General features: G+C 37.5%; 2 protein-coding genes and 4 long non-coding RNA genes across 16 annotated transcripts; 2 read left to right on the plus strand and 4 right to left on the minus strand.

The window, feature by feature from the left end:
- The first annotated feature begins 2,061 nt into the window (after positions 1 to 2,061).
- LOC129738586 (deoxynucleoside kinase) lies at positions 2,062 to 5,666 on the plus strand. 2 transcript variants are annotated; one of them, XM_055729830.1, is made up of 5 exons: positions 2,062 to 2,242; positions 3,249 to 3,588; positions 4,280 to 4,398; positions 4,531 to 4,682; positions 4,743 to 5,666. In XM_055729830.1, the coding sequence occupies exons 1-5, from the start codon at positions 2,221 to 2,223 to the stop codon at positions 4,893 to 4,895; spliced, it is 786 nt and encodes a 261-aa protein (XP_055585805.1). In that variant the 5' UTR covers positions 2,062 to 2,220; the 3' UTR covers positions 4,896 to 5,666. The 2 variants fall into 2 exon arrangements, with proteins under 2 accessions (XP_055585805.1, XP_055585806.1); XM_055729831.1 differs by lacking the exon at positions 2,062 to 2,242 and adding an exon at positions 2,888 to 3,181.
- A 743-nt stretch (positions 5,667 to 6,409) lies between these two features.
- On the minus strand, positions 6,410 to 114,641 carry LOC129738584 (CUE domain-containing protein 2). 10 transcript variants are annotated; one of them, XM_055729829.1, is made up of 6 exons: positions 114,473 to 114,641; positions 113,878 to 114,087; positions 108,966 to 109,116; positions 7,576 to 7,804; positions 7,356 to 7,525; positions 6,410 to 7,293 (listed from the first exon to the last, which is right to left on the minus strand). In XM_055729829.1, exons 2-6 carry the CDS (start codon positions 114,041 to 114,043, stop codon positions 7,101 to 7,103), a joined length of 909 nt encoding a protein of 302 aa, XP_055585804.1. In that variant the 5' UTR covers positions 114,044 to 114,087; positions 114,473 to 114,641; the 3' UTR covers positions 6,410 to 7,100. The 10 variants fall into 10 exon arrangements, with proteins under 10 accessions (XP_055585804.1, XP_055585803.1, XP_055585802.1 ...); XM_055729828.1 differs by having other exon boundaries at positions 114,240 to 114,641; XM_055729827.1 differs by having other exon boundaries at positions 114,316 to 114,637.
- Positions 37,506 to 39,365, minus strand: LOC129738588 (uncharacterized). The gene is made up of 3 exons (XR_008735560.1): positions 38,700 to 39,365; positions 37,862 to 38,629; positions 37,506 to 37,784 (listed from the first exon to the last, which is right to left on the minus strand). It is a non-coding gene; the product is annotated as an uncharacterized LOC129738588 (long non-coding RNA).
- On the plus strand, positions 42,448 to 44,090 carry LOC129738587 (uncharacterized). Its single transcript, XR_008735559.1, has 5 exons — positions 42,448 to 42,716; positions 42,787 to 43,040; positions 43,104 to 43,419; positions 43,490 to 43,714; positions 43,776 to 44,090. It is a non-coding gene; the product is annotated as an uncharacterized LOC129738587 (long non-coding RNA).
- On the minus strand, positions 44,810 to 45,349 carry LOC129738590 (uncharacterized). Its single transcript, XR_008735562.1, has 2 exons — positions 44,995 to 45,349; positions 44,810 to 44,933 (listed from the first exon to the last, which is right to left on the minus strand). It is a non-coding gene; the product is annotated as an uncharacterized LOC129738590 (long non-coding RNA).
- On the minus strand, positions 95,041 to 97,826 carry LOC129738589 (uncharacterized). Its single transcript, XR_008735561.1, has 2 exons — positions 95,265 to 97,826; positions 95,041 to 95,193 (listed from the first exon to the last, which is right to left on the minus strand). It is a non-coding gene; the product is annotated as an uncharacterized LOC129738589 (long non-coding RNA).
- Positions 114,642 to 121,581: the final 6,940 nt, after the last annotated feature.

The raw sequence follows: 121,581 nt of genomic DNA on the forward strand, positions 1-121,581 counted from the left end.
TTTCGATGGACGAGCCTTCCAAAATTGCCAATAAAAAACACTAAATGCTTTCTATAGAGCTTCAGCAACTTCTAAACCCATCATAATGTATGAGACAATTGTAGATCGTGGCTTGTTACAACTTTGTTTCAAAGACAACGAACCATTTTATCCAATCTACAACGTGTCAGGTTCAAAAAACTGTTTTTACAAGAGATTTTTTTTACTTTGACTGTAACTCCTGAGGGTGATGTGTTAGGACTTTGACATATTCAACAAACTTATGTATTTTGATCAGATAAACAACTTTGTCGAAGACATCAAAGCCCTAATTTGAAAAACAAGAAAGTTAGCATTTTTATCTCGCTATCGGTGGACCCCTCGGCAAAAGTTTTGGTACTTGAATATGCTCCTTGTGAAACTGAACAATGTTGCTGAAGACAGCAAATGTCTATCTCTTCATCCCTGGGCGCTATTAATTTCGTACAGCTAGATTGATGTTCTGCACCACTGTGCAATGGGAGGAATAATGCTTGAAGAATGCTTGGGATCCAAGCATTTATTTTGTTAAGCGGGATTGAACATTGACCTGATCATGATGGCTCTAGATATGGTGATCTCAGATGCCAAATCGCCATTCCGCCATATTGAAAAAAGTTTTGACAGCCGGCTGTAGTGTTTACGAAAAAAGGGGTCAAGGGATGCCAGGTGTTAGTGATAAAAAATCAGATGGGAAAAAGTGTGTATATGTGCAGAAGCCAATCGTAAAGGAAAGTTAAAAAGATTTAAAACCGTACTGGGGTTTAGTTTATTTTATTATATTTAAATTGAGTTTTCGGAAAAAAACAATGATATGAGTATATTCAATGAATTAATTTGTATTCTAAACACTTTTTTTCAATAAAATTACAATACAGTTCGGTCTATCCGTATGTTCCGAAAAAGAAAAACTTTTTTTGACCGTTATGATAGAAAGGATCTTAAAGGGTGGAACAAACAACTAAAACCCTAAACCGGATGTTGTTTGCTCCTTATATTCTTTTTACCTTATCCAAAGAGCTATTTTGTTTCCCTTTAATCGAAAAGTGTTGGATGAAAATAAACGTAAATCGGTTTTGCTAAAGGAATGCTCTAAATTCTGCTATTGATCATTTTCATGTAAATGATAAACGATTTTATGATTCGAAATGCTACCCATCAGATCCGGATTACTCGATTGGATCTTCTGGAGCAGCGATGGCAACAGACGGGGGTCCTTCTGAAGCAGCTTTTTCATCTCGATGAAGATCGGATGTTCCTGCAGGAGGGCCAGCCGCTTCTCGGACGATGGAATGTAACGCCTCGCTATGTTACCATCCGATTCGATGACTTTCTGCTGCTTCTAGATAGCTCTTGAAAGAAAAAAGTGTTGAATAAGCATAAATTTGTCATAAGTAATGCAAAATTAATGTTACTAACCGCTACCGACAAAGCTGGCACCGTTGTTTATAGGTCCAACTTCTTCCAGCTTTGCTTACCAGCCCGGAGCTCAGCCGGAAGATTTTGTTTCGATTCTATGAATTATATTTGCAAAAATCAAGGCGAAATCTTTGTCTAAGCAATATCTTGATGATTGGCAAAACTTCGTGTTTTACAAAAAATCAGAGCACCTGGCATCCCAGCCAGCCAGCAGCCAGCCGAACAGCCAGCTGTCAAATTTCGGCTCCTCCGCCTCCAACCCTCGTCTACTTTTTGCCAAAGAGAGACCACCATATCTAGAGCCATCATGGTTTCGACCAAAACATTGCGGCTCGTTGAACATCTACCAGTTGACAGAAACGCAGTTGAAACCAAGGTTCTTAGATACACTAGGTTCTCCGACTTTCATAGTAAGTAGGCGAGGAGTGAGCGGGGCTCTCAATGAGTTTGTTTATTTTTTGCTCAGCTTTTCTGGGGTTTGTTGGTAAACAAACTTCATGAGTTCCGTATAGTTGCATAGCCTACATAGCCAAAATGGCTGAATCGGGAATTTGTTATTCGGGAACACCTCCTGAATATATACCCACCTTGGTTGAAACCGATTTTTACCACCCGTTGAACGAAGCTTTTGTTTTGATAATTAATCCGTTTGTTGATCCTGTTTTGGCTGAGCAATTTCTTTTGCACTTAATAGTTTAAAAGTCTCGTTAAAGTAAGCTTTTACAAGCTGGTTTGAAATGTGATAAGCTTTATACAACTGGAAGAATCTCAACTCGTGCAAGAATGTTCAGTAATTTGCTTTTGAGTAAGTAGTGCGAAAATTTATTTTATTCGATCCGATTAGAGAAAACATGGGTTTGTTTTGGTTCGCCGGAAAATGGTTTCATGTGGAGCGCACTTTTTTTATTTTTACTTTTACCTCATACTGTTTTACAATATAAACAGTGGTATAAACGAATTTTCCAAGTTAGATAGTGGACAGCGATCTTTTTCACCCAAATATCCTACAGCCAGACTAATTTTGTCTGGATGTGCATTTTCCCTCATTTTCCGAGTTTTCGCATTGAAGCGTTTGATTTGCTTTCTTAGTTTGGACACAAACCTTACAAAAAGACTATAACCAAATCTCGTTCTGGGCGTTATGTGCAGTGCTGCTTTTGATTAATTTTCACGTGGGAAAATATATAATAAGTCAACATTTCTACATGCAGTATGTGGAAGTTGAAGGTTAAAATTTTATCAAAAATTTGATATTGATCATGATAGTGATTGAATTATTTAAAATCAAAAATTTTATTCTTGACGTTACAATTAAAGCAACTAATGTCGGTTCTTTAATTCGTTATTGGATTATACATGAAGTTTTTGTACGTTAATTATTTCCACCGTAATTATTTAACAAAAATGTTTGACTGTGTGGAATTTAAACATTAATTTAAAAAAAAGTTTAAAAAAAGGAGTAAAATTCACAGACGGCATCACTGGGTAATGCGTTTGTACAATTTGGCGCTTAATTTCGTTCACCCCTTTTTTGAATTTTGTCTATGCGCGGCTGACGTTCAAGTTAATGAAAAATGCCGCGATGCGCATCGGCGGATTCTGTCTTCAACTCCCGCCCAAAGTGAACCGCTTATCATCGTTTTTTCCAAACTTAACTCGAGCGTGTTTTTCCTTAAAAAGTCGACGAAAGTGATTGAAATATCGCTGGATTTTCTGATAGGAGTTTATTTTAATAAGTTTTAACGTTCGTTAACCGTTAATATGCGTCGAATTCTTGCACCGAAATGATTGCATGATTTTTACGTTTTTAGGACGCTTTTTTCTCGACATGGCATCGGCGATCGGTCCGGAGAAGCTGGGTGCAAACGGAAAGAAACCTTTTACGGTGTTCATCGAAGGTAACATTGGTAGCGGTAAAACTACCTTCCTGAACCATTTCCAGAAATTTAAGGACCGAGTTTGCCTGCTCACTGAACCCGTTGAAAAATGGCGCGACTGCGGAGGAGTTAATCTGCTAGATCTGATGTACAAGGAACCCCATCGATGGGCGATGCCTTTCCAGACCTACGTGACGCTGACCATGCTGAACATGCACACGAATCAAACAGAGAAAAGTGTTAAATTGATGGAACGCTCCATGTTCAGTGCAAGGTAAGTTTAGAAGATTTTATCAGTGGCCACGTAGACCCCTAGCCCCGAAATGATGTATAAAAAGCATCAAACTTGAGCTCAATTTTTTTGAACTTTCCAACTGAATTTGAGACCACATTACAATTTATAATTGTAATTATTGTTTATCAACTTCTACGCAGCCTGTTAGGTATCCCGATAAAGGGTAGGTGTTAAGCATGAAGCACCGTAGATTAGTACACTTTTCCTTGATGTCGTTCGTAATATGCTGTGGTATTATAATTCATTTCATCTTTCATTCATCCTCGATCATTTCTTCCACGTTGTAAATGGTTGAGAATCATCACAAAATGTATAGCTCCTGCATTTCACTGTTTATAGAACAGCATATTTAAAGGAAATGAAAGTTCAAGTTAAGTCACTTGAACGATTTTGTTTTAGTAAGTGCCCAAGAGTACGATCCAGGTTTTTAACGACTTTTTTTTTTAAAACATAATTTACTATCTATCCTTGGCCTTGTACAACAGTTATATGTAATTTTGAGGCTACCGTAATTTCGAATAATAAACTTAAACTTAATTTGAATCCATTTATTCATCAACTTTTGACAAAGTCTCTAAAATTTTACTAAGTATATATACAATCTATAATAACAGTCAACATCTAATGCGAAACCTGATTATTCTTGAATGATCAAATGTTTTCACTTAAGGTACTGTTTCGTGGAAAGCATGCTTGCCAGCGGTAGTTTACACCAAGGAATGTACAACATATTGCAGGAGTGGTATGAATTTATTTATGCCAATATTCATATACAGGCAGATCTGATTGGTAAGCATCAATTTTCATACAGTGAAACCAAAAACTTGGATTAAACGAAACATAAAACAAATACTTAGTTATGTTTCAAATCAAATGTTTTTTTAATTAACAAAAGATGCAAATTAAACTTCATATTTTCAGTTTATTTGAGAACTAGTCCAGAAATAGTGTACGATCGGATGATGAAACGTGCACGCTCTGAAGAAAGTTGCGTTCCCCTCAAATATCTACAAGAACTTCATGAGTTGCATGAAAATTGGCTCATTCATGGAGCCTTCCCGCGAGCTGCTCCCGTAAGTTCTAGTTACGTTTCCAGCTACATAAAATCTTTTAAATTCTTTTTATTATTCCAGGTGTTGGTGCTAGATGCAGACTTAGATTTGAATAATATCGGATCTGAATATAAGCGATCAGAAACGAGTATTCTCAAACCAATTTTGATTGAGAATACTAATCAACATCCAATCCTTGCATCACCAAGTAAAAGAACGAGAACTGAATTGTGAAGAAAGACACACAGCGAGCTACTGGAGAGAATGAAACGGAATATTGTGTGCTATAGTTTTAAATTTTCTACTTGTAACGTTTGATTAAGAAATGGTTTAAGTTTATAACTTACATCACAGTACTGAAAATTAACTATTTCATTGAAAGGTTTGTCATCAGCAACACCGAATAAATAGAGACCAAAGGAAAACAGAAATATCTCGACGAAAAATCGCACTATCCCGATATCCAATAGAAAAGGAAAATTTAAAAAAATCAGCTTTCTAATATGGTATCTCCAAAATTAAAATAGTTACAAGCCATAGGTTTTGCGATCGCGAGATCCAACCATTGGATATACTAAATTCAAATTCTACAATAATAATTGGTGTTTAGTAGTAGTATTATCGTAATCAACAAATTAATCAATAAGCTTCTGTTTGATATGTAGTTTTAAAATGACTTGGATTAACCGACAGAAATGAACATGTTTCATTCCTGCCTAGCTTATAGATTAGCCTATAAATTAGAAATTCTAATTACATTGTACTAAATTATTCGATTTTTTTTCGTAACCGTATCTGCAACAAATAAGGCCAATTGTTTACATTGATTCGATCTTATATTTGTAATCCATTTTGTGTACCACGTTTCATATAACGCAATATAATAAAAGTAAGGCTATTTCATAACATGCGTTAATGTTAGTTATCAGATATATCTTATTTAATGTCTTAATTCGAACTCAAATTACAAGATATTACCGAATAAACTTCTTATTTGTAGTATAATGTACGCTCGTTATTTGCTGTTGTGTGGTTCACATCCATTAAAACACTCCACCTACCTGCCTGATTTCAATAGACGCTTCAGACGGAAAAGATCATTTCGAGTTAGCTACCAGAACAAGAAGCCAAAAGCAACTGCTTTTGAGAGACTTTTATCGGATCACAATGAAAATATTTGTTCTCTTCGATCACTACATTTTATTCTACATCAAAAATCAAAACGATGCCGTTAGACTCGCATTGTTTTGTGGGATACAGTTCGCGTGTTGTCATTATTTGTGTATTAATTATTTGACTACATTTAGCTTGTATAAACATCCTGTTTGCCTTCCATTTGCAGTTTACGATTTGCAGTACCAACTGTTGAATTACAACCTATCATTACCGAAATTGATTCCAAGGGGCTGAAGCTTGAAAGGAGAAAGGCTTTATTTCCCGGTGGTTATGTTGAATCATCGAGAACATGGAGAAGTCATGATATCAAATCATATGGGGAAACGTCACATTCATGATGTTTATCGAGCTGTTAACTACAAAAATTACCTGTCATATTAGTACTTGGTACCGAATCTAGATGCAAAACCAATCCTTATAAATATATCACATAAAAAAATGAAATTATAATTAAAATAATTATAATTATTATAATAAAAACCAAGATAAAACTAATTTACGTTACCTCCAATATTTCTTAAAACAAAATGTTTGTAATTTCGGATTAAATCAAGAAAAAAAACAACCAAACATAAAGGTATATCTATGTATTTGTGAACGCACAAAAATGATAATACTAGGCGATAAGTGGGTGGACTTATCGGCAATCAGCACAGCTAAAAAGGTAGAACTTATACATACTAAGTACAAAAATAATATCACTAATATAAATACATAACTCGAATCACAAGAACACTCAGTGGCAAGTGGAGAAACTAAAACGGTATAAAAAATACAGAATGAGATTTTTTCTTTGCACTCGTTTACAAAGTGGTGGATGGTTAGCTTTAAATGTTTCGTAGAAAATATATTGAGGATTGGGTTGATAAAGTCAAGTCTTAAATGGGTTGAAGAATTTATCCAATTATTTATGTCCATCCACTGGGGCATAGTATTTGTTTTCTTCAATGGAGATTCATGAAGAAATAGAAATTCGTGTTCACTGTCTGCGAGTAGACGACAATTATCAGTCGTATCATTAGGGATTTGATTGTAGAGATCGCATTGCTGCTGGCATTTCAGGCTATTTAGCTCTATATGGTTAGGATATTTTGACGAATTCACGATGCTGATAGTAACGATGACTATACACACGACTACAAACAACAATGACAGTTGTGGTTGGTACTCAAAACTCCAATCGCTTTTTAGTAAGGTTACAGTAGTTGCTATTAGAGTTGAAACTATAGACAGCATCAGCAGCAACGGCGGGGTCCATTTTAGTTACGGACAGATTGGTTTCTTGGGCTTTTTGAGTTCGGTCTCGTCGTCACCACCGCGTCGTGATACTTCGGTATAACGCTCACCCTTCAGTGAAACGATTTTATTATCACGATAGCGAATCATTTTTTTCGGCTCAACTTTTGGAGCAATCGGTTTATATTCACGGTGGTCTTCTTTATCCACGTACGAATATCTACATGTGGAGTGGAATTTATGAATTGATTCATTTTTTATTTCATTTTGAAATATAAATACCTTGAGATGATTCTGTTTTTGACTTCAGTCTCGTCGATTTGTGGAATTGCTTTGTTCGTCTGCAAATTATTCGGATTTCCTTTCAAACTTTGTCCTGCTTCTTGTCGATGAAGTAAAATTTGTGTGGCGCGATCGACGTCTCCGTTGGCAATAAGAATACAGTGTTTTACCTGCAAAAGGTAGTTTTGTATCAGCCCAAAACTTATAAAACTAAACTTACCTCAATCAGAGAACTTTCGGGAAACATTTCTTGTAAAACTTCGCACTCCTCGCTGAACAGGTCACAGTTTGAGCTGTCCGTAGAACCAGCATCGCTAGTTTCCGAGAGATGTTGAACCCGTTTCTGCGGATTGCAAGCACTTCCGTTGGCAGCTGGCTCACCTTCGGATATCGATGATTGCCTACCACGCAATTTCTCCTCTGGCAAAATATCAGCAAGACAGAGAGAGCTGTCGCGTCACATGTAACGATTCAGAAGCAATAGACATTAAACAGTTGAAAACAATTCTTGTGCTTGTAAGCTAGACGCAAAGGAATTTAGAAATTATTTCTACGGGATTTTTCACGTAAACTAAGATTTCGATGCATCATATCGATTTTACGTGAATGGTGTAGTAAACACAGTGTATCCAGGACGCCCCGGTAGTAACTACACACAAAAAAAAGCATAGTAAGAGCAAGTTCACTGGTTGAGATGGAGTTGGAAATTTCGATGGTTTACATCACATCACAACACATTTGCCGTCCACCGGTGTTGGGAAAATCTGATATTCGAAAAGTTTCGCGCTGCAAAATTTGTATCGTATAACACTTTTTGGCTGATGGTGATAGAAAAACGCAATGTTTTGCAACACCGAACCGAGTGATAGAGTCGGCGTTGCAATACAGTATTCGTGCATGAAACGATTCGGTGCTGCCATCTTTCTTATGTTGAAAACCTCAGTTGAGGGGAAAATAAAGGAAATTTAGCAATGTCAGGATTTAAACATAAAGTGGTATTTTCTTTTTAAAAAAATTCTTTTATCACTTGATTGGATACTTATTGCAAAGAAGTAAATCAACTCTTTAAAACTTACAACCAATTTTGTTCATGCCCTTGCCAATCGAATGGGCTATCATGCATTTTTAGGGGCAGAGATGCCAGATAGCTGTGTGAATAAATAAATTCGGTTTGTTTGTTTTGTTTGAGCGGTTTTCGGGAGAAGGAAAGTGTTTCATTTTTTTAAATTTGAAACAGGTATTCCGTCGGAACGCCGCCTTTAATGGTTCCATCATCTTCAGAACACGGAACCCTCGCTGTTAATTTGACAAGTGTCCATTATATCAAACGCAGGCGTCGTATCGGGAGTAAAATTCAGCTTCCAATCAATTTTTCGGTCCCAGCGCAACCCGGACAAATTGAAACTTATTCCAACGAAGAAATATCGGAAATTGAATGTTTGTATCAGGTAGGTGTTCTCAAAAGTCGGTAAATTATTTAAAATCAAAACCCATATCCCAAATTTCAGGTTGTGGTGCCGGAATGCACCAAGTTTGGCTTTCGATGGGTTGGATCTCTGATCCCTCTGTTCAAACACGGGCAGGAATGATTCTGCAATCGAAAAGTTCCACAGGTGTGACCTGGTTAGATGTTCGAAGAAAGAACAAGAAAAGAAACGGCCAGAAATATAAGTTTGTTTGAAAAGCTACAAAACAAAAACTCTTTATTTAAATTATATGTAAAACCTTCATATTCGAATAGTCCTTCAAATACCAAAATCACTTTCATGTGTGCTACATTGGTAGAACGTTACAATACCAGTACTATAGAATAACTATAATAACAACTGACTGATGATTTGAATACGTTTTTCATGAGTTTTTTTTTATCTTAAGTGAACTGCAGAACAATCGTCCCATGCAACAGTTCCAAGCAGTAACATATAGTTATGCTTTGAGACATAAATTTGCAATGGTCATAAATTAGACTAAATGACGTCTCGATCATGGCAAACCTAATACAGCTTCTCCAATTTATACGTTTTGTAATGAGAATTGATTACCTAAATCTTTTTTTTTACCTTAAATGAATAAGTTAAACAAAGTTAAAACAAAAATTTAGTTTTTAATTTTAAAAACAAACTTATTTTTTTGAAGTTATTTGGTTTTAATAAAAGTTTTTTTATTTTTAATTTGAATGACGATTTCATGGAATTAGAAATGTGTCTGAAATACCTATACTTTCTATTTATCACTTTGAAAATGAAAGTTTTTGGAAGAGATAAAAAAAACTTGATCAACTCGTGTTATCAAATGCACTCCAATACAAAACACCTAAATCTGCAGAATATAGTTTAATATTGGAATGCATTATAACTTAAACAATACTTATTCACACATATAAATAATAAAATTTTCATATTGACACTACTATTTCAAGTTAATGATCAAGTAAAATGAATTTGAATTCAATTTTCAAACGGTGAATTCAAAATACAAAAAGTCAGTAAAATTACTGAAAAGCAAATTCTCTTGGCATCGCTGATTGCTTTCGATTTTATACCTTCGTATTCTATCACACCGGTGGACGGCCAACATTTTTGGTCTATATTTCACGATAGAAAAATTCCCATCTGTGCTACAGACGTCAAAATTTCTACCACTTTTTCCCAACACCATTGAACTTGCTCTAAGAGCAAGTTCACTGGTTGAGTTGGAGTTGGAAATTTCGAAGGTTTACATCACATCACAACACATTTGCCGTCCACCGGTGTTGGGAAAATCTGATATTCGAACAGTTTCGCGCTGCAAAACTTGTATCGTATAACACTTTTTGGCGGAGGGTGATAGAAAAACACGATGTTTTGCAACACCGAACCGAGTGATAGAGTCGGCGTTGCAATACAGTATTCGTGCATGAAACGCTTCGGTGCTGCCATCTAACTTATGCTCAAAACCTCAGTTGAGGGGAAAATAAAGGAAATTGAGCAATTTCAGGATTTAAACATAAAGTGATATTTTCTTTTTTTTTTAAATCTTTTATCACTTAAATTGATACGAATTGCAATGAAGTTATTCAACTCTTTCAAACTTACAGCCAATTTTATTCATGCCCTTGCCAATCAAATACATTTTGAGGCGCAGAGATGCCAGATAGCTGGGTGAATAAATGAATTCTGCTTGTTTGTTTTGTTTGAGCGGTTTTCGGAAGTAGGAAATTGTTTCGTTTTTTTATTTGAAAAAGATATTCCGACGGAATGTCCGATAACAAGTTCGGAACGCCGCCTTTAATGGATCCATCATATTTAGAAAACGGAACCCTCGCTGTTAATTCGACAAGTGTCAATCTGATCAAACGTAGGCGTCGAATCGGGAGTAAAATTCAGCTTGTGTTTGAATTACCTATACTTTTTATACGTCACTTGCTTAATTATCACTTTGAAAATGATTTAGGAAGAGTTCAAAAACTTTATCAACTCGTGTAATCGAATGCACTCCAACACAAAACTCCTAATCCTGCAGAATACAGTTTAATATTGGAATGCAACTTAAACAATACTTGTTCATACATATAAATAATAAAATTTTCATATTGACACTAGGTACTATTTCAAGATAATGATCAAGTAAAATGAATTTGTTTTCAATTTTCAAACGGTGAATTCAAAATAAAAAAAAGTCAGTAAAATTACTGAAAAGCAAATTCACTTGGCATCGCTGGTTGCTTTCGATTTTATACCTTCGTATTCTATCACACCGGTGGACGGCCAACATTTTTGGTCTATATTTCACGATAGAAAAATTCCCATCTGTGCTACAGCTGTCAAAATTCCTACCACTTTTTCCCAACACCATTGGACTTGCTCTAAAATTACTAAATCCGTGGTTTAAACGAACAACAGGCGACCATATTTTTGAGTCAAATATGTTTTGTTGTTTATAATACCTTACACGCAGAAAAAGAACGGGGGATGGTTTCAATAAAACGGTTTTGTTATTTTATTTTACTTTTCCAATGCATTTTTTACAGTGGTTTTCATAAAAAAGTCGAATGAAGTTAGTAAAAAAATTTTGTTATTTATACACTTGCCAGAAAACTGCCCATACCCGTCCACGGGAACAAAGATATTCTACTGCAAAAAGAAATTAATTTTCCAACATTTTTTTTTATTTTTCAGATGCCGACCCGAGATAGCCACCGGAAAATTCCCGATGCACTTTCGAATCAATGCATTTTTGTGTGTTTTACCCAAAATTTTATTATTCTGATAAGAATCATGGATCATTTTCAAAAAGGGTATATTTTATTTTGAATCAAACGATAAGTTTAAATTGAATCGATATTTTTAGTCAGTGTGACCTGAAATATATTTGTGCTTTTTCCCAACCAAAATTTTTATTATTTTTGGTCGAAATCTTATTGTTTCTAAAATAATTTTTTCTGCGTGTACGCATAGCTATTTTAACATGTGCTCAATTTGGCTGCGCATAGTAAATTCGACTGCGTTTTAGTAAAATTGTCAATGAGATGATGCATTTTTTTTTTTTTGTAAATTCTTTATTTGAAACGGCTCATACCTTTAGGCTTTAAGGAGCCAAACTCATTTTGTTTGATTACAATTGTGTGCTTATATCTAGTTCACTTTTTTAGGAAAAGATAGAAGATAGATAGGGAAATGTGAAAATAAAAAGAATTATAGACGAAGATCAATAGCTTTTAGGAAAAGATATATTTCGAACATGTAGTCCAAATCTATCACAGCCAGCCAGGGAGGTGGCAATCTAGTTCTTCTTTCGAACAAGAATCTTTTTCTTTTTTTCTATCCATCGGAGAGACGTTTATGGTGTTTTCCTTTCAAAGCAGTACGAAGTCTCAAAAGTCAAAATTTCAACCAATGAGGAATCAGAATGATTGATGTGTTAGTGTGCTATCAACCATACTTCTCTAGCATTTGACATTTAGTTCGGGTCCTTGACAGCAAAATGTCAGGTTTGTTATGGGCCCACAAAATCGTGGGCCCGTAATTTTGATGGTTGTCAAATTCAATGACAAAGGATAGGGATGCCATCTCCCTGCAGCCAGCACATCTCTCACTGGAACATGGTGGTTTTCTTCGGGCCCTTAGGGAGTCTATTAAATTCGTTCTAGCGACAAGATGGACCTCGCACGACCAAACAATATGCTCGATGTCATGGTAACCTTGGCCGCAACCACATAGATTGCTGCCAGCAATATCAAAACGATAGAGTACCGCGTCTAAGGAACAATGATTGGACATGAGACGGGAAAATATACGAATAAAATCCCGACTCAAGTTCAATCTATTGAACCATGGTTTAAGGCGAGATGATGCATTGTTTTACTTCGTCCCTAGTAAAATTAATATGTTTCATGATGAAACTAGTATGTGTTATGATAAAGATTCCCGCATACTAAAAAACCATATCTCAAACAGTTTAAACCATACATCTACGGCATCAGAAAAAGTGATTGTATCTGTAAACGTAGCTGTTCTTCTAAACTTTACTTCGCAAACAATAAGAACGAAATATGAACGTTCGCGTGAAAACGTGACGTTATCTGGAAAGGTGATAGAATGATATGGACGGTTTCCTTAAATTTTTCTTTAAAAGTAAAATCGAATTCGAACCGTTACACAAACCGTTCATCTCTGCTGTCAAAAATGAACGAAACCCCGGTCAGAGATGCCAGATGATTTTGTACAAAAATAAGTACACATTTATGGAAATATATATTTTTTTAATATTTCGATACGATAGAGTCGTTTTAGTTTCAACGACAATAATATAGTCACGAAATTTCGATATTCATCTGGAAAGGCTTAAGTTTGAACATTTATTACACTTGGATTTTTAATTTAAGCAAGAGTTTTGATTGAATCTCTTTCGTTGGATGTAACTTATTAGAACGAAGTCACCAAGCCTTCTCGATTTCATTGCTTCATGTAAATAATATCTAATTCGATGACGATGACGTTAAAAATTAACAAAAAAAAATCGATGACGATTTTGACGAGATAAGTACAAATTCAAAAGATCAACCGAACTGGCATCATTGGTTGGTGGAGCGCAATCTTTGCTGGTGTTGTTGGTGCAGTTTTCGCGCATTTATTTTTGTATGTATGTATGTATGTATAGATCTGATAGAATGGCAGAGAGTTTGATACTCTATATCACCACTACGAAGGTTTTTTTGATGTATTCTTGCTTCCTGGTTTAGGGATGTTCTCTTTTTTTTATTGTTATTATTCCAATTCAACTTTGATGCTTGGACTTTTTAAATTTTCATTCGAGCTTTTTCTAGGAAACTAAGGATTTCTCTTAGTTTATCTTCATCAAAATTTTGAATCATTTCGATCAGATTGGAATATCGATTCCAATCATAATGATTTCTAATGTGATTAAATTGAATGCAGTTTAGGAGTGCGTGTTCTGTTGTGAAATTCGTGTTACATAATTCACATAGCTTTGTGTCTCGAATCCTCATTAATCCCAAGTAATAAGGAGAGTAATCGTGTCCGCTGATTAAACGGTTTAAAGTTCGAATTTGGAAATTGTTGAATTCGACGTTCCAATACCAGGGTTTAGTGGAGAAATTAGGCTGAAACCCGTAAAATTTGACTCCTTTTCCTTCATCTTGTGCCATACTTCTATACCATACATTAGTGGATTCCAGGGCTTCTTGTTTGAATCTATTATATGCATCCTCAAGTCGCAGTTTGTTTTGAAGTATTACTGGTCCATCTAGTCCTTGTTTCGCGAGGATATCAGCATTTTCGTTTCCGTCAATGCCAACATGAGAGGGGATCCACTGAATTTTGACCTTCTTTGTTGTTGCAAGCGTACATATGTCGTGAGTTATTTGGTCGAATTGTTTGTTGATAATATCCTTTTTTATAATTTTACAGGCTGCCTGCGAATCCGTGAAGATGACTGTTCCAGATCTAGCTTCGTCAATTTGTTCTAAAGCTACTCTAATAGCTAGGAGTTCTGCTGTTGCGATATTCACTTCATATGCTAAGGAGATACTAATCATTGTGTTGGAAGACGCGTCATATATTCCAATGCCACATTTGTTCATCATTTTGGAAGCATCAGTATACCACTGATCACAATGGCTATAATGATTATTTATCATTTCAATGGCGAGTTTTTTCAATACAGTTGGTGAAGTTTCTTTTTTCCTCATTGTTGAACCAATCATATTGTCTTGAATTTCAACTTTCAGTTCGATATCCGGTTTAGTTTGTGTGTAAATAGTTTGAAATTCTTGAACATATTTAATGAAAATTCTTTCCATAAATGTGTATTTTACTTCATTTTGGATATTTGTAAGGTCTAAGGAGTATAGCTGTTGTGCTATTAAGTCATTACGATGGATATGTAAGGCTATGCGTTTTTTGGTTAAATAGATCCGTTTAAATTTTAATGCACGCTCATTTTGTTATAACCATTTATGGTTCTTAAATAACCATTTTATGATATTTACTTCAGAACCGTCAATATGGTTATTTTGCAACAATTTTTCTAGAAAGAATTTTAACCATTTTGGCAGTTTCCGAGTATTAACCAGAAAATGGTTGAATAATTTGATATCGCCATTTTGAAAGCGGTAATTGCAGTCGGACGACCATAAAGCAAATTTTTTTCTTCCGCGGAACAGCATCCAGTTTCCAGAAAAATCGGTTCTGGAAATCGTGGAAACTTCGGATTTGTAGGAGATGGAGAAAGGTAAGTGAAATCTTCCAATTATTTGTCGATCCCAACATTATAAACAAAAAAAAATTTCAGGATCGGTATCCGGTGATGACGCCGGTTTAGGCACGGCAGATACACCAACAACATTCAATAGGACGAGGACTTAGGCCGATGACATAGTGAGTGCGATGCGATGCGAATTGGCGGAAAATTAAAGGACGCAGCCTACGCGAACTCGCGCGGCGGAACAAATTGACACATGCTTGTTGAGTATGTCAGGTTTAAGCGATTCACATACATTTCAATCAAATGTGGTTCACCGCATTGAATCGCATTCACCGCATCGCATCGCATCGCACTCACTATGTCATCGGCCTTACTCACCGGTCCATCGTTACCAGCCACAGCTATTGGAAGTACAACAGGAATTGTGTTTCACACCATCCGGAAGGAGCTGGAACGGGTCGGAATGTATGGAAACCTTCACCAGTGAGTCAAAGATTATTCGCCAGACTCCACCCTCACCCCGTTAAGGATAGCAGACTAGTGAATAATGGATTGGCCATTCCGCAAGAGCTCGTTTCCACCCATCCCGGTAGCACTCGTGGGGGAATTTTACTTTTGCTACCAGGTGATTCGGCTACTGTTGGCGTTTGCTTTAATTAAAAGGCTATCAAACTATTATAATGGACCATAGTTTATAAGTATTATCATGATGTATAAGAAATAAAATTACTATCCTGATGACTCTTGTTTTTCTTAATTCCTTCGACATTTGTTATCAATTTTACAAATTGCATAAAACAGCTCTTGCGGTTGAAAAATAATCATTTTTCAATTTCTACGGTAATCTTTCTAACGGATAAAAAATAACCATATATCTACTTCTCCCCGAAAAGTCATTTTATGGGTTCTCATGAAGAACTCATAAAATGACATTTCCCGGGAAAAGGTCAAAAATGGTTATTTTTGAAACATATATGGTTTAATAGTTTCTAGCGTGTGGTTCTTCACCAGCTATGGCTGCAAGAGTGTTCACAGGTGTGGTTTTGGTACATCCTGTAGCGATACGTAAACATTGGCGATTTGTGATTTTCAGCATATCACAGTATTTTTTTGGCGATCCACCGTAAATAACAGTTCCGTAATTAAGAAAGTTACCGTATAAAGCTTTGTGATATAGCATCATTACTCTTGGCGTACCACCGTATTTGATTCCGCTTATGATTTTAAGCATGTTTTGTTTGTCCAATACTTTTTGTTTTAGTGTTTTAATGTGCATACCGTATTTAAGCGTTTGGTCTAATGTTATACCCAAATATTTATAGCTTCTTACTCCCCCTTATTCTGCGCCGCGCGTGAGGTGACGATAGTCGAATCACCCTAGTCATCCGATTCCAGTAGTCGCTTTAGGTGAGAAACGTCTTTTAGAATAAACTTCTTGCTTTCTTATCCTAATCTAGAAGTCAGCTGGGCATGAACCTCTGTCACATCGGCTTCGGGAATAAGGTGACAAGACTCACGTGACTCCGACTCGACTCGACTATCGTCACCTCACGCGCGGCGCAGAATAAGGGGGACTGTCTCTAAAATTTCTCCTCCCATCGTCAAGCAGAGTTGTTTATCACTGTCTTTAAATAGCATGGCTTTTGTTTTTGAGCTATTAAGACGTAAACTCAGTAGCTGTGGCCATGAAGTTGTCTATTTCGGATTGCATTTTTCTTACAGCTGATTCTAGTGACTTTGCTTTGACGATTTTCAGAAAATCATCGGCAAACTGTAAAGTTGTTACATCTGGGTCGAGATTTGTGTTGTGTAAAGAGGCTGTGTAGATATTAAAAAGAACAGGTGATATTACATCTCCTTGTGGAACTCCTGTACAAATCATTTGACTGACAATTCCTTGTTGGGTAAAGACCAAAGTTTTCCGGTTATTAAGGAAGTTATATACCCATGTACATGTATCTTTGTTGAATCCATTCGTTAGCATTAAACTGTATAACTTTTCAATGTCCACGGTGTTAAACGCATTAGAGAAATCGAAGAAAACTCCAATCGTTGTATAGTTTGCTCTACGTGCTGCTTTGATTAGATTTGTTGCAAAAGTTATACACTGAATTCTTTTTTTAAACGATCTTATTTTACGCGGTTTTATTTTTAACGATTTTTTTTAAACGATTTTCTCGAAATAAGACGATTTTCGAACATGTCAAAAGCAGGTTCTAGACATTCCCGCTTTTTGCCAAACCACTTTTGGGTGGTAAATTTGTTCGGACGTTGCTTTCCAACAGCAACATGGGCCGGAATTGCCACTTAGAGACTCTGCGGAAGTTCCGGACCAACCGTGGCTTAAAACCCAAAACAGATCAATCCAAAACAAATCTTTGAGCTTCCCGATTTCACTCAAATTACCTCAGAATGGTCTACCTGGTTGGAAACGATCGATTTACAGTCCAAGTTGGCCACTCTGCTTGAAATAAGCGATGAATTTTACCCGGTTGTTTTGAACTTTTTTTAAACGATTTCTTTTTTTGCACGAACACAACAATCGTTTAAAAAAAGAATCCAGTGTACAATGCTCTGTAGACATTCCCTTACGAAAACCGAATGATAGATTTGGTATGATATTGTTTCTTTCACACGTTTGTTGTATATCTTCAAGAACTGCTGCATTTAAAATTTTTACTACCGTTGGCAAAAGCGCGATCGGTCGACTTGAATTAACTTCATTTGGTGGTTTGTTTGTTTTTAAAATCGGAACTATCTTCATTTCCTTTAGATGATTGTCTAATATGCCTTTGTGCCACATTTCGTTTAGTAATTCAATAATTTTTGTAGCTGATTGTATTGTCAATTGCATGAATTTTTAGACTATTGAGAGAATCTGATTTGACAGGTAACAATTCTGCACTCACTAACACCATTACATTCTTTATATAAACTATCATATGCTAAAAGTTGAAAAGGGAGTATATGAGAAAAGGACCAACATCAGAGTTCAGTTACTTCAAATTATTTCTACCAAAAATCAACTTTCATACGCACCGTTGCCGTCTTTAACAAACTGCGCAGATTGCACCTATTAAGACCCCCGTGCAAATAATTTGCGCGCAGTAAAATCTACATACATAGACAATGACACATATCGATATTCTTTACATCTTTGGATGAAATTGAACTAAAAACAATTGCGACTGGTGTGCCAGTAAAAACTTTCAGTGAATCTATGATTTTTGGCTAATTTATCAGTAATTCGAAAAACGCCCGAATAATGCATGATTTATATGTTCCATTTACATTCTTGTACCCGAATGTACAGAATGCATTTTGTTTTATGTTCGTTTCTTTTCATTTGTTGATCGGTCAATTTTCGTTTTTAAACTCCTTGATTCGCATTTCATAATAATTTTCGCCAAAACAATAACGATTATGCCGTTTGGAAATGTGATTCGAAAATCAGAAGCGATCAACGGCTGATTTGAAAAACTGACACGGGTTGTCTATGTGTGCGTCAGTGCGAAAATATTTCTGCGTGGAAATTATTGCACAGGAGTCTAAATAGGTGCAATTTCCGCAATAAATCTAAATCTTTCAATGCACCGTAGTTTATGTAGTCAGTACCTGGTGATGATGTTGGGGATTTATTCTTAAGGAATTTTTTCCATTGTTGAAAGGTAAGTATTGTTGTTCTTGTATTATTATCAGGTGGAAGAGGTTCTTTGAAATTTGATGGACCATGTTGTTATTGATAGGGTTTGTAACGGGGAGGAATTTTAATCTTCTGACAAGTTTCCAGTTTTCTCGTGGATTCCTTGGATCTATAGACCCAGAGAGCTCTATCATTTTTTCTTTAATATGCTTTATTTTAGATTTAAGAAATATTGCTGAAGTTTTTTTTCCATTTGATTAAGTTTTCACTACTGCTGCATCTGTTGTATTCTCGAAGAGAATTTTGTTTTTGTTCATAGAGATCAGACAACTCTGAGCTCCAGTAGTATTTTGGTGTGTAATTATTTATTTTTTTTTGTGTTTTTTAGTTATGTCCTGTGAGAGTTTGGAGAGGTCTTTCAGGTCATTGAATTCCCAATGTTTAATAAGTGCCATTTCATCTGAAATTTTTCGCTTGTCGTAGTAATATTTTTGTTTACGCCTGACACTCATATCGAGGCAAGTTTCGATAATGAGATGACCGCTTCCGCCGAAATTTTTCTCCAAAACTTTCCATTCAGCCATATCGAACATGTTTGTAGAGCATAATGTCAAATCAATTGCACTAGAATTTTGGTTAGTGACTGGGGGAAGAAAAGTAATTGATCCAGTGTTTAATAACATCAAGTTTGAACCGATGATGGCATGATGGAAAGGTAGTACCCTTGCTGTTTGTGTCTTGACATCCCCATGACACATTGTGGCTGTTGAAGTCGCCTCCTATCAATACTTTTCCGAATCTAGCTATTTCATTGAAAAGTGTTGTGATTGCTGTTTCTAAGTTAGTAATTGTTATTCTTGGGTTGACATATACAACAACTAAAGCAAGGTCTAACGTTGAAATTGATAGCCCAAGTGTTTCAAAGTTGTCTGATGTTGACAGTTGAATGTGGTCAAACTGGAATTCTTCCTTTAGGAAAATTCCCACGCCCCCAAAGCCATCGGCACGAGGAGCAAGAAGACGATGGTAACCCTGTATGTTCCATCGTTCTGTTAAAAGTTGATCTGGTTTTACCCATATTTCAGAAAGTAGTGCTGCGTCGTAGTTTTGGGTGTAAAGTTCGTGTGTTAGTTCGTTTTTATTCCTGTATACACTGTAAATTTTTGCCTCGATTTCCAGCAAAAAAAAATGCTGGAAACGTTCAGCAATCCAAATTTTTGCTGGAAACCAGCAATCGGTTTTCGATTTGCTGGATTTTTCAGCATTCAGTTGTGTTCTTGTCATTTTTGCTGAAAAATCAGCAATCGGTTTTCGAATTGCTGGACTTTCCAGCAATTGATCTAGTTTGCTGGAAAATCAGCAATCGAGTTGTCAATTATGGAGTTTGTTTTTCTTTCGTACGCTGAAGCAAGGTGAGATTCTATCTTACGAATTTTGGTTAAATTAATATAATTATTTTAATTTCCTCTATATTCTAGCAACCAGATAATAAGTTAAGGGTGAGTTTTTCTTGGACAGATAGATATTCTCTAAAATATTCTTATCAAAACTATTTTTACAGGTGGCGATCAACACTTTGGCACAAAGCTGCCAGCCCAGCCGGTGTTATAGAATATTTTTAAAAAATATCGTGTTTCTGGAAATAAATATATCCCTATTGAAAAACGGGAAGAAATAATTGTTTTTATTGCTTATTATATGCACAGCCAGTAATCAAAATTTAATTTTGAATTAAAATATAAATTTGATACTAAATACAGCCGGTTGTGTTGAAAGAAATAGCTGGTTTCCAGTAATCTGGATTGCTGATTTTTCAGCAATTTGAATTGCTGGAAACCAGCATTAACGTTTGCTGTTTTTTCCAGCAATTTAAATTGCTGGAAATTTTGCTGGAAAGTCAGCGGGACAAAAACCAGCAAAATTTTGCTGGTTTCCAGCAAAAAAAAATTAGCTGTGTAGACTTTGGATGTTTGCTTGTAATATTTTGAAATCGCCGGTACAGTTATTTGTCTCCCGGGGATCCCACCATTTTATTTAGCTCACCCATGATACAAGCTGATATGTCTCCTCCTGTTTTTCCGTGCGATTTTACAATAGCTTCTAATTTTATGTTTATTGATGATATTATTTGTTTCCATTCTTCGAATGATTGTTTTTTAACAGATTCCTCTATTTCTTTTTTAAATCTTTCTAACTCTCCTGCCCTATATTTATTAAACAACCCTATACCTCTTGGCTCTTCTTTTTCTTCTTCCATCTTTCTCTTCTTTGTAAATTCCTTCTGGTTTAGTCCCAAAATACTGGCAACTCCAGGTACAATTTCTACATCTACATGTGATTGGTTTGGTGTTCTGTTTTCTTTTCTTGTTCTATTTCTTTTGTCATCATAGCTCCACTCCTTGCGATTTTGTTGTAAGTGCTGAGGAAAATTTTTGCCATTTGCTGCTACTTTAGAGTATGCTTCTGCTGGAGTAGGATAATCTTCTGTCGTTCTTAAAACATCAAAAAAGTTTTCAGTTGGAATTTCAAAATATTGTTTCGCCTCTTGATATGTTAAACATTTTTTTGCCATTATCGCTTGAATGTCATTCTCCTTTTTCCATCGTGGACATACTTTGTCAGTGGTCTTATGATTAGCATTAAAACAGTACATACACTTTAAAATATTACATAGATTTTCTTGTGAGTGTTCTGTAGCACAATTCATACATTTTTCTTTCTTTTCTTTACAGTTTTTGGACAAGTGGTTATAACGCAAACATTTAAAACAAATAATCGGTTTTCTTATGTAAGGTTGTACCCTATGTATCACAGAATATATGCTGACGTCAGTCGGTAAAGTGTTGCTTCGAAAAACTACACCCATTTTATAAGTAGGTTCCTTTTTCTTATCTTTCATTCGGTGCATTCTAAATACGGAATCTATTTCAACCTTAGCCTTCATAAAACTCTTGACTTCATCTTCTTGTAATTCCAGTGGAATTCCGGAAATTACACCTGTCACCGTTACAAATTGTACGATTTGTATCCTTGCAGGTTCAGATTTTGGCAGTTAGCTAGTCTGTTTGCGTCTTTGATATTTCCTACATATACTGTTACCTTATTCTTCGCAGTCTTTCGGATGTCGTCGATGGATTTATCGAACCCGTTTTGATGAAGTAAGATACCTACTTGCAGCCTGTTCGTTACTTTCCTTCTTTCTGTATCCGTGTTTTCCACTATTACCCGATATGGTCGACAGTCTCCGTTCTGGTAATAATAATTTTTATAAATCTTTTCGGTAGTCTTTCCGGGTCCTTCTTTGGTTGTTGTCGCTAATTCCATATTTTCGTCCTCCATCCTGTCCGATGATTCAGCAGTTCCCAATGGTTGCGTCAGGTTATGTATTGATGCTGCTCCATCAGGAGCAGCATCCTTGCCACTCATCTTAATACGGTCACCAGATTTATCACTTGTGAATTTATCACAGATTGTATATCACAGTTTTCCTTAATGACTATTGACACGACAACAATTTAAAATCTTAAAATTTAATAAAATCTCCACGTTAAAAAAAAAGAACATCCACACTCTATCAATGTAAACATTGGAATCTGCATTTATTTTTGTTTACGGTTCTGCTAGTACGGCGGGTTCCCAAACCGATCCAAGAAACAATTTAATAGTTGTATCGAAAGCTGTATAACCGATCTATACGGCGAAAAATAGCGTGATGAATTTCATCGTAATAGAGCCAGCCTCCAACAGACGGGAGAATGGGATTGTTCCGGTGAGCTCGCTCTGCTCAAACAATCAGGAAATTTCGTAAGTAAAGTAGCTGAAATATTCATGAAATCGAATGATTGTCCAATGACAAAAACTATTTTCAGTTTCCTCGCACACGCATCACCCGGGCCACGGTGGATTTTCTGCATCCTGTAGCTACGAGAGCAACCTTGAGCTGTCCCTATGGCTGGGGGAGGATCTTCTGCCAAACTTCAGGACATCGACCAGTTTTATTTGTAACCGTTATGTAAGTAAAACAAGCTTAATAAATATATTTAATGTTTTAAAATGAATCGATAAAATATAAACATCCGAAAATCCCCAAAAAAAAATTTCTTCCAAGTGTGGGTGAGGGTCGCCATTCATGTACGGTTCTGGATATCGTATGTATAACGTTGGAAGAACGTCATGTTGAATCGTTTTACAACTATTATCGTTACTGTTTAGGTATAATATTACTTTAATAAAAACTATTACAATAACAGTTTGATTGTCTGAATACGTTTTCTATGAGCGGTTTCCAGACGTTATCTCAACTGTTTGCAGAACGGTTCCTCCATATAAATGTTTTAATGGTTTTTAACAGTTACATAACCTAACGACATATTTAAAATACCATCATTTCGGTATTCACGATTCAGGTAATGAATTTAACTATTTCTAAAATCGTTTGCTAAACGTTCAGGCTACGCTTTATCAAATCGTGTTACGACTGTTTTAGAGAACGTTTGGTTACAATCCTGGTTTATGCGGGTTAGGAGGAGCGAGGAGCTTGATTTAAATAGTAAAATTACTATGTGTGTTTGTTTGTTTATTTGCATGCATGCATTATGACATTATTTAAAACATGAAAATTCACACTTCCGACACACGTCGGTCAGTGTTAGTGTGTTCTCCCGATGCTCTGGAATGATTTTCAAAGTTATGTAACTATAAAGCAGCTCAAAATTAGATTTTTTACAAACGGGTTTGATGATTAATGATCCTGAATTAGTGTAAACAACAAGAATGTTTACCATAGTAAAATTATCATACGCACTTATGTTTTTGAGTCAAATATGTTTTGTTCTCAAAAGTACGATGTGCGTAGTATTTTGTTGATATGAATTGGTGCCACAATGTCAAAATTACTATGCGGACGGTAGTTGTGATAGAAATTATGATGAAATTATCATGACCATAGTATTTTCGACAACAAACATTGAGAGTTATCGAAAATTACCAGGTACATAGTAATTTCAATATTGTTTCATGCGCACTTTCACAAAATCGATGTTAAACTTTTGGTGGTTGAAAATACTATAGCGCTGAAATGGTAAAATTATCATGACAGCGTCTTTGGGATGACCACTCAATTTTTTTCCGTGTACCTTAGGCCGATGACATAGTGAGAGCGATGCGATGTGAATTATCGAACGCGGCTAATGCGAACTCGAGCGGCGGAACAAATTGACATCTGCTTCGCCGCGTTGAGTATGTCAGGTTTAAGCGATTCACATACATTTTCATCAATATGGTTCGCCGCATTGGATCGCATTCGCCGGTTCGCATCGCATCGCACTCACTATGTCATCGGCCTTACTTCCACATAACTGACTCATGAATTTCACGTAAAGTCTAAGGGCTGTCCTAACGGTAGATGCAAAACACGGTTTTCGACCACGCTAAAACAGTCCGTCCAGCACCGGTGGCGTAAATTGCTGTTTTAGCACAGTTATCGATTTCAAAATTCCCAACAGTTATACGCCTTTGTTCCAAATTCATGCAAATTTGGAACAGGATTTCAAAATATACGACAGACCGATTTAGACGTTTGGGGTTCACGGTGAGAAAATTTTAGCCAATGATGATTATTTTCACACATGTTTGGGTAGCATTGGGTGTAATAATTGTTTCTTTTTGAGAAATTATTTGAATGTTTTTTCCCGCCTGTAACGGGAGTCCCGACACGCTTCCTGTCTTAAGCAGGTGGCTTAAGCGCCACTTCCGAATGGAAGACCACCTGCCTTTTCTTATTTTGCCCAGCTGTATGAGACTCGGTCGCGAGTTCCTTTCGATTCCCTATTTTGGGAAAGAAGCGGAAGGGTCTCTGAAATTGTATCTGTACTTCGGCCCTTTCGAGCCGCCCCGAAGACGAGACGAAACCCTGCAGAAGTTCGTTGAAAGGAGAGTTAACCGTTGTTCGTTACGAAATGAGCCTGGGGTCTGATACGTTGGACGAGCTCCTACCCCTATACCCTGGAAACACAAAAGAACGTGATTGGTTTCGCGGCCAATCTCCGCAGAAAAGCAAATAAAACGCGAACAACGAACAACGTACAACCCCCGCTCCAAATACCCCAAGTCTTTCAGTGCATCATCGGATCAAGTACTCTGGCCGATTTTCAAATTGTACATAAATCCATTTATTCTGCTTGAAACGTGTTGTGTGGTTTTACATTGGTGTAGTGTGTTAGGCCTAACTCATTCGTTCCACTTTTTTTTTCCTCTTTTAAAAAACGAATTATACGGGTAGTGCGCTTAGTGGAGGTGCATGGTATCTCGTAGTTATCGGTTGTTTACCGGCTTTTCATCCGATCAGTTGATATTCCCGTTAGCGGGAAGAAATTAGGCTACTTTGTACGGCTCGCCAGTCCAGAAAAAGCTTAGCAGTCCGTTCTTGCAACGTATCGGACTAATGTCTCGTGCTCGCGCAACGTAAATCGGCAATGCTGCGGGCCGGAAAGTGACACTGTACAGTAGTAAATCGCTATAGCAACAATACGTTTAGGTGTGAGTACTCACTCTGTCTGCTTCACTTTAGTGGGGATTTTGGCAATGTCGTTTCCCCGTTGGTCCGCTGTGACTGGTCGTTTTGATGTCCTACGATCGGTGAAAACTGATATGCAGGTCGCGATGGGCATTAACAGTCATGCATGCGAGACTATTTTTGAACGGCTGACGGTGACTCGGCCAGAATGGATGAGTCTGGTTAGGTGGCTGTGGCACGTCTTTCTGCTCTCTATGCTGACCCAAATGATTGAGCCGACATTGACCGGGTGTTTCCGTCGGGATATTGGTGGGTGTTGGAATGTCGACAGCTGGAAGATCGCGCCGTTACCGTAAGTGCGTTGTGACCGCGTGTCTTCCACCGGTGGCCGGAGATGAATGGGGCCACGTTTTGGCGTGGTCAGGTCTGTCTGGCTAACGGCCGTCGGGAATCAATGGTCGACGATCCCGGTAGGCTACTGGGCTAGCCGGGTTTGTTCCGGTTGCCTTCGATGAAATGCTTGGGAAGCAACTACAGTGCGTGTCGGATGTCTAATCGTCGAACAAAGAAAAACCGATGTTTCACCTTCAAATGGGTTATTGATTTTCACACCTGCGTACGTACCTCTTGATATCACCTGTTTTTTTCTTCTCCGTGCACTATTATGTTCCCTATACTTTGATTTACCTAGTATGGACTATAAGAGGACTTATATTAGAATCGGAGCACTCAGTTGGGGGATCACAAGTTGTTCTTACTTAATAATTTATCTACTCTACTACGCGCTTTAATGAAATTGGAGATCACGTCTCTTCGAATCACCAATCGTAAGTGGGTTGCGAATCTCAAGACTCCTCTGATGGCCTGATCAGGCTCATTCTCGTAACCGGAACTACCCGAAACGATGTGATCTAATCGCGAAGTCAAACAATCAATTCGCCTTTCGCGAATTCTCGGATAGCCCTTGTCTTCCCCTTCGAGATTCAAAACCAGGGACCGATCTTTTGCAAGCCCAAAATAGGTGCACAAAGGCTCCCGAAAGAGGTCATTCACCTGACGCAAAGTAGGAATGCGGCTGGTGCTCTTGAGAAGCAGCATCTTAACCACATGTTTGAAAACGGAGTTGTGTCGGGAGATCTTTGCATTTACTGGCGCCGTGATGATTTGATGACTGTTTATTAGGGTGGTTGCTCTACCGCGAATTATTTTTAATTAATTTTCCGCTCGAAACAGATAATGTTTATGGTTTAGCTTATCTTGATAAGCGAATTGTGAGTTTGAATTATTATTATTTTCTTACTGATGTATTTTAGATATTTTAAGTGTTTAATAATAAATAGATAATTTTATATTTTTGTGTATTGGTTTTACGAAGAATTTATGTGGAATAATATAAGTACTAAATGAGGCGTTACACGCCAAAACTGGTCAATACGTATCATAAATTGAGAAAACATGTTAACAAAAAACCGTATCAAGTATAACAAATTTATGTCACACTATTCTTGACTTTATATTTTAATAAATAGCTTTTGGCCTCAACGAACTAGTGAGCCCAGTCAGCGTTTCTCGAGTTCAAACGTTATATGAATAAGCAAAGAAAAATAACAGAAGCATCCTAATGAAATTGAAGCAAAACAACAATAAACTTTTAAAAAATTTGAATATCAGTGTACATTGTAAATTTTTGCCTCGATTTCCAGCAAAAAAAATTGCTGGAAACGTTCAGCAATCCAAATTTTTGCTGGAAACCAGCAATCGGTTTTCGATTTGCTGGATTTTTCAGCATTCAGTTGTGTTCTTGTCATTTTTGCTGAAAAATCAGCAATCGGTTTTCGAATTGCTGGACTTTCCAGCAATTGATCTAGTTTGCTGGAAAATCAGCAATCGAGTTGTCAATTTGGAGTTTGTTTTTCTTTCGTACGCTGAAGCAAGGTGAGATTCTATCTTACGAATTTTGGTTAAATTAATATAATTATTTTAATTTCCTCTATATTCTAGCAACCAGATAATAAGTTAAGGGTGAGTTTTTCTTGGACAGATAGATATTCTCTAAAATATTCTTATCAAAACTATTTTTACAGGTGGCGATCAACACTTTGGCACAAAGCTGCCAGCCCAGCCGGTGTTATAGAATGTTTTTAAAAAATATCGTGTTTCTGGAAATAAATATATCCCTATTGAAAAACGGGAGGAAATAATTGTTTTTATTGCTTATTATATGCACAGCCAGTAATCAAAATTTAATTTTGAATTAAAATATAAATTTGATACTAAATACAGCCGGTTGTGTTGAAAGAAATAGCTGGTTTCCAGTAATCTGGATTGCTGAATTTTCAGCAATTTGAATTGCTGGAAACCAGCATTAACGTTTGCTGTTTTTTCCAGCAATTTAAATTGCTGGAAATTTTGCTGGAAAGTCAGCGGGACAAAAACCAGCAAAATTTTGCTGGTTTCCAGCAAAAAAAAATTTGCTGTGTAATGACCGATTTTTGTCAAAAGTTATTAACAATATTTATAATCTACACGAACAATATATCATATTTCACGGTTTTAATATTAAAACCGTGAAATATGATATATTGTTTGATAACATTGACTAAACTGACATGATTCTTAGAAAAAAAAATCCTTTCAATTTCTGGCTAAAAAAGCGGTCTGCTACATTACAAACTACTGATAATCATGAAAATTTTACTTAAGAATTCTTAAAAGGAGTATGTTTGCCAATCTGTTTAGTTTGTAAAAACAAAAGCACAAATATGTTTAATGAATTTTTACCTATAAACAAGAACTGGTTAAATTAATATTTGGAATCAGCACCTCAAAATAAGTCAATTTAAAAAAAATGTTTTTTTTTTGTTTTAATTAAGATTATTTCTCGCTGCGTATAATCCAGTGATTGAAATCCTCACCAATTTTCTCATCAGAGGCTCTAAAAATACACGCTTTGATGCCTCGCATCCGCTCTTTCGAAGCTGCGCTGCTGCCATCTGGGGTAGTACGATGTAGCGTGAGCAACATTCTGGGTGAACGATAAATTATAGACAACTTTACATTGTTCGAGTTAAGTTTTCATAAATCCAAATGATTTTGAAAAAAAACACTCCTTTGAAAAATTGGAGTTTGTTTTAAAGTAAATTTAAATAAATTAGCCTGGTAGGAGAGTCAATTCTATCTGATAATTCCATTTTAAAAAAGTCAGTCGGTCAGAGAAAACTAACATGGGGCCGTTCAGATACCACCTGGACAACTTAGGGGGGAAGAGGGGGTATGAAAATGTCCACGGAGAGGGGGGTAGAGGTTTGAGTAGTGTCCACGTGGACATACTTACTTTCAAAACATTTTCTTAAGGTGAATAAATATTAAGATGTTTTAATCAAAATCTTAAAATTGCAAAGCTTTCCAGTTTAAGTTTAAGCAACTAGTAGCCACTTGAAAGCAAGTTATAAATATGATAATTTTGAAATTAATAATAATTATAATTATAACAAATTAGATTAAAAAAAAACAATTTCAAATCTGTCCACGTGGATATACGGGGAGGGAGGCAGGGGTTTGCCAAATGTCCACGGAGGGGGAGGAGGGGGTCAAACATCTCATTTTTCTGTCCATGTGGTATCTGAACGGCCCCTATGTGAATCAATCTTTTCGTCCATTTTCTGAACATTTAATTTTTGCCAATAATCAATATTTTTTATCATATCTTCATATTAAACTTTATGCGATTCTCGTTGGTCTATATAAAAGAACGATTTTCTCGTTGTTACTTTAAACTATAACTATTGGATTTGGTTTAGTTGTTTCATTTTATAAATACGTTATTTAAAAATTTAAATAGTTTCAGCCTAAGACAGTATAAAATGTTAAGTTTTAATTTAAAATTTTCTACGGCTAGTGGTTGTATAAATATAATTTTCAATAAAGTTTTCCAAAAAAAAAATGAGATCATGAGGTGTGGTGGGTGGTTTGGAAATTTCCATGTAGAGGGGGGTAGGAGTTTGAGTCATGTCCACGTCTAGCATTTTAATGAAAATTATAAATAACTTTTTTTAAAAGTGCTAAATTCAAAGCAACATTACGTATTAAACTTCTACTACGAATATAAACTCGGGATTAATGTTTAATGTTATAAAAAAACATGTTCAATTACACAGAAACATGTCCGCTGGAGTCCTCAATTTTCGTTCATTTATCTCTAACACACTTTAGCAGCTTTCTCACATTATCCAAATTAAAGTTAAAATTACATTATAGGCTCACATTTTTTGAGTGTCTGAATTTTGTTAGTTTTGTATTCGAATACGTATACGGAACACGAGATATGACTGAAAAATCAAAGAATACATCGCATCCCTATTTTGTGTGTTGATCTGCTTTTGCTTCAAATTAGCAGCTTTTGATTCTTCGCCCATCGAATCACAGGTAACATAGACTGAGGAGCGAAGAACAGCAGAAAGCCGTTCGATCGTTCTCTCGAACCAAAGGAACCGTGCTGGGTGGTGGTTCAAAAAAGAGTCGAAAAACGGCTCGCAAAAGAACGGCTCGAAAAAGAACGGCTCAAAAAAGAACCGCTCAAAAAAGAACCGCTCAATAAAGAACCGCGACTCGTTCAACTCTGGTTCACAATCTGAACGGCAAGAGCGGAGTATGGAGAGCCGTTCAATTTGATCAAATAAACGGCTCGGCTCGGATGCTCTGTTCGGTTTTTTTCCGAGCCGTCCTGTAGCTCTTTTTTAACCACCCACCACCCACCTCGGTTCTTTTGGTTCGGGAGAGCGAACGAACGGAATCTGCTGTTCTCCGCTCTTCAGTTTGTGTTGCTTGTTTAGTGATGGGAGAGCAACCAAGAGCTGTTTATTTGAACCGGCTCTTTTGGAAAGAACGAACGAACCGTGACTCGTTTGATTCGAAGAACGGACGGCTCTCCACTTTCCGCTCTTGCATATTGTAGCGGTTAAATATTTCAATCGGTGTTGAGCGGCGGGTCACGGTTCATTTTTGAACCGCGGCTCTTTTTTTAAGAGCCACGGGTCGTTCGTTCTTTTTGAAGAACCGGTTCAAATGAGCGGCTCTTGAGCGCTCGCGCATCACTAGGCCCGCAACGTATGGAGCAAGGAGAGGGGAGGAAAAAGAAACGAAAAAACTAGCTGCCTGCGTGCGGTTGCTGTGCAATAATAGCAATAGCAGAAAAACCTCGGATATTCGATCCAGGCACAAACGAGGAGACTCGGGTTTGCTGTGCCTTTTGAATTCGGTTCCCTCAAGAACGTAACAGGGGATGAGTGAGAGACATTCGTTTGGTTTTTTGGATTCGCTGCCTCGAATGTATAGGGTAACGGACCTATTTTGGACCGCTTTGGGAAGTGGCTATGCTATTTTCTGGATTTAAAACGTACATTTTACAATTTTTGATTGCTTTATCCGTTCATTACGAAGATCAAGGCTTTTCCATCGAAACATATCGTCGATTGATGCAAAGTAACAAGACTTAAGCCTAAAAACTCGTTTCTTCGATCATTACGCTGGTCGGTATTTTGGACCGCCAGGATTCTATTTTGGACCACCCTCTGGACCTATTTTGGACCACCCTTAAACTAGCTAGATTTTGCTAACGTAAACAGCAATTGATGCGCAATTATGCAAATAATTCAGTAAATCTTTTCCTTTCTTATTCTTGCAGTCAAGTTTTGTTTGTTCACGTAAATTCATTTCTGATCAAACTTTCTTCAACTTCCTCCCTTGCCTCTATTTAGGTTCACTTGTTTGTTGAATATTTCTTACTACAACCTTTTTTTTTATAAAACTTTTTATGATTCAAAACAATAATTTTCGAAAAAAATAGCAGAAAAACCGAAAAGCTCCTCTGTTATGTAAGTAGTGTGTTTTAAGTGTTTTGAAAATTCCGACGGCACACGAAAATTTGTTCTGCAGTGTTAAATACTGGCTTTTCTCCAGGATCAATTTTAAGAACGCAATCTCCTTCAGGCGAAGAAAGTTAAGAAAGTCTGACATCATCATCTCCGTGACTTCAATTGATGCATTCTGACCTCCAAAACCTTATTGGATTTGGTTTGGCTTCAGTTCCGGAGAATACATTGGTTCCAAAAAAAATAAAAATATGCGAGAATTTTTCGATCTTTTTAACCATCTGAAAGCCATATTTTTCTTCGCTGAAAAATTCACAAAAGTTAAAAAATTCTCAACTTTACCGATAATTAGCGCTTGCAATAGAGTGCAAAATTCTTTTCATATCGTCGTACAACGTCTTATTACTTTTATAAACATTAAAATCAAGTATAATACCCAGGTTATGTTGAGTGGTCCAAAATAAGTCCCTACGGAATTGAGTAGGACCTATTTTCGACATGGTCAAATTGCTATCAAAACAAGTTTTTTTGGTTCTTCGAGCTTGCAAAGTAGTTTTCAAGTGTTTTTTCCATAGCTGTGAACATGTTTGTAATTGTTGAATTCATCACAGCTATGCAAAAAACCTCTTGAAAGTTGACTCCAATAATGACACGTCCTCCTGAAATGGGCTTGATTCAACACAACTGTGAAAAATCAAAACTTTGTTTTCAATTTTCTCTCCCTTATCATCTTATTTAAATAGAATTTAAGATATGATTGGAAACATAAGAAGTAGCTTTAACTATATTCGTGAGAAATTTTCATGATTATAATGATTTATGAGGGAAATATTGGAAAAAAGCTGAAAGGTGGTCCAAAATATGAACCCGGTCCAAAATAAGTCCGTTACCCTATTGCTTCGTAAAGGCGGGTCATGTTGAGAGCGTATGCATCATCGGTTTTGTCGTTTTCGCTGCCTCAAAGCAACCTTCGCTTCCGAGTAAAGCGTTGAGCGCAGGGTTGCCAACATTTTTTTTTATAAAATCAGGGAACTGGTGAAATAAAAATCAGGCAAAATCAGGCTACCGATAAAGTAACGGAAATTCGACTAAAAGTAAAACTGATGACATTTTTTTTGGTCACCGCTCCTCATTTTATCTCTGTGTTGTGAGCCTACTTGGTTGAATAATTCTATTGAATCAATGCACAGTGGGGATTTTCGTGCCAAAAAAGGTACCCAATTCAGCCCATTCGTTCTTGCTCGAAAAAATCATCGTTTCTTATTTTAAAAAAATGCGAGGAATCGAATGAACCACACTGCTTTTCGATTAAATCACTTTAAAAGCCTCATTTTGCCCGATTTCCCCTACGTTTTTCAAGCGTACCGGTATAATTCCCGTTGTAGCAATCCACATCGCTAAAAACAATCAAACCAAATATGCCAATTTATGTAAAAATGTTTTCTGAATCGATTGGTGTAGATCAAGTTATCATATATTGACCCAAAAGGCTCATTTTGCTCAATTTCCCCTAGAATTTAAAAAAAAAGTTGATTAAATGGAGTAAAACAGAATTAACTGCAGCTGTGAACCTCCTAGAATAATCCTATTTTGTAGATTTATTCTTAATCAATCTAGTGGTATCTTTTTTTCAAAACTCAAACGGTTATAATAGCCTCTATTGCCCCATCTTCCCCTAAATTCATAAATTGTTTTATTTTTTTCGATGTAACAATCGAGAACGTTGCAAAAAAAAGCACGAATAATGTTTTTAAGTGTAAAATGTGCCGATGAATCGAGTGGTGCACACCGTTTAACACTCAGTTAACGAGAAAAGCCTCAATTGCCCTGATTTCCCCTAAATTTTTGGTATATTGTTAAAAAAATCAATGTAACAAATGGTCATGCAATAGAACAAGTAAAAACATTATTGAATCTGGTGCCTACTTACCTGATGAATCAAATGATGTACACCGCTTAGTGATCAGCCAACGAAAAAGGCCCCAATCGCCCCGATTTCCCCTAAAATATTCGATATTTTCAAAGAAATCTATGTAACAAAAGAGCATGTAATGAAATAAGTTAAAAAATGATTGAATCTGGTGCCTTACTATCTGCTGAATAAAATAATGAATACCGCTTAGTGATCAGCCAAGGAGAAAGTCCTCAATTGCCCCGATTTCCCCTAAGTTTATGCGATATTATCAAAAAAAATTATGTAGCATGTGATAAATCAAGTTGAAAAATTATTAGATCTGGTACTTAATTTTCTATTGGATAGAATGATATACACCGCTTAGCGATTGGTTACCGATAGAAGCCTCAATCACCCCGATTTCCCCTAAATTTTTGCAATTTTATCGAAAAAATCTATATAACAAACGAGTAAGCTATAAACCAAGTTAAAAAAAAATGATCGCATTTGGCTCCATACAATGTGCTATATAAAATGATGGACACCGCTTAGCGATCAGTCAATGAGAAAAACCTGAAAAAAAATTATTAATTCTAAAAGAGTTACAGGCCCAACTACTCCAATTTTTTCTGAATTGAAAAAAAAAGTGAAATGGTGCTATATTTTCCTTGGATTAAGTGTGGTGATGACAAATAAAACAGTAGTATTAGGCCCTTACGGACCTTTAAAAAAAAGTTTTAGGGGAAATCAAGTCGATTGGGGCCTTTCTTCTTGGCTGATCACTAAGCGGTATACATCATTTGATTCATCAGATAGCAAGGCACCAGATTTTATCATTTTTTTACTTGTTCTATTGCATACTCGTTTGTTACATAGATTTTTTCGAGAATATTGCAAACATTTAGGGGAATTGCCGCCGACCGTGGCCTAGAGGATAGCGTTCAAGTCTTCTAAGCCAAAGGTCATGAGATCAAGTCTTGGTCACGGCAAACATAGTACTCTTTCTGTGGGTTGGTGGTATTAGCATTAGTAAAATGCTAGCCATTATATCCTTGAATGATGTACGCTTAGTCTTAAGTAGAATTTAGATCTCTTCAAAGAAACATGAAGTTTCACTGAGATCCTATATGTGTGTGTTCGTTTTTTAAAAATCGGGGTGATTGAGGCTTCTATCGATAACCAATCATTAAGCGGTGTACATCATTCTATCCAATAGAAAATTAAGTACCAGATCTAATAATTTTTCAACTTGATTTATCACATGCTCGTTTGGTACATAATTTTTTTGATAATATCTTAGGGGAAATCGGGGCAATTGAGGACTTTCTCCTTGGCTGATCACTAAGCGGTGTCCATTATTTTATTCAGCAGATAGTAAGGCACCAGATTCAATCATTTTTTAACTTACTTCATTACATGCTCTTTTGTTACATAGATTTCTTTGAAAATATCGAATATTTTAGGGGAAATCGGGGCGATTGGGGCCTTTTTCGTTGGCTGATCACTAAGCGGTGTACATCATTTGATTCATCAGGTAAGTAGGCACCAGATTCAATAATTTTTTTACTTGTTCTATTGCATGACCATTTGTTACATTGATTTTATTAACAATATACCAAAAATTTAGGGGAAATCAGGGCAATTGAGGCTTTTCTCGTTAACTGAGCGTTAAGCGGTGTGCACCACTCGATTCATCGGCACATTTTACACTTAAAAACATTATTCGTGCTTTTTTTTGCAACGTTCTCGATTGTTACATCGAAAAAAATAAAACAATTTATGAATTTAGGGGAAGATGGGGCAATAGAGGCTATTATAACCGTTTGAGTTTTGAAAAAAAGATACCACTAGATTGATTAAGAATAAATCTACAAAATAGGATTATTCTAGGAGGTTCATAGCTGCAGTTGATTCTGTTTTACTCCATTTAATCAACTTTTTTTTTAAATTCTAGGGGAAATTGAGCAAAATGAGCCTTTTGGGTCAATATATGATAACTTGATCTACACCAATCGATTCAGAAAACATTTTTACATAAATTGGCATATTTGGTTTGATTGTTTTTTAGCGATGTGGATTGCTACAACGGGAATTATACCGGAACGCTTGAAAAACGTAGGGGAAACCGGGTAAAATGAGGCTTTTAAAGTGATTTAATCGAAAAGCGGTGTGGTTCATTCGATTCCTCGCATTTTTTTTTACATTAAGAATGATTTTTCACAAGAATTTTCCATGTGCTGGGCGATTATAAATGAAATAGGTACCCTTTTTCCATCAAAAATCCCCACTGTGCAATGCATCAAAGCAATCGAAAGATTCCCTTTAATTCACTTTTTTAAATAAGAATTCAAGGGAATCATCCGATTGCTTTGATTCAGTCACATTTCCACTTTTTCACTTCAGCGATGGTACCTAATCCAGTTCCTTACTACCCATTTTTCATCACATTCGCAAAAATCAGGCAATATCAGGCATATTTTCAAAAATCAGGCAAATTCAATGGCTTTTCAGGTTGTCAGGCAGAGCCTCGAAAAATCAGGCAATACCTGAAAAATCAGGCACATTGGCATCTCTGGTTGAGCGAGAGAAGGTTGATCAATTCATTCTCATCCAAATACAACCACTGGTATAATCAATGAGCCAATGGTTTGGTCGAAACTAGTCAGGTCGTTGTCAATGAAGCAAGTTGAAACTAGTCAAAATAGTCAAAACCGATCCAGCTCGACAGGGGGTTTCGTTACGGCCTGGAAGAAATCGGTCGAAGTCAATTGAAAAAAAAGGTATTCAATCGTCAATCCATTTCTACTTGTTTCGACAATCTTCATTAAAAAGACTTTAAGTTGATGAAATCCTGGTAAAATAATGACGGTGTAAAGCTCAAAACTTAGCAATTTTTCAATTAAAATGAGTTTTTTTCTCAATTATTGAGTGTCTGCAATAAAAGTGTACCCGTTTTAAATTTGCTATCACACCGGTGGGGAGTGCGTGTTTTAGCCGATTCCAAAATTTAAAATTTTGCTAAAACTGGTATACCTTAAACCAATATTAAGACCTCAACCGTTGCAGGTGCTCTAAGTGGATGGTTTCAAATCCGTTTTGTGCATTTTTCTCCAGCATTTGGTGGTAAATTCATATAAGAAAATGAAATTGAGGTCCGTTATTGTTTGCTGTTGTCAATTTTTTTTGCAGCCGTTGCGTCTGTTGTCATCAGCAAAACATGTATGCAACAAAAATTTAATCGGATATTCCTCTGTTTTGGATTTGCCGTTTTGGTAAGTGATAATGATGGTTAATTGTGATCCGCTAATTTTTGTTTTTTTTTTCTGATAGCAATGACCCTGGATGCAAGTGCCATTTCGATGACAATCTCTTGTTCTTTGTTAGTCCCACTATCCGAATAATGTTTTACGGAAAACTATTCACGAAAGGTAAAATATTTCTATCCAACAAATACTTTTGTTATTAATGCATACACACAAAACTTTCGGGGCTCCACTTAGCAAAGTTTCGCTGTTACTTTCCGTTAGCAAAAATATTTTTTTACTGTTGAGTTAGCAAAAAGCTAAATTTACTTGATTTTAGCAAAAAGAAAGTTCATTTTGCTTGATTTTAGTAAAACGAAGGTTTTCTAGCCGCTTTGTGTACAGACAGCAGCCGCCGCGGATTGGAAGAAAAATAGCGCGCGTTGCCGAAAGTTCGATGTTGGTGGTTCTAGAGGTGGCTAAGTCAACAACTAAATACTAACCAAATCGACACCGGATGCGTACATGTAAGGGCCGATTATGAATTGTACAGATTTTCCGATTTTTAATTCAAAATTGTTTGTTTTTCTTCCGACCACGTTACAACTGCAACAGGAAACTCGCAACAGACAGGAAATAAAGGGGGACCACAACTGGAATATCAACGAACTGCATCCGGCACACACTCCGGTGCATTCGTTGAAGTAAATGGCTCGGCAGTTGGCTCGCCGGAATCGGAACTTCCGTTGTACGAAAAGTGTGAGAGAAAATAGCAAAAAATGTGAAAAATAAAATGAAAGTGAAGGAAATTTGTGTATTCTATTTCACAATCAAACATTCTCCCTGATTCTCCAGAGAAAAAAAAAACAATAAATTTTGAAATTTCAGAACCAGCGAACTTTTCCTCCGGTTTTTGCTAAAAATTTGAGTAAAAATTGCGGCGGCTAACTTTTCGCTCGTTTGCTAAAATAATAGTTTAAAAATATTGCTAAACTGATTGCTAAGTTTCTAGCTGGTCAAATTTGAGCAAATTTTTGCTAAATTTCGGCCTTGACAATTTTGTGTGTACTTTGAATTTTTTACACACACAAAATTTCTGAGGCCGGAATTTAGCAAAATTTTGCTCAAATTTGACCAGCTAGAAACTTAGCAATCAATTTAGCAATTTTTTTTTTACTAAAATTTCAGCAAACGAGAGGAAAAGTTAGCCGCCGCAATTTTTACTCAAATTTTTAGCAAAAACCGGAGAAAAAGATGGCTGGGACCCGTAATTTCATGTTTTGTTATTTTTTCTCTGGAAAATCAGGGGAATATTTGATTATTGAATAGAATACACAAATTACATTCACTTATAGTTTAATTTTCACATTTTTTAAATTTTTTTCACACTTTTCGTTAAACGGAAGGTTCGATCCTGGGAACGCACCTACTGGCGAGCAAAATGCCATGCCATCTTCATCAAAGAAAGCACCGGGGTGTTTTCCGGATGCAGCTCGTTGAAATTCCAGTTGTGGTCCTTCTTCATTGCCGGACTGTTACGGGTTTCGTGTTGCACTTTCAACCTGGTAGGAAAAAAACAAACACACAAATTTCAAATTAAAATATTGGAGAATCAAAACACTTTAAGATTGGACCTTACCTGTAAGCATCCGGTGTCGATTTAGCTACCGTTTCTTCGTGAAGTTGCCCACCAACAAGAACCACCAGCAACGAACATCCGGAACCGCACTTAATCGCGACAGCTTTTTAATTTTCTCCCAACTGGCGCGGCGGCTGGAGTCTGTGAACATAGCGGCTGAAAAACCTTCGTTTTACTAAAATCAAGTAAAATGACCTTTTTCATTACTAAAATCAAGTAAATTTAGCTTTTTGCTAACTCAAAAGTAAAAAAATATTTTTGCTAACGGAAAGTAACAGTGAAATTTTGCTAAGTGGAGCCCCGAAAGTTTTGTGTGCACACGCTCTTTATTTTAAACTCAAAATTAAGTAGTTTTGGTTCAAAAAAGCACTTCGGTGGCTTCCCTCAACTTTGAGTTTGACTGGGCAATAGCAAAACTAAGTTCTGATAGGCATACTCAATACTAAGTTCGGGGGTATTAGTTCCAGTAATTAAGGTACACCGGGGTAATTAGAAGCTGATTATATTTCTGAACTGTTCCGAAATAATCATTTTTGAAGCGCTAATTCGATTTGCACTTCTTCGGCATATCCTGGGATCGATTGCAGCAAGCCTTCTGGACAAATTCCATGCTCTTGGGAGCATCCGATCCGCAGCCTCCCTTTTTGCTGGTAGATGAAAACGAGCCATCTTTCCGGCTGCATCCAGTTTGTTTCCTTATTTGTTTGCCTTGAACGTGTGCCCTTGTTTCAACTGCTGACCTGGGCCGCAGGAAAAAACAGGGACAACCTAAAATTGAAAAAAAAATGTGATTTTGATTCAAGTATTTTTTTTTTTGCAATTTGTGATAATTACTTACTTATTGGATCATTTGTTTATGGTTGGCTTGCTGTGAATCTAGTACCGATATCACTTGACCAACACTGATTTTCCCTAAAAAGGGTTGTCCGGACGGATCCCGACAATCACCGGTTGCTCGATCAATGTTCCCGACGATAAATTTTTCGGTCTCTGCATCAATGCAATTAATAAATGAATATCACAATATCGTGAAGTTATTCAACTATCTGGCATCTCTGCGTTTCAGAAAAGTGATGGTGCACGCAATTGGCTAGGGTATCGAAAAAATTGACTTTAAGTTTTAAAGAGTTGATTTATTTTTTTTGTAAATCGTAACAATTCAAGTGATAAATGTATTTTTGAAACATTAAAATATAATTTTCTATTAAAATCCTAAAATTACTCAATTTCCTTTTTTCCCCTAAACTGAGGTTTTGAACATAAGAAAGATGGCAGCACCGAGTCGTTTCATGCACGAATACTGTATTGCAACGCCGACTCTATCACTTGGTTAGGTGTTGCAAAACAATGTGTTTTTCTATCACCCTCAGCCAAAAAGTGTTATACGATACAAATTTTGCAGCGCGAAACTGTTCGAATGTCAGATTTTCCCAACACCGGTGGACGGCAAATTTGTTGTGATGTGATGTAAACCTTCGAAATTTCCAACTCCATCTCAACCAGTGAACTTGATCTTAGAGCACCTGCAACGGTTCAGGTCTAAATATTGGTTTTAGGTATACCAGTTTTAGCAAAATTTTAAATTTTGGATTCGGCTAAAACACGCGCTCCCCACCGGTGTGATGGCAAATTTAAAACGGGTACACTTTTATTGCAGACACTCAATAATTGAAAAGAAAAAACTCATTTTAATTGAAAAATTGCTAAGTTTTGAGTTTTACACCGTCTTAATTGTACCAGGATTTCATTAACTTAAAGTCTTTTTAATAAAGTTTGTTCGAAACAAGTAGAAATGGATTGACGATTGAATACCTTTCTTTTTCCAATTGACTTCGACCGATTTCTTCCAGGCCGTAACGAACCCCCATGTCGAGCTTTGTCTATTTTGACTATTTTGACTAGTTTCAGCTTGCTTCATTGACAACGACCTGACTAGTTTCGACCAAAACTTTGGCTCATTGAACAACTACCAGTTGGCAGAAACCAGTTGAAACCGATTTTTATCTATGATTGAACGAAGCTTAAAAAGCCTAAATGCCTATACGCAGCGAGAAAAAAAGCTTAATTGAAACAAAAAAAAAACCTTTTTCTTTTAAAAATTGACTCATTTTAGGGTGTTGATTCCAAATATTAATTTAGTTTACCAGTTCTTGTTTATAGGTAAAAATTCATTAAACATATTTGTGCTTTTGTTTGGGCAAACTAAACAGATTGACAAACATGCTCCTTTTATGTATTCTTAAGTAGAATTTTCATGATTATCAGTAGTTTGTAAAGCAGACGGCTTTTTAGCCAGAAATTGAAAGGATTTTTTTCTAAGAATCATGTCAGTTTAGTCAATGTTATCGAACAATATATCATACTAGCTGATCCCATACGAACTCCGTTTCGCTTTCAACTTGGAATATGTCATGAACAGTTTATATGAAAGTCAATTGCCAAGCATTTTCCAGATGCACTTCTGAATTCATTGTTAAGAAATAATTACAAAAATATTGGATAATCACTTTGTCTGTCGTCTGCTACTAAATTTGAAATAAGTAATCAATTGACCGTGCCAAAAAAACCACGTGTATAAATTTCGACTAAATCATTGCATAACAACTTAATTGTTGCCAAAAAGCTAAACCCCTTTCAGGGGCTCTTCTATAATCTTTGATATCTGAAATCGATTGCCCTTCCCTCAAAACTCCCGTGTGCAAATTTTCAAAGCAATCCATTGTTAAATAACGTCAATATTGTTAGAATATGTGCTACTGTGTACCCCTTGTCGCTAAAATATTGTTAGCGTGTTCGTCTCGTTTGGCTACACTGTCGTGCGTCAACGGACGGTTTAGTTCTAAGTTAGCTTTTCTCCCGATTAAACGTATATTTACACCAGTCGCGTGTGTTTTATTTCCCCGGGATAAAACCAGTTTCCATCAAGTCACTTTCCGTACGGCCATCGCCGATTCCGCTGCGAACCTGTCCACTTCGGAATCTATCAAATATTCCTAAAAACAGTGAAAAATTAATTTAAATGGACGACCTCTTTCGTCGACCCCTGGCCAAACATTTGACATCTGCAATCTATTGCCCGTCCCTGAAAACTACCGTGTGCAAATTTTCATCCCAATCCTATTTATAATAACGACGATAATGCAAAAATATTGAAAGGTTTATATGGACGACCTCCTTTGCCGGCCCCTTACACTGAATTTAATACCTGAAATTCATTGCTCATCTCTCAAAACTCTCGCGTACCAATTTTTGTCTGAATCCGATGTATAATAACGACAATATCACATAAACAGTGAATAGTTAATATGGACGACCCCTTTGGCCGACCCCTGATTTTAGTTTGGATAAGTGAAATCAGTTGTTTGTCCCAAATAACTCCTATGTGCAAATTTTCATCTTAATCTGATCTGTAGAAACGTCAATATCACTAAGATACTGAAAATTTAATATGGACGACCCATTTTGCCGGCCCCTTATACTGAATTTGATACCTCAAATCGATTGCACGTCACTCAAAACTATCATGTACCAATTTTCATATGAATACGATGTATAATAACGCCAATATAGCAAAAACAGCAAACAGTTAATATGGACGACCCCTTTGGCTGACCCCTTACACAAAATTTGACACCTGAAATCGATTGCTCGTCTTTCAAAACACTCATGTGCAAATTTTCAACACGATCCGACAAAAAGTAACGTCAATATCGCGAAAACAATATTTGTCTTCTATGGACGATCCCCTTCAGAAGGGGTCATCCGAAAATCTAAAAACATTTTTCATCATTCCTGGTCCTAATGAGCATCCATGCCAAATTTCAGCTCTCTAGCTCTTAAGACGGCTGAGTCTAGAGAGGACAAACAAACAAACAAACAAACACACATACAGAAATTGCTTTTTATATATATAGATTTCATGGTTTTTATATTAAAATTGTGAAATATGATGGATTATAAATATTGTTAACAACTTTTGACAAAAACCGGTCATTACACGGATATTCGAATTTTTTAATTTTTTTTAAAGTTTATTGTTGTTTTGCATTAATTTCATTAGAATGTTTCTGTTATTGAAAATGAAAGTTCATATAACGTTTGAACTCGAGAAACGCTGACTGGGCTCACTAATTCGTTGAGGCCTAAAGCTATTTATTGAAATATGAAGTCAAGAATAGTTTGACATAAATTATTTATACATGATACATGGTTTTTGTTAACATGTTTTCTCAATTTGTGTTACGTATTGACCGGTTTTGGCGAGAAAAAACATTCAAATAACTTCTCAAAAAGAAACAATTATTACACCCAATGCTACCCAAACATGTGTGAAAATAATCATCATTGGCTAAAATTTTCTCAGCGTGAGCCCCAAACGTCTAAATTGGTCTGTCGTATATTTTGAAATCCTGTTCCAAATTTGCTTGAATTTGGAACAAAGGCGTATAACTGTTGGGAATTTTGAAATCGATAACTGTGCTAAAACAGCAATTTACGCCACCGGTGCCAGCCGAAATGTTTTAGCGTGGTCGAAAACCGTGTTTTGCACCTACCGTTGGGACAGCCCTTAAAGTATTTAGATTCTCCACACCCAAAATAATCTGCACGTAGCGGCTACGTGAAAAAACTACATAGTTTTTATCCAATTGATTTTCTCGTAGATGCTACACCCAAAATAATTTAGAAATTAATTATACGGGATTTTTAACGTAAACTAAGTCTTTGTGGCGTCCCATCGATTCTACGTGTGCTTCGTAGTAGATACTGTACTTCCATGCAACTGACAAATGAATTTCACGTAAAGTCTAGGTGGATGAGTTTGAACACTTTTTTTTGCAATTTTCTCAAGCCTGTGGTAAGTATATTCCTATTAGAAAAGGGAGTATTTGTCAGTTAGCTAACTTGATTTTTCTCGGATGTGGCAGCTCAAGAGCATTCGTACCGGAAAACGAGCAGTACACAGGACGTCCTTCGGGTCCCAAACATGAGAAATACAAATCCGAGCTTCGGGAGCAAGGTGGTGAGTGTAAATTCTTTAACCTGTTGAAATTTGAGCTTTGGTCTGTGTTGTTTCCAGCTTAGGGGAAAGCTTCAAGACACCCGTCGAGAAGGAAAGGCACCACATCTGCATCTAGTCAAGCGGCCTGGATGGAAGTTAGTGTCTGCTGATTCTAACAAGGTAAATCATTAATCATTGTGATGATTCTATTTTTAATAAATAAATATTTTCCCATTTTTACAGGATTAAATGATTGACGAACCAGCCCGAGGCTGAAAGTCTCTGCACGCTCGTTTTTTTATAACCATTATTGAAATTTTTTCAACCGTTTTTTGGTTTTCTTTCGAAAACTTTGATAATTGTTGTTTTTCAACCAAAATTAACTATTGAATTTTAACCATTTTCTAAGTTCTTGTTGAAAACCAAAAAAATGGTTGAAATTTCCGTAACAACAGAAATGAATTGGTTGTTTTTAGTGAGCGTTCCGCCATTGTTTTTTCGATTCGCTAGTGCGAAAATTTTTTTGGTGCAAATTAATCTGTAAATTCAATCGCCACGGGTAAGTAATTTGCATTTTTAACATAGTTGTGCTCCACTCATTCGTGTTATTTACAATCCGTTTTTTCCAGTATCGATGATGGCAATCCCATGGACAATTCCGGCGAATGGGGGAAACATCCAGACTTTCTGGTGGAAGCTGCCTCCTGAGAACCAATATGCAGCAGTTGAATATATATTGACCGCATCGAGTAATTGCAGCCGGATGAGCCAATAGGATGAGATATCTGAAGCAATTTCCGCAATCAGCAATGTACCAGTTGTTGATTTCATCTACCTTCCGGACGGCGGAACAGGTAAAAATTTAGAACACTGATTTTAACACGGATGATTATAAGCTTTCTTTGCTTATTCCAGGAAAACATTCAGGCTAGTAGGCATTCGCTTGCGCAATCCTACAAAAGTTTTATCCGGAAGATTGTTCATCAGACCAAACCGGATTAAATATCTATTATAGTTGATGTATTCAACAGAATATAGTTTATTATAAAATACAATTTAAAAAAAAAACATTAAAAACCGCATATCTCCTTTAGTCCTTGATTCTTTTATATTGAATTCTCCCATTTTAGCTGCAGTGAAACGAACCTTGCTTGATTTTGTAGGAAAACGGTTATTTTATAACCGTTTTTTCAGTTTTAACAAACGGTTGAAAAATAACCATAATCCAAGTTCTCGGTGAAATCTCATTTTATGAGTTTTCCCAGAAAACTCATAAAACGACTTGATCCACAAAACTTCCATTATGGTTATTTTTCAAACATTAATGGTTCAATGTGGCCCAGCGTGTATAATAAAGAAAAAAAAAGGATTCAACAAACCAACTCGCTGGAAAGAGGTCCCGGAGTTGTTTTTTTTAAATCAGTGTAGTAACAGTGTGACAAATAATAGTAAAAATGAATTTGATCTATGATGAAATTTTATTTGTTTTCATTTTATTACCAAAAGAAAAATACGAAAAAATTGTAGAAAGGATCCAAATATCATTTCTATACTAAACACGTTTCACGTAGCTTTCATCCTCATAACATGTTGAACGCACTAAAAATTCACGTAAGTTGCACGTGATGTTCAAAAAGCAAAATTCCTAATATTGGGGGAGCGTTTACTTATTTTATTCGTAAAAATTACGTGAAAATCAATTGGATAAAAATTATGTTGGTTTCACGTAGCAGCTACGCACAGATTATTTTGCGTGTACGGTATAAACATTTAAACGCGTCGCTATAAAAATCGGTGCATAATGAAAATCAAATAAAATTTACGTGAATTTTTAGTGAGTACAACATGATGTGATAATGAAAGATTCGTGAAATTCGTTTAGTAATTAAATGCTTTGCTCGTTGCTTTTGTTTTTCTTTTTAAATTAATTTGAAAAAAAAGACAAGAAGTTTCTTTATAAAGAATTTTATTCTAAATTTCATTTTGCACAACACAAACCGAATTTCACACCAACACTTAATCACCAAAAAAATCGGAAACAATCCGCATTCCGTGCCTTTCGATTGTGTTTTCCTGTAGAGTAAAAAAAAAAATTGAATAGATAAAAATAAATTTTCTGAAAAGTTTCCTTTACCGGATCAGTCGAGGATAAGTTTTCTTAGAGTATCAGCAGCGGTCAGGTGTCAAAGCTATAATAACACTCCATTTTGACACTTCGATTGCGCACCGCAAGGTTTCGAACCAGGTGTTATCTTGCTCCTGGGTGTTAAAAAAGCGAGCCAGGAGTCAAATATGAATACCGACCAGCTCCTGATTTGACAGGTGCTAAAGTGTCTAGGGAAAATTTACAAAAAAAAAATAGCAACAACCACCACCAGTCCACAGTCACCAGTGGCAAAAATGGAAACAAGTTTAGCACTTACCGGTGCGCAAATGAGCTGCTAAAGCTAAAATAAGACCTAGAATGTGTCCCGGGTAACACCTGTGATAGCACTTACCGGTACTGATGCTCTTATAAATCCTGGAAGGCACCCGGATTTACTTGATCCGCAAACCTAACACCAACCTTCCGCAAAGGGATGTTTCGTGGTCTGAAAAAATAAAATAGTTGGTTAGAAATTTCAATTTCACCATGTCCAAATCAACGGTAAATCTATTCGGCCACAAATCCCGAATATTGTATCAACTCACCTTATAAATAATTCTGAGACAACTGGCAGAAGTAGCGGTTTTGTAATTGTAATTGTTTCTTTATTCAGTGACGATAACCTTTTTGTAAAATTACATTGTATCAGGTCAAGGAGATTTCAGTGGGAAAGCAAATAGAACAATGGAATGAATAAACACTATTTTAAGCTAACAATGAATTTAAAACTAATCAAACAAAAACAAGTATTGGAAACTGGAGGTAATTAAAATTTACAAAGGAGACGAAACGAAAAAAAAGGTGATCATTGCAGCAAGAGTTTGTATTTGGTTTTGAATGTGTCATATGAGGGCTTTTCCTTGGCGGAGATAGGCGTACCATTCCAGAGCGACGCCCCAAAAACAAGCACGCTTTTCCTTCCAGCTGTACCATGCCTCGGAATGATGAAACATTGGGTCATCTCTTGACGTCCTCTTTGCAAATGTTGGGTAACATATCTTGGTAGAATGTTGTGATAAACTTGTCGCATAAAGCAGCATATTCGCAGTTGATAGTTGGAGTCCAGCTCGTGACCAAGAATAAATTTCCGAACGCGTTGAGTCGAGTCTCTGCCCCGGAGGTTGAAAACAAACCGTACAGCTGACTTAAAACACATATTTAGTCGCTTCTTGAGAGCGGATAGATAGATAATAGATAATGTCGCAGTTAGTCAGCAAAGGAACTATCACGGATTGAACCAGTTTGAGGCGAGTAGGTCGAGATAGTACGGAAGAGAAACGACGAAAGGTTGACGTCCATGTAAATGCCAAGGTTCTTGACTGAGGTTGAAAGTGGTACAACTTCTCCTCTAAAAACTACTGCCACGTTCGGCACAATTGTTCCGGTTTTACTGAACACAATGGCTTGGGTCTTTTTCGGGTTCGGTACGAGACAGTTGTTATTGGACCATTCCACGATTCTTGTCATATCTTGATTAACTTGCTCGATGAGGTGGTCTACTTCGCTAACAGAGGCAGCGATGTACAGCTGTAAATCATCTGCGTAGAGATGGTATTGGCATTTCATCAAAGCGTTCGGTAGACTATTGATGTACAGGCAGAAAAGAAGCGCACTTAGACAAGAACCCTGTGGAGTGCCGTCGATGAGCTCTCGTTCAGTTGACAGGCTCGTACAAAGACGTACACTTTGTGAACGACTGTTCAAAAAGGATGATATGAGGTCTGAAGCTTCGCTTGTAAAGAAAAACTCGTTTTCTAATTTACTTCTTAATAGGCGATTGTGAACGGCGCAGTTGAACGCCAAAGAGAAGTCGACAAGCACAATGACTGTACAATCACCTTTATCTAGACCGCTATAAATGTCATGGGTAACCTTTGCGAGTGCGGTAGTGGTGCTGAATTTTTTTCTGCACCCAGACTGATGCTCAGCAAGAAGAGGAGGTGTAGAACAGTCAAGATAATCAGTTATCTGGGAAAGCATGACTTTTTCGAAAATTTTCGATATTGCTGGTAACACACTGATAGGGCGATAGTCTTTGGGTTGCGCGGGAGCAGAAATCTTAGGGATAGGAGTAATAAGAGCCTTTTTCCAGATATCAGGTGTTATGTACCGGGAAATGCGGATACACGAAATTAAAAGACGCGAGATTTACATACTAAAATGACTTTTTAATGACGAAATAAAAATGTACGATCGACTTGCTTGGACAACAATAATAAAAAGCTCATGTATTGTTGTTTACATCCCGCTGGTTGGCGCGTCGATCAGCTGACAATAGGCTGCCAGCAGTGAGCCCAGCGGTTTTGTTGTAGGGTGTTTCACGCCCTAACATCTCCTCCCTTAATACAGCTGGTGCGGGTTAATCCGAATCGGTGGTCTTCTGGTTCAAGAAGAACGACGAGGCACCTGAACAGCTGTTTGATCGGTGGCTGACTGGAACCCTACCATATCAGCAGAGCTTGGTGGTGAGGAGTAGGAGATGTAAAGAGCAACGGGACATCGGTGAAAAAGCTGAAGATGTTATTGGTTCCAAACTTCTCCCCTCTCGTAATTCCCGAATGGCTCACTAAAGTGTCCCAACATCGTTCGGCCAGACCGTTCGATCGTGGGAGGAAAAGTGCCGTGGTGAAGTGCTGAATGTCGCTTCCGCTTAGCTGCTTCAAGTTGTTTTGGAGATGTAGACGGTTTGGTGATCTGGTCACAAAAAGATGAAATTGGCACTGACCAGAGTCCAAATGCGTCGAGCAAATCGATCCCAAGCACGTTGAGCGATTTGTCGACAACGTAAAATGTGCCGCGGTGCTGCTGACCTTTGACGTTGACGTCACACGCGAACTTGAAGAGCAGCTGGAGGGGGGCACCAGAAGCAGTGGATACTTTTCCTAGTGTGGGGGTGGTGGAAGGCTTCCCAATTTTCTCCCACACACGCTTCGAGACAAAACTTATGTCTGACCCAGCGTCTATCTGGAGTTTCACTTCAGCACTGTTTATAGTCGCTTGCACAAATTTCCTTCTTGTTGCACTTAACTGTCTGTGCCCGAAAAGTTTTGTTTTGGTTCTTGCGATAGAGCTTCTCACTTTTCTTTTCGGTTACGCAGTAACCTTCACGGTGTCACTTTTGCCACAATCACTACACTTGTGGTTCTTGTAGGGACACACACGAGCGTAGTGCATTGCGCCGCACTTCCAACAAGGGGTTGGGGATGTTTTTGTTCGCACTATGATTCTGCACTTTGTTCGGAGAGTGTTTAGAAAACTGCTATCGACTCTGCTTCACGAACTGCACTGCTGGACCAGTCATGGTCCCCTCGATCATGGCTGTATCCCCTTTGAGGCACATCAGCCGCTGGCAGTCTTCCGAAAGCTGCTTGAGGGTAACGTCGTCTCGATCCACGATTTTTGCTAGCAGTCTGGTACGTACATCAGCATCACACTCCGACTTCAACCCGCAAAAAAACAGTAAGCACTTGAATTGCTCCTCGGTCAACTTGCTAAGCTCGAAATCGACACTGTTTTTGTTTACCCTGCACGAAAACGTGACATAATCTTCGGAGGGTAATTTTGTTGTTTGCAGGCACCGATATCGTTTGCTGATCAGTGATTCGACTGCACCAAACAAGATTCCCAATTTTCGCACGGTTTCGTCGAATGGATAATCTTTCGGCAGTTTGGGCAGAATAAAATTTACGTTTTGCTTCGTTATCGAGCCGGGAAGCGTCTTGCTCGAACAGATCTTCGTATCTCGCGTACCAAGCAGCAAATGTGATGTTGTTGTCCGGATCGTACCTGAACTCCTTGATGTGATTTGACAGCGAATCAAGAATCACTTCAGGATTGGACGGCACCTGTACACTGAGCGATGACATCGCACGGAGGAACATTTCCTGTTGCTGTCGCATAAATTCCTGCTGCTGGTTGAGCATTTGTGTTGCAAATGCTTGTTGCTGTTGGAGAAGCTGTGTGAGAAGTGCATCGGATGCTGAGAGGTGGTGTGATGATGATTGCGCCGACTCCTGCTGCTGTAGGGGAACTGTAGGAAAAGTCCCGTCGTCGGCTGCTGACCGAACTGTGTGGGGCGAATAAAACTTTGCTGCATGCCAGCCGGGTGGAACTGCTGTCCACTTGAGAGACCGTTGAGGGATCCATTTGATCCAGCCGTTGGATCGGGAGTGTGGTTTGAATCACTCGTATTCATTTCACATCGACGTCGTTTCCGCGTGGGGGAAGTAATTTCGCGATAATTTTACGAATTTCGCGTAAATTACACGACCGACTCGTCGCCACTGTTATATTCCGGGAAATGCGGATACACAAAATTAAAAGACGCCAGATTTACATACTAAAATGACTTTTCAATGACGAAGTAAAAATGTACGATCCGACTTGCTTGGACAACAATAACAAAAAGCACATGTATTGTTGTTTACATCCCGCTGGTTGGCGCGTCGATCAGCTGACAATACACGCTAACTTTTGGCTACCCCTTAAAAGCGTAAAATTGACCCGTTATTGAGAACCTCTACGATCTGTCAAATAACGGGTCATTTTGTCGGGTCAATATACCCTTATTTCGAAAAGCTCGAGTCCGCTTTAAAGGGGTAGTTTTAGATGTTGTTACATCCATAACGTTGCTAATTGTCTGGTGAATTGCCTGCGATGAGAAAAATTGTAAGTATTTGATTGAATATTTATGTAGTTTCCATTCTGAAATTATAATGCATCCATCTTTATTATTTCAGAACTACACAGTTCCGGATGAACGCGACGAAAATAAGCCGATATTTGGAAGCCAATTTGCGTCGGATTAACATTTTGGGTAAATTTGAATTTTCAAAAAATTCGAAATCATTTAAAAAGTATTTTCAATTAAATAAACCGCATGAAACATGATAATTCGTTGTGATTTATTTCCCAGCAAACATTTCCCATAAGCAGCTCCCGAAATTTCCACCATACGAAAGCCTTTCAAATAAGGGGTAGTTATCATCCGCAAGCATTTGGAATAAGGGGTAATTTTCATCCGCTGAAGCGTTATCAAGCTGAGTACCCCTTAAAGGGTAGAGGGGCTTTATCCGGAAAAAGGAGTTCTCCCAGTCTTATCGAATAACGGGTCAAAAGTATTCGTTAAAGGGTAGTCAAAAGTTAGCGTGTAGGCTGCCAGCAGTGAGCCCAGCGGTTTTGTTGTAGGGTGTTTCACGCCCTAACACCAGGGAATGATTTATAACGACTATGGAGTTGAAAAGTTCACAAAGGATGGGAAACACAAAAGGACACAGGAGTTTCACAAACGAAATAGGAATCTCGTCGGTACCAGTAGCGTTAGAATGTATGTCGTATATTTTGCAACTGATTTCACCAGCATTAGTGTGATGAAAGCTAAAAGTTGGTCTACGATCGACGTGGTTTTGTACCGGTGTTGGATGATAAGTGCTGATAGGTGGTAGCCTGTCTGTGACCTTCAGAGAAGAATGTATTCAGTTGTTCAACGTTCCCTTCGATACAGGAAGGGTTGTCTTTAGGGTTGTTATGTACACCTTCCCGTTTAAGGTTACTCCATAAGGTTTTAGATGGAAGTTTGTGATCGAAGTTTTTTTGGCAGTATATATCAACGACATGACTTTGTCACGGTGTCGCATGTATTCTTTCCATAGGTTATCATTTCTTGAGCGATTGGGATTTCTCTGATACAGAGAGTAGGCAAGGTTTCTGTTATGTTCGACTTCGGTCTATTAAAGTAAACCACGTGTAAATTAGAAAAAGTGTTTATTCTAAGTGAGGGCCAACTAACAAGTAAGTTTTCATTTGTTTCCCCTAGCAACTCACAAGTCTAGGCTAACTCGATTTTATTCGCTGCCTCGGTAGCATCTCCCCTTTTAGCTAATAGCAGATGTAGTCATCTGTAGTCTGGGTCCCATTCGACTGGGATACGAGCGAAGAGGAGCAGATCTCACTGGAGGAACTGCGCGACATCGCTAAGTCCCTTCAGCTGAACAGAGCTCCGGGTCCGGATGGCATACCTAACGTGGCAGTGAAGGCTGCGCTCATGGAACATCCCGAAATGTTCCGGTCATCACTGCAACAGTATGTGGATGAAAGGGTCTTCCCAGATGTATGGAAGCGGCAGCGATTGGTGCTCCTGCCAAAACCGGGCAAGCCACCTGGTGAACCATCAGCGTATCGTCCGATATGTCTCCTGAACACTGCTGGCAAGGTTCTAGAAAAGATGTTACAGAGTAGGATCCAGCTCTACACCGAGGTGCGAACGGCCTATCCGACAAACAGTTCGGTTTCCGGAAAGGTCGCAGTACGGTGGATGCCATTCGACAGGTCATCTAAAGGGCAGATGAAGCCAGGTTGAAAAAACGGAGAGGAGATCGGTTCTGCGCAGTGGTCACTCTCGACGTAAAGAAAGCGTTAACAGCGTCAGTTGGGCAGCGATTGCGTCGTCGCTCATCAACATGAGGATTCCAGCATATATCTGTAAGATGGTGGAGTGTTACTTCCGTGACCGCCAACTACAGTATATGACCAGCGAGGGACTGGAAACAGTGAGAGTCTCGGCAGGGGTTCCACATGGATCGATACTTGGCCCGGTATTGTGGAATATTGTCTACGACGAACTGCTGAGACTGCGTCTCCCCACAGGAGTGAGACTTGTGGGATTCGCCGACGATGTGGTTCTCCTGGCATCGGGCCCGTCAACGGAGGAGGTCCAGCTACTCGCCACAGTAGGTATCGAGAAGGTGGAAAATTGGATGCGCTCCAAGAGCCTACGCCTGGCTCACCACAAGACCGAGATGGTGCTGATCACCAACCTGATTTCAGCACAATCAGGGACGATCGCAGTTGGGGGTGTAACCAGTGCGTCAGTTTACCGTTGAGTGTAGTGAGAATCATAGTTTAAACTTCGGAACACACCATTATGATTCAAGGAGGTGCTTTGGGGAGGAACGGAGAATGACCACTCCACGATACTGAACGCGTAGAGGCAGCGTGATCAGGTCAACAGAGCGCTAGTCGACACCAGGTGGAGCTGAAGGACGCGTTATGGTAACGGTAACGCTAACGCATCGAAGTGTAACAGGACATGATGGGAGGAATTATAGGACGAACCCAAAATGTCTTTGACCGGAGTACGGGGTCAATAGCCTAGCTCAGAAACAGGCTCATTTGGATCCATAAGTTCGAGACGTCGACATCGCCAAACAACACAACCACACAAAGCCAGTAGGCAACCCAGCGAGTTATCTGGGACACACTGATAACCAGGTAACCGCCATTTTTGAACCCCGTACCCGGCGTCCGACTAATCCATTTCCGTGTCCCATCATGTGCCTTAGGACCCCGTAGTTTTTAGCTGGATAATATTCCCAGCTCCACCGGTCGATCCACCGAAGGTTTACCCTTGGATCACCCTCCAGGAAACCAGGAACCAGTTCCACCCGACCTTGCGCACACCGTGAACCAGCCGATACCCAGCGTGCCTCTTCCGAATCCGACACCCAATACATCGTCGTTCGGCCTTCGCCACCCACCAAGAGATCCTTGGATCCCTGTCAGTAAGCCGCTAGGAGTATTGTGGCAACGCCAACCAGCAACACCGTCACGGCACCGCGACGCAACACGAGGTAGGACAAAAATTGTTTCCTTGGGAAAAATTGTCTGGGAAAGGTCAACAGCCATAGCCAACCCCTTTTAACCAGTGTCACGTTTGTCAATACGGTTTCGGGAAAATAAAGTGGGAGTTTTCTTGACCAAACTAAAGCGTTTCCTTGAGTCCGCGATTCCCTTTTTACGGATGCCGACCCTGAGGCTAGAGGGGGGTTCTTGCTCCACTGAGCAGTAGGCTAGCCCGTGGTTACAGGGGTGATGATCGACGACCGGCTGAGCTTTACGGTCCACGTCGACTACGCCTGCAAAAAAGCGGCAATGGCGACTGCAGCCCTCTCACGGGCCACGGGTCCTGGCGAGTGTGACCTCGTCCATTCTGCGGTACGGAGTGGCAGCCTTGAGCAGGCAGTGCAATGTGCAAAAGCTCTGCAGTGTGCAGCGGCTGATGATCCTGCGAGTAATCAGCGCATATCGAACGGTGTCCTCGGTAGCTGCTGATGTTGTGGCGGGGGTCATGCCCATCTCGGTCTTGCTAGGGGAAGATACCTTCTGCTACGAGCACAGGCACATGTCCGACGTGCGGAAACATCCCAGAGAGGCCTCGCTGTCCAACTGGCAGCACCAGTGGGACAGCTCGGAACGTGGCCGGTGGACCCATCGCTTGACCCCTTACATCGGATCCTGGATGGACCGGAGACATGGAGAGGTGAATGTCTGCATGACACAGTTCTTGACTGGTCACGGATGTTTCATGCAGTACCACCATCGGTGTTTTTTTTTAGTTGATCACCCAGGTGGTAAATCCTTTTTACGGTTTGCATTCCAAGGCACGGCGAGCGACCGAGTCCCCCAGTATACTACTCTGGATCCATGGGTGCAATTGGACGACTCATGATACTAAGTACCCCTACGCCATAAAGTCCACCTGGGGCCGCAGACCTGGTTCCCACCTCGAACTGTTTAGTACACTATGCTTCAATAGTGGGAGGTCTATTCGCGCTAATGCGTTCCAAGGCAATACTCATTAACGAGACCACTTTAAGCAAAACCTCTCCTCTTCACGACTCGACGCCTGAACTCTCCTTTAACGACTTGAGAACCGACATCTCCTCGCAGTGACTCGAGATTCCCACACAAACCTCTCCTCTTCGCGACTTGAGGCCTGATCTCTCCTCTAACGACTCGAGATCCGACCCCTCCTCCGACCACCATCGGTTTGGACACGTAGCCTCGCCATCCTGTCCAACCTGCGGCGACACAATAGAGACACCAGAGCACGTAGTGTTCAACTGTCCGAGGTTCGAAGGGGTACGTGCTAACATGCTTGCCGCCTGCGGACCAGACACGACAGCCAATAACATCGTGCGGAGGATGTGTGAGGATGCCAATACTTGGCGCGTGGTCAGCGATGGGTTCACCCGGGTCATGACTGCCCTGCAGAGGAGTTGGAACCAGCACCAAACCGCGACTGGTGTAGGGTGACTGCTTCGTCGGGGAGCACCTGAGTAGTGTGCGTCCGACCCTGGCAGTAAAGCATACAAAGATAAGACTCCACCTTCTGCGTATGCCGTGCTGCTAAGTACGTCGCGCGTTTGTGTGTAGGATACCTCCACCGCCGCGGAGTATCTGAGTAAAACGCGTTCCCTACGAGGGAAGCTGCGGGGATAAGACTATACCTTCTTCGCAATCGAACTCGTAGGGGGAAGAGTATTTACGCCGCGAAATACTCTCGGGTAGGGTGACTTCACGTCGTCGGCGGGTGAGTTACCTGAGTCGGTGTAGGATGAATTCTTCGCCGGGAATCATCCGAGTAGTTTTTCGTAAAAGCCCCGGACGTGTGCTGTGACAGGCGCGTGTTCAGGATAAGCTGCTCTCGATTCGGCACACGGACGGGCAAAGAGGAAAGGGCCTCGAGCCAAGCCAGGCGGATCCAAGATCTCGAGTCGTTAGAGGAGAGGTCATTGGTCTCTTGCAGTGATCTCGAACAGAGGCGGAGCGCACGATAGTCGTGGGAACCAAGCTAGTCTCGAGTTGCGAGTAAAGGCCGGACCTCGAGTCGTTAGAGGAGAGGTCCTTAGTCTTGAATCGTAACGAGAGGCAGGGTATATATGCTGGAGTTTTGACTCGAACTGAGTTTGCCGATGAGCGCTTTAAGCGCGGACCTGGTCTCCCATCTCGGGTATAGCCTTCGCTGCAGGTCCGGATGGGAATTATGGCCAGAGGCCCCAGGTGACCTTATTGGCGTAGGGGTACATAGTATCATGAGTCGTTCAATTGCACCCATGGACCCAGAGTAGCATACTGGGGGGACGCGGTGGCTCGCCGTGCCTTAGAATGCAATCCGTAAAAAGGATTTACCACCTGGGTAATCAACTATTTAAAAAAAAAGATGTAGTCATCTAGCTTTCTTGCAAGACGCAGGTTCCTGGAAGTCGGGCCGAAGTTTTCCTTCAAGATCAGGATAACTATCATCTGTTTGCGGGACCTCGTCGTGTTCAGGAAGATCGTCAGGAATGAACAGTTGTTCTTCTGGTACGATGTCGGTTGGTTGTTGAACGACTGTGGCAGACCCATTTCTGCCATCGAACGGTACAGGAATCGTTGGTTGCTGAAGATTAAACTCTTCCATCAAGATGCTCAATGGAATTGGAGCCTCTGCTGCTGAAGGTTCATCGCTGGAGCGAATCTTCATCTGGTCTAGATGGGATCGAAGAACCTTTCGTCGGCCAACTTGATGATCCAGGAGAACGTTATAGTTGACGTTGCCGATTCTTTCGAGGACCAAACCTGGCATCCACTTCCATTCATCGTTTGTTGAATACACCTTGGCGTAAACAGGAGACCCAACTTTGAACCTTCGGTTGCGCTTGAGTTGCTGTCTGACAGGTGGACACGTTGGGCGCAGAAGATCCGAAGTTGTGCGCATGGAATGTCCTAGCATCATATTGTCAGGAGATTTCCCACCTAGCACTGCGGACGGTGTAGAACGATAGATGTGCAGGAAAGTTTGAAGTGCTGTTGCAGTTGATGTCTCTCCTCTCCCGATGATTTTCTTCAAAGATCGTTTCAGAGTGTCCACAAACCGTTCCGCTTGGCCATTGGATTGCGGATGATACGGTGCTGTACGTAGGTGAACGACTCCTAACTCCTCGCAAAACTTCCGAAACAGAGCGCTAACGAATTGGCTACCGTTGTGAGTCACGATAAGCGTTGGTATTCCGAAGCAAGCAAAACATTCTCGGAGAAAGGCGATTGTAGTAGAGCTTGTTGGAGATTTCGTCTGAAGAATTTCCGGCCATTTTGTGAAAGAATCCACGACGACCTGATAGTAGAATCCTTCCACAGGACCACACAACCAATCAGAAGCCACTAGAATGTCACAGCATTCTATCATCACGCTAGGAGTACCTGCTGGTATAAATACCACCCTCTGTGTGAAAGCTCAGTCATTCAGTTGTCGCACTTGCTTGAATAAACATCAATCTAGTTTAGGGGCCGTTCACTAATTACGTAAGCACATAGGGGGGGTGGGGGGGTTTCACTTTTGCTTACGATCTCTTACAAGGGGGGTAGGGGGGGTTTCCAAAAATCTTACGTAAGAAATGTTAAATTGATATTTCAGATTTTTTTTCACAACCTATTTTTTTTATTATTTTGAATGTTAATTTTTATCTTTTAATATCTTTGAATTAAAAAAAATTCTGGTTTTATAAAATTTATAGAGAATCAATTCAAACTAAAATGCCACCATAAACACTAAATCACATTATTTATAAAGATCGTAGCTTTTCGCTTTCCATTATACCAATCTTTTTAATTGAGAAATTTATAGAAACAAAAAGGAAAATGGCCCGTTGTGACACCACGATTTCAATCCATCATATTTTGAAAATGACTTCATCCAGAAAAATCTTTAAAAATCAATATAATGTTGTGCTAACCTGATCTTTCACTTTTTTTAAATTGAAATTTAGATTTTGTATAGTTTATTTAGTTATGGAAATTTATTGAAGATTATTGTTACCCCGAACATGCTACATGTTGAATAATGTTTTCTTTAGTCGTTTATAACATTTCATCTGATTTTTGTATGGATTGTGCTTTTCAAATACAGTTTTTAAGTTTTACTTAAAAAGTGCTTTGCTAAGAAGCATGGATGTCACATGTATAATATTTTCAAGCAATTTAAAAAAAAACGTGTCAATTTCGCGAAGAATAAAAAAACGTAAGATCTTACTAGGGGGGGGAGGGGGGGGTTTTGAAAAATCTTACTTTTTCTTACCAGGGGGGGGAGGGAGGGTTGAAAATTTCCAAAATCGTGCTTACGTAATTAGTGAACGGCCCCTTAGTCACTTGCTTTTCATTCTTCTGGGAACACGACAATGAACATCATGAGTAGGCAACGATTTTACTCGATGTGATGATTTTCTTTAAAATGACTTTCAGATTCTCAATTTCTACTTAATTCCCACTTTCAAGTTGCTAAAAAGTTCTTCCGGAATTAAATAAATGTGTACATCACATTGTGTTTATTTATGAAAACACGTGTTTAAGTTCGAAAAAAGTAGATATAAGCCTTTAATCTACTTCAAAGTTTCTAAAATGCGAAGTTGCTTTTGAACGCCCGTTGGAACTAATTAAAAACTTTTAAGTTTACAAAATAGTACAACGGAGATTTTTACGAACTATTGAGCTGTACAAAAAGACTTACAACCCTTTGATAGCTACTTGATTTTTAAAAAAAATGAGAAGTACGTAACAAGTACACTGTAAATTTTTGCGTCGATTTCCAGCAAAAATTTTTGCTGGAAATGTTCAGCAATCAAATTTTTTGCTGGAAACCAGCAAACATGATTCGTTTTGCTCACTTTTCCAGCAATTGCTCTGGTTTGCTGGAAATTTCAGCAATCGAATCGTATTGCTGGAAAATCAGTATCCGATCTGTCAGATTTGGACTTAGTTTATTTCCGTGATATTAAATTCAGGTCAGTCTAGAAAGTGCGGAAGTTAGGTGAGGACCGTGAGGATTAATAAAAAAAACTCTATTCCAATGAATCATTCTGTAAGTAGATCGTTCCGCTCAAAATAATGCAACAAAGCTGACGAAATTTTATAAGTTTACAGGTTTAGTTCATCAATTGGCAATTCCGGCTGGAGGATGTCTTCGTGCGCGCAACTGCTGGTAGACCACGAAATCACTCAGGGCCATGTGTTTAGCCGCCTCAAAGGGCAGTGATGATTGCAGTTCAACCTTTGTGTTTGGCATGAATAAAATAAATTATGTTGAACAAAAGCATTTCATTTCTTTTTATTTCTGGAAAAGCAATCATATAACATTATAAACACATACTAATATAAACCAAACATTTGTAGGTTTTTCTAAATGACTTTTTAAATTTTGCTGATTTCCCAGCAATTGTGTTTGCTGATTTTTCCAGCAATTCAAATTGCTGGAAAATTTTGCTGGAAAGTCAGCGGGACAAAAACCAGCAAAATTTTGCTGGTTTCCAGCAATAAAAAATTTGCTGTGTACACAGCAATTTTTTTGCTGGAAACCAGCAATTTTTTGCTGGTTTTTGTCCCGCTGACTTTCCAGCACTTTAAATTGCTGGAAAAAACAACAAACGTTAATGCTGGTTTCCAGCAATTCAGATTGATAGAAAATCAGCAATCCAGGAAACCAGCTTTTTCTTTCAACACAACCGGCTGTATTTAGTATCAAATTTATGTATTCAAATTAAATTTTGATTTGGCTGTGCATATAATAAACAATAAATTATTATTTTCTTTTTTCAAAAAAGGGATACATTTATTTCCAGAAACCGATATTTTTTTCAATATTCTATACCACCGGCTCTGGGCTGGCAGCTTTGTGCCAAAGTGTTGATCATCAGCAACCTGTAAAAATAGCTTTGATTAGAATATTTTAGAGAAAATCTATCTGTGCAATCTGTGCAATAGAATAACTCACTCTTGACTTATAATCTGGTTGCTAGAATATAGAGGAAAATAAAATAATTATATCGATTTAACCAAAATTTGTAAAATAGAATCTCACCTTGCTTCAGCATACCAAAACAAAAACAAACTCCAAATTGACAACTCTATTGCTGACTTTCCAGCAAACTAGATCAATTGCTGGAAAGTCCAGCAATTTGAAAACCGATTGCTGATTTTTCAGCAAAAATGACAAGAACACAACCGAATGCTGAAAAATCCAGCAATTCGAAAACCGATTGCTGGTTTCCAGCAAAAATTTGGATTGCTGAACGTTTCCAGCAATTTTTTTTTGCTGGAAATCGAGGCAAAAATTTACAGTGTAGATTGTTTTTCTACGTACAAACTTTAAAGTTCCCAAAAGTAGAAACAGAAACCAAAACAGTACTTTAAAGCTTTTTTTGTGTATTGGCTGAACTTGATAAAGAATGAAGTTCCATGGACCTCGAAAACACATTTTGAACAGCAAAAAAGTTCCACAGAACTTTTGTACAGCTATATATGAACTTATTAGTTCGTTCCTTAAGTGACATTAAAACTTTTGGTTGCTTGGACGATGGGTGTTGATTGTCAGCAGCTTCTTCGATACGTCGTCCACTTCCACTTGCAGGTATGCATCGGAAAGATCGATGATGCTAAAGACAAGCTTACCAGCCAGTTTGGTGAAGATGTCTTCGGGTGTTGGAAGAGGGTAGTTGTTTGCTTCGAGGGCCGCATTGAGACCGGTGGAATAATCGGCGCAGATGCGTACTTTGCCGCCAGGCTTCTTGACAACAACGATCGGAGCTGCCCAGTCGGAGAAATCGATGGGTGTGATGATGTCTAAACGTTGCAGTCGTTCCTATTCCTCGTCGACTTTTTGAGTGGCATGGAATGAAACTGGTCTCTTGGGTCGGAAAACTGCACAGTGGTCCAAAAGGGTCTGAAATGAAACTTTTTTCCTGGTGCTTTTGTCTTTCATTTTAGCTATTAGATGTCTTCAGAACATTTACTAGTAAGATTGTTTCCCATAACGTGAAAGTATCAAAAATTAGTCACAGCCTACTACGATAAAAATAAAAACACTAACTTTTTTGTTTGAAGAGATAGAGACCAAATTTGTTCTACATAGTTGTAGATATCATCAAAATATGAAACTTTGCTGAAATAACAAGAGCTCTATCTCTATTCAGTGCAGAATTATAAAGCTTTTAGTTTAAAACATACTTAAAATTTGTTTTTTGTACTTAACTATTGTAAATTTTGAACTTACATAAATATGATATTCACAACATTTATTGCGATACTCAAAACGCACATTTTGCACTAGATCTTATGTGTCTACGACCTTGTCTTCCGAAGTTATCGCAATTTCAAGTTTTATTTTTCCTTAATTTTAAGAATTTCTAGGGTAAAATGGGGCAAGTAGATCCATAAACTAAATACCACATCTTGAAGTATAATTCAAGTACTACAAACTTACCCAGAAATTACTTGTCTCCACCCGCCCGTTTTTGAGAACGGTCGACATAAATTTGTTGAATTCTTAGATTTTAACGAGAAAATAGAGTTTTATTGTCATCGTTGAAATAAAAACTCACATAACTGTATCAGTTTTCAACTGAAATCATCAAATAGCACATCAAAACGCATTGAAAATTTATCACCTTTTCAAATTTAATATTTAAAAAAAATTAACAAAAAGCATTTCCAGTTAAAACCGTAAAAACGCTTTATAAATTGTTTAAGTCTACAAACGGTATCATCAAAAATTCTCTAAAAAATACCATTCAATAGCTCGTTTGTTGTTGCAACTTTCATTTGAAGACATCAAAACAGATAGTTCATTCCTTGAGAAGATATGACAGTATTATTAACAGTCAATCTCTATTTTCTCGTTAAAATCTAAGAATTCAACAAATTTATGCCGACCGTACTCAAAAACGGGCGCGTGGAGACAAGTAATTTCTGGCTTAGTTTATAGTACTTGGATTATACTTCAAGATGTGGTATTTAGTTTATGGATCTACTTGCCCCATTTTACCCTAGAAATTCTTAAAATTAAGGAAAAATAAAACTTGAAATTGCGATAACTTCGGAAGACAAGGTCGTAAAGACTTAAGACCTAGTGCAAAATGTGCGTATTGAGTATCGCAATAAATATTGGGAACATCATATTTATGTAAGTTCAAAATTTACAATAGTTAATGTATGTATGTATTGTCGCTGAATCCCCAAACCGGAGTTATCGTCAATGAGCGCTGGCGACACTCACTGGCGACAAGTCAGTTTGTTATTATCAGGGCGTGTACAGCTTCGGGTATGTTCTTATACCAAAACGCAGAAAAAGATTTTTTATTTATAAGGAAAGTGCCGCAAAAACAAAAGATTTTTTTCTTTGGTTTCAGTATAAATAAAAAATCCTTTGGTTCAAATGCATTTTCCTTTGTTTCAAAGATTTTTTCTTTTGAAAAATCTTTGATTCAAAATATTAATGCTTTGATACAAAAACCAGTTTCATTTGACTCAAAGTTATTATCTTTGCTCAAAGGTAATTTAGATATAGATTTAAAAGCATTTATTCATTGAACCATTTTCCATGTATTCCAATTGGTAGATTTTTACCCTGTTGTTTCGAAGTTCCTATTAGGAGTTTGAATAATAAAAAGATACAATTTTAATTCTTAAATTCGTTTTTATTCACAAACACATAAAACACTGGTTCACTATAACCGAGTAGGGTCCTTTATATCGTTGACATAGTTTTGCATTTTCCGTGGGCCGGTCAATAAACTTCCGAAAGCCACTTCAGCTGCTGGCTGGTCCGACTGGTGATTGCCGTTGAAGATTGGGCCGAAAGAATACGACCACGGGATTTGGGAAGGTACTTTGCGCAGCTTTCACCATGTTCGAGAGACTTGGAAATCTATCCGTCGGCCGTGGTCCTGTAACTATACAAGCGTTTTAGAAAATCTTAAATTCACTTAAATATTCACTATTTATTAATTTACACTTACCATTTTGCATCCTGAATCCTCCTTATTTATTGCTTACTCCGATTCACTGGTTTGATTTTTAAAACGAGCGGCCAAACTTTATTTATTAGATTTTTCGGATTTCTGTTCTTCTTGCAAGTCAATCCAAAATTAAAATTATTCTTTTCCGTTTAAAACATTTTTCTTTGGTTGAAAGAAAATTTACTTTATTTCTAAAGAAATATGCAATTGAACAAATTTCTTTTAAATCAAAGAATTTGTTTGAAATCAAAGTCCAAAATTATTCAATTCAAAAAATTTATTCTTTCTTCAAAAATTATTCTTTTGAATCAAAACTATAATTCATTGATTCAAAGAAAACAGGAGTTGGATTCAAAAAAATGAATGTTTTGAATCAAAGTCAGATTTAATTCGTTCCAAAATTCAAGTTTACTCTGCGTGAATACACGGAATCGTTCATCTTGTGGCAATCGTAATCGTAGGCATGGTAGGCGAACAATTCGCTGTCAAAAAGCGCTCCGTCTCCACCCCCCACTAATGAGAAACTTTTGGTACTCCTTGCCTACTTTTGCTCAATATGCAACCACCCGTTGCTGTATAGGCACGCTGGTTATTACTTTACACAAGCGTTGCCAGTAATGATATTTTTATATATTTCACAACGTCGCTGGTTGGCAAGGTTGCCGATCACCAGCGCGAAAACTTCGGATTTCAACTTCAATGACAATATGTATGTTCAACCCACCAGTGGCTGATAGGTCTTTCGACTCGGGGCGGTACGGGAAGTCTCGATCGCACATTCAAATATTGTTCATTCTTAACTCATCAACAATAATTGCAGCACAACCAAGGGGTCCGTTACCACTGGTTTGGGACAGGTTTGACTCATATTCAGGGTGGCCACAACTTTTTCATTTTGAAATTCCCGGTTTTTTCCCGGTTTTCTCGGACAAAAATTTAAGATTTTCCAGACTCTGATTATCCATTTTCGTCGGCATATAGCAAAATTTTCAACTTATTTCATTGATTTGGTTGTTTCATAACACTCAAATCAATGAACACTTAGACGAACTCAATTCTAATTTAAGGATTTAATCACATTTTATAAAAATGATAGAAAAACATCCTACACAATATCGTTACGAGGTTTTAAATCATGTCTACAAATAATTATAAATGGTGTGTTAAACAGGAATTTTCTGTCAATCGTTCGTCACGTGACATTCTATAATTTTTTATGTGTTACAGATATCAATTGTGTTACTACAGCTCACAAAGTCCACGTCTCTTGAATTTTAAATTGTTCTGAGAGCGTTCGATCATGTACATAACTCCCTTGTCACAGAAAATTCAGTAAAAATGTTGTTTTCAGACGTTTTACAGCCAGTAATAAATGCATCTTCGAGTGTATTATAAATTTTTGCTAAACATTTATCATCCTGATTCACAGAGGATTGTTTATAATTGCCCTTGTTTTTCAAAACATGGATTAATTATGAACACTTTTTTTTAGGTATTGTTTGATTATCTATACTTATCTTTAATGTTTAAAATACCAATAGATAACTATCAAGACCTTGAAAATAAACCGTTATACAAGGCTTTATGAGTTTCTAAAATCTGTGAATATAAGATTGCAGAACAAGATTCCTTTTCCTTTGTGAATACAAAAAATCTCTATGACTAAATAAGGGTAAATTTTGAAAGACCACAAATAGTATCTAGGTGCAGTGTTTAGATTCTTCTAGAAATATTGCCATCACTAAAAAAATTTACGTAACAAGAATCTTAACAGTGCTCATTACTACCCCATATTAACCTGGGTAATTAAGAACAGATATAAGAACAAAAAAGAATGATCTTTGTTCATGATAACTTTAGTTGACCCTATCATTTTACGAAGAACTTGTCTTCTGTTTTAGCTAAGTTTTAAAAATATATTCTTTAAAATTTAGTACAAATTTTTAATATATTGAAAAGTCAATATATTTGCAAAAAAATCTTGTTCAATTTTTCATTCGTTATTATAACTGTATTTTATGCAATTCAGTGCTAAAAAATTTACTTTTAGACACTGAGGAAATTATCGAAAAGCGATAATTTTCAATACAAACTGTTTTTCACCTTCAAAAGTACAGTGCACGATCTACTTCATCGCAAATTTTCAGTCATTTGATATAGTCATTGACATGTGGTTATTTACAAGATGCACTTCTTGTAGGTCAATTAATGGGTTTTAAAAGGGTTTTTCAAACTTTTATAAAATTGTGTATGCCACTCGTTGCAAAACTCGATTTTTACAGCCCTCGACGTAATTAGCCAACTCGGTAAGCCCCGTTGGATAATTTTACGACTCCTTCTAAAGAAATAAACTTTTTGCAACTTGTTGCAATGAATAACTTATTAGAAACCATTCACCAAACATCGTGTTTGTATCTTGTATTTTGACTTAAAAAGTTCGAGAGTTATAGAGTCTTTATTAAACTGTTTTGAGGTATTTTGAACAGCATATCAAAGTGTGAGATATAGACAAAATTTGAAACAATTCAGATTCACCCATACTTTTTTTTTTAAATTTTAAACTAAAGAATTTCATTTTTGAAATGAATATTTAAAAAATTACAAAAGGAATTAAAAATGATGATATTTTAATTTATTATCATAAAATCAAAAGTATCGTTAATCAATTTAGATAAGAAACATTTATTTTTGATTTTCTAAGCGTAGTAGAATTGTAATTTAAATTTGCAGTTTAAATTGATTGATACTCGAATTAAACTACCTATACTACTTGATTTTGAGATCAAGATAACATTTTGATACATTGAAATTGCAAACTTTGAAAGAAATTTAAAAAGGAACAATGTATTTTTTTGTAGTAGCCATGCAAAGTTTTAATAAAACATTTGTAAATCCTCTACTACATTCGACCTCATATTTGGTTTTGAATTTTTTTTTTTGTTTAATATTTTTAGCATTATTCAATACTGAAATACATTGCAAACTATACTTATAACTAAAAAAACTGGTTTCGTACATTATTTCAACAATTAAAATGATTGTGGATTTGATTTGAGTGAAAAAAGTAAAAGTGAATTGTTCAACAGGGTAAAATTGTTACCCTGTTGAACAATTAACTGTTATTTTTTTCACTCAAATCAAATCAACAATAATTTTAATTTTTGAAATAATGTACGGAATCAGTTTTTATTTCAATTATAAGTATAAATTGCAACGTTTTTGAGTATTGAATGATGCTGAAAATATTTAAAAAAGTTTAAGAGGTTGTATATCAGACACAACCACAAAGTTTGCGTAGAATTACGACATATCTTTTTCCATTTCACAACAATTTATTTAATTATTTATAACAAATATGTAGCATTCGATAAATTTTGACTTTTATATTTTTTCTTGTTATCAATAGTGCCGTTCCAAGTCAGCCCTCACCCCTTTACACAGCAACATGTAAACCAAATAAGCACCAGCTCCACCGCCGACTTCCTAAGCATTGCAACACTATCGCAAAAGCGATAGAGCCAAGCCCTTGTTGAACTTGCAAGTGTTTAGTTCAAAAGTTGCCGAGTAACTAATCTAATTCGCTCAAATTTTTATTTTATATTCCGAAAATATCTTAGCGCACGCAAAATGAAGGTAAAGTTCAAAGCATAATAACGAAAAAGGGTTGAAAACACATGCGAGTATCGACGCACAAAAGCTTGCTTTGATCCATTGGGTTTTCTTCCGGATCAATTTAAAGTACACTGCCGGCCAAAAACCATGAAAACATACATACTTTTTAAAGCACATCGTTAAACTTTGAGCAATAAATAGCCTTGTACTTCAATTATCAAAATAGCTACTTAGACTGATGCACATAAACATTCGACACTTTTAGTGTTTTGTTGAAATGTTCGTCCTTTTCGCATAGTCTATCCTTCTTATGGAAGAAAAGTTGAGTATAGAAAATTTTATGCCCTTATATAGAGAACATTTCCCAGAATCTATTCACATCACCAACTTTTCTGAATTAATATAGTAAGATGCGATGAGTTAGCATGTGTCGAAAACTTTTGTCCATCAGTGTAAGTTATCGATCAAAATTTTGGAATCACCCCGAAGTATGGTGAATCGGTCAAAAGTTTGCTATCGGTCTCCAAAAATACGCAACTTTATATCATCTTTATCCCTGATATCAAACAACGTATCGCTAATCTATTAAGCTTACTTGTTGGAAATTTGTTAAAATAAATTTGTGCTGAACTCTGAAAAAGCCTGGAGTTTTTATCACCTAAAGCTCTGTCATCTTACGAGTTTATGCGAATCTGTAAAGCTTAGTATAAAATTATTGCCAAATACATACAAAGAAAAGATATGTAATGTGTCATAAATTTGCTGAGATATGGCATCCAAAAATTGTTTCAAACTTTTGGCCGGCAGTGTAGGTACATCAACTACTCTAGGAAATAATGCCTCTCCGACCACACGGGAGAATGCCCAAAACCAAATGAAACCGTGGAGGCGCAATCTTTGCCCTTTTATAACTTCGGATCTAGTGCAGTTTGGGTCGACGATCGAGGTTTTTTCGCTCGGGTGTTTTGCGCACCAATTTGTATTTGCGCTTTATTAGTATTGGTGTAAAAACACACAACCGATTCGAATTATTCTTCGGAAAAGATGTCCTTTAATTGGAACGTTTTCGTGACGCGAGATTCGTTCGCGAATTTCAATTTGTACCCCTATAATGTTCCCGTAAGACGTAATTCTACGTCAAAAAAGCTCAAAACCAAATATGTTAGATATAACGTACATATTTTGTGATGTTTGCATTGTGCCGTCCTGAATTCGAATCATTTGCAGATTCCGTCAAATCTAGTTCTGGTGATATTAGGTTTTGAAATTTAAAAATTACTAAGTTTTGAATAATGTAAATCATTGATAACTAATAAACCGACAACTCTTTATAAAAAAAAACAATAAGAGATTTCGGATCTATTTATTATTATACATTTGACAGAGGATTAAGACATTACCTAGCTATTCTAGATTCAAAGAAACAATGCTGGAAAAATAATCCTTAAGTTTTAAAAAAGCAATAGAAAAAATGTAGCTATTTGTGACATCATTGAAGAACATTTATGAGCTTTCGATATCAAAGACTTAAAGTCTATTTACAACTTTGATTAAGGCTTCATTTTTTTTTACTTATGCTCTTAAAACAATATATGATTCATTTTGATTTAAAAAATATTCCAAAATAACCATAAATTCTCATATTTCAAATAAACTTAAAGGACGCCTAAGTTTTCTCAAAAGTTTCAACTATTTGCATCTTCGTAAAAGTTGATCATTGATTCGAAACCTACGATTTGAGTATCCTAGACAAGTTCTAAAATGTTGCTAAAAAATTTCTTAAGTAAACCCGTGATTCTCGAAAACTAGAGCTAGCAGAAAAAACGAATCTCCATATTTGGATATGTCGCCCTCAAATTATTCAAACTAGCTCTCAATCCCCCGGGCAAACGGAAGAATGTAAATTTGGTTGACTTGTGCTATCAAAAAGAAATAAACTAAAAATTATCAATATTTATTTAATTTTGTTTTTTTGACATGGTTCTTTTTTAAAAGTCAAATTCAAGGATTGTTTTCTTAAATATTTTACCCAAAATACAAATATGTATATTTTGAGGAATGAACCAGCAATATTATCACTTTAAAATTTTTGAAGAATTTACATAGTGTCTTCTATCTACATAAACACACCCTTATGAAAAAAGGAAAATTTGTCACTGGATTTGCCTAAATTTTATTTCAATTTTCGTAATTTGAAATTTTTATGGATAAATTATCATCAGTGATCAAAAAAAGTTAATTTTCCAAACAAAGCGTTTGATAGAAGATGGTTTCCTTTTTAACTAGAGAGATGCCAAATATATTATTATTAAGCTACAAAAAAACAGTGTCATGCATAAAGATGATTGTGATCATGTGTTTAACTCTAAAATTAAACACTATTACTGGAACATTATAATATAAGCATCTTTTTCCATTTCCAAATATGCAACAAAGAGTTCTGGATTCTAAATTTAACTTTAATTTGCTTGCTTTTATATGATTGATAGCTTTTTTTAAACAATTTTAATAATGTGCGATACTTGAACAAATTTTAAAATACTTTTTGAATTTCTCATCTTATTTTTCGAGGCAGTTTTGAACTCCGGTAGAATTAGTTAGTTTTTTTTTTTAAATAGAGGTAGTTGAAGAGAAATCAGAGAGTATTTAAAAATTTCCAAACTTATGATGATCTTTTCACACATTTTTGACTGTTTATTTCTGACTTGGAAATTAAGTTTTGAGTTTTGGGTTGAATCTCTGAACTTAGAACCAAAACTGAATTTCGGTTTCCTTTTGCAAGGAATATTTAAAGAAGGTAGTGTCGAGGCAGCCCTGCTTTAGTATTAGTGCTCACTGCGACGTCACAATCACGAAAAATCTGTTAATTTACTAGGAAATTTGCCTTTTTCGTTGATAATTTGAAGAATTTGCTGGAAATGTTCCACTTTTAATACCTGTTATTCTAGAAGAATTTTTGCTCTTCAAGATTGGAACGAAAAAAGTTGGATCTTCAAGTAATTTTTGTATGAAATAGACCATCGAAGTTCGAAAAAATGGTGGATTTTCCCTACTCAAATTTGCAAAACTTTAAAATTAGTTCAAAGTCTTCCATGAAAATGATCAAGTCAGTGCAGTTTAAGATCCTTATTACAAAAAAGTTATCAAAAAACAAACTTTTATATAAAACCTTAACTATTTATTCACATTTTAGTAAATCGAGTTAACAATAATCAATTGATGTTAATTGTTCTACATAAGAATTGAATATGGTAAACCGATTGGGTAAAAATCATGATAATCAGTTGAACACTCAATAACTACCAGCTAGACCTTTTTAAAATAGATTTTATCTTCGTTTTTGAACGTTTTAGCTTCAAGATGACATTGCGTTCATTATTAAAATGAGAAAAAACAAAATGCAATCTTTAAAGGACCAGAAAATTTCATATCATAGTGTGACGTCACAAAAAAATCCAATATGGCTCTCGACACTACCTTATTTAAATATTCCTTGTTCCTTTTGATAATTTTCCCGGTTTATGGTCTGAATTCCAGGTTTTTTCCCGGTTTTCCCGGTTCCATTTTCAATTCCCGGTTTTTTCCCGGTTTTCCCGGTTCTGTGGCCACCCTGCATATTACTCCCTTCCAACTGTTCGAAACAAATAAAGATACCTGGAAAGGTCCCTAAGGAACCTATTCCAGATTCCAAATTTGCCGAGATACTCCGGCTGGCTTGAACCCACAATCCATTGTACATCAGTTTTCCGCTCGTTTGATGCCCTGTCCTACCCCCCACTAATCCCCAATAATAGAGTTAAGCTATTTTACTATTTAATATAATAAAATTTAAAATGATCAATCCTCAAATGATACTTAGCTGATTTTATTCCTTTCGCCTTGAAGAAATCCAAGCAATCTGCATAAAAAAGCTTCGACGCTGGCACTCTTATTTTACTACTTTACCCGGAAATATTTTCCCTTTTCAAAAAGATGATGAACTTTATAAAAATCACTAAAGTTTCTGCACCTTCATCACTGATTCAATATATTTTTTTTTAATCTTTAATTAAAATGGATAAAAATTCCTTCCGGTCTAAATTGACTTCTTTTTCACTCCACAAATCGACAAAAATGCACGGATTTAACTCGATTTCTATTACCGGTTTTCCCGAAAATCTATTTACACCAACACATCAAAAATTTTCATTATGTTTAAGTTAATTAAACACTACAATGACTAATTTCGAAAACAATCTTAATAATGGAAAACAAAAATTTAATTTGAAGACCACAGAAGAAAAACGCGGTCGCGGAAAAAAACGACCGTTCTTGGTCAAGCAGTTCAAAATTTACAATAGTTAAGTACAAAAAACAAATTTTAAGTATGTTTTAAACTAAAAGCTTTATAACTCTGCACTGAATAGTGATAGAGCTCTTGTTATTTCAGCAAAGTTTCATATTTTGATGATATCTACAACTATGTAGAACAAATTTGGTCTCTATCTCTTCAAACAAAAAAGTTAGTGTTTTTATTTTTATCGTAGTAGGCTGTGACTAATTTTTGATACTTTCACGTTATGGGAAACAATCTTACTAGTAAATGTTCTGAAGACATCTAATAACTAAAATGAAAGACAAAAGCACCATGAAAAAAGTTCCATTTCAGACCCTTTTGGACCACTATGAACTGGTAGCACACCGGGTTTGAGATTCAGGCCAACTTTGGTTTTAGTGCAGTGGCCCAAACCGTTCTGAAAAACTTCGGGAAGCGAGTGAGGAAGTGCTGATCGTTGTTAAGAAATTTGGAAAGATTCACCTGATTGCATTGTGCAGCGAGCGGCCAGAGATCAAATGAGATCAAATCTGAGCGTAATTGGACTGGACTGGATGGACATCCAGTCCAGTCCAATTACGCTCAGATTGTTGACCGAAGTGACGTAACATTGCTCCTTTCGCGTGACGTTGCTGATGGTGGCAGATGAAGTGAACTCTCCTAGCAGTTACAAAGATCCCCCAGATGCGGTTGTTGCTTGCATTTGGGTAGCGTTGATTGTAGGTCCACCAATCCAGACATCCTGAGAGACAACTGAGATGTCAGAACCACAATCAAGCTGAAGCTTTACTGGGACACCGTTGAAATCAACAGTCAGGTATCGCCTACGACTTCGGATTTGCTTCAACTGGATCGTTTTCATTCTCAATGTTCTGTTCTTCGGTTTGCCCCTCTTGGCGCCTGTGGACGGTGATGTAGAAAATTTTGACGAGCAACTGCAATAACCTTCACGGTGCCCAATTTTTCCGCATTGCTTGCAGGTGTGCTTGGCGAAATGGCAATCCTTGAAGAAATGCATCGCGCCACATTGCCAGCACGGAGATGGTGGAACTTTATCGTTTGCTGGTGGGGGTTGTTTTGATTGATGGCTCGATTGCTTCTTGAACTGCCGAACCGCCTGGACCATCGAAGATGAATGTTTTTTCTCCACCATCGCCACGTCATGCTTGAGGTTTGACAGGCGCTGGCATTCGGTCACCAAACCATCGATGTTGATTTCAGCTGCATCGGACTCGAGCTTGGATAGGAGACGGGTCCGGATATCGGCGTCCTTTGCCGACTTGAGACCGCAGATGAATATCAGGCTCTTGAACTGGTTAGCGGTGAGTCTTTGTAGCTCGAATTCCTCACACTGCCGGTTGACTGCCCCAGCATATGTCACGAAATCGTCGGCTTCGTTTTTGATGATTTGAAGGCAATCGTAACGCTTGCTGAACAGTGATTTTTGTTGCCCAAAAATCGCCTTCAGTTTGTCCACCACTTAGTCGAACGTGAAATTGCGTGGGTGGTCAGGTAGGAGATAATTTAAAAATTTCTCGTGAACCGGGACGCTCAGGCTACGCAGCAACAGTCGTACCTTGGCCGGATCATCCAGGTTCCTACCATCCTGTCTGAAAAGGTTTTCATATTTGGAGAACCAGCGGTCGAACGTTAACCCGTTCTCATGATCGAAATGGAACTCCTTGATAGCGGTTGATAGAGATTCTATAATTTGTTCCGGTGCGCCACGCTGTACTGCTGGGTTTGCTCCTTCGGTGAATTGTTCCAGAAGGGCCATCAAACGATTGTTCTGGTTCGCCATCTGACGCATGACCTCTGTAATCGAAGCTGCAGGAACATCGCCTTCCTCCTCAAGAAAATCTCCGACCTCGACCGGATTTCCATTACGACGACTCATTTTCTCCGATGATTCGTCTTCAGAATTTTAATATTCGTCGCCAAAAATGTTATGTTCGACTTCGGTCTATTAAAGTAAAACCACGTGTTGGACAAATTAGAAAAAGCGTTTATTCTAAGTGAGGGCCAACTAACAAGTAAGTTTTCATTTGTTTCCTCTAGCAACTCACAAGTCTAGGCTAACTCGATTTTATTCGCTGCCTCGGTAGCAGTTTCTAACTTTGATACATTGCTTTATCCTGTTAGTAATCCAGGGAGTGCGCTCATCACGCAGATCAACGGATCTTTCAGGAGCGTGTCGATCAAGGAGGCATCTAAGACTTGTCGCAAGAAATTGTGCTTTGGTGTTAGGGTCAGTCGAGGCATGACAAGGTTCGAAGTCTAGTGCTAGAAAATCAGCTTGAAGTTGCCTTTTGTCTATGTCACGAAAACTTCTCAATAGTTTTGTTTGAGGTGGTGGTCTATGTGTTCTAATGACGGTGAGTGAAAATACTACCTCGTGATCCGAAACTGATCTGCCTAGCAGAACTTTAGATTTGACGACGTGTTCAGGTGAGTCAGTTATCATGAGATCAATTGTAGTAGCACTAGATTCGGTGATACGTGTTTAATTAGTTGGAAGCACAGATAGATGGAAAGTAGAGTTAATTTGACGCAACGCTGATAGGTTAGTGGAAGGTTGTTGGGAAGATACTTTAATATTGAAGTCGCCCACTAAAAACAATCTGTCAAACTGGTGATCCATGAGGTCAAGTAGCAGTTTCTCGTAGCTCTTGCTAAAAAGTTGATTTGAGCCCGATGGGTTATAAACCACAACGACACACATACACAGATAATACATTTTGGCGAGCACGGCGAGGTATTCAATACGGCAACTGATGGCAACGTTATTATCAAAAACGGATTTAAGAATAGGTTTAGCCCTAATGCCTTTCTGAATGTAGATACCAATGCCACCACAGGTTTTTGAGCGCCCACGAGAAGCAGGAAGACAGTGTTTGACAAAATTGTAGGACGGTATTCGGATAGGACCGACAGGAGAGGAAACTTTCATCAGTGTTTCGCTGACAGCAAAGAAATGGTAGTCATTTCGATCGAGCAGAATTTTCATGCCATCTATGTGATTTTCTAGACCACGAACATTAACGACCAATGCGTAGATTAGAGCGATTCATGGGGAGTGTTCAGGGGAATGTCAGGGGGTGAAGAGCTGTCATCATGAGAAGGGAAAGGGGGTCGGATTTCAGATTCAGCATCAAAGAAAACTTAAGACTCATCCTTAGATGAACGGTTTCCGATAAGTTCGGTGAGCTGTTCAGTACTAGTGATTCTAGTATAAATCTGCATTTTTGGTAGTAAGATAGATACTAGACTGCCCCAAATTTGTATGGGAAATTCAAAGCCTGTGAAATGTTATGCGCTGCAGGTTAAAATTGATCCTAGGCCTAGTACAAGATCTCATGCCAAATTTGGGCCAGATCGGATCCCGTTTAGGGGTCGCTCAACGAGCCTGAAGTTTGTATGGGATTTTGAGACATTTTGTTCGGGAGAAACATGAAAAACCAGTTTTTCATCAATAACTTTGGTTTCCGTCGGCCGATTTCTTTCAAAAACGGGTTTTCTTAAAGCCTAAATTATGAATAACATTTCATCCCAAGACTGCATATCGATAAGAGTTAAGACAAAAAAGTTATTCGGCTTCCAAAATGGGCTAACTTTTTTAAGGATGGTATTCATCACTGTAAATGAGTCGGGGCGGTCGAACTTATTGACGCCTCATTAGCAGTGATGAATACCACCGTAAAAAAAGTTAGCCCATTTTGGAAGTCCAATAACTTTTTTGTCTTAACTCTTATCGATATGCAGTCTTCGGATGAAATGTTGAAAGAAATCGGCCGACGGGAACCAAAGTTATTGATGAAAAACTGGTTTTTCATGTTTCTCTCGAACAAAATGTCTCAAAATCCCATACAAACTTCAGGTTCGTTGAGCGACCCCTAAACGTGATCCGTTCTGGCCCAAATTTGGCATGAGATCTTGTACTAGGCCTAGGATCAATTTTAGCCTGCAGCGTATAACTTTTTCAAAAGTCGGGTCATTTGGGGCACTCTAATAGATACTCTATCGTTTCGGACAAATATAGACTTGATGAGTTTTTTTTCGGAGTGCAAGGTTTCTTATCAAGAACGAGTTATAAGACAGCATTTCATTTATAGTAAACCGATTCTCAAGAGGATCCGTATGTTAGATAGTTTAGCTTCACTTTATACTTCTTAAAATAGTTATGCAGGACTGTTTCCTTAGCAGCATGATCAGAAAAAATGACGATTATTGTTGGAGTTAACGTACGGTCAGTACATTTCGACGGAGCATTTTTAATTCGGAAACAGTTAGATACGTTTGATGTAACATCTACACCAAGGATAGCAAAAACCCTCTCAACAATTAGGCGCACACTTTCTCCACTGACCACACTGACTTGACTCTTAGAACAAAAGTTCAATCATTTTCTGTCTAATTTTTTGTTGTCAGCTTTTGCAGGTTCGCAATACCGACGGCAGGTGGCGAACCTGAAAAATTTGACAAAAAATGCCCTGTAGGAAAAATGGTCCTGTTTAGCCCGATTTTATCGTAGAAATTGCGTGTTTTATTTTTAAAGTTGGGTGGCATTTCCCAACTGGGATAGCATTTCTTCAAATCGATCGATGCGCACTCTGGAATCGACATTGCGTACTGTTGGAAAAATGATTTTTTTTTGTTTTTTTTTTCTGGAAAAATTATCCAGAAAACGAAATCGAGTGTCCAGTCAGTATGGTCAGTGCTTTCTCCTTCACAGTATGGAATTTTGTACAGTATGGTTTTCGGTGTAATACTAGCGAAAACTAAACCCAAGCAACATTTTAAACTCTGAATGGTTTTATAAAAAAAATAGTTGTTGTATAAGGGATTTATAAAGTGTTGTTTGCTTTGTAGCGTAATTTATTAAGAACTCTATATGAATGCCCTTTAAGATAGCTTAAAAGCCACTATATAATCTTTTTATAGAACTCCTGTCAAATTTTGTGTTGGTTTCATAACCATTAATTTTTTTGGTTTAGAAGAGCGCTAAAAAGCAATTATAAACCTCTCTAGAAAACCAACCTTGAAGAAAACCACAAAAAAGAATGTTTTATAACCATTTATTTTTTTTGGTTTAGTAGAGCACTACAAAGCAATTATTAAACCCCTCTAGAAAACCAACAAAGAATGACAGTTCAAACCTGATCGAAATATAAACAAAAATGTTTGTGTGTGTAGCATCGTCTCAAATCTTTACCACCAAATGGAGAATTTGAATAATTAATTTCCCCCCGATGAAGGAAAAGGCTGTTTCGGGAGACGACTGAGATCAAGTTTTTTTTTGCCAAGCACTACCAAGCACAATGAAGTAGCTTCATCATCAACCCCATCGAGTGCCACTATGATTGGGAATCAATCATTCCATCGCAAAACAGAATGGATCAGATACTAAGTCAGCGAAAATTAATTTCTTAAATGGTGTGGCGCCTACCTAAGGAAACAAACATGTACAGATCTCATTAAAATTTTGCTAGCAAACTTGCAATTGCCTTTATCGCTACAGAGATTACAAAATTGCAAGAAAAGCTGTCACTAACCACTCACCGAATCCCGTCAATTATCACCATCGGGAATTAATCAATTCTTTGCTAACCAAATCTCCCGGAGAATAAGCTCACGCATTACTTTTACATAGCAACACAAAAGAAAAAACAGATTGTACAATTCATTGTACCTATATTATTTCACTACATTTTATAATCACTATCAAGATTACAGTATTATTTCACAAAAAACTTCACTTTGGTTTTCGCAAAAACTCATCACGCCCTTCTTTAGGGCCTGCCGGATTCGGAACATGTAGAAAGACTTTTCTTTCGTTTCCAGCTGCGTAAATGCGATCGTGTTGTATATTGAAATCTGTTTCACTTATCGCTCGTAATCAGCCGTAGCCTGGGAATACATGGGACGTTCCTCCGATCGATTTCGTGTTTGACGAAATGATGCAGTGTCCTAGTCGCTTTGAGTTTAAGCTAGGGTTACCATTTCTTTCAACGCAAAAAATAGTACGTTGAAATCATCTGAATCATCATCAGAAGAAACGAGAGAAACCAGGAAATTTAAGGCCATTCAAATAGTTACAATTAGTTGCTAGTTATGTGACTTACCTCGCAATTATGACATTTCGAACAAAACTTTTACAAATTGAAAGTTATCGTTTAAGGTTTTGCTCATTTTCTTGCAGATTTTCAGTGAAAAAAGTTTAAGGGTCGTTGGATTATTTGAAGAGATGGAGATCAGAACATCGCAAACATGAGAAACTGTTGCATTTAAAAAAAATTCAAATTGCTATTGTGTCCTTCGCCAACTGTTTGGGCGCTTATTGCATTTTCAAAGGCGCTGATTGCCTGCACAGTTTATTTCTACGCCTGAAAGAAGCTTTTCTCAAAAGCGGTTTTAAAACTATCGATTTTTTTTATAGAAAAATACTGCTGATGAAATAGAAAACATGTTTTTAACGAAAAAAAAAAGATTTTTATCGATTTGTGATGATTTCTACTTTAACTCATCGTTGGAAAACTCAACAAAGTAGAGAAACCTGAAGTACCGTGCCATGAATGCATAAAGAGTTGCATTTCTTTCGGACTTCTTGTACATATTCTACGCAGGAATGTCCCATGTGACTTTTGGTTCATTTTCGCTTTTTTGCTGGAAAATGCTTATTTTGGTGTTATCTTTTCAATACAAACACAAACAAGTATACTTTGTTCTGAACTTATACGAAATTGCATCTAGGTGGTTGTCTCTATGTTGATGTTTCTAAGCAAGAATGTCCCACTGAGCAAAACTGTTCAAAAACCACTCGACTGTCACAGAACTCTTCAAAAAGCGCTTAAGGGACACTTTCTATTGTAATTTTAACTGTAATTTTCTTGATTGAAGGGGGGGGGGGGTGGTTTCACGTGTCATTTGTGATGAAAATGAAACACATTATAGTATATCGATCTTATCGATTTTCGGATATCTATAGTTTTCTTGTCCTTCGTTATCCAAGCTCCAGAATGTGCTAATTAATTTGAACACGATCATCCGGCTAATAAGATTATTGCAATGCTTCCGGCATCCGTAGGAATCAATGTGCATTTTGCGCTTCCACGCAAATTCTTCCTTGCTCAATTATTTCTAGGTTCCATTTTTTTTTGCGAGTCAAAAAAACTAATATCGGATTCGTTCGGATCATCCTCGAACTTAGAAAAACATGATGAATAACATGAGAAACGTTCCGATCCTATTTTTATTTCCGCGTAAATCAATCCGAGGAAATCTTCATGACTGTCACTTGACTCAGAACCGTAAACCTTCAGCAACGATAATGCATTCATCTTATCAATAGTTTTGATTGCTTAATTATAATTTTCACCAGAACAAATTAAAATCCATTCCATTCAACGCACAATAACAAAGAAAAATAGAGCTCGTGTGACAGTTTTTCCGTACAAACCAAAATACACACGCTCATATTCTACGCAAAAGTGTCACCCGAAGCATTTTTGACGATTAGTCTGCTCTAAAGAAAAAATAAATAAAAAGTAAGTACAAATTTTATTGTAAATTGACCAATTTTAAATAACATCATTCATGAAAGGTGCGCAAGAGCCATATATTTAACGAAAATCCGAAAAAATTCTCAACAGTTCAATCGCGTTTTTCTCGCTTGCTCGTAATTCCACATGGGACAATCTTGCTTGGAAGGGAAGTACAGGAACACAATCTTAAGAACTGGAAGAAATAAGTTCGTTTCTCTGATAAAATGTCTATCAACAAAAAAGAGTACAAACCGCAAGATTTCACAAAAAGAAGAGTACGCTCATTTTTCGATCGAAAAAGAGTACATGTACTCTTAAAAGAGTACGCATGGTAACCCTAGTTTAAGCGCCTTCCGATGGGCGTTTCGTTTTTCAAACATTCTATGCAAAACTGAATCTCGAGTAAAATATTGCAGGCCAACCTAAGATGCAGAGATTCTGTTACTGCGGTTCCTGTATATTGAATATAGAACAAAAAGAATATTTACCTGGACAGTCAAATGCGTAGAGAATCTTTGCTGCATTCTTTCTGCTCTGGTCCCGATCGGCAGTAGTGCAGTCAAATCACCGCACATCATCGTAAAACTATTAAAATCGATCATTATTACGATCCGAGCGCAGGAGACTAATGGCGTATTTTTTTTGATTCCGGATTTGGCTCTGGAACCGTCAGAATAAAAAAACGATTTTCGGGTTTCGAGGTTATTCCATACGTAGGTGTGCGTGAGAACGAGCGCAATGTTTACATGCAGCTGTCATTTTGTTTTCCCTTCTAGATTTCTTCATTCGGTTCTTCACATCCGGATTACCTTTTTTCGTGTCCGGATTGCACTGGACAGCAGATAGTACGATTTTGCTTGGCTGAGAGGTTCAAAATCGCGGCAATCATCATTTTCCCGTTCATTATTTCAACTATTTTTCTTTCAGCCAAAAACAGCTGTTTAATGTTTTGACAACAAAGTTGAGAGTATTGGTGAACTTCTCGCAAAACTGACTTTCTTCTCAGGGCGACTCCGTCCGTTTTTCGAGCGAACCTAGGTTGCCTCTCGAGCAATAAATGAGCACGATGACAGCAGTTAGAGCGAACCTAGGTTGCCTCTAGTTTGCCTCCAGGTGAAAAAAATACGGTATAAAGGTGCATTTACAGTTCTTTCGAACGTGAAAATGAAAAAACTTATATTCTTCAAAAACTCGACTATGCTGCAATTCATGGCTGCGAAACTAGGTGGAATAGATGCGGAATGGTTGAACGATTATTTTTGAACTGATGTCCTTGTTCAAAGCCCGTGAACATTAATTTTATTTCAATTCCCCCGATTTTCACTGCGGAATATTTTTTCCGCGTTCACTGACATTCCGCTCGAAGTGTAAACGCACTGAGCGAACGTGAAAACGGAAAACGAACAAGAGTGGTTAATATAAATTCCGCGTTCATTTTCACGTCCGAATGACAATGTGCATTCTGAAAAAAATTTCACCGATGACGGAAAAATTTTTGCTTCATAAAAATTAGTTTTTTAATTTGTAAGCACATTTGAAGGCAATTAAAGGCTTAAAATACTACGAGTTTGAAATGAAACGCATACGATATTTTTTTTTAAACTTTAAACCCGCTTGGGCATCATTTAATTGACCCTGTTGGAAGAGTTTCTCGATGAATAAATGTACCTGTTGGAAGAGCTTCTCAACGAATAAATGTAAATGAAGATCATCGAATGGCCAGATTCCATTGAAATAAAAAAAAATAGATTCCGCTTTGTTCAAATGTGTGCTTTAGAAAAGGTATGGAAATAATTATAAAAAAATTTGAAATAATTCAAAAATAATGTGTTTTAGGAGAACTGAAAAGCAGAAAAATTAACAAACAATGCATTGCAATTTAATTAAATAAAAAACTTTTCAATTGTTTCACTAATTAAAAGTAATTTTGAAATTTTTGTTTGTCAATTTTTAATCACCCGAATAGAACAGAACCATGGTATCACATTACTTTTCCATTGAATTTAAATGTGACCATGAACTTAATGGTAAAAAGAACATCCAGCGAGCGTAATTTATTCAAGAATTTAAATTTCCAAGTTTATCGTGTATGGGTGGTTTTTTGACAGCTGCAGAACAGCACGTTTTTTTCCTGTTTGAAATTATTTTAGGTCGGCAATCGGGGTTTCCAGGATTTTTTTTTTAAATTATTCGAAGTGTTCGGAAATGGGCGAAACGGTGAGTCAATAAATATCCAATTTAACAAGAGACAATCATCGCATATAATATTTTTCTATCAATTCTAGCAAAATACAACCGAAACACTGCATCCGGCACAGGAGGCGATAGCCAATGGATACTGGGGCGGCTACGGAATGCCGGAATTCGCCTCAGAACGACGGAATGCCGGAACCTGTCGCAGACCAATCCAGTGAATGATGAAATGTGTGAGTAAGTGTTAAAATTATGAGAATTAATAATTGTTATTAACATTAACATTTGTTTTTTTTTATTTAAACAAATTAAGAAAATGATGACAGAAAAAAAACGAGAACAAAAAACCCACCAAGCAAACATTTTGATTACAGCGGTTTAACAATGAAAATCATCGGGTTTTCATAATTTTACTATGAAAAATTGGAAGATGCTACAACAATGAACTTCATATTTTTGGGCTTCTCAATGTATGGGAAATCGCCATTTTTTTCATGGTCACGCTGCATAACAATACCCCTTTTTCATGGTTATTTTTGCCGAAACGATGAAATGTATGGTCGTAAACTATGAATTCCAATGTGTATTCACGGTATCGTGGACGATTATAATCATGGTGTAAACCATGCAATTTATGGTCAGTGAATATGGAATTTATGGTTTTTTCACGGTGCAATTCTATTCGGGCAAGAACAAAAAATGGTTATCTTGTAGAAGTTATATTCATAACGTCCTTTCAATAAGTTTTTCAAAAGATACGAATCGCTAAAGCTCGTTACTCCTTGATCGATAAATACTTTTTGGGAGTACTTTAAATTCATGAAAGTTAATTTAAATTCATTGTATTCAAAGATAAGAACTTTGGGATTATTTTATTAAAACAATCGTTTTCAAATCTGAATATGTTTTAAAGAAGAACAATATGTTTTTTTGAGAAATTTGAATTTAAATTTGAGCATTGGTTTGACAAGTATCGATCAAAACATTGGTTGAATGATCTGTCATTTTCCGATCGAAACCAATTTTTACCTCCAGTTGAACAAACCTCTCACTAATTTTTAAGATTTGACCGATTTGACATTTCACTGCGGAATATTTTTCAGGGTGTCGACTCATATCTGGTAATAAAATTCCCTGATTTTCCCTGATTTTCCAGTCGTTTTTCCAGAAAATTCCAGGTTTGAAAAACAACCTGAGGAAGCAACTAAAAGTTATAAAAAATATATTTACCCCAGAAATAAACGCACAGAAAGCTTTGAGTCGAGAATACTAATATATTACGATAATTTTAATGGAAGTATTATTTGTGATATTAAACATTTTAAGATAAGTCAGCCAGTTCGGATCCACTTGTAGAAATTCTTATGATTTCAGCATAACAATTTTCTCTTACAAGCTATCAGCATTCTGTGCGTCTTCCAAAATTTTCCTCCGTTTCAATTCAAGCGATTTTGCTTCCGCTTCTCGATGACGCTTTATCAGCTTTGTTTGATCTGATTCAAGAGCTTCCTTCTTGCGGAGATCTTTGTCTTCCAAATACAGAGCATGTTAATTTCGAACTCTCTGAATAAGTTTGTTGTAAATTTGGACTGATTTTATCCCTCCAGCAATAAACCAAACGTTCAACATTCGCGTTGCCATGTGAAAGACAGCAAATCATTTTGACGATGTTGAAGAGTTCTGGACACTTCTATCTAGCGTAACATTTCATAAGGGCGAAACTAGCAGTTAGCTCGAAACGAGTAAAACGCGTTTGAAATTTCGGAACATCTAATCAAATCCTATTTAAAAAATCGACCACTTTTTGTTCAACAAATTCAAAAAAGGGGATTATATTCACTTATTGTTCCTTGGTTATCAAAATCTTTAACTTTGTTAACTAAATTTCAGAGATTTTCGAGTTTTTTTTTGTTTTCGATTTCAGTTACGCCTGCAAGTTTCGCCCAATTGATCGGCCGATTTTGTTTTGGTTTTGAAGTTTCGCCCATTGGTCCTACACGCAAACACTAAGAGCAAGTTCACTGGTTGAGATGGAGTTGGAAATTTTGAAGGTTTACATCACATCACAACACATTTGCCGTCCACCGGTGTTGGGAAAATCTGATATTCGAACAGTTTCGTGCTGCAAAATTTGCATCGTATAACACTTTTTGGCTGAGGGTGATAGAAAAACACGATAATTTACAACACCGAACCGAGTGATAGAGCCGGCGTTGCAAAACAGTATTCGTGCGTAAAACGCTTCGGTGCTGCCATCTGTTAAGTGTGTGCCCATCTGGCAATCCCTGCATTTCGCCCTCTTTTAAGTAACACTATTTGAGTGTGTACTTTTTCACTTCTTGTACAACAATCGGTTAATAAAAACGTGTTTTCTATATTGTAATTCCGATTGTTAGTTTTTCTTAAACTGTTCGCGACTCCTCCGTATAAAAACCACTTTAGGTTGTGGTGCCCAGTTGCGCGATCGCTAAGTATCGGTGCAAAGTGCGTTAGTGATGGAGGAGGAAAAGTCCGAGCGATTCCTGCTTCCGCTGTTCGACGGGAGCAATTACAATGCATGGAAGTTTCGCATGCGTGTTCTGTTGGAAGAGCACGAGCTCCTCGAATGTATCGAGTCGGAAGTGCAGGACGTGGATGAACTGAAGGAAGAGGATAAGGATACGGCGGAACAACGGCGGCAAAAGGCTGGGAAGCGGGAGAAACGATCGAAGAAGGACCGCAAGTGTAAATCGTTGTTGGTGGCCAGAATACATGATTCCCAACTGGAATATGTTCAAGAGAAGGACACCCCCAAGCAAATTTGGGATGCGTTGAGCCGGGTCTTCGAGCGTAGGAGCATCGCCAGTAGAATGCACCTGAAACGCCAAATGCTCTCCTTGCGGTTGGAATCCGGATCGCTACAGGATCATTTCCTGCGATTCGATCGGCTCGTGCGACTGTACCGCGGGACAGGCGCCATTTTGGAAGATGTAGACGTTATTTGCCATCTTCTTCTCACACTCGGATCGACATATGCAACTATTGTGACTGCTCTAGAGACAATGCCAGAGGAAAATTTGAGCTTAGAGTTCGTCAAGTGCCGCCTTCTTGACGAAGAAATAAAGCAGAAAGGATCAGGTATCGAATTGTGCTCCCCTCAATCTGATGCCACTGCTTTTACCGGATCGAAAAATAGACGTCCGAAGAAAAAGCTCATTTGCTACGGTTGCAAGAGAGAAGGCCACAAGATTTCCGATTGTCCGCAAAATAAGTCGCCGCCACAGCAACATGGTAGAGAGCGACGGAGCGAGCAGCCGAACAGAGAGCGAGGAAGAGAACAACGGCCGAATGCAAATTTGGCAGAAAGTCTTTGTTTTGCTGGGGTGAACAAAGTAAACAAAGTTCCCCGCCAGCAGAAGTGCCAGCAACGGATTCAGTGGATCGTGGACTCCGGGTGCTCCGACCATCTGGTCAAAGACAAAGACCTGTTCGTAGAGCTGAAGCCACTGGATAAGCCGGTGGAAATCGCCATCGCCAAGAATGGTGAATCGATCGTCGCCCGGCATTCCGGAACAGTGAAAGCGCTATCCGTTGTAAACGGGAAAAGATTGGAGTGTTTCGTGGAAAATGTACTTTTCGTACCATCCCTTCGAGTGAATTTGTTTTCGGTGCTCAACGTCGAGCTAAAAGGGATGAAAGTGGTATTCGCGAGTGGAAAAGTGAATATTTACAAACGATCCGAACTAGTTGCTACCGGTGAACGACGGGGAAAGTTGTATGAATTAAACTTTTACCCGCTGAAAAACGATGAGAGTAATTCGATGATGGTGTGTGGTCGCGTTTCGAAAACGTTAGAGCTCTGGCACCGTCGGTTCGGCCATCTCAATAATGGACAGCTGAAAGAGCTGATTCGCGGTAAGATGGTGAACGGAATTGACTCTATCAAGTGCGACTCGAAAGAAACCGTTCTGTGTGAACCGTGCGTAATCGGGAAACAGGTGAGGAAACCGTTCCCACCTCGTGAGAGCAAGTTGTCGTCGCGAGTGCTCGAAGTGGTGCATACGGATGTATGCGGCCCCGTAGATCCAGTCGGAAAAGGAAAGGAAAGGTATTTTGTTTCTTTCATAGACGATTGGAGCCATTATACTATGGTGTTTCCGATGGTGACCAAGGATGAGGTCCTGCAGTGGTTCAAGCATTACGAGGCGCTTGTCACTGCAAAGTTCGGAACGAAGATTTCTCGCCTCAAGTGTGATAATGGGGGAGAATATAAAAACAAACTGTTCGAGAGTTTTTGTCGCGGTAAGGGAATCCAAATCGAGTTTACGATTCCTTACACCCCGCAACTCAACGGAACAAGTGAGCGTATGAATCGTACATTGGTTGAGCGGGCGCGTGCGATGTTGTGTGACGCGAAAATGGATCAGTCGTTTTGGGTGCAGGCGATCCAGACGGCAGCTTTTTGCGTGAATCGCTGCCCGACGAGTGCGGTTGCCGGTAGTGTTACGCCGTATGAAGTGTGGGAAGGTAAAAAGCCGAATGTGTCACGGCTTCGAGCGTTTGGGTCCACGGCTTTTGTTCATGTGCCGAAGGAGCGCCGGAAGAAGCTGGACGCCAAAGCATGGAAGGGTGTGTTGGTTGGCTACTCCCTTAACGGCTACCGGGTTTGGGATCCTGAGAGAAGGGTAGTTGTTGTTGCCCGTGATGTCGATTTCGACGAAGAGCATACGTGCGAAGAAAAAGAAGAAAGTATCCAAGTAGTGCGTTTTCGGTTGGAAAAAGAAGAAGAAAGTGAAATGTCTCATAGTGAAGAAGATGAAGACGAAGAAGAAGAGCATTTCACCAGTTTTCACGATGAAAGTCCCATACCAAGTGCAGCTGAAGAAGAAGTAGTGGTTCCCGAAACGTCCCAGGGGCGACCAGTGAGAAAAATAAATGCTCCGGCCTGGCATGCAGATTACGAGTTCGATTGCGCCAATTTCGCTTTGAATGCGCTATCGTTCGTCGACAATGTGCCAGAAAAGTTGTGTGATTTGCGTGAGCGCGGAGATTGGCCTCTTTGGGAAAGTGCTATACGGGAAGAGATGAAATCTCTAGTGAAGAATGGTACGTGGGAAATGGTGAAGCTTCCAGCAGAAAGGCGCGCAATTACGTGCAAGTGGATCTTTAAGATCAAACCGGCAGAAGATGGGAAACCTGTTCGTTATAAGGCACGTCTAGTGGCGAGAGGTTTCGACCAGAAGAGTGGGTTCGACTATAGTGAAACTTACTCTCCTGTGGCCCGTTTGGATACATTGCGCACTGTATTGGCTTTGGCAAATCGAGAGGGCATGTCCGTGCACCAAATGGACGTGCAAACGGCGTTCCTGAACGGAGAAATTTCGGAAGAGATCTACATGTGGCCTCCGGAAGGGTTCGGGAACAGTGATGGTTTAGTGTGTCGTTTGAGAAAGTCGCTTTACGGACTTAAACAAGCGTCGCGTGCGTGGAACTTGCGTTTCCACAGTTTCGTCAAGAAACTTGGGTTTCGTCGGAGTGAGAACGACTCGTGTTTGTATACTCGTGGAACGGGACACTCGATGGTGATTTTAATATTATACGTTGATGATATTCTAATCACGAGCCCGTCGTTGAAGTTGGTCAACGAGACGAAGAATAAACTTTCCGCGGAGTTTGAAATGACTGATGTCGGTGAGGTTCGAAGCTTTCTGGGGATGAAAATTGAACGGGACCTTGACCGGAAGATAATGAAGATCAGTCAACGTCACTATTCGGAGGATTTGCTGAGTCGTTTCCAGATGGCCGACTGTCGGCCAATTGCGACGCCGATGGAGAACAGGTTGAAACTGCAGAAAGGTGATGAATCGAAGCGGATTGCAGAACCTTATCGAGAGTTAGTTGGCTGTTTATTGTATCTCTCGCAAACATCTCGACCTGATTTGGCGGTCGCTACGGTGTATTTTAGCCAGTTTCAATCCTGTCCAAACAATGAACACTGGGTTCATTTGCGGAGAATCCTACGATACATCCGAGGCACCTTGGAGCTTGGATTGGTGTATTACGGAAACAATCAAGCGCCACTGCTGGAGGTTTACTCTGATGCTGATTGGGCGTCGGATATCACAGATAGACGTTCGATATCCGGTGCTGTGTTCAAGGTGTTCGGAGCTTCTGTGAGCTGGATATCGCGGAAGCAATCAACCGTTTCTCTGTCGTCGACCGAGGCAGAACTCGTCGCTTTGTGTGTGTCTGTCTGTCATGGTCAATGGTTGATAAGAGTGCTGCGGGAACTTGGTCATGTTCCTACTGGGCCCATCGTATTCCATGAAGACAACCAGTCTACGATGAAGATTGTCAGCACTCCCAAGGATTCAAGCCGCTTGAAGCACATGTATGTAAAATACTTTTACGTTCGGGATCTAGTCGAAACGAAGCAGATACGACTGGATTACATACCGTCAGCTTTGCAGCAGGCAGACATCCTAACCAAAGGGTTGTCTGCTCCTACATTCAAGAGTCTTCGAGCGAGTATTGGACTGGCGGACTGCAGCGCTTGAGCGGGCGTGTTAAGTGTGTGCCCATCTGGCAATCCCTGCATTTCGCCCTCTTTTAAGTAACACTATTTGAGTGTGTACTTTTTCACTTCTTGTACAACAATCGGTTAATAAAAACGTGTTTTCTATATTGTAATTCCGATTGTTAGTTTTTCTTAAACTGTTCGCGACTCCTCCGTATAAAAACCACTTTACCATCTTTCTTGTGTTTGAAACCTCGGTTAAGGGAAAAAAAAGAGGAAATTAAGCAATCTAAGGATTTTAATAGAAAATATTGTTTTACTTTTAAACAATGCATTCATCACTTAAACTGATACGAATTGCTATGAAGTTAATCAACTCTTTAAAACTTACAGCCAATTTTGTTCATGCCCTTGCCAATCGAATACATTTTGAGGCGCAGAGATGCCAGATAGCTGGGTGAAGAAATAAATTCTGTTTGTATGTTTTGTTTTAGCGGTTTTCGGGAGTAGGAAATTGTTTCGCTTTTTTATTTGAAAAAGATATTCCGTCGGAATGTCCGGTAACAAGTTCGGAACGCCGTCTTTAATGGATCCATCATCTTTAGAAAACGGAACCCTCGCTGTTGATTCGACAGGTGTCAATCATATCAAACGTAAGGCGTCGTATCGGGAGTAAAATTCAGCTTGTGTCTGAAATATCTATACTTTTTATTTGTCACTTACTTAATAATCCCTTTGAAAATGAAAGTTTTAGAAAGAGTTTAAAAACTTTATCAACTCGTGTAATCAAATGCCCTCCAATACAAAACTCCTAATTCTGCAGAATACAGTTTAATATTGGGATGCATTATAACTTAAACAATACTTATTCATACATCTAAATTATAAAATTTTCATATTGGCACTACTATTTCAAGTTAATGATCAAGTAAAATGAATTTGATTTCAAATTTCAAACGGTGAATTCAAAATACAAAAAGTCAGTAAAATTACTGAAAAGCAAATTCTCTTGGCATCGCTGGTTGCTTTCAATTTTATACCTTCGTAGGGGAGATGGGGGCATAATGGCCACCTTAAGGAAAACGGTTATTTAACCATAGAAAATAGCTATAATATGGAGGTTACATTATTGTTTCGTGTTCAGACACTTGAAAAGCCTATTCCCTAACGGGCTGAAACGTGAAAAACTAGATGAAAACGTTTAAAAATGCATTTTAAACATTTTTTCCAAAAGCTGAAAACCAGCCACTGTGGAGGCATAATGAGAACCCCCCCTGAGGCAGTATGAGCACCATTAATCAGAGCAAGATGTGCGTTTTTGCCGGGGAATCTAGCAGCGAATTCAATTCGATGAAGTCAGGTGAGTCGTAGATTCATCAAACAAAGCAATTAGGTACAAAAAAATCTAGGTCTGTTTGTAGAATACAAACAATTCACGCACGCTCAAACATTAAGTGCTTTGTTCGGCGGATGATGCTACTAGCCGTATAATGTAACAATAAAAAAATCGATCATGAATTGTGAATGGAAAAAAATCACCTCGAACAGAAATCTAACTCTAGTCTTTTGATTACCTCTCCGACACCTTACCAATAGGCTAAATTGTCGGATGAAAACTAGTCAAGGTGTGGCGCTATAAATCAATTTTAATTCGCTGCTAGATTCTACGGCAGAAAATGCTCATTATGCCTCGATAATATGGTGCTCTATATGCCCCTAGTCAACAAATTTAAGTAAAAACGTGTTTTAAAATTGATAAAAGTGAAAAATCAAATATTTTATGATGGTAAAAATTGAGAAACAATGTGTACATCATGATGCAGTGCGTACATTATAGATCAAGGTTATTTTAAGATCATAAGAGCTTATTTCGTGGTGCTCAAAAATTATAATATTTTCGTAACTTGAGAACCAAGCTAGTTTTTTTTAAATATCTCTGTAAAGATGATAAGGAGATTCCTTTTTTTGTGAAAAATTAATACTATAGAAAGTACGAAACAAATCCTCATGAAAATTTATTTAAGAAAATACGCACTTTCGTAGAAAAGCGTAGTTCTCATTATGCCTCAGGTGCTCGTTATGCCCTCATCTCCCCTATTCTATCACACCGGTGGATGGCCAACTTTTTTGGTCTATATTTCACGATAGAAAAATTCCCATCTGTGCTACAGACGTCAAAATTCCTACCACTTTTTCCCAACACCATTGGACTTGCTCTAATTAGGCCGTTCTGTCACACACGGTCAACTCAGTTACGCCTATTGGCCCTACACGAATAGAAAAATTCACCCCATTTTGAATAGGCGTAACTTCACGTTCCAACACAAATGCATCAACAGGAAGTTTCGCCCAATTGAATTTTATTAATTTTTTGAAAGTTTTAAGTGATTTTAAGATGAAACCGCGTTAATTAGGTAAAGTGCAACCGCGTACATCCAGAATGACCGTTAACTCGATTTGTTTACATTTGGCAGTTTCGCCCTTTTTAAATGTTACGCTAGACTTGGCATTTGCTAGCACTCCACTCCAAAAATTATCCAACCTTTCTTTGCTACGGTCATAATTATCAAATTAATCACCTCTGGCAAGCACTCTGGAATACTGCCGTACTGCTAAATCGGCTGAGGATCCACTAACGAGTCCAGTATCTGTCAATATAGTCAAAGTCTTCTCAAATCGTTTTTTAGCCAATTCGGTATCGCTGCTGATAACTGCCGGATCAAGACAAGAGGCGGCCTTGGTCAGAGGATAATACTGTATTTGTTTTCTCCACTCGTGGAGTGTTCCACCGTACCCGATAAAAACAAACACAAATCGTCGCCAGTGTATTGCTACCTCCCTCACTCACACGCTCTCTCGCAACACTGGCAAAATTATCGGTGGGCCACCGTCCGTAAGCATAACTCCGACAGGTCAAAACCAGTGCAACACCGTCCGAATAAACAAACAGTTTGACAGCACCTAGTGGTGCACCAGTGCAACACTAGTGCAACACTCGGCATAAACAAATACACTATAAGTTAATAGCGATCGCTTCATTAACTTAAGTACAATTGCCTTCAGCATTCCTTTGCATTCGATACGAAATTGCAGAACTTGCTTTTCGCTGAGCTTAGGACATTTTTTCATAGCATTCTTAGTGTCATATCCGCATATTTTTAAGCAGATAATAAACTATGACGTTTCAATTTCTTCAAATAAAATCAGGATCATTATTTTTTCCCTGATTGGTGGAAAAATTCCCTGATGTTCCCTGATTTTCCCTGATGCAAATTGAATTCCCTGATTTTCCAGGTAGTCGACACCCTGTTTTTTCACTGTGGTGAGTTCACGTTCACGTTCGAGTTCGAGTTCACAAGAACTGTAAACCGGGCTTAAGAAAAACTTACTTGTTGGGCAATATAATTCCTTTTTCGGAGAAGAAGCTTTCCATTTCAATCCAGTTCTGATCTGTTCTGATTTTGACTTGTTTTTTTTTCTTTTGTTTTTGTTGCGACTGTCAACTGCACTGAAATAAATATCACTTATAAAGATCTGTGGCAGGATCTTTTGGTTTTATAATGAGCAAAACTAATGTTCAGAAGAAAAGATAGCTCCTAAAATGACATTCGTCCAGATCATTCGGACTCATTATGAGTTTCTTCAAGTGAGAGAGGCATTTGCATTTATCGCCATTTTGTTCATGCAATGATGAAAATTTGAACTCTTTTACCGTCGAATATTCACGCAGAGAAAACTTGGATTTTGAAACAAAACAAAACTGACTTTGAATCAAAAAATTCATTTTTTCGATTCAATCTCCTGTTTTCTTTGAATCAATGAATTATGGTTTTGTTTCAAATAAATAATTTTTGAAAGAAAGAATTAATTTTTTGAATCGAATAATTTTGGACTTTGATTTTAAACAAATTCTTTGGTTCAAAAGACATTTGTTCAATTGCATTTTTATTTGGAAACAAAGTAAATTTTCTTTCAACCAAAGAAAAATGTATTCAATGCAATTATTCCTTCTTAAAATTAAAACTTCAAACTTAGAAGGTTTTTTGCATTGAGTAAGAAGAATTTAAAACGGTCTGGCTGGTCGAGTGAAAATGTGGATCAGAGTTAGCTTAGTTAGGAGGAATCAGGATAAAGTATGGTAAGTTTATGTTAATTAAAGAATGAATATTGAAGATTTTCAATAAGTGCTTGAAATTTTACAGGACCACGGCCGATAGATGGTTTTCCAAGTCCCTGGATGCCTCAACCGAGGTGACACCGCTCCAATCCAGCGATAGGTCTACGAAAATTTAAACCGGATGATTCGATTGAAGTGAACCAGTGTGTGACCCAGTGTTTCATTTATTTGTGAATAAAAATAAATTTTAAATTTTAAATCCTTTTTTTTTATTTTTTCAAATTCCCAAACAACAGAAAATAATGCTTCCAATTGGAATAAATAGAAAATGGTTCAATGAACAAATGCTTTTAAATCTAAATTAAATTACCTTGTGGCAAAAGAAAGCAACTTTGAACCAAAAGAAACTGTTTTTTGTTTCAAAGTATCAATATTTTGAATCAAAGATTTTTCAAAAGAAAAATTCTTTGAAACAAACGAAAATGCATTTGAAACGAAGAAATTTTTATTTATACCAAAATCAAAGGAATTTTTCCTTTGTTTTCGCTGCACTTTCCTTTGAAATAAAAAATCTTTTCGCTGCGTGTTGTAATATATCTCATTATTTATCATTAATTACTCCAAATAAAACTTTTTGAACTGAATACTACATCGAATACTGACTTTATGAACTATAATAAGGACAATAAAATCATCCAGACTCATCTAATATTAAAAAAAAAAATTATGACACTCTTCTATTTTAGAAAATATTCGAGGCGCGCGGTTAAATTATGAGTTTTTTGAAAAAAATAATCGATAGAATTAATAGCGCATAAACATTTGCCATGAAGTTAACGAAAAAACCGATCATGATATTTGAAAGATTATCATCATATCTTGGTAGGAAAAAAGTAAATCAGTTTTTTTTTGAGTCAGATTATTTTATTTTATTTAATGCTATTTCAAAACCCTTTTACGGAAAAAAATATTTCATGAACAATTTTGTTTGCTGCATTAAGAACTCGTTATCTAGAACAAGCTTTCGGAAAAGAACTTTTGAGCCCATCTGGCTGTATAAGGTCATAATAAATAAAGTATTCTTCAGAACCTCACTTACACTTGTAAGGGTTTTAAAGATGTTTTAATGGGGATTATAAAACTAAACGTTGTTTTATAGCGCAGTTTGGGAAGTTATAAAACTAAAATTGTTACTTGGGAAACACAACTTTCTCAACTGCTTTTTTCTAGAACGAACAAAGTCACCCCCAGGCCCTTTTAAATTAGGGTGGTCGGATTTACCGGTTTTTTTTCAAATCCGGTATTTCGGTATTTGTAATTTATAAAACCGGTAAAACCGGTATTTTTTCAAATTATATCGAATTCAAGGAAAGTTTTCGTCTAATTGCAGTAGTTATGGCAAAAAAGGCTCAGAATTTATAACGCAATATATTTATAATATTAGTTATCCCTTTGTCATAAATCTATCATCATCCTCATGATTATCATAATATTTATGATCTTCATTTTATTATTATAATTTCGCTGGTAGGTTGCGGGAATGACTCAACTAATTAATAAACAAAACTCAAAATACTGTCACAAAGTTTTTGGTTGACTCACAGAATTACAGATTATTGTTATGTAAAATACGGATGTTTTCCCCGCAACCTAGGTCGTGATCGCATTAAGTTTGCCTTCCCTAAATAAAACGAACAAATAAAAATGAAAATCTATTAAAAACCAGTCAAAATTCAGCAAAAAATATAGTTGTCTGGATCTGATCCATACGCTTTTTGTTGTTATAATACTGTTGCAAATCTATAAAAATTTTGTTACTGCTATGCCTGAAAAAAAGTGCTTCAACAGCGCTAAAAATAAAAACAACAAAGTTCCATCAATCAAATATTGATAAACAAATTCATTCAAACAGTCTAACATTTGTTTAAACGCTGACTATGCTGAAAGTTTTGTTAAAACTCAAGTTAGAATTGATGAAACATGTGTTGAAATGCTGACTCTGTTGAAACATTTTATGTTTTGAATCAAACTAGGAAGTGTCAAGGGTAAGAGAGCCCTATTTTGGCATGATCCTTTTCTTGGCATGCCAACATGTCTTTTCATGTTTTTCAGATCCAAATTGAGCTAAAAAATTTTGAATATATTTTCATTGCAAAGAGAATAATTTGTTTCAAATCTGTGTAGTGTATACCGATTTTTTTGATCGTTTGTACTTTATTAAAGTAGTTAATTTTTTTCGATCTGCATCCGAGGCAATTATGTTGGAAATCACCGTATGAAAATCAGATGAACTCACCTTTCTAGTGCAATCAGTTTTCAGCATTTTTCGTTTTAAATTTCAAATTTGTGAAAGCCCAGCACCGCTTAGAACGATTTTGATAAACTTTGCCTGTCTATAGTTACATTTTTGCAAAATTTACCGAATTCCTCCAGCTTATCAATGAAAAATTCAGTGATTATTGTAAAGCATTCTTCAATTTCTTGTAGCTGCATCTTTTTTTCTCGTCATTGTACACTTTAAAAGTACGTCTTTAAATGTTGTGGAGCGTTAGTTTGATAGCTGAACTGAAATGTGTAAAGTTTCATAAAAAAAGCTTTGATTCAAAAAATTACATCGACAAGTTTTAGCAATAATCAAAGCTCACATACCTTACAATAAGGTTTATTGAGCTTGGACTTTGAAGCTGATTGAATAAAATTTGAGTATTTGTACTCATAAATATTTGGTAAAAAAATCATTTAGATGTGTCAATTGTAGAACAATGCAAAATAATGATAAAAAATTTACCGGAAATACCGGTTTTTTACCGTCCCAAAAGTCGGTATTCCGGTATTGAGAAAATGGACGGTTTTACCGGTTTCGGTAAAACCGGTTAGACCACCCTATTTTAAATCCTTGAGCAAACAATTTCGCGCGTAGGGTTGTGGTTGAGCGAAAAATTTTGCAAGTAGGGCTGCGTTATACATAAAAAATTGAGGCCTCAACGTTTAACGTGCATCTCTCGAGTCAGCTGATTGCACCGAATCACATATACAAATTTAATCAAAAACATACTATAAAATCCTCCGCCTGTGAAAAACTGGCCAAAGATGTAAACGACTTTTGCTTGTGAATATTGGTGGTCCAAGCAGGCCTGAAAATAAATTTTTCAATGGCCATTTTGCTATCAGCCTTTTTATGAATAACATCGCTTGGTAAGTAAAACTTTGATTATTGCTTGTAAAAGTTATTAAATAACTTGAAAAATTTGTATTTCAGATACTGGAAAAGCAAGGCTCGAGTATACGTGTGGGAGGAATGAAGACAGGATGCAGAGAAGCAAGAGCTTCAAATTATTAGTGGATACAAACCAAGTGAAATATGATGCCGCGAGTGCAAGACGAAATTCAACCAGCGCTATTGCTGCATCTCCAACAGTGGATGCGTAGCTCTAAATTGCTATCTAACCCCCCTCGCCCACGAATTAATTATGCTGTTTGTTCAAGGAAAAGATTTTGGGGCATGCAGCTGCTTGGATAAAGATAATCTGTAGATAGGCCAGTGAAACCAAATCTGTGATAGAAATTTAGAATATTGTATTATTAAAGGTGTGTTATATGTAATAAAAGTTTGAACTATGCAAATTTTTTCTCCATTTTATTTTTGAATTTAGAACCCCATAAAATGCCTATTTCCAATACCACCCATACATACGCATACTCTTAATATACACTCATACATAAACACAAATCAAACACACCAATACAATCAAACCATGACAGATGTCAACGAGAGCTGTCATTCTGAACCGGGAAAACAGTTTCAAGTAGAATCGGTTGGGCCATTAAATGCTTGAATTCAATGGGAGGAATGCTTGAAGAATGCTTGGGATCCAAGCATTCCAAGCATTTATTTTGTTAAGCAGCGCAGCTTCGAAACAGCGAATAGAAAGTAGGGGAAAATTGGCTGAAGAATAACTCGTTCAGCCTTTGTCAAACCATTTTTGACATCTTCAAATTTGACAGCCGTCAGCTGTACAAGGGTAGCTTCGAAAGCGTCTTTCAGCAATATCAAACTTTTTGTTATTCATGACGAATCAAAATAATTATCTTGTGAATCGTCTAATGATTCGAAATTTCTCATTTTGCATAATAAAATGGCCTTGCCGGGAAATTTACATTTAAATTCTCGTAGCATTTTCAATTTCTTCATATGAAATTGACCTTGGTTGAGAAATATTTTGGTCGCTTAAGAGCGACACTTTTCTGTTCCTTCGCAGAATGCATGGTTGGTTCTGCCTTCTGCGGCATGGGACCAACAAGTCGTAGGTTCAAAGTTCGAGACAAGTTCAAATGAAGAAAAAATAACACGGGAGGGGAAAATTAGCTGGCAAACATCGGACATACATCGGTCAGCATTCTTTTTGTTTTTTTTTTGTTGCTCCGTCAATTGACGTTTCATGTGGTTTCATGTCACCTTCGCTGATTAATTTCTCCAGATCTCGATGTTTAAGGGCTGAACAGCAGCTTCTCTCTGAATTTGGGTTGCCTTTTTTCAGCAAGATAGCTGATTTAAAATGAGAACTAAACAATGTTTCAGCGGTTGTTCAGCAAAAAATGTTTGTTGGATGGCATTTCGCTCGCCAGTAGGTGCGTTCCCACACAGCAAATTATTTAAATTGCTGGAAAAAACAGCAAACGTTAATGCTGGTTTCCAGCAATTCAAATTGCTGGAAAATCAGCAATCCAGATTGCTGGAAACCAGCATTTCTTTCAAAACAACCGGGCTATATTTAGTACCAAATTTGTATTTCAGTTCAAAATTAAATATTTAATACTGGTTGTGCATATAATAAGCAATAAAATATTTTTTTTCCAATTTTTTAATAAGGGATTTATTTACTTTCAAGAACATGATTTTTTTTATTTATTCCAAGGCCGGCTCAGGAGTGGCAGTTTTATGCCAAAGTGTTCACTCAGAAAAATACTATTAAGTTTGCCATAAGATTCTCTTATAAACTGGCGCCATAAGAAAAATCATTGAAATTTATAAGATTGTCTTATGACGCGAATGAATTCTTCAAATGAACGCTTCTTCGTTGAAAGGTTTTTGCTTTTCATAAGAGGGTCTTATGGAAACAGAAAATGTCATGTTTGATGAGAATAACTCAAGATAATTGATATTAAAAACATTTTATTTATTTTCTAGCTTGTTTCTATCTAGTTTGTTACACCATTAGCACTAACAGCAGCACACAAACATCCGGTTCCAACACATTTATTCTGCCGCATCGGATTCTTTGAGTTTTTACTTTTACCCGGTCAATATGCTGAAACGTAAACAAAAAATAATGTGTTTGAGTTTACAAATAATATCAACGTATACAAAAAATAATCTTACCATTTAGAATGAGATAATCACTTATCTTTTAGGAAAATTATATATTTTTTTTTTTTTTTATTTACGACACTTTACCATCCTTGTGGCATTCGTGTCTGAGGAAAATTATAATGGTTTCACGCCTCGTGTGACGATGAAAAATAATGACTGATGTATGAATGCGTTCATTATTTTTTCACAATGCCGCTTCTTCTATTTTTCATAAGAACTTACTTCGAAAATTGGAAGAATTTCATAAGACTCTTATGAAAATCAATTTTACACTCTAAAAAGCGGTTCATAAGATGCATCTTATGAGAATCATAATAAGAATTTGCCTGCGTGTTGATCGTCCGCCACATGAAAAAAAAGATTTGATAAGTATCTTTCATGGAATATCTACACACTAAGATTGCAATTATTCCGCTCGGGATAATGACTTTCCGAACCACAGGGAAATTGCTCAATTTAGACGAATTTCGAATGGGAACTCATCCGAATCTCGGAACACTTCATCTCTCCTGAAATCCGAGACAAAATTGCTACGAGAGCACACGAATTCAAAAGAATCGAGTGAAGTCGGAACAATGGTCTCCTGAATCACGTAAGGCACGCGTCTTGTAAAATTTGTTGTCTCTTGCTATCATGCATAAAATAACAACAAGATGTTTTGTCTCTTTTTCACCATATGTTTTGAGCTCAGTCAGTTTTTAGGTTACCTTATTTGTTGTATATTTTTTCGTTTAATGCGCGGGGTTAAAATTTTTCGTTTATCAAAATAGTTTTGTGTAATGCAGTGGACTCCTTTTATAAAATAACAAAAAGTGTAGTCGAAGTCTTGGGTGAAAGGCGTAAAATAATCAATTCGGTACTTATGTCAACCATAACCTATTGCTAGCAGCAGCTATGGAAAGCATTAAGCAGAACCTCGGAAAGAAACTCCTTCCGGAAGTCCTGTTCAGCAATTACGGTAAGATTGAATTAATTGATGAATTCTTGAAACAGTTCTCATGTTGTATTTTTCTTTTATTCCAGTTTTTTCATACCTTACTTCGGGTACAAAATACCACTGACCATACTGACTGGACACTCGATTTCGTTTTCTGGATAATTTTTCCAGAAAAAAAAAACAAAAAATAATTATTTTTCCAACAGTACGCAATGTCGATTCCAGAGTGCGCATCGATCGATTTGAAGAAATGCTATCCCAGTTAGGAAATGCCACCCAACTTTAAAAATAAAACACGCAATTTCTACGATAAAATCGGGCTAAACAGGACCATTTTTCCTACAGGGCATTTTTTGTCAAATTTTTCAGGTTCGCCACCTGCCGTCGGTATTGCGAACCTGCAAAAACGGACAACAAAAAATTAGACAGAAAATGGTTGAATTTTTGTTCTAAGAGTCAAGTCAGTGTGGTCAGTGCTGACTGGACACTCGATTTCGTTTTCTGGATAATTTTTCCAGAAAAAAAAACAAAAAAAAAATATTTTTCCAACAGTACGCAATGTCGATTCCAGAGTGCGCATCGATCGATTTGAAGAAATGCTATCCCAGTTAGGAAATGCCACCCAACTTTAAAAATAAAACACGCAATTTCTACGATAAAATCGGGCTAAACAGGACCATTTTTCCTACAGGGCATTTTTTGTCAAATTTTTCAGATTCGCCACCTGCCGTCGGTATTGCGAACCTGCAAAAACGGACAACAAAAAATTAGACAGAAAATGGTTGAATTTTTGTTCTAAGAGTCAAGTCAGTGTGGTCAGTGAAAATACCTTCGTCATAGGTTCCGGAAGTGGTTTGCTGGTTTAAATTTGACTTGGTTTTCTAGCATGAAACCGGTGCACAAGGATTTAAGTGCCAGTTGGAACAATTAATTTACGGCACCGGAATTGGTGATTGTTAGGAACCAGTTTGAACTACTTGTTGTAGGCCAAACATCAGTAAGTATCACAGCCACCCGGCGTATTCAGTCATGTTTTACCATTTATAGTTTGCTTAAGCCGTTTTTAAAGAATATTATTTTCTTCCAAAAGTTCATTATTTATTATAAACGGTGCGTAGCTCAAATGTGGTAGCAATCCCTTTCTAACAGTAGCACTCATCACTGCAGCAAAGTATCAACAGGAGGCGCTAACAGGCTTGCCATTTCTCTAAAGAGAATCACCGACGTGCTCGGTTTTCGATTCTCGGTAGAGATTCACTGAAACGCACCGCAGAGATTTTTAGCCAAACCTCTGTAGAGAATCTGTTAATCAACACGACAGAGCGAACACACACTATAGTGAAAAAAAGGTTTCACCACGGAGAGCGACAGCGACGGCAGCTGGCTTGGCTTGTTGCGTTTACCAATACATACGAAGCTGATCCACTCGCCCGAAACATTCATCGTTTGTTGATGCTATTATTATGCACACCATCGTGTTTGTTTTTGTCTTTGCTTTTTCGTGGCTTAAACCAGTCGGTCCTGTGTTGTCACCGGGGTGCTCTACAGTGAAAAATTTTCGCACGCCGGAGCTATTGGAATTAGGTGTGTGTGGCTTTCGAAACCGGGGTGCGAATAAACTGTGGAGAGGAACAAAAAATCTCACCCGGGTGAATTGCGGTTATCGCACGGGGGTGTTTTATTCTCCGTTCTCCGTTTTTCTCGGTAGAGAATGGCATCCCTGGGCGCTAACGAAACAAATGAAAAATAATCAAAATACAAATTATGACGAGTTTAACAACAACTCTTGTGCTCTCCGTGAGAAAATTTTTTATATTGAAATCACCACACCACAAATCATAATCAAGCCGGCCAATTTGGTAAAGAAGGTAAATATTAATTAACTTACTTCTTTTTATTATGCAGAGATCACCCAAACAACAAAGAGTAGTGGAAGTTGATGTTTCCTTTCGCTCAGGTGGCCATTAGAAAACTCGTTTTGAAAAATTAACAGAAATCAGCAGTGAAGAACAAAACTTCCGGATTGGAGATAGATGATGTTTCGTCTCAATTGGTCGAGAAGAGCAACGAACCAGCATTTGCAGAAACGAATCACGAGGATGGATCGGATTCTGTTGCTGTTCTTTTACCACCAAAAACTTCAAGCAACTCGACGAAACAGATAAGAATTTCTAGAAGACTGAATACAAGTTCCTACGAAATGGAAGCGGTACTGCAAGTGAGGTGAGTTAATCATTATTGTCAAAGGCTTAATCACAATTTTGAATTTTTGGATGAAAACAATTTTTTAATGCTTCTGTATATTTTTCGACAGAACATAAATGTTGGAGCTTCGTGTCTCCCCGGATGTCTCAAAGTAACCAGGCTTCGCAGGTTGACGACCAGCTTCAAGAAGATTATTCCCAAAAAATATTCATTCATCAGCAGCAAGAAGGTTAAGTCGATAACGATGCCGGTCAGAAGTTTCGAGTAAGTTTTCACGAAATATAACCGAATTGTTATTTTATTTTATGTAATTTATTTTTTTAGGCCTAATCTTCGGCGTTCGTCAGACGATTTCGACAGAAAAAAATTTGAGACGACTGAGATATTTTTGAGATGGAAACCGAAAGAACGGACAGATAAAGCAGCATGCAGGGAACAGAAGGTTACATTCAGAATTCCAATCAACGAAAGAAACACAGCTTCAGGGACAGGTTTCCTCTAAGCGTAAGTAGCACAACACCTCCTGGCCAAATAGAATAGGAACGAATCCTAAGTCATGATTCCAACCCGGTTATTCATCAACTGTGTGAGTGATTCCGTGTGATGTGTTGAGTACACTGCAATGCGTTCTTTGACAAAAATATAAGAAAATAAATAGTTTGTTTTCGAAAAATTAGTTTTTTATTCTAAGCAATACAATAATAAAAATTTTTGATAGATTTTGAAAAGGGGAACCAGGAAACCAATTTCAGAATTTCCTACAAATTTCGGAAAGAACCAGTCTCGAACGCTCAGAAGTATTTCAAAACAACCTGTAATTCTCAGGAGAAATTTGTTTAAAACCTACAGGTGAGTTTGACAGCTGTTTTCCTAAGCTGTTTTAATGTCCTGAAATCGTCCTGTAATTTCAGCTGTTGAAAATACAGGACGAAATCGTTCCGACCACAGGAGAAAAGATTAAGTGTGTACACACTAAGATTGCATTTATTCTGCTCGGGACCATGATTCTCCATATCACAGTAAAACTACTCAATTCAAACGAAGTTCGAATGGGAACTCATCCGAAAGTCAGGACGCTTCATCTCTCCTGAAATCTGAGACAAACTTTCTACGAGAGCACAGGGACTCATAGTATCCCGCGTGAATTCAGGACAGTGTTCGTCGGAAACACGGGAGGCCCAACTCTTGTCAAATTTTCTTTCTCTTTTCCGCCTGTATAAAAAAAAAACAACAGATTTTTTTTCTGTCGCTTTCATCAACCGTCGCTTTCAATACCGCGAAACATTTTTTTGCAGTTTTCGTTTGTTGGTTGATACTCGTGCAGAGTTAAAGCACTGACCATATTGACTGGACACTCGATTTCGTTTTCTAGATAATTTTTCCAGAAAAAAAAACAAAAAAAATCATTTTTCCAACAGTACGCAATGTCGATTCCAGAGTGCGCATCGATCGATTTGAAGAAATGCTATCCCAGTTAGGAAATGCCACCCAACTTTAAAAATAAAACACGCAATTTCTACGATAAAATCGGGCTAAACAGGACCATTTTTCCTACAGGGCATTTTTTGTCAAATTTTTCAGGTTCGCCACCTGCCGTCGGTATTTCGAACCTGCAAAAGCTGACAACAAAAAATTAGACAGAAAATGGTTGAATTTTTGTTCTAAGAGTCAAGTCAGTGTGGTCAGTGGTTAAAGTTTTGTTCCGCAGTAGTTTCCTATGAAAAATTGGGGAAGTAAAAATTTAAGTGAGGCCAGCGGATCAAAATCAGATCGGTGCTTTCGTGCGACCTGTATCAAGTTCCAGCTCTTTCGAAAATCTTGAATAGAAGCTTCACACGACTGGTAGGCTGATTCGGTTGGGGCCAAATTCCTTCGCCCCGGATCTTGGGCCATGGTTGATTGATTCAGCATTACTCAGTTGCTGACATGGACTTGAAACTCAAGGATTCGCCAGTGTCGCATCGGTACACACAAAATTTCCGAGGCCGGAATTTAGCAAAATTTTGCTCAAATTTGACCAGCTAGAAATTTAGCAATTAATTTAGCAATATTTTTCTGCTAGAATTTTAGCAAACATGGGAAAAAATAAGCCGCCGGAATATTTCACTAAAATTTTAGCAAAAACTGGTGAAAAATACCGTGCAGAATTTGAACCTACAAAATTTATTATTTTTTCTCGGAAACACAGGGAGGGTATCAGATTACCAATAATATACACAAATTGTTTCACCTTCATAAATTTATTTTTAGGGCATCCGCAGCAATCGCGAGCAAAGTGAAAATGCTCACGAGTTTAATCACTTCCATACCGCACCGGGGGTTAGTATGAAGGTGAGCAAAATAGGGCCGTTGCCGTCGGGACCGACAAAATCACCAAATTTGCTCACTAGAAAGGGGCGAGATCAAACATGCACTGAAAAAATTCTACCGTTTTAAGCAGAATTAAACAAACGAACGGAAAGCGGAAACTTTTTTTTTATTTCGCAAAAACTAATTCCATGAAATATTTCCGAAAAGCCCTTCAAGTCCGACGATTGCTTTGTGAAAATTTTGATTGTGCATCCCGTGTAGTAAACATTTTACTGACTTTCACAACCTTGAGTGAAGCTTCAAGGATTTTTCTCGGAGTAATAATAATCGAGACCAGTGCGCTGTGCAGGATTTTTGTATCCAAGCGTATGGGTGGCATTCCATTACTGTCCCTACCAATTCGGCTTTCGAAACGAGGTCTCTCAATAAGTTTGCAACTAATGGGACCCAGTTTTTCGGAACAGCAACTATTTCAGTCAGCACGTTGGTTGGAAAAAGAAGTTAAAGATTTAAGCAGAATTAAACAAACGACGTCGCAGCGTGTGTATGTTTGTTGATATTCATTTTAAGAAAAAATGTGTATGAGATTAAAATTGTGGATGGATTTTTTTTTAATAACCAGTTGAATTCGCAATTTCGTTACATTTTTTCGGGTTTATCAAGGAATTGAACGAAAAAGTGCAATTGCTGGTTCTGATGGTGAGTTATTTATTTTGTATTTTATATTGTTCAGGACTCTATCACTCAATTTCAGATAAACAAACTCGAAGCATCGTATGTTATGACCAAAAATGATCATGTAACATAAGAAGAGCCGTTTGGTGGACGACTCCGAAAATTCACTCGGTCCGTATTAATTTAAGATTAAGATTTTCTTCAAAAGTTTTCTCAGTGCAATGCTAAATTTAAAAATAATTATGCTACCGCCCGGTGCGCGAAAGAGTGTGTATCCCAAAACCGGTCCGCTGAAATGAGCAAAACCGGGCCGCGTATACTCACTTATTGGTGCGTTTGCTCTTATTCTTTCTAAATGTAACCATCACTTAACAACACTTTGTCACTTCTATTTTTAAAACTTTTCTACTGTGGGTGGACCGGGTTACTCCAGATGTGAAATTCTAACGTCGATTTCCGGATTTTCCTATTGGCCGCGAAAGTTCCGTTCCGCCAGGAGTTGACAATCGTCTCGGACATTTTGTGGCATTGTTGTTTTTCCTTACTGGCAGCTGCAATCTGGTAGAAAAAATAAATAATTTTACAAACTAAAACCGTAAAAACTGTCTGCTTCCAGATTTATTCTTACCTGCTTGCTTTCATTGTCGAATCGGTCACCATTTCGTTGTCCACTTCATCAAAGGCTCCGACGGAATTTTTTTGAGAACACTGGTTGTTTTTCTAGCGGCGGCAAATACGACTGCCGCCAAAAAAGAAAGCGGCCAATAAAATTAGTTTTTACTAAAATCAAGCAAAATCCGCTTTTTGCTATCGTATTAGTAAAACGAACTCAATTACTAATCGAAAGTAATCGACTATTTTTGCTAAGTTGAGGCTCAGAAATTTTGTGTGTACACACAAAACTTTCGGGGCTCCACTTAGCAAAATTTCGCTGTTACTTTCCGTTAGCAAAAATATTTTTTTACTGTTGAGTTAGCAAAAAGCTAAATTTACCTGATTTTAGTAATAAAAAAGGTCATTTTACTTGATTTTAGCAAAACGAAGGTTTTTCAGCCGCTTTGTTCACAGACACCAGCCGCCGAGCCAGTTGGGAGAAAAATAAAAAGCTGTCGCGATTAAGTGCGGTTCCGGATGTTCGTTGCTGGTGGTTCTTGTGGTGGCCAACTCCACGACTAATTGGTAGCTGAATCGACACCGGATGCTTACAGGTAAGGTCCGATCTTGAAGTATTTAGATACTCCAACTTCTTAATTTCTAATTTGTGTGTTTGTTTTTTTCTTCCAGGTTCAAACTGCAGCATGAAACCCGCAACAGTCCGACAACTGGAATTTCAACAAGCTGCATCCGGAAAACATCCCGGTGCTTTCTTTGACGAAGGTGGAATGGCATTTCGCTCGCCAGTAGGTGCGTTCCCATGATCGGAACTTACGTTTTACGAAAAGTGTGAAAAAATATTAAAAAATATGAAAAATAAATTTCAAGTGAATGAAATTTGTGTTTTCCATTCAATATTCAAACATTCCCCTGATTCTCCAGAGAAAAAATAAAGAAACATGAAATTACGGATCCGGGAAATCTTTTTCTCCGGTTTTTGCTAGAAATTTGAGTAAAAACTGCGGCGGCTAACTTTTTTTTTGTTTGCTAAAATTTTAGTAAAAAAATATTGCTAAATTGATTGCTAAGTTTCTAGCTGGTCAAATTTGAGCAAAATTTTGCTAAATTCTGGCCTCGAAAATTTTGTGTGTACACACAAAATTTTCGAGGCCAGAAATTAGCAAAATTTTGCTCAAATTTGACCAGCTAGAAACTTAGCAATCATTTTAGCAAATTTTTTTAACTCGAATTTTAGCAAACGAGAGAAAAATTTAGCCGCCGCAATTTTTGCTCACTTTTTTAGCAAAAACCGGTAGAAAAGATCCTATTGGATTTGAAATTTCCATTTTTCCAGGAAATTCAGGGGAAATATCTGTTTATAAAATAGAATACTAAATTTTTTCACTTAATTTATTTGACACCTTTTTTTTAATTTCAATTAACACTTTCTTCACTAAAAAACAAAACCGCACTTGGCCGTGGTAGCTGACCATCCGCCAAGCGGAAAACCGATGCGTCCAGGTTAGCTTCCTTCTTGTCGATCATCCTGCTGTCTGTTATCGCCGGCAGCAGCAACCTGTAGAAAGAAAACAAAGAATTTTTCAAATTTAAAACCGGACTTTCCATTGGCCAAATCTTCTCTTACCTGACCGCTCCCGATGTGAATTTATCCACCATTTCCGCATCCAATTGTCCATCACATGCAGCAATGTTGACCGGGCTTCCATTCCGTCGTTATTGTAAGCCCAGTCTCCACAGGTTCCGCCAGCATCTAATTTACTCAACCGCACTGATTCGCGTCGAACTTTTTTTTCTCGAAGACGGCGGCTGCTTTTCGAACGAGGCGGCTAACTAGGCTGCGTTTTTACCAAAATCAAGCAAAATAACAATTTTGCTATCGCGTAAGTAAAACAACCCTTATTGCTAATCGAAAGTAACCCAATATTTTTGCTAAGTGGAGCCTCGAAAATTTTGTGTGTAGGTTTATTACCATCTGGCGTTTTGGTAAATATTTTAACAATTTGTTTTGTTTATTTACAGGAGAACAATCCCACCGGCGTGTTGTGTTGTGAAAGTTTAAAAGTCTCCACAATGTAAAAAAAAAAGAATTATTAAAAAATATTTTGGTTTAAATATTTGGAAATAAATAACAATTGTTTGGATTAACTTAGTGTTCTTTTCATTCAAACAATGCAACGGAATTAATTTTAATAACAAAAATTTAAAGGGGGAAAGGATTCCTTAATTCACTACAAATCTCAGGAGAATGTTGTTTCGAGCTCCCAGAAATTTTTCGAAACTACCTGAAAATTACATGAAAACATCGTTCAGAGTCTACAGGTGATTTTGACAATTGTTTTCCTGAGCTGTTTTTCTGTCCTGAAATCGTCCTGTAATTTCAGCTGTTGAAAATACAGGACGAAATCGTCCCAACCACAGGAGAAAAGATTAAGTGTGTACCGGTCCAATATAAACTCACCCTTGACTTGATGTTTGGTTGCTAGAATATAGAGGAAAATAAAAATAATTATATTAATCTAACCAAATTTCGTAAAATAGAGTCTCACCTTGCTTCAGCGTACGAAAACAAACAGATTCCAATTTGACAACTCGATTGCTGATTTTCCAGCAAACTAGATCAATTGCTGGAAAGTCCAGCAATTTAAAATCCGATTGCTGGTTTTTCAGCAAAAATGACTAGAACACGACCGAATGCTGAAAAATCCAGCAATTAGAAAACCGATTGCTGGTTTCCAGCAAAAATTTGGATTGCTGAACGTTTCCAGCTTTTTTTTTTGCTGGAAATCGAGGCAAAAATTTACTGTGCAGGATCGGAACTTCCGTTTTACGAAAAGTGTGAAAAAAATATTAAAAAATATGAAAAATAAATTATAAGTGAATGAAATTTGTGTATTCCATGCAATATTCAAACATTCCCCTGATTCTCAAGAGAAAAAATAACAAAACATGAAATTATGGATCCGGTCAATCTTTTTCTCCGGTTTTTGATAGAAATTTGAGTAAAAACTGCGGCGGCTAACTTTTATATTGAAAATATTGCTAAATTGATTGCTAAGTTTCCAGCTGGTAAAATTCGAGCGAAATTGCTAAATTCCGGCCTTGAAAGTTTTGTGTGTAGAACTAGAAAACTGTGTTGCAGGATGTTTAAAAATAAAAGTGTTTTTAATACAGAATATTTAACGTTAGCGAAAAATATGTTGTGCAATGATTGTGAAAATAAAGTTTATTCACAAAAAATTAAGTGTTTTAATCATAATGAAAAATAACAGAAATGAGAAGTGAAAAACCCCTTATTTTCATTTCGATACTAAAAACATTCCCCGTGGCTTTCATAAACAAACCGCGTTGAACTCACAAAAAAATCACGTAAAATGTAGGTGCTTCCCATGAAGCACAAATTCTTATAGGGACGCGTGTACATGTTACATATGAATATTCTTTGTTTATTTGATTTATTTGATACGATACGAGCGCAATCGCAAACGTTATTTTTCTTTAACCCATTCCCTCATCAAAGATTGCGGAAGCGTGTATACACGAAACAAGTATAAAATTAAAAGTTGCTATCAACAAACCGAAAAACACGGAAACAAAACACGATGCAAAAAATTAGCACTGCAGGAAAAATGTTCAAGCAGAAATCGGGCAGGTATTGAACAAACTCGGATTAGACATGTGTCAAAATTCCAACGTCAAAAAATTGGAAACAAATGACAAAAGAAAACAAAAAAAAAAAAGGTCCACTGAATGATTGGCAGCATTGAACTCTTCTTTGCACTTCCGGGACACAACGTAAAAGTGAAGTGAAGAGCAACCTTTTCCGAAAGTGGCACGTGTGGGACGAACCAACAGAGGTGTTCCGCTGGTTGGCAAGAGGCCGATTGATCCTGAAACGGAGAGGCGCCGACGTCCGCCAGGTAAGAGGAATTTAACAAGCTCCAACTCAGCCGATCGCTAATTAAATTTTTTAATCAGTGTCTCCAACTGATCGCCAAAAAATCCGGTCGATACATAACCGGGAGCTGACGAGGCACGAGAAAAGACTCCGTGTACCTTAAACGGCGTGTCAGCCGGTTCAAAAACCCAGAAGCCGCCAGGAAAGAGGCCGAAGATCAAGATCCACTAAAGGGGTCAGACATGTGCTGTAAGTACAACAACAAAAAATCGAAAAAGAAGAAGTTCATGCCTGACCTAATTTCTTGTTCCGACAGGACCCCTTTTTTCAATACCGTTTCGATCGCAGCAGTTGGCAGGTGGTCCAAAGACGGTTCCCCGGAACCACTGCCGATTCAGGAAAACCCGAGCATCACGTCGGTTTATTGCCACCTTCGGCACCAGCTGGTCCAAGAACGGTTCTCCGGAACCACTGCCGACTTGGAAAACCCGAAATACGAGGTCGGCCTTGGCGGAAGGCACCGATCGTTCCTTCAGCATCACCTCGGCTTTCGAAACATTTTATCACGCCTTTTTGTCGCCTGTGGAGCGTTTTTTTTGGGCGAATTGCATCGGATCGTCGGTTGTTTTTTCTGCTGAATCAGCAGTTTTTTTTCTTGATTTCGGTTTCCCTGGTGCGAATGTCGGTCAGTGGTCTTACATAAGTCCCACGAAAACCACTTCGGCCTTGAGAACCAGTGCGTGACTCACTGTTGGTGGTCGTAATAGCACAAAATTTTGTACGAGCCACGAGGCAAAAAATAGATCCGGTTGTAACAAGGATCTCCCAGCGAGTAGCAGCATACTGGGTGGACTCATCAGCACGGCAGGAGGAAAGTTCGGGTCTATACGCCCGCCGGAATTTGGTCAGCGGATGACAAGGGCGAGGAGGCGAAACAGGAACAGGCATGTGCCCAAGAGGAAATGTTCACTGTTCAAGAAGACCCAATCCCGGGCTCCAGCAACAAATCACGTAAGTCGCTTTTTACGTATTTCTTATGGGGGGTGAGCTAAATGGGTAATTTATGAATTTCGCAATCAATCGCTGAGATTGCACTGGATATATGTTTGCGAATATTTACATTATTGATTGTGGCATTGGACCACATGCTAGCCGGCACAAATTGTCACATACATACCCAGCCAACAATTTGGTAGGTATATCAAAAGATATACGTACGTCTATGTCGACACAAATCATCGTACATGACGTTAGAAAAAATCATATACCTACCAAAAGTGGAGGCAATATACGTACATGTTTTCGTTATTTTCTGGTTTACGACATCGACAACATCATATGTGATGTCATTTACGATGTTAGAAATATTTTGGTACTTTATGTCGCATTGGCGTCGTTTTGTACGTTACATTAAAGGATTCGATTCATGCGCATTTACGATGATGGGAGGATTGACAGTTCCATCCACACTTTATGCGATGTATGTTTTACCCTTTTACGACTTGGAGCGATATGATGATAAATTGGCGATTTAAGTCACCCTTAATGCGAGGTGTGTTGAACTCTTGTACGACTTGAAGCAATCTGACGATGAATTGGCGATTTAAGTCACCCTCTATGCGAGATGTTTTGTAATCTTGTATGACTCCAAGCAATCTGACGATGGAATGTCGATTTATGTCACCTTTTATGCGAGATTTGTTGCAGTCTTATACGATGTTCAGAGATTTTAACATCGATTGACAACTTAAGTCACATTTTATAAGATGTGTGTTGTAAACTTGTACGATATGATGCAATTTGACATTTGATGGACTCTTTAAACGGTATTTTATGTGAGTTGGGATGTACTCATGTACGATTTGTATCATAAAACGATTTTGCGGACCATTTTATGTAGCATGTTATGTGTAATATTGTGATTGTGAGGAAGAAATAAAATTAATTGATGATTTTAACTTATTTTTATTATAACTAACATTGAAATGCACTACATATATTTTCGTAGGTACCGCAACCGGACATTGTCCCGCTCGTAACTTTCCTAACTTCCACCGCCTCCATGCCTCCCTCAGGATCTTTGACGCCTCTTTCTTCCGGGTTTACAGCGGAAATTGCCGGGCTACAATTCTTTCCGTGAACATTCCTTGATACTCGTAGTATGCACATGCAAATCGCCGGGTAATTATCCGGCGGGTTTTTTTAATCTGAGCCTAGTAGGGGAGAGTAATCCTGTTATTTTTTAAAGGAAAATGTTAGTGAGGTTTCTGTCCAACGTTGTTTTTCCAAAACCTACCTTTATTATTTTTTTTCATCCGTTTGCTTGTTTGCTTTAGTCGTCAACTTTCACAAAATTCAAATGCTGATAAAAAATTGCAAGCGCGATCGCAAAATTGCACATCCACTGAACACGATTTATCACGATGAAGTTTTCATATCATGATGAGATGGGGGCGAACGCTAAGTATCTGTTAATACGAATCTGATTTGATCGCATTAAATATATTTATATCGTGGGTAAAGTGACCGATTATACGATTATAATTATACTTGTTATAATATTTGTAGCTATATCGGAAAGACACGGTGTTAATTTGCCTACTAATGTGACATTCTAGTAAACATACAACGTGATACGAAAGACGATGCTTACGTAGTATTCTTTACGAATTTATTCGAAGTCATTTACTATTTCGATTCGGAAGTAATTTGTGTACCAATAAAATGCTTCTTAAGAAATCTTATGCGATCGTTATAAGATTTCATTTGACATCGGCGGAACTAAATACGACTTCATCCAACATATCGTAACTAAGTCGTATTTCATTGGGAAGTTGCATCTTCTACGATGAATAAACGATATGGTCAAATGGTAAGTGTACATATTTACGATTCCGATTTGAGTTGCATCTATATACGAATTCGACGATGATTTCTTTTAGGATTTCTTGTTGGCTGGGTATTGATTTCGTAGCATTTACGTGAAAATCAATTGGATAAAAATTATGTAGTTTTTCACGTAGCCATTACGTGCAGATTATTTTGGGTGTAAACTTACTATCACATTACTTACTTTAGCGATAAATTTTGCACATCTCCTACGCTGGTTTTTCCTGTTGATTTCTCCGACAGTTGACTTTCAAGTTGAAAAATCCAAGCACACACCGTTGCAGGTTCAATATTGGAGAAATCACTAAAATAAGCCGACATCATCTCTATAAAACCTGGAAACACAGAGAAAAAAATTCATAATGTCAGACACATAATCATTTTATGAACTTATTTGATACACGCTAACTTTTGGCTACCTCTTAAAGGTGTAAACTTGACCCGTTATTGATAACCTCCACTATCTGTCAAATAAAGGTCATTTTAGCGGATCAATATTACCCCTTATTTCGAAAAGCTTGATTCCCTTAAAAAAGGGCAGTTTTGAATCTTGTCATAATTTCAAACGTTTCAATTGCGGTCGTGAATCGTGGTGTGTTTTATTATTATTTAATGTATACAGTATTCATGAAAATTAAGATAATAATTTGAATTATTCCCGCTACAGATGATCTTGGAACTAGGAAATGAATGTTTCATAACCTACACGGTAAATTTAGATTATTCAGAGACTGAATAATTTAGGTTCAGGGGTCGCACCATGTATAAAGATGAAAACGACTGAGTTGGAATCCATCAAAATTTTGAGTTGTTATCATCTATTGACTTTCAAAGCCTGGAACTTAGCGAAGACGCATACGTTTTCGAACAAAATAGATGAAAACAACTCAAAGAGTTCCAAAAACCAGTGTTGATTGTTTGGATGCGATGGTCGGAGACCAATTACGGAATAATTACAGTAATCAAGGTGAGTACAACTTTTAATTACATTTACTATTGATTTAGAAATTAAGTGGTGTCGAAAGGATAAATATAAAATTTAACAAATTTATCTTATCTTCCAGCAATCTCTACGGAAGCCATCATTCACAACTGTGAGTATAATTTTCTCATAATTTTGAAGTGTTAATCATTTTCACCTATGGTGTTTTCTTTTTTCTTGTCTTTTCAGATCAGTTCAAATTAGACAGAGTGTGCTGGTGGGTGAGCGTGCCAGGTGGGATAGCACGTAGTTCCTCCGGCTGAGTGCAGTCAAATGGCCCGGCGGCACTAATTTGTTTTTGTGGTGAAAATAAAACCAACCGGATAAAAATGCACGCATCCATCTTCTGAATACAATCGTCTTTTTCTTAATAAATTTTTGATTTTATTTCATTCAGTCGATCCATGAACAAGCCTAAACCACCCTGAACAAAAACAACTCAGAATTCGTGAAAACCCCTACAATTCAGTTTTGAGTTTTGCCGCTCTAATCAAAATTTGAGTTTTCCTTGTTTTGGCGCATTTTGAATTGTTTTCCTTCAAATCTGAGTCAACGAGAATTAGAGTGTACTTTGCAGCACAAAGGCGGCTTCTAATCGGCAGTTCAACCCAGCGGATGTTGTCGGATTCTAACGTAAGCTGTTTCCTACAAATTTATTAAGCGATTTTCATATCATTAAAAGATTAAATTTCCTTTTAGTTTTCGTCATCTCGATACCGCTACCGCTAGGAAAAAGGTCCAGGAAAACGATAAGAATTCGGTACAAAAAAAATTTGCAACGGAGGACCAGGCATTTAAAAACTCTTTCATTGAAAATTGGATTTCGTGCAATATTTGCAGTCGAAGTTATTCGTACAAAGGTTGACTGAAAAGAGGTTAGCGTGTAGAACTCCGACAGATTTTACATTGATTTGACAGGTCGCACGAATGTACAAGTTTGCACAAATGTCGCAGTCATGAGTGCGCAGTCTAATTTAGTGCGCTGCGATTAATAATTAATTAATAATCTTATTCCAAACAATACATGATGTTGTCGCATTTAGCCGTGGGGAAATGGGTGATATTGTCGCGGGACGGATAACCAAAAGCCTTTCGTTTCGCTTGGTACGCTTTATTCGTGTTCGTCTTTACTATACAACGATCCACTCGAGACCAGGGTTGCCAGGTGCCCAGATTTGTCTGTAAAACCAAGACTTTTGACCCTTCGTCCAGACTTGTATTCTTTGATATGACCAATCAATCGTTTTTTAAATAAGATCGGCATGGTACGTGGTAGGAAAAAGTGTTTGTAATCAATATTAATGTATCAGATTTGATATGTAAGTGGCAGACTTGACTAAAATCTGACTTGTATTCTTTGATATGACCAATCAATCGTTTTTTAAATAAGATCGGCATGGTACGTGGTAGGAAAAAGTGTTTGTAATCAATATTAATGTATCAGATTTGATATGTAAGTGGCAGACTTGACTAAAATCTGACTTGTATTCTTTGATATGACCAATCAATCGTTTTTTAAATAAGATCGGCATGGTACGTGGTAGGAAAAAGTGTTTGTTATGTAGTTATCAACACGAAAATAACCCGTACACCATAGCACAAACACACCAAAGGAACAGTCAAGCACGGAGGAAGTAACGTGATGGTGTGGGGGTGCTTTTCTTGGGGTGGTGTGGGCAATTTGGTAAAAATTGACGGAATCATGACAGCTGAGTCATATTACAATAACTTTCTAAAAAAAACCTCGAGGTATCCCTCATCAAGACGGGCCTCGAAGAGCGCTTCGTTTTACAGCAGGATAACGATCCGTAGCATACGGCCAATCTGACGAAGTTATTTTTCCATTTCTGCCGCATCAAACCCCTTAAATGGCCCCCACAAAGTTCTGATCTGAACTCCATCGAAAATCTGTGGGCCATCCTCGATGCTCTGATTGATAAGACTGGTGTGACAAATAAAAGTACTTATTTTGATGCCCTGGAGCATGCGTGGGAAGAACTCGACCCACGACACCTGCACAACCTTGTTGAAAGTGTGCCGAAGCGCTTGCAGGAGGTGTTGAAAGCTGAAGGAGGCCATACCCATTATTAAATCGTTCTTGTTTGCCTTCAGTTTGAATTATTTGAAGCTGTACTGATCTGGACACTTTATTTTGCCCCTGTTTTTTATGGAATATTAACTGTTTTTTTATCTATCAGAAAAACTTTCTTTTTTTCCAGCGCAACATTAACAAAAATTGGAAAGAACATAATAAACAATATTTTAAAAATGATTACGATGTGTTTTTGTTGAATTTTAACCAGAAAAATAAAAGAAATTGAAAAAAAATTATTTGGACACTTAATTTTGCCCCTCACTGTAAAATTGTATCTTTTTATTATTCAAACTCCTAATAGGAACTTCGAAACAACAGGGTAAAAATCTTCCAATTGGAATAAATGGAAAATGGTTCAATGAATAAATGCTTTTAAATCTATATCTAAATTACCTTTGAGCAAAGATAATAACTTTAAATCAAATGAAACTGGTTTTTGTATCAAAGCATTAATATTTTGAATCTAAGATTTTTCAAAAGAAAAAATCTTTGAAACAGAGGAAAATGCATTTGAACCAAAGGATTTTTTATTTATACCAAAACCAAAGGAAAAATCCTTTGTTTTTGCGGCACTTTCCTTTGAAATAAAAAATCTTTGGTATAAGAACACACCCGAAGTTGTACACGTCCTGATAATAACTTGTCGCCAGTGAGTGTCGCCAGTAAATGTCGCCAGCGCTCATTGACGATAACTCCGGTTTGGGGATTCAGCGACAATACAAGGAAAACCGTTTAACGCCGTTTCCTACTTGTCTATTTACACGCTGAAATCTATTCTTCATTTTTCATTATCTGTACGCTCAAATAGGTTGCTACAATGTGTTTCTAAAAATAGTAATTCAGTTTTATTTTGGTTAGACATTTCATTGCATAATTTTTCCATTCCACAAGCCACTGCTCACATCTCTATCCAGTGCAAGCGTTTCAAATAAGGGGTAATTTTTATCATGCTGAGTACCCCTTAAAGGGTAAAGGGGTTTTATCCAAAAAAAAGGAGTTCTCCCAGTCTTATCCAATAACGGGTCAAAAGTACTTGTTAAGGGGTAGCCAAAAGTTAGCGTGTACAATCGTTTCCAATTGTGCTCCGAAACAATCCATGATCCTCAAATGGACAAATTTCCATTTTTTATAATCAATTGTCGTAACATTGAGGTATTTTGTCCATGTATTCCGATGGATACATCGATTTGTATCATCCGTAGGGGGATATTTTCCTTATGCTTGAAACAGTAAACTATAATGGAATATCTGGATATTTCTGTTTTTTTTTTTTTGTATTTTCCAGAACAATTAGACATAATTAAAAACAACGGAACAATCAGATATAATAAAAATGAGCACATGATAGCCATAAGCTCATATTTAAAAATCACATAAGGTCCTGTTTGATATGCGTTGCATTATAAAAATGACAACTAAATTGGAAAATAATCAGAGGCCGGCATTAAAATGCTATCATTTGTAGATAAATTACGGCTATAAAAACTCCATCACCTTGTGGAAAACAGCACCTATCAGCATTCTTACTTGACGGATTGCCCCTAGTGGGGTTTGTATGCCCGTTATTTCACTGAAAATCCCGTGAGAAAATAAATTTGTCAACGAAAAGGTTGTGGACTAATTAGCGATTAAACGCCAGACACTGGAAAAAGCATGTATCAGCATGCTTCCTCCACTGTTTGCTTGTGGCGCTAGGACAAAAGTTTGGCGGAAAATTAAGTGAAAACGATAATTATCTAACAAAAACGGAGCAGAAAAAATAGCGATTAGCGTTTTAATGCCGGACACTAAAAATAATGGTATCGATTTGCCATATTTTTTTTTTAATATACATAAGAACCCGGCTGTTCATTTAGTTTCTCTTCATCTCTTATACTACGGTTGAGTCGCCGCGACTATTACGGTTCACCCTTCTACTAACATAGATTAATAAAGTGATACACTCGGCAAAATGAAACTTTATAGGTAAAATGCCTGAATAAACAAACATATGATTAAAAAGAAATCTCTTATACTAACCTTCAACATCAAAGCATGGATCTTGCGAGGCCTCTTCGAGAATTGAGATCACATAAGACAAAACGATGTCGTCCACAATGTTGAGATCAGCTCCGGGAATGTGGCTGCTTATGAACTGGAACAAACTGTTCTTGACAATATCATGTTGCTGAGCGATGTTGGTCATCTTGATGATTCAAATCAATTGGTTTCGATGCTATGCAAAAAGAGCTGCAAAATATTAAATTATATTTCAAAATCGTGCCAACTAATGTTGCAGTTTGAACAATATGCATATTTAATACAAAGAGTAAAGCTGTTAACAAAAGCATAAAGGATGAGGCGAATATCGATTTTTCCCAGGTTGTCTACATACAACGCACCTATGAGAAACTCCCTTTATTCTATCGATATTACACTCGATTGAATGCAAATTTTATAAACATTTCGTTTACAAACCTGTTTCTTATAGTTATCTAGTTCAGAGACTAAGTTAATAATGTGAACAATGATTTTTTATCGGGCAAAATAATGGGCAGGGCCAATGCTATCAGAATTTTTTACGTTATTACTAGCAAACTAACATTCGGCACATAAATTAACATAAATACTTAACGAAATAAAACTTTTTCTATAATGCAGGATGCAGTTGTTCACTAATAGACACAGTTCCAACAAGTATCAGGCAAATATTGATACGACAAACTGTATTTGCTTCTTTTTCCGACGGCTGCTGAAACTGGTGTCCAGGAAGATGAAAATCAAAAAGAAGACTATAGATTCTTCCTCCTGGAAAAGATGCGGCGAACGCCACTGAAAAAATGGTATGACAACAAAACACGTTTATTTCGTTTGTCGAAGATTTGAGTTTGGCGTCAAATACATGTTGCGGTTTGACACCTGTTTATGAGTAATTCTATACACTGACAAATCATTTCACACTTTAGTGTGTCAAATTTCACACATTTTGGAAATAAGTACCCGCATACTAAAAAACTATATCTCAAACAGTCTAAACGAAACATCTACGGCTCTAGAAAAGGTGATTTTTTCTGTAAACGTAGCTTTTAGATAAGACTTTACTTTGACAACGTTAAGAACGGTACAAGAAGGTATATTTGAAAAAGTGATGGTATCTGGAAAAGTGAATGAAAGGTATGAACGATTTACTTCAATTTTTCAATAATCGTTAAAATACACGCAGAGAAAACTTGGATTTTGAAACAAAACAAAACTGACTTTGATTCAAAAAAATCATTTTTTGGAATCAAACTCCTGTTTTCTTTGAATCAATGAATTACAGTTTTGATTCAAGTGAATATTTTTTGAAAGAAAGAATAATTTTTTTGAATCGAATAATATTGGACTTTGATTTTAAAGAAATTCTTTGATTCAAAAGACATTTGTTCAATTGCATATTTCTTTCAAAACAAAGTAAATTTTCTTTTAACCAAAGAAAACTGCTTTCGAAGGAAAGGAATAATTTCTTTAACATCAAACTTAGAGTTATTTAGGATTGAGCAAGAAGAATAAAACAGAAAAATAGAATAGAGTTGACCGGTCGTGTTAAAAATCTAAACCAGTTGATCAGCGTTTGCTAAAGGAGAATTCAGGATGAAGAATGGTAACCCAAGCAACCAGAATTCCCTTAAAAAGGTTCCATAGAAGCTTAATCAGCTCTCGTTTGTGTCTGAAGAGAATGCTAATCAGCCCAAAATTTAAGTTCTTAAAGCTACTTTCAAGTTCGTTTAGGGGGCTGTAGAGAACGCTATTCAGCTTCTAAGAGAATGTCAAGAAACTTCTACGCGCCGAAAAAAAAATCCATTTGACAGATTGCTCTGACAACCACATGTCAGATTGCTAGGCTGCCGGTCTATCATGGTCTATCTCATTGATTTTAATTATATTGTTTTGATTACAAAAGCTGCTTACACGCCTAGAGAATTGAACCGCTGCTCTTTAGGTTGCAATGAAACTCACCAGCCTCTCGACCAATCCAGCAATAGCTAATTGCCACTGAAATAATTAGTATTTAAACTTAATGTCATTTGAGATGATTGAGTGGGTTGGTCAATAGAAGGTACCTTATTTCGTTCAAAGGACTTTCAGTACACAATATGATTCATAACAAAAATTCGCATCATCAAAAATTTATTCGAATATCTTATTTAACATTTATAAGAAAAATTCGAAAAAATCTTGAATTCCATTTGTAAATATCAGTACAGATATAAACAAAACAAATACCATGACAAGAAATTGACAGACATTTTTGACATGTCGCTTAGAATTCCCATATAGGTTCTTTAAAACACCTTCAAGTATCTTAATGGTGCGCTTTAGAATGTTACGTGAACGTTATCGACCTTCCTGAAAAACATTTTTGACATGTCGCTTAGAATTCCCATATAGGTTCTTTAAAGCACCTTCAAGTATCTTAATGGTGCGCTTTAGAATGTTAAGCGAACGTTATCAACCTTCTTGAAAAACATTTTTGACATGTCGCTTAGATTTCCCATACAGGTTCTTTAAAGCGCCTTCAAGTATCTTAATGGTGCGTTTTGAAATGTAACGCGAACGTTATCGACCTTCTTGAAAGAAGTTCCATTAAAAGCGCTTAGAAGTTCCGTTATCGATAGTTTAACCTTTCAAAGGGCGATGGAAGTTCCTGAGTAACTTTTACGCGACAAGAGTCACCTGAGGTTCCCGTAATACATTTTTTCAGCCAAATGTGAACTTCGGAGTTCGGAGTTAAGTAAAAACGCGACTTTTGGTTGCTTGGGAAGTGTATCCGTTAATAAAAAAGTGAATATTTAAGAATTTCAATAAGCGCTTGCATTGTTACAGGACCACTGCTGATCCCGCCCCAAATTCTGCGGTTTGTTTATCTTCGGCCCGGTCTTAAGCGGTAACTACCAGTCGGATGGCGAGGAAAGCCAGCAACGGAACTTGCTTCTGGAAGTTAGCCCATGAAGATATGCCTTTACGCCAGACTGGTAAAATTTGTCACCGAAATTTAGGATCGGATCATTTAATTATATAGTGAACCAGTGTTTTTCTTAAATTCGTGAATAAAAAAGAATTAAATATGTTATATTTTTCTATTTATTATTTGAAATTACTAATAGGAACTTCGTAACAACAGAAAATATTTCTTCCAATTGGAATAAATGGGGAAGGGTTAAATGAATAAATGCTTTTAAATCTAAATCTTTGTTACTTGTAGCAAACGAAAAGAACTTTGTATCAAATGAAACTGTTTTTTGTTTCAAAGGATTAGGATTTAGATTCAAAGATTTATCAAAAGAAAAATTCTTTGAAACAAAGAAAAATGCATTTGAACCAAAGGAATTTTTATTTATCCCAAAATCAAAGGAAAAAATCCTTTGTTTTTGCGGCACTTTCCTTTGAAATAAAAAATCTTTTCGCTGCGTGTAGGTTAAAATGATTTTGAACCGTTACCCAAAGCGTCCATGATTTATGTCACCCACGTCAAAAATTTACGAGACGCAGGTCAGAGATGCCAGATGGTTTTTCAAAAACATCAGTACAAATTTATGAAAGTATCTATACAAAACACTTACATTAAGGAATATTCAATCAATAAAAAGCAACATTCAAGTTCATGTTGGTGCATAAATATATCTAATTCAAAGTTTCTCTTAAATTTCAATGGATAGAAATCCATTTTACGTCAAATATATTGATTATGTTTCGTCCAAATTATTCAATTTTTAAGTATAATTTTTAAGTATACGGTTGTATATTACCGGAATTCCATTTACAGGAAATTCATGAACCGATATCAAATAAAATCCAGTAAATGATATAGACCGGTAAATTAAATTCCGGTAAATTGTACAGTCCGTACCATTTACCATTTCCAGTAAACAGTAAACAACCTATTAATTACATTCATAGCTAAATGAAATTCAGTATTCTAGTTTCCGTTTTTTATTATGAATGCCATTTTTCATCGAGGATGAAAATTTCATATTTAATAATTGAACTCATCTACACGCAGAAAAAGGAAGGGGATTCAATATAACAAAACGTTTTGTTATTCAATTTTGTTTTAGCAATGCACTTTTAATGGGTAGTTTTCATTTAAAATTTGATCCGAAACAAAATCCAGCATTTTATAATTTTTACAAAATAGCCGAAGCCAATACACCGTGTATGGCAAAGGGTGTCGTTTTATTTCAAAATATTTGTATTGTTGTTTTCAAGTTTATAATTGGGTTGTTTTTGAACCAAAAATATGTTTAACAAGTTAAACGTGTAGATGATCAGGGTGATCTACCCCAGAGTGCCTCCAGTAGGGTGGGTGCATACTGAGGAAAAGTAGGCAAGGGGTACCAAAAGTTTCTCATTGGTGGGGGGTGGAGACGGTGCGCTTTTTGACAGCGAATTGTTCGCCTACCATGCCTACGATTACGATTGCCTGTCACAAGCGTCACAAGATGGACGATTCCGTGCATTGGTATAAGAACACACCTAGCTTTACCCGCCTTGATCTACCCGCCTTGGTAGATGATGTCAAAAAAAGAGAAAAAAAACATGAAAGAAATGCAGCAGAGGTGCAACTGTTTGCCCGGATCTTTCCGGCTGGGGTACCGGGCCAAATAATCAGGGATTGTCTCCCGGCAAGGTAAGCTTACATGTTAGAAAAAAGGCATATTATGTAAATATTATGATGATTAAAATCACTAAACTTTGTTCCAACTTTTTTATGTTATTTTTCCTTGCAGGGTGCTGATTTATCCAAGGAGCTTTCTAAACCCGCCGGCTGACGAGGATTAGCCCTAGAAAAACATTTGCTATTTTTCTTCGGAACGAAATGTTCGATTTTCGAGAAAATTTTATCGGTCATCCGTGCCCTGCTTCTGCCCGTGTCCTGCTGAAACTATAAAGTAAGTTTTCAGTTCTTATTCAAATGTCCGGTCCAGTTTGAATACGTTTTACAGTCGACCGGACATTTTTGTGCGACTAAAGAGTTGGAATTGGAGAAGTCCAATATCATTGACTTAACGTCACTTTTTTTTGTCTGTCTGGGGCATGATGGAATCTAGATATGGTGGTCTCACTTTTGCAAAAAGTAGACGAGGGTTGGATGCGGAGGAGGGGGCGAAATTTGACAGCTGGCTGTTAGGCTGGCTACTGGCTGGCTGGGATGCCAGGTGCTCTGATTTTTTGTAAAACACGAAGTTTTGCCAATCATCAAGATATTGCTTAGACAAAGATTTCGCCTTGATTTTTGCAATTATAATTCATAGAATCGAAACAAAATCTTGCGGCTGAGCTCCGGGCTGGTAAGCAAAGCTGGAAGAGGTTGGACCTATAAACGACGGTGCCAGCTTTGTCGGTAGCGGTGAGTAACATTAATTTTGCATTACTTATGACAAATTTATGCTTATTCAACACTTTTCTTTTCAAGAGCTATCTAGAAGCAGCAGAAAGTCATCGAATCGGATGGTAACATGGCGAGGCGTTACGTTCCATCGTTCGAGAAGCGGCTGGCCCTCCTGCAGGAACATCCGATCTTCATCGAGATGAAGAACCAGATGAAGTTTTTGGCACTTTTGAACGAGGGAACCGATGAGCTAAAATAGGAAAATAGGCGCAACGTTAGGCGCCTGAGCAGCATGACGATAAGTCCGATGAGTAGGTTGGGGAATCAGTTCGATCCACTGCCGACTGTTGATGGTAAGGAATGGATTGAGCCCCTGAAGGATTCCTGCAGGTGATTTTGTCCAATTGCTAGTCATCCTCGAGTGCAGCAAAGCTCCAGCCCAGCGCTGCTCGTGGGTGGTGGTGAAGGTAGATTAACTGAATATGTTAAAATCAAAAAAGGCTTAAGCAGTATTTACATGGTGCAACAGTTATTTGAAAATAAAATTCCGAATAAAAAAATCGTTTATCATTTAATCATGAAAATTATCACTAGCAGAATTTATAGCATTCTTTTAGCAGAACCGATTTATTTTTATTTTCATCCAATACTTTTCGATTGGAGGGAAACAAAATAGCTCTTTTGATAAGGTAACAAGAATAAGGGACAAGCAACATCCGGTTTAGGGTTTTGGTTGTTTGTTCCACCCTTTAAGATCCTTTCTATCATAACGGTCAATGAAAAGTTTTTCTTTTTCGGAACATACGGAAAGACTGAACTGTATAGTGATTTTATTAAAAAAGAGTGTTTAGAATACATATTAATTCATTGAATATACTCATATCATTGCTTTATTTCCGAAAACTCAATTTAAATATAATAAAATAAACTAAACCCCAGTACAGTTTTAAATCTTTTGATCTTTCGTTTACGATTAGCTTGTGCACATACACACTTTTTTGCCATCTGATTTTTTATCTCTAACACCTGGCATCCTTGGACCCCTTTTTTCGTAAACACTACAGCCAGCTGTCAAAACTTTTTTCAATATGGCTGAATGGCGATTTGGCATTTGAGATCACCATCCTAGACGCATCATGGTCTGGGGACATTTCAGATGTAAGGAATCGGATGTATGTATTGTCGCTGAATCCCCAAACCGGAGTTATCGTCAATGAGCGCTGGCGACACTCACTGGCGACAAGTTATTTTCAGGACGTGTACAACTTCGGGTGTGTTCTTATACCAAAGATTTTTTATTCCAAAGGAAAGTGCCGCAAAAACAAAGGATTTTTTCCTTTGGTTTTGGTATAAATAAAAAATCCTTTGGTTCAAATGCATTTTCCTCTGTTTCAAAGATTTTTTCTTTTGAAAAATCTTAGATTCAAAATATTAATGCTTTGATATAAAAACCAGTTTCATTTGATTTCAACCCGCATAAATGAGGATTGTAACCGAACGATTTCTAAAATAGTCAAACGACGATTTGATAAAGCGTAAAAAAACTTTTAGCAAACGATTATTTAAACCGTGAGGTAAATTGCCTGAATCGTGAATTCCAAATTCACAGTATTTTTAATATGTCGTTAGGTTATGTAATTGTTAAAAACCGTTAAAACATTTGTATGGGAGAACTGTTCAATAAGCAGTTCGTTTAAGGTTGAAAAACCAATTGTGGAAAACGTTTTTAGATCAACGAACTGTAGTAATTATAGTTATTTTGAAGAGCTCTCATACATCTACCTTTACGTAGATACGTTCAGTAACGGTTTGACTTTACGTTATTCCAACTTTAAGCAGACTGTTTGAGAAACCATTCGTGAAAAGAGCACGCACACAGACGCAAAATGTTTATCATGTTTATAGGAAATATTTCGGATAATAATAAGAAATGTGTTAATTTTCACTATTTTTATTAATATATTTCGTAATTACTTACTTAATTAATATTATGCATATCACCCTAAATCTTGTCCCAATGGGTCATTTTTATTCTGCTTCCACCTGTCGAACATTTTGATCAGCACGCCCTGTAAACGGATCCGGAGCCAGCACCATGCATGTCCCTGTGGGGTCCGTAAGGATTTCCGTCTGCATCGTTGAATTCTGAGCTGAGACGATTCCATCGTATGGACCAAAAAGAGGGAGGTCCCCGGGTGCACAACCTAGAATATGAGAAACGGGGTCATTAGGTTTGGTTTTACTATAATTTCTAATTGTACATACCTGTTACTATCGGGGTTTTGCATTCCTTAAAATTAGAATGCGGTGCCTTGGCGTTGCCGGTTGCACCTGATCCAGCCGAAAATAGAAAGAATTTTCGTCTGCAAAAA

The sequence above is a fragment of the Uranotaenia lowii genome, chromosome 1 (genome assembly GCF_029784155.1).
Source record: "Uranotaenia lowii strain MFRU-FL chromosome 1, ASM2978415v1, whole genome shotgun sequence".
In the NCBI taxonomy this organism is placed as follows: domain Eukaryota; kingdom Metazoa; phylum Arthropoda; class Insecta; order Diptera; family Culicidae; genus Uranotaenia; species Uranotaenia lowii.

What these genes read in the sequence shown, in the direction of transcription:
- LOC129738586 (XM_055729830.1), top strand. Translation starts at nt 2,221, where the DNA reads ATGTTCAGTAATTTGCTTTTGA. An exon ending in TATACAGGCAGATCTGATTG is followed by an intron (nt 4,399 to 4,530) that starts GTAAGCATCAAT and finishes TCATATTTTCAG; the next exon opens with TTTATTTGAGAACTAGTCCA. An exon ending in CCTTCCCGCGAGCTGCTCCC is followed by an intron (nt 4,683 to 4,742) that starts GTAAGTTCTAGT and finishes TTATTATTCCAG; the next exon opens with GTGTTGGTGCTAGATGCAGA.
- LOC129738584 (XM_055729821.1), bottom strand. Translation starts at nt 14,655, where the DNA reads ATGGAAAGAATTTTCATTAAATATGTTCAAGAATTTCAAACTATTTAC.